The sequence below is a fragment of the Ochotona princeps genome, chromosome X, assembly GCF_030435755.1.
Source record: "Ochotona princeps isolate mOchPri1 chromosome X, mOchPri1.hap1, whole genome shotgun sequence".
In the NCBI taxonomy this organism is placed as follows: Eukaryota; Metazoa; Chordata; class Mammalia; order Lagomorpha; family Ochotonidae; genus Ochotona; species Ochotona princeps.
In genome coordinates, this window is record NC_080865.1 from 59,772,831 (window position 1) to 59,917,009 (window position 144,179).

A 144,179-nucleotide genomic window follows, 5' to 3' on the forward strand; every position below is an offset into this window, starting at 1 on the left:
TGCAGTGTCCCAATGCTTTGGGCCACATCCTCGACTGTATTCACAGACCACAGGCATGGAACTGAATGGAGAGTGGAGCAGCCAGTACATGAATTGGCTGCATGTGGAATCCCTGCACATGCAAGGCGGGAATTTTGCTACTAAGCTATTACACTGGGTCGGAGATTACTCTTTATTAAGTTTATATGTAGTCTATTCTTAGATCACTGCCGAGGTTTTGTCTTACGCCGTACTTCTCTTTAGATACTCTTTTCATAATATTTATTTAAACTGTGTGTATCACTGGGATAGATATTGCCTTGAAAAAATACCTTAAATGAAACTACCTACTTACATTCAAACAATTATTAGATATAGTTCAAAAACTTTAGAATAATTCCAGAGATCTTTACATTTAAATAAAGAATTATTGTCCTAATAAACTCTAACCTAGGTCTTTCAGAAGTTTCTGCCATTTTCCCTAAAAGTAAAATATTCAAAACAACAAATAATTATCTGAGGAACAGGGCATGCCTCTTATGTTTCTTGCATGAGTCCATATATTAATCTGATTTGTCATTCCACTTACTTTTCAGATAGTTTGTAAACAACTGTTATTTTTGAAAAAGCAAAACAAAACAAAACTTTAACTAGAAAGATATTACATGTATTCAATCAGGTTTATTCCTGTATACCATGTGGAATGGCATTTCAATGAACTGCATTTTTAAGATTTTACTTGAGATTAGTTTTGGTAATTGTAAAATGTATTGATTCTATTTATCTTTTTTATAATGCATTTCCTTTTTTTATTAATTATTTTGCATTATGTGACAGTTTCATAGGCTCTGGGTTTCTCAGGTATTCTTATAAATGTCTTGTCTGGCTGAATGTAAACCCACTTTATGATGACTTGTATATACTATGAGTGATTACTTCCATGATGTATGTGCAGTTTCACAGACCAAGTTGGAATCAAATTATAATGTTTCTATAAATCTACATGGCAGGAGATGAGTAAAATTAACTCTTCCGAGCAAAATCAAGAATGACTGCTACTAATGGTGGAGAGGGACTTATGGGGAGGAATGAAACCAGGAGGCGAGGTTGTTAAAGATTCAGATGAACAAATGCCTGGGAATCCATTTCTCTACAAAGTAAAAATCATTTTCAAATTAAAAATGTAACTAGGAAAATAAATATCCGAAAGTAATAAGATTTTACATTTAGCCACAATAATAGTGACACTTTACTATGGTGAAAGTGCAGTTGCTCAGAGAACAGAGAGGCAGAAATTTCAGAATGTAATGCTATGAAAAAACTAAAGGGGTACAAAAACTTTTTATAGACATCAACAGTTGTACACCTGATGCTCCTTAGCAATACTTCTCTGAGTACATGCAAAAATACCAAAAGTCAAGAAATCACAAGAAATTCAGTATCTCATCCAGACCAGACAATGTGGAGCTAAATTATATAATACATGACTCACGGGGACAGACAGAATTATCTAGAATCAAATCCCTTGGTTACCAGGGATAAAGGTAAATTGTTCCTCAGTAGGGTGAATAATTATGAGAGTATATAGAATATATTTTAGTTGGGGCCCGGCGGCGTGGCCTAGCGGCTAAAGTCCTCGCCTTGAAAGCCCCGGGATCCCATATGGGCGCCGGTTCTAATCCCGGCAGCTCCACTTCCCATCCAGCTCCCTGCTTGTGGCCTGGGAAAGCAGTTGAGGACGGCCCAATGCATTGGGACCCTGCACCCACGTGGGAGACCCGGAACAGGTTCCTGGTTCCCGGCTTTGGATTGGCGCAGCACCGGCCACTGCGGCTCACTTGGGGAGTGAATCATCGGACGGAGGACCTTCCAGTCTGTCTCTCCTCCTCTGTGTATATCTGGCTGTAATAAAATGAATAAAATCTTTAAAAAAAAAAAAAGAATATATTTTAGTTGATACATATGTGTGCTTGACTAACCCATGTATTACATTTTATTTGTTTGAAAGGCAGAGCAATACCAAAACAAGGAGAGATGGAGATAGAGATAGTGATAGCCATAGAGATAGAAATAAGAGACAGAGAGAGAGAGAGAGACTCTTAGTTTACTCCCAAATGGCTACAACAGCCAGGGCTGGGCCAGGCTGAAACCAAGACTCAAGAATTTCATCTAGCTGTCCTACAAGGGTTGCAAAGGCACTAAGCCCTTTTGCCATCTTCCTCTGCTTTCCCAGACACACTAGCAGGGAGCTGGATTGGAAGTAGACAGCTGAGACTGAAGCCAGTACTCTGACTTGGATTGTCCATTTTGCAGGCAGTGGCTTAAGCCACTTGTGCAACAGGGCTGGCCCTAACACACCCAATTCTTACTTTAGAAAAGACATTCTCTAGTATTCTTAAAGTCTCAGTCAAATAATGAATTTAGGTACTCATATAAATAATTGGATACACTAGTATATTAAACTGGTCAAGTATATGTATAGTAGTCCTTATAAACATGTTTTCCTTAATAAAGTATATTTCTCTGAGGCTGAAATTGTAGCATAATGAGTTAAGTCACTTCTTACAATGCCAGCATCCAATATGAATGTGGTTTTAGGGACTAGCTGCTCAACTTCCAATTCAGTTTTCAGATAAAATTTCTAAGAAAGCAGTACAATATTTGGTCATTTATCATCCTTGTAGTAGAGTCCTAGTGAATAACAGGCTTACAGCTTCAGTCTGATATAGTCACGGCTGTTGTAGCCAAATGAGGAGTAAACCAGTGGATCTGTGAATTAAAGAGACATCTCTTTGTCTCCCAACTTCTCTTTGTGACTCCACCCTTAAAATAAATAAATAAATCGTTTACTTCTTAAGTATATTTCTAAGTATTCCACATTTCTACTTATCATTAACAACTCACATAAAAGGTAATTTTATGAAATATAAATGCTACTTTCCTTATAAAAGTCAGCCTAATATATGAATATGTATATACATTAAATACATACATTTGCATCTTTTAAGTCCTTAAGTTTCAGCCTTGGAAATTAAAGAGTCTAACCCATGTGATTAATATCCAGCATCCAATTCCTTCTTGACTCATCCACAAAAATAGAAGCACATTGGAAGGCTGAAAGGTGCAGGTAAGGCAAAGAGAATATAAAGAGTAGGCATGGGGTTCAGGCATGAAATAAGAGAGAAATGGGCCTGCCAGCAGCAATGAGTGCTATTTTCTAATTTTCTCATAGTTTCTAGCTCCCCATGATCCAGCCCCAAGTAAATTTCATTAACTGAATTATAGAAAATTTTCTTAGGCAGAGAGAGAGAACTAATATGCATAAACAAGAGCCAAAGTGAACACTGCTCTCTCTAATTGCCAAAGCAGTGCAAAGAAGGGAGCCATCAAGCCAGTTATTATGCTAATTTAGCTCTTTGTTACCCCTGGCTGTAGTGATTGTTGCTTTATACTAATTTGATATGAAAAGTTGGCTGGTTGGGGTGATGGGAATTGTAGGAGAAAATGTATCTCCTCATTTTTCCTAAAATGTGTGAGGATTATTGAGTATAAATAGAAGAAAAAATACATCAGAAACCCAGTAATAAAAAGCTTATGGATCACTGATGTCAACATAAAGCAAAATATGCTTCTTGCCTCATGCATAAATATTCTCCAAGATGCAGACAAATTCCCTTTGGGAGAAATTAAAAAAAAAAAAGAAAAGAAAGAAAGAAACAACCGAAAAACAAAAACTTAGCTTAGACTCCCCTGCATGCAGGGTAAGTGTGAAACCTGCTACATCAAAAGTTATAGAAAGAATTAATTACTGCTTCCTTAACTCCAAAATTGCACCAAAAATTGGACAAAATGCATCTAACAGAACCACACAGAGCACTTCACTCAAATTCAGCAGTACACACGTTCATAAGTACTCACAGAATGTTTTCTGAAATAGATCTCATGTTAGGTCACAAATCAAATTTTAGCAAATTTTTGAAGATGTGTAAACTATACTAGGTATCTCGTCTTATGACAGTGACACAGAGCTAGAAATCAGCAGCAAAAAGAAAACTGAAAAATTCAACACAGGTGGAAATTGACTGACATATTCTTATGTAATCCGTGAGCTAAAGAAGAAATGAAAATGAAAATTAGGAAAACATCTCACAACATGAAAATAAAAGCAAACATAAGAAAATATATGGTGGGACTCGCAAGATGGCCGACATAGGAAGATGGATGTGAGGGAGCTCACAGACAGAGAGGGATAGAACGCGACAAAAGCGTAAGTGGAGCAGCATAGACCTGCAGGGAGAGGAGCGTGAAGTTACCAGGACAGTGTGGAGCCAAAAAAATCCACAAAATTCGGAAGAGCAACCAGGAAAACAAACGAGACAAGGCAGGGAAGACGGTGTTCCGCTCCAGACCTGCTGAGTCACAGCCGCTGGGAGCCGCGCCGGGAGCCGCGCCGGGAGCCGCGCCGGGAGCTGCGCTGGGGGCCGCGCCGGGAGCCGCGCTGGGAGCCGCCCCTGCAGCCGCACGAGACACAGCAGCCACAGAAACCTCCGGCAGCCGCCATACCCGCCACAGACCCTGACCCGCCGCAGCCGCCAGGAGCAGCACCCACGGCGAAAGTCCTCACCAGAGGCAGAGGCAGACTGCAAGAACTTGAGGTTTGAGGGAGCTGGGTAGGGGCAGCAGTGGGTCGGAGGCTCCGGGAGTTAACTCTCCAGCGGCAGGCACAGACCCTGAACATCCTTGGTACTCATCTCCCCACCCCTCCACCCGCCCCCCCCCCCCGGGCGACTCCAGCCTCTGGGGACACAAGGCAAGTGCCTTAAAACTGCCAAAACTGTCTTGGAGTTGACGCACAGCGGTCCTGTGCGCTGAGGAGAAAGGCAGAAGGCACACTGAATACTCCCCCGTGCCTTGCAGACTGGCACACAGCTAGGCGGTACTGATCCACAGGAACCCACACCTCTGGACTGTGCGGACCCGGGTGTGCCTCTGGGCTGGGCGGTCCTGTGCAAGCGCTGGGGCGGTCCCCTGCACTCGGGTGGGCGGTCCCGTGCTGCTGGGGTGGGCGGACCTGCGCAGGAGGCGCTTCTAGAGAGCATCTGGAACAACCCACGCCCTACAGTCCTGTGCTTGGAAAACACACCAGGAGGGCACTGCGGACCCGCGTGCAGGAGGCGTTCCCAAAGAGCGCCTGGAACCTCCACGCCCTGCAGTCCCTGACACTGGGGACACACTGAGAAAGCACCTAGAATCCTCTGTGCCCTGTGTTCCTGCGCAAAGGGGGCGCACACAGAGTGCCTTCATTCCCCCACGTCCTGTGGTCTCATACGTGTAGGGGACAAGCTGAGAGTGTGCTTTGAGTCTGCTGGGCCTTGGAAGTGGCGCCCTGTGGTCCAGTGTACTGGAGACGCACCAAAAGTGCCTTGAAAATTCCCGCACCCTGCTACTCCACGCCTGCACGCTCGGATCTCTACAGGATAGCGCTTGGAGACCCCTCAGCAAGCTGGTGCCTGGGTCTCTCAAAAACAAACACTAGACTAGGGTGAGAATCCAACAACACCTTGGGCCACAAATATGGGAAGAAATAAGAGAGTTAGTGACGTAGACACAGCTTGCTCCGCCCCAAAAAGCCACCATAAAGCTTGGTCAATCGCAGAGATTACAGATGAAGAAATTGAAGACGTCTCTGATAAGGAGTTCAGAAAAATAATTATAAAACTCTTCAGAGACAATGAAAAGCGATGGGACGAGCTCAAAGATTTTAAAAACCACATAGTCACAGAAACAAAATCGCTCAAAAACGAGATCCTAGACTTGAAGAACAAAGTTGAGAGCTTAGGCAACAGAATTACAGCAGCAGAAGACAGGATATCCGACTTGGAAGATTCCCAGAATGAAAACAGGCAGATTATTAACCAACTAGAGTCACAACTACACAAGGCAACCAAGACGATCCAAGAGATGAACGACAACATCAAGAAGTCAAATATCAGAATAATGGGGCTCCCAGAAGGAGTGGAAAGAGAGACAGGCATACAACCAGTACTTGAGGAAATTATGCAGGAGAACTTCCAAAATACCTGGAACATGAACCCAATCCAAATTCAGGAAGGCCAGAGGACTCCCCACAGGGTGGACCCAAAACGATCCTCCCCAAGACATGTGGTAATCAAGCTACCCTCCAATGAATACAAAGAAAGAATCCTAAGGTTAGCACGAACCAAAGAGAAGCTTACATTTAGGGGCAGGACCATCAGAATCACTGCCGACTTCTCAGAACAGACGCTCCAGGCAAGAAGGGAGTGGAACAAAATCTTTCAAGTACTGAAAGAGAACAACTGTCAACCAAGAATACTCTACCCAGCAAAGATTTCATTTGTATACGAGAACGAAACTAGATACTTCCACAGCAAAGAGAAATTAGAAGAATATGCCAACACAAAACCAACTCTACAAAATCTCCTTAGAAATGCGCTACTCCCAGAGAAAAAGGAAGCAAGCCATAAGCAAGGATGGCAATCAGGGAGATCTCAATAAAGTCCATCCACAGAAACGACAATCAATTACCAACAACCTCAAAAACACAGGCATATGTCACGGCAAAATTATAATTTCTCAATATTAACCCTCAATACAAATGGCTTAAATTCATCACTCAAAAGGCACCGATTAGCAGACTGGGTTAAAAATCAGGACCCAACTATATGCTGCTTGCAAGAAACACATCTAACCAGAAGGAACTTCAGGAAACTTAAAGTGAAAGGGTGGAAACAAATATTCCATGCCAATGGACGAGAAAAAAAGGCTGGTGTGGCAGTCCTATTCTCAGATGATACGGACTTCAAAGTAACAAATGTCAAAAAGGATAGGGAAGGGCGCTACATCTTCTTGAAAGGGAGGATCCAACAAGAACCAATCGCCATTCTTAACATTTATGCTCCTAGCCCGGATGCACCCAGCTACGTGAAACAACTACTTTTGGACTTAAAGGGAGACATAGATGAACATACGATAATTCTGGGAGACCTGAACACCCCACTAACACCAATAGATAGATCAACGCAGCAAAAGCTCAACAGAGAAACCACAGATCTCACACACACAATAGAACAACTGGACCTAGTAGACGTCTATAGAATATTTCATCCTAAGGCCACAGACTACACCTTCTTCTCAGCAGTACATGGCACCTTCTCCAGGATAGACCACATAATAGGACACAAAGCAAGTTTAACTAATTACAAAAATATCAGAATCGTACCATGTACCTTCTCAGACCATCACGGAGTGAAACTGGAAATCAACAACTCAAAATGTCCCAGGAAACATGTAAACTCCTGGAGGCTGAACAATATGCTATTAAACGAACAATGGGTTAGAGAAGAAATTAAAGACGAGATCAAAAAATTTATGGAAATCAACGAAAACCCAGATACAAAAGTCCAAAACTTATGGGACACCGCCAAAGCAGTGTTGCGTGGTAAGTTTATTGCAATAAGCGCGCACGTCAAAGCCCAAGAAAGGCAACAAATGCAAGAATTAAGGACACACCTCCAGGAACTGGAAAAGCAACAGCAGAAAGACCCCACAAACAAGAGGAAACAAGAAATTATCAAAACAAGACAAGAACTAAACCAGAAAGAAATTAAAAAAACCATTCAGAAAATAAATGAATCAAAAAGCTGGTTCCTTGAGAGGATAAACAAAATAGATACCCCATTGGCCCGATTGACAAAGAAAAAACAAGACAAAGCAAGAATTAGCAGTATCAAAGATGAAAAAGGCAACATAACAACAGACGCTACTACCATTAAGGAAATAATTAGAAATTATTACAAAGAACTATATGCCAACAAATTCGATAATCACTTGGAAATGGAAAGATTCCTAGACTCCCACCACTTACCAAAACTCACCCCAGAAGCAACAGAAGACCTGAATAAACCCATTACTGAATCAGAGATAGAATCAGTGATTAAAGAGCTCCCAACAAAGAAAAGCCCAGGCCCAGATGGTTTTACCACAGAATTCTACAAAACATTCCAACCAGAGCTAACCCCAATCCTTTACAAGCTCTTCAAAACAATAGAAAAGGAAGCAACTCTTCCAAACTCATTCTATGAAGCCAATATCACCTTAATCCCCAAACCGAATAGAGAATTAACAGAGAAGGAAAACTACAGACCGATCTCCCTGATGAACGTTGACGCTAAGATTCTCAACAAAATCCTAGCCAATAGAATACAAAAAAACATCAGACAGATCATCCACCCAGACCAAGTAGGTTTCATCCAGGGAATGCAGGGATGGTTCAACATAAGAAAATCCATAAATGTGATACATCACATCCAAAAACTGAAAAACAAAAACCATATAATAGTATCAATAGATGCAGAAAAAGCCTTCGACAAAATTCAACACCCCTTCATGTTAAAAACCCTAACCAGGGTGGGGATAGAAGGAACAATCCACAACATAATCAAAGCAATATATGAAAAACCCAATGCCAGCATCATACTAAATGGAGAAAAACTGGATCCCTTCCCACTGAGATCTGGAACAAGACAAGGCTGCCCACTATCACCACTGCTATTCAATATAGTCCTAGAGGTACTTGCAGAAGCCATAAGACAAGACAAAGAAATCAAAGGAATCCAAATTGGAAATGAAGAAGTCAAGCTTTCACTATTCGCAGACGACATGATTCTCTACATAGAAGAACCAAAAAACTCAATACAAAGACTCCTAGAACTCATACGAGAATTTGGCAGAGTGGCAGGATACAAGATAAATGAACAAAAATCAACAGCCATGGTGTATGCAAATGGCCGCAAGATGGAAGAAGATCTAACCAACAAGCTACCATTCAAAATAACAGAGAAAAGCATGAAATATCTGGGAATAAATTTAACCAAAAGCGTAGATGACCTTTATGAAGAAAATTACAAAACACTCAAAAATCAAATAGAACAAGACCTCGAAAGATGGAACAACATCCCATGCTCCTGGATAGGCAAAATTAATATCATCAAAATGTCTATACTACCAAAAGCAATATATACATTCAATGCAATCCCAATCAAATTACCCACAGCATTCTTCATCGAACTGGAAAAAATGATACACAGATTCATCTGGAAACACAAAAAACCACGAATAGCCAGAACCACTCTGAAGAACAGGCACTTAACAGGGGGAATCACAGTACCGGATCTATGGACATACTATAGGGCAGTGGTCATCAAAACAGCCTGGTACTGGCACAAAGATAGAGAGGAAGATCAGTGGAGCAGAATAGAAACAACAGATGGAAACCCACACAGATACAGTCAATTAATCTTCGACAAAAAGACAGACAACAACCCAAGCAAATGGAAAGGTCTGTTCAATAAATGCTGTTGGGACAACTGGTTAATAGCCTGCAGAAACAAAAAGATAGACCCACATCTCTCACCATACACCAAGATCGAATCTAAATGGATAAAAGACCTAAACCTACATCCAGAAACCTTCAAACTTTTGGAAGAAAATGTTGGAAACACACTGCAACACTTAGGGGTAGGCCCTCACTTCCTAAAAAAGACTCCAAATGCAGTAGAAATCAAGACCAAAATAAACAATTGGGACCTCATCAAACTAAAAAGCTTCTGTACAGCTAGAGAAACAATCAATAAAGTAAAAAGGCAACCCACAGAATGGGAGAAGATCTTCGCACACGACATAGGTGATAGAGGGCTAATCTCCAGAATATACAAAGATCTCCAGAGAAACCAAAACACCAGAACAAACAAACTGCTCAAGAAATGGGCACGGGAAATGGGCAAACACTTCACAAAAGAACAAACCCAAATGGCAAACAAGCATATGAAAAAATGCTCAAGTTCCCTGGCAATAAGGGAAATCCAAATGAAGACAACAATGAGGTACCACCTAACTCCAGTAAGGATGGCACACATACATAATACCACCAACACTTGCTGGCGAGGATGTGGGGAAAAGGGAACCCTTCTCCACTGCTGGTGGGAGTGTAGACTTGTACAGCCTCTATGGGAATCAGTTTGGCGAATACTCAAACAACTGAAAATCAACATACCATATGATCCAGCAATAGCACTCCTTGGGATATATCCAAAACATCTTCTACTCAAGAAACCAACATGCACACCTATGTTCATAGCAGCACAATCTACGATCGCAAAAACCTGGAAGCAGCCAAAATGCCCATCAGTGGAAGACTGGCTAAGAAAGTTATGGTTCATCTACTCCATGGAATACTACTCAGCTATTAAGAAAAACGAAATGCAATTCTTTGTGGACAAATGGGCCCGACTGGAATCCATCATGCTAAGAGAAATGAACCAATCCCAAAAGGTTAAATACCACATGTTTGCCTTAATCTGAGATGAAAAGAGAACAACTTGGAAAATAGTACCTGTATATTGTAATATTAGTGCAATCTCTTATAACCTGTATCCAATGCAATAAGATAAGGCGATATAATCTATAAACCAACAATTAATGTCAGAATACTTAAGATCTACATCGAAAATCTGTAAAACCTACTATACCCTCAATACGCTATGTTAACCTGTAATGGGGGGGAGTGCAGGGAAATCTTTCAGGACCATAAAAAGAGAGAGAAAAAAGTACAATATAGCCTATCAAGATCAAATCTGGTAATTCATAGATAACAGACTCAAAGTGGCACTAAACAACAATAAAACTACTATACCAATGCATGAGGGGGGAATCGGGTGCGATCCTGACAACCTCTTAACAGGAGGTCATGTGCGTGGAGCAGGGGAGCACTCCAGGGTGGAGCAGGTGGTAAGGAGAAAGCCTGGATCCCAACCATGAAGACTCCCAGACCTTCACCACAAACTATTAATACGAGCAACAAGGACTATATCCCAACTGCCAAGGAGGCCACAGGGAATTGGATGCCCTCGGAGGCCGAGTACTCTGAGGTCACCCACCCCCAACCGGAGCTTCCACAGGGGATGGAAGAAGTCCAAACACTACAGTGCAGAAACCAACGTCATCGGAAAGACAACCAGAAGCCCTGAGTGGTCTGCAGAAACAGAAGAACAATAAACGTCCTTCCGGACCAGGGAGGAGAGCTTTCTCTGGTCCGAGACTGGCTCCACCTCTGGACCCCCCCTCCCTCGCAATGACCATCGGGATCGCTTCGAAAACCCCTCACAGCAAACAAACAATCATACAAACTAAAAAAAAAAAAAAAAAACCTAAAATAAATAAACAACAGAAAGTAGAACTTGAAATCTGACAGGAAAGAGCTGGCATGGATTGGCTCATGCCTCGCTGGGTGGGTCACAAAGATTAGTTTTACTCCTCACCATGGTGCTGAGGATTTTCCTGCACACTCCCCCCCCCAAAAAAAAAAAAAATGTTCTGCACCTAAAATGTTGACATATATCTTGTTAGAGTTACAAGCCAGTCTGGATTATCCTAAAATCTGCCAAGATCAGCAAAATTTTACTTCAACACAACAACTGGCTAAATACTAAGATGAAATGGACACGAAACAGCTGAATGGTGCCTTATGGCCATTTTAAGGTATAGAGCAGCCGGTCCTGTATATGAACTAAATTGAAATGTCAATGAGCTAATCATAGGTTGTGGCTAGGACTTGTTTTCCTTATTTTTTTTTTTTTTTTCTTTTTAATACACTGGTTACTCAAAACCATGTCAATTCCATAACATTGCAAATTGCTGTTGATGTTATATTGGGACTCTTAATTGACTGTGATGATATTCTGCCAGCTCAAACTTCAGACCAGAAAAGGTCTCCCCAAGAAACTGTTCAACCAATCTGGACAATAAGTAGCTGGACTCTATGCTTGGTATATGTTTGCAATGAAAGAATCTTGATTGAATTTGAACTGTAATACTGCATCAAGGTGGAGGAATCCACCGGGGGGAGGGGAGGGGGAGGGAGGGGGGGATTCCCAGAGCCTATGAAACTGTCACATAATGCAAAATAATTAACAATAAAAAAAAAAAAAAAAAAAAAAAAAAAAAGAAAATATATGGTGTGCAGCACAAGCAGTAGTTATTAGAAATTTTGTGATGATGAAATAAGAAAAGCCTAAAAACAGCCTCCAACAAACAACCTAATGTTATACCTTAAAGAACCAAAAAGAGAATGTGCTTAGCCTACAGTTGTCAAAAGGAAAGAATTTTTTAAAAACATAGCATAAATGAAGTAGACAATACAAAAACAACTTAAAAATTAATATATGCATGAAAGTATTGAAAAAAGTAAAATTGGCACATTTTAGCTTCCCTACTAAAAAAGGAGAAGACCCAAATAAAATGAAAATTAAAGCACTCTACAACTGATACAATGGAAATAAAGATAATCATAAAATACTGTTGTAAGCATTCACCAACAAAATTGAATAACCTTTCATAGGTAGATAAACTCTTGGAAATACACAATCTACCAGAAAAGAATCATGAAGACAGAAAATCTGAACAGATTTATAGCAACTAAGACATTTGAGTTAAGTGTCTGAAATCCTGCTAGTGAAGTCCAGCATCATATCGCATTTTCTAGGTAATTCTACTTAACATTCAAGTCCTTTTTTAAAAAGATTCATTTACTTTTATTGCAGTCAGATATACATAGAGGAGGAGAGAGTGAGAGAAAGATTGTCTGTCTCCTGATTTACTCCTAACGCAGCCTCAACGGCCAGAGCTGAGCTGAGCTGAGGGCAGGAGCCAGGAACCTCTTCTGGGTCTGCCATGCTAGTGCAGGATCCCAAGGCTTTGGGCCATCCTCGACTGCTTTCCCAGGCCACAAGCAGGGAGCTGGATGGGAAGTGGAGCTGCCGGGATTAGAACCGGTGCCCATATGGAATCCAGTAGCTTGTGAGGGGAGGACTTTACCCATTAGGCTATTACACCAGGCCCGTAAATGGAATTTCCTGATGAATGCATTTCTACTAACTGATTTTATATCAGGCTTTCTGATATGAAACAGTCTTTCCTTTCATTATTTTTAATGAAGGAACAAGAAAAAAGAAATAGTTTTGACTTAGAAAATTGTACTTAAGTGCCCTGACTACATATTGAGACAAAAGCTTGTTTCTGTGATACTAGACTTTTTTTTTTTTTTAAGATGGGAAGGAAAATTATAGTCAATCTCCAAAAGAGGCTTCTTCTCCATCATCACACTCCAATATTTCTGTTAATTGCATTCATCATAAATAAAGCAAAATAATTTGCTTCTAGAGCCATCAATTCAAGCTGATAGATATAAGGACCAAATCTAATATTAGAAATTGCAGGCCATATTTCCTCCATTAACATTAATCAACTAAACACTACTGTTACTATCCCAATTTTTTTTTCCAAACTGTTATTTTACACCTATGTAACAAGCAGCTCAAATGTGTAATAAAAAACACATATTAATTGTGCAATCTGAAGCAAAAGATGCTTTTGGGTTTGCTGAATAGGTTAAATAAACTCAAAGCATTGAGAGTTAGCACAGTATTGTTTCTTAAACCACACAAAAGTGATACTTTTTTAAAGCTTTACTGATTTTGAAGACAGAGTTACAGAGAGAGAGAGAGAGAGAAAGAGAAAGCTCACTTTCCAAATGGTAGCAAAGATCTGAAATGGGCTGGCCCAAAGGCCTGAGCTGGAAGTTGCTGTCAGCTCTCCACTTGGAGAGCTATTCCCACCTCTGCTACTTTTCCAGGTGATTAGCAGAAGATGTATCTATAAAGCAGCCAGGACACAAATCAGCAACCATTTGGGGTGTCAGCATGACAGGTGGCAGCTTAATGTGCTACACCACGACATTGGCCACACACATGATAACTTGTACATAACATTGGCAATTTTTGCATCTTCAGTGATTATTTACCTGTGACTAAAAATTTAATAGGAGACCAGCAGAAGCTTGTTAAACCAATATCTATAAAACAAAAATATTCAACAACAGGCAGGATCGTTAAGGAGGTTTGTCACAGGCCGCTGTCACAGGTACTATTTTATCAACTTGCACTTTAAAACAGATAATATCTTTTTGGTCCTTTGTTCAGTTGGACTTTGGCAATGCCTAATTCCAACTTGCAGCTATGTAAGTCATGCAAGAGCAATATTGCACCATCACATCAGAGGCGACTTGTCCATATACTAACAAATATTGTGTCTGCAAGATGAAAATGGTAGAGGATAGCAGATTTATTTTGTTTTCTGTCATCAGAAAACAGTTTTTTCTTATTGTTCACGGTAGAATGGTGTGTCATTGTATGAAACATGAAACAATTTCTAGATTGGAGAGGGAATCAAGTAAAAATATAATAACATAGTTATATATATATAAATTAACTGCTTCATTTGTGACTGGCACAACTATTTTTTTCAGACTATTGTCTTGAAAAGTTTGTGATTACAACTCAATTGAATTGATCACAACAAATGAGAGAACATATCTATGAACTATACATGTTGGTGAGATGAGATTTGAAGAAGTAAAATAAATGTTTTAAATAAATAAATTGCAATCAACATCTAACTACAGAAGCCTCTACGTGCAGAACCCATGAAAGTAAGTAAATTAGTAAGGTCTGGTACCACATAAGCTTTTTTTATATATATAAAATTGTTAATAAGGTTTGATTTTGTTCCTTTTCCCTTGTCCTAAATACCCATAAAGCATAACTCTTCTTTTCTATTGTTTTTAGTATTGTTGACTCCTATTTTCTGGTTTTCCTCTCTGTGAACATTATGGTGCACATTTTCGTACGTCTCTTAGCAGCTTACTTTCACACCCTAAATGTTTTATATATAAAATTCCCTTGCAACATTACACCGATGGGATAGCAATATGTATATTGGTTTTGCAGTTTATGACTTGGTAGCAGGAAAAGATGCAGCCGATAGAATACTGGGTGGTGGAAGGACGCAAGATGAAAGTATAAATGATAAGTAGTTTTTGAAAACTCCCATAACTACAATAATCATCATGCAATACCATGGACAAAATCTCATACACTCAATATTGATGAAAATTGAAAAGCACAATTATTTATTTTAAAGGGTGATTATCAGAAAGAAATAAAATTACACTCTCTGATTTCCCATATTATCCAGTATTACTACAATTAAATGATTGCAAAAATGAGTATCTGTTCTCCACCAACAAACTATTCATAAATGCAACAAAGTAAAATGTCAAAAGCAAACTAGTGACACACACTTTTGCTAGTGTTCAATGTGATGTAAGGGTTACTGGATTAGAAAAATGACTATAATTTGGGATGATGGACAGGTTTGTACCATTGTCCCATCTGTACTTCACTTGAATTTTTGGGTAACTGTAATTATGAAACACTCAGAAGGTATTTTGAATGAAATAATAAAACAGCTCCCTACCACGAACCTGACCCGAACAAGTTAATGAAGTTGAAAGTATTTTAACCTTCTTTCCTGACATACACCAAGGAGAAATCACAGATTATGGTTGAAAAAAAAAAAAGCTAGCCTCAGAAATAAAGAATTGAAACTAATTAGTAAATGGAACAGAGTTCCTCACATTTTGAAAAAAAAGTTTGAGAGTATAAAAACGTGCAATAATAAGAGAAATTAGAAGGCAAAAATCAGTTGAATATCTTACCAGAATAGCGTTAAGAAAAGCACAAAAAAGATGAAAATACATAACAAGAACAATAAAACATGATAATTGGTAACGAATGATAGTAAAAAATGTGTCACTGAAAAGTGTGGCATAGTTTATTTTTAATTAAGTACTTACAAAGGGTTTGGTACACAGGAAAACGGACTTCAACTGTAACAAAGATGGACAGAGTATGCTTTGATGAAGTGGAGTATTAGTTTTAGACGCAGTGTTTATTATGGAGTTGTAGATAATTGTTAGAGCCTGTAAACGAAAAGAAAAAAGTGAAGAGAATAGATATATCCGTGAATTTGTGAGAAATTAAAATCTGTGTTATTACTTCATCAGTCAAACATCTCTTATTGACATAGTTTTCGAAGTCTTACTTATAATCTCTGTTTTCACAATGATTAATAAAGCACAGGACAGAGCCTTCCTATTTAGTAAGATAAGATGAACATTTAAAATTTTCTTCCCCCCCCCAAAAAAAAAACACTATCAACTTATTTTCATGGAGATAACAGAGAATACCACTCAGCTTATGAGAAGACAATATACATATCATCTTATGAGGAGCCTTCTTAGGTGAGCTGTTTTACTATCTCCTCCAGCATGATCACCATCAGATGGATATATCAGATAATGTTAAAGATATTATCAAATTAAAAGAACCATCCGAGAAACAGTTTTTATTTTTTAATGAATATGCCCTAAATTAGAAATCACTAAATAATCATGCATGTATGTATGTTTTATATTAGAGCATAAGTTTATAAGCCTGTCACCTTGAAAGGATGATAATACAGCATTTATCATGTATTTTACATGTAGCAACTATTATAATTCCTCATACAGCTCTACATTATGAGTACAATTATCCTTATACAAATGCAAAAAAAGGAACAGAGAATTTGAGTAATTTGGTCTCAAAACGTTTGAGCTAAAATTGACCAGAAATTCTGAATCCCTGGTATTTACTACCATATAGTTCCTCATTTCAGAAAATACCAATTGAGCAAGTACAATAAGGCACAGAGTACAAAGCAATAGAACAACAATGGTGTATGGAAATACATGTTGTCCCTGCCTGTATAGAGTTTATAATATAAAGAAGTAGACAAACACTTAGCAAAAAATAAAACGCAAATTTTACTTTCAACAAATGCTATGAAAGAGCGGTACTGTGTGTTCTGGGAATAGAAGCATTGGTCCAAGAGATAACCAAAGAATTTCCTGAGAATCCTCCAGCAGAACCCTGAATAAAATTTTTTTTCTTTTTTTTTTTTAATTAATTATGTTGCATTATGTGACACAGTTTCATAGGCTCTGGGATTTCTCCAACCCCTCCCCGTGCCCTCCCCCGATGGTGGATTCCTCCACCTTGTTGCAGTATTACAGTTCAAATTAAGTCAAGATTCTTTCATTGCAAACATATCTGTGAATAAAGATTTCTATGTAATTAGGTGAAGAGGAGTGGAAAAACATTTAAGAAAAACAAAATAACATGTGCAAAAAAGCTCTGTCATAGGTGGGAGTAAGGAATTTGAAGATTAATTTAAGCTAGTGCATTGATGGATGGAGAGATTATGCAAGACAAAATTACAGAGATCATTAAGGGCCACTTCAAGCCAGGCCTTGTAGCCTGTAGTGCAGATTTTGTCCTTGTTTTTTAGAATTATGCAGAGTCACTGAAAAACTAAAGCTGATTTGAATTGATAGATTTATTTTGAAGCTTCTTTTGTGAACAATGGAATATTTTGATCCTGCTAAGATGGCAATTTAGTAGTCTTCCATTTCTTAAATATTTATTTCTTTTTAATTTATTTCAAAGGGAGGGAAAGATAGCATAAGGATGAGATTCTGAGTGCACAAGAGGCACCAGGTGTGATGTCTCGGTGGCTAAATCCTCTCCTTGCAAGGACCTGGGATCCCATATGCGTACCAGTTTGTGTACTGGCTGTTCCACTTCCCATTGAGCTCCCTACTGTGGCCTGTTAAGCATTGGATAACAGCCCTAAGTCTTGGGATTCCTATGTGGGAGACCCGTGTGGGAAACCCAGAAAAGCTCCTGGCTCCTGGCTTCAGATTAGCTTAGCTCCAACCATTATGGCCACTTGGGGAGTGAAGCAGCAGATGGAAGATATTTCTCTCTCCCTCTCCTCTCTGTCTGATCTGCATTTCCATTAAGAATAAATCTTTTTTTTTAAGCACACATAAAATAACTCCAAATTTTTTATTTTACCCTCAGATTCCCATGACTGTTGGGCCTTGAATAGATGCAAAACCAGGAGCCAGAAACACAATCCAAGGCTCCCAGGTGGGTGACAGGAACCTAATTACTTTCGTCGTCACTACTATTTTCAATTGTCTTTAATGGAGAGATCCTGGAATCGGAGGCTGTATTTAGGAAACAAGCCTAAGTTATCTAACGTGAAACACAGAAATCTTGTCATGCAAGATACCAACTCCTAAGCACAAATTCATGGAATCTATCACTCAACCACAACTTGTCCACTAAGTTCAATCATGTAGACATTGTATAAATTAATATTCTAGAATTTAGTAAAAGGAGCATGCTGAGAAAGAATTGGTGATACAAAATGATATCTTATTAAAATAGGTATTTATCTGTATTTGTTTGAAGGAAACAGAGACTTTATAGTTGTTTGATTGACTCCCCAAATGCCCGCAATAGCTGCGGCTGAGCCAAGCTGAAGTCAGGAACATGAAACTCTGTTTGGGTCTCCCATGTGAGTAGGAAGGACCCACGTATTTGAACCTTTACTTGCTGCCTCTGAGGGCACACATTATCAGGAACCTAGAATGAGAAGATAAACTGAGACCTGAATACAAGCATTCCAATGGTGTCTGAAGCCATTTCAAGAGGACAGCTTGTCCTCTCCCCATGAGGGTGTTTTGAACAGGAGAAAATATGATGGTTGTGAAAGATAATGCATTTGATCTCGTTAATATGAAGAAAGTTTTCTAATCAATGTTTAAGAAAACAAAGCAACTACAGAGTATTTCTAATGTAAAACATGTGCTCAATCATAAAATGCATTAATTTTCTATATATGCTTCGCAAGAAATCAGGATATTGCCTGTGCTTCATTTTCATTTGGTGACTCAACTAGGGAGGGAATATTTTCATACTCTTCTGAAAATTGCAAGAATTATGGTCATTCCGGTTGTACACGTCAGAGTATCTTGATATGGGTGCTTAGTCCAGGGTTAATGTGACAGTTGGAACAATCATGCCCCATCTGAGAGTGTCCATGTTCCAGCATTGGTTCCGGGTCCAATTTTGGGTTCCAACTGAGTCACAGCATAGGAGGACACAAGATTGGTTCAAGTACTTATGTCCCAGATATTCATATGGGAGGCCTTAGTTGAATTCAAGGTCCTGGCTTCAGTTTTACCTTGCCCTGGCAATTGCAGGTACATGGAGAGTGAATGAGTAACTGACTTTTTTTTTTTTTTTTTGGTTTGTTTGTTTGTTTTTGCCTCTTCTCTCTCTTCGCTTTCTTTCAGTAAAGTAACAACAAATACACATTTTAAAGTGAAATAAATCATAACAGCTTTGCTTTTTCAAAGCCAACAGGAATGTGTTGCTTCAGCTCTCTGACCTCTAGATTTTCTTTTAAAGGACTTAATTTATTAGGCCAGGCTTACCCAGGATAATCTCTCTTTTGATTAACTTAAAGTCAAGTGTGATTACAGACTTTAATTATACCTTCAAAATCTCTTCCTCTTTGCTCTGTAGGGTAAATTAATCAAGGAAGTGACAGCCTATCACCTTTGTCATATTTTGTTGGTTTTAAGCAGGTCATTATTCACACGCCAGAAAAGTCAATCACACAAAGCATGACTTACGGGTGATGTATGCCTGTCAAGCAATTTTCAGCAAACTTGAATGAAAAGATAGCACACAGACATCATTGTGACCCCTAACAGAAATAAGGTGAAATTTAATAGGAAAAATATAAATATAAATATAAATATGTGATATAATTAGATAATTGTCACAACATATAGTTGAAAGAAGACTTCACAAAAGTTAAAAATATTAGAAACTAATGCTACTAAAGCATTCTCTATGAAAATACATAGTAAACTGTCAAACATAATACAAGGACTCCTGTTTTGAGCAATCTTATTCTTTTTTTTTTTTTAAGATTTATTATTATTGGAAAGCCAGATATACAGAGAGGTGGAGAGACAGAGAGCAAGATCTTCCATCTGATGTTTCACTCCCCAAGTGATCCGCAACGGGCCGGTGTGCACCAATCTGATGCCGGGAACCAGGAACCTCTTCCAGGTCTCCCACACGGGTGCAGGGTCCCAAAGCTTTGGGCCATCCTCAACTGCTTTCCCAGGCCACAAGCAGGGAGCTGGATGGGAAGTGGAGCTGCCGGGATTAGAACCGGCGCCCATATGGGATCCCAGGGCATTCAAGGCGAGGACTTTAGCTGCTAGGCCACGCCGCCGGGCCCCCTTGGGCAATATTATTCTATATAAAACAGAGGAGGAGTCAGTACAATGAGGAACAGAAAATAAATAAAAGGCATGATGGTAAAGCAAGCCTTTAAAGTTTTAATAACTGACGTCATTTGCAGATAAAATGACGATGCAGAAATTCCAAAGGAATCCATGGGGGAAAAAAGATTAAGGTAGAAGTGGTTTATTAGATAGCTCCTCCTCCTCTAAATATCCAAGAGTAGAAGATATTTTAATAATTATGACAGCATCAAAATTTGGTAAAGTCTTAAGTATAAATCTAATCTAAGATTTCAGGATCTCTATAAGAAAAATAATAATTTTTTTTTACATTGAAGAATATCTAAATAAAGTAGTAATACCCTAGTCCAAAACAGAATGCAATATGAGAGAGGCTATTTTCTGCTAATCTATAAATGTACTGCAATTCAGTAAAAACTTCAGCATATTTTTATTTAAGTTATAGGCTGGTTATAAAATTTTATGAAAAATTAAACTCAAACATTATAAAAGACACCTGGGAAAATGATAGCAGATTTTGCTCAAGGGGTTATCAGGATCTATTTTGAATCCTTAATTATTAAGACAAAACATTTATTGATACATGGAATTTAGTATAAAAATGACACACTGTCTCCTTAAAAACTGTGGAGCATCTAATATTATTACACTTTCACAATTTTTGCACATATATCCACGTACAAACACACTGGAGAAACATGAGGTACTTTGTATATAAAAAATAAATCATGTGTGTATTCTATGAGACAATTGTCTTTTCACACGTATTGAAGATTGAAAAATAAAAACAATATATATTCCAGATGTACAATGTGATGTTTTGATATATATTTGAAAATGATTACCACTATTCCCAGCAATGTATTTATCACTTCACATGAAGGGCTTTTATCTTTGTGTGTTTATGCGTCTGTGTGAATACTTTAGATCTACTTGGGAAGCAAATTTCAAGTATATAATACATTAATTACTATCATCACCATGTTATACACTGGGTCTCAAGAACTTATTCAGCTTAGAATAATAAGTTAGTATTCTTGACCAGCATCTTACCATTTCTCTGGGAAGATGTGATCCAATCAATTTAATAGCCAAAGTAGCGGTGCAGCATCAGCATTCATAGGCAAAAACTGAAATTGAATCTTCTCATTATGCTACTCAAATATTAACTTTAAGTAAAGGATCAAAGAAAAGCTTAACAGATGGGAGAAAATGTTTGCAAGTTATCCATCTGACACAGGTTCAATATACAGACTATTAAACGAACTTAAACAACTCAATAGCAAAATTAAATAATTAAATAAAAATATTCAGTAGATCAAGCAGACATTACTCAGAGGAATAATTATCAATGGGTGACAGTAAACATTATCTAAAATAACTAATCACCAGAAAAATGTGTGTCAAAACTAAAATGAGCTATTACATATCTCCAGTTAGATTGGCTATTATGAAGTAAACTAACAATAGCATGTGTTTTTGAGGATGTGGAAGAAAAGAAAGCCTTACACCTTGAGGATGGGGACATAAAGTAATATAGGTATAATGAAAAAAAGCACAGGCGTTTCTCAAAACACTATGTGCTTCAAGTACATTGTGAGATTAAAAGGGAAAAAAAGAACTGTTTTCACACTGTGGCAGCTTTGATAGTATGGCAACAGAGAGAAATATTTGCCTCTTGTACATATTTTCTTTTTAAGAGGATTAGTTAGTCATGAAGATGATGGTCACACAGCTTCAATTACAAAATGCAAGTATACATGGTTCCTTTAGAAATATCCACAGTCCAGATGTTTTCAGTAATAAAAGCAAAAATTTTGAGCCTCTGAGTACAAAGCCGACTTATTGACATAATCTGCAATTTGAAAAATATAATGTTATCTTGCAGCACTACCAGCACTATGCTGCAAATTTCAGGTATGCTATATCTGACTTCCAAAAATCAAACACTTCATTTCACACTTTGGTTGTTTTATATTAACTTAGTATTTTTTGTTTGAAAAAGTCTATAAGTAGAGCTGCCGTACAATAAAGTAATTCCACTCTTAGATGTAAAGCCAACAGAAATAAAATCTGTGTGTTGGAAAGACATCTGCAGTGCATGTATATAGCAGCAATATTCAAAACAGTCAAAAAGTGGCAACAACCAAAAAGTGACTGTCCACTGAGGGAGGGATCATGAAAATGTGGAACAATCACAAAAAGGACGGTTTTCTCATTCACAAGAAACAGATGGAACTAGAAGTTATTATGTGAAGTGAAATAAGAGAAGCTTAGAGAGACATATAAGTATTAATAGTAAGTGTATTAATATTTGTAATCTGAAAAATGGGGATTTTGCAGAAGTTAAAAATATAATGGTGGTGCATAAAAATGGATGCAACTGGAGGCAATCATGTTGAATAAAATAAGCTATACTCAAAGGTACAAATACTGCATGTTGTTCTTATATTTAGAAACTAACTTTGAAAAATAAAAGGAAGAAATGCCATTGTGTAACAGAATTGCTGCAAGTATAGTTTTGTCAAAATTTGTTTTGTGTCTTCATCAAAGCATGTTTGAGAATATTATTCTTGGTACTGCCACAGTGGCATATCAGGCTAATCTTTTCCTGTGGCACCAGAATGCCATGTGGCCTCCGGTTTATGTCCCACCTGTCCCAGTTTTATCCAGCTCCCTGCTAATGTGCCTGGCAAAGCAGCAGAGGATATCCTCTGGTTGCTGTACCCATGTGGGAGATCAAGAAAAAGATACCAGCCCCCATCTCTTGTCGTAGTGAAGATCTGGGGAGTGAGCCAGCTGATGAAGTATTTCCTCTCTTCTCTGTCTTGCTCTCTCTCCTTCTCTCTAAATCTGCCCTTCAAATGAAAACAAGTAACTTTCTTTAAAGAATGCTATACTAATGTAATTTTAATTATTGGCAATAAATTTTAAATATTCTGTATATGAGTGAAGTGGTGATCTGTATATTTCAAAATATGTATACAAAGGTGGCTATCAGAGACTAGAGAGAGAATGAAGGAGAAATGATGGAGAAAGATTAATTAATGGATACAAAGTTTCAGTTAAGTGGGAGGAAAAGTATTGTGTTTTTCTCCACAAAACAAGAGAACTTAGAACTTTTCGGGATTTCATCTTAAGGAAATGTCAAGTATTTTAAGAGTCAGATTTACCTGATTGGTAAATATTACACAGTGTATATGTGTATCAAAACATTATGTGGTACGCCAATAAACACATGTACATGTTTGGTATAAATTTGAAAAAATAAACAACAAAATAAAAATTATCAAAGAATCATGAAACACATTTAATGGAAAATAGAGATGAAAATCTGTGACCTTTGATGGAGCTAGATCTGTCAAGCAGTTACAGAAGCACCAAGTTTCATTTTCTCTGTGAGTGTGTGTGTGTGTGTGTGTGTGTGTGTGTGTGTGTGTGCGGGGGTGCTTTTAAGATGATAAAGTTGGCTACACAAAAATATTTAGGTCTTTAATCCATCAAGTAACACCCTTAGGAATGTGCAATTATAAAATATAGAGTTGTAAAAACCATATATGTATTTGTAACATATATAAACAACATAGAATAGATACAGAACATATATAAGGAAACTCTATTAATTAATGTAAAGAGAACTAACATCCTCATAGAAAAATCAGCCAAACCCAGGATATTTCAAGGAAAGGAAATAATCATAAGCAATATGAATAGTTTTTCCTTATTTTTTTAGACTTAAAGGTGGCAACATCCTTTTTGTTTTGTTTTCTTTTGTTGGTTTTCTTTCACCTGTTCTCTATTTTAAAAATCAAAAATAAACTTCTTTGTTTATGCATTTCCCAGACATGCAATCATTTTGTCTTTTTTTCTTTTTGTGGTATTTGTCTGGTAACCCCACATCACTGATGCATAAGTTAAATGGTTATTTCTTTTTTTAGGGGATTATGTTTTTAATTTTTATTTTAAAACATATATAAGAATGATTTTAATAATATGTCTACACTTAAAATGATTAATTAAAAGCTATCTTATTTGATTTTAAATAAATTTATTTATTTTATTATTTCATTATAGAGTTCAACAGGTTCATGGATTTCCCTTTTCTCCTTCCCATATCCCCACCCTCTACTAATTTCCCCTATGTCATTTCAATAGTATAAATCCTTCACAATCAGCCATAAATCCATCATTCTGCTATTTAAATGTATCCTGACATTGTGGTTATGAACAATGGCAGAGTCCAGCATCCTATTGTCAAGATATATTTGACGGTTTCGTTGCGAGTATATATTTGATTTGGAAGTAGAGATGCACACTGTAACTCTATCTTCACATCTGTATGTGATTAAAGGATGCCTTCCCATGTGGACTGCTGATCTTTGTCATAAGGTTGTGGAGGAGGGAGAGATGTGTAAGACCACTGTTTCCAAATTGTCTTCTTCCTGTATCTGGGGGAAGAGGAGGGAGAGGAGGAGCATCCAAGATCATAACCACCTCAGTACCAAGGATGGGGAATGGCCAACTGATGTCTCTGCAGTGTCCCTGATATGGAGCGTGCTCCAAGGATTCTGCTTAGGTGGCTTCAAAAGTTCTGAATTGTTGTAGATCTCATTGATCCAAGGATGAGGAAATCCTTTCAATCTTTATTGGCTGACGTTGTCCACCTTAGAGTCTCCATTTACCCGGATATTTGCTGTCAACACTTAGCTGGGGTAGTTTTCCAATGTGTTTTGCCATCCATCCTCTGCCATGGTGCCAGATGTACTCTGCAGGCCTCAGTGGGCTACCATATCGTCCATATACATTTGGGAATGCCATCCACTACTCCATCTTAACTGTTGAGGAGGCCCAATTCTGACCTTTGAACTCCATGGTCAGACCACGGATCCTGTGATTCTCTCTGTGGTTGGAGTTTGGAGTGCAGTGGCTCAGTTGATGGGATCTCCACATAAACCATGCCTGACGTAATCCCAGATCTGAATCTCGTGTGTGCTTACCAGTATTGACTATTAAGGAGAACAGAAAAGAAAACAGCAATGATCGAACATTGTACATTGATTAAACTGACATACATACATGCATAAATAATGAAAAGACTAATAGCAAATTGTAGAAAGAATTGGAATAAAGTAGGTCTTTTATACATTTCAGCTGTGAGAATATTTTTGATACAATTGCTTTGAAAAGTAACTTGCATTAACTTAAAAATGCATCCACAGAAAATATTTATCTGTGAATATTTTGTGTATCTTTTAAGCCTATTAGAGAAAACAGTATCAATAACAGCACGGTAAAAAAGTTGGAGCAACTCAAATATCCCCATGCAGGTTTGAAAAAAAAAAAACCCGGTGAACCAAAATTATTCACAAAATGCAATATTTTTCAGGATTGAAAGAAAATCAGTTATACTTAATGAAGAGTGACAGTGAACAGCATGTGTGACGTGCCCCTAAAGCAATACATTAAATAAACACTTCCGTATGAAGATTCAATTTCTGTTGTGCAGTAACTTTAATTCATCTTAAAAATAAAAGATAAGCACCTTAGTGCAAAGCATTAAAGAATGCATTATAGGCCTGACACAATAGCCTAGTGGCTAAATCACTAGCCTTGTATGTGCCAGATCCCATGTGGATGCTAGTTAGTGTTCCTGCAGCCCCACTTCCCATCCAACTCCCTGCTTGTGGCCTGGGAAAGCAGATGAGGACGGCCCAAAGCCTTGGGATCCTGCACCTGCGTGGGATACCCTGAGGAAGCTTCTGTCTCCTGGCTTCAGATCAGATGAGCTCTGGCTATTGTGACCAACTGGGGACTGAATCAGCAGATGGAAGATCTTCCGCTCTGTCTCTCCTCTTTGTGTATCTGATTTTCTGACAAAAATAAACAAATAAATAAATAAATCTTTAAAAGTAAATAAAACTTTTTAAAATTTTTAAATATTTATTTTTATTAGGAAATCAGATATACAGAGAGGAGGAGAGACAGAAAGAGCTTCCGTCCGATGATTCACTCTCTAAGCAGCTACAATGGGCTGGAGTTATGCCAATCTGAAGCCAAGAGCTTGGAGCCTTTTCTGGGTCTCTCCCGATGGTGCAGGTTCCAAAGGCTTCAGGCCGTCCTCGACTGCTTTCCCATACCACAAGCAGGGAGCTGGATGGGAAGTAAGGCTACCGGGATTAGAACCTGTGGCCATATGGTATCCAGGCACAGGAGAGGACTTCAGCGGCTGAGCTACCGCACCACGCCCATAAAAAAGAATGCGTTATGATTTTGTCAACTGACCCTACATTGAAACTAAAGGAAATGGAATATCAAAGAGACCCAAAGAATGTGAAAGGAAATGGTAAATAAGGATAAAAGGATAAATAAGAAAAAGCGAATGTGAGAGCCTTGCCTTGCCATCACCAGGATACCATATGGGTGTCAGTTCATTTTCAGGCTGCTCCATTTCCCATCTAGCCTCCTACCTGTGGCCTGGGAGTGCAACAGAGGGTGACCCAAGGCCTTGGGACCCTGCTCTCATGTTGGAATAGTGGAGCAATCTCCTGGCTCCTGGCTCTAACTTGGCTCAGCTGTGGCCATTGCAGCCATATGGAGTATGAGAGAGCAGGTGAAAGATTTTTCCCTGTCACTCCTTTTCTCTGTGGATTTGACTTTCCAATAAACAAATAACAAAGGAAATGTGAAGTTATTTTTCATGCAAAATGGAGAAAACTTGTATAGGTGAATGATATAAAAATATATACTAAATATGATCATTAGACTTTAAGTGAAAACAATAAATTACAAAAGTAAAAGCAGAGCCCAGCACGATAGCATAGTGGCTAAAGTCCTCCCCTTGAGCGCGCCGGGATTCAATATGGGTGAAAGTTCTAATCCCAATGGCCCGACTTCCCATCCAGCTCCTTGCGTGTGGCCTGGGAAAGCAGTTGAGGACAGTACAAAGCCTTGGAACCTTGAACCCGCGTGGGAAAACCAGAAGAATCTCCTGGCTCCTGGCTTTAGATTGGCTCAGCTCCAGCCATTGTGGCCGCTTGGGGAGTGAAGCGATCGGATGGAAGAACTTTCTCTCTGTCTCTCCTCCTCTTTGTATATTTGCCTTTCCAATAAAAATAAATAAATCTTTAAAAAAAAAGTAGAAACTGAGTATGATGTGTCATCACACATACTGTTAAGACAGTATGTGAGTAAATGGAATGTGAATAAAACAGTATGTGAGTAAATGGAATTAAATGTCAAATTTATTTTGATTCAAATCAAGTTTTAAGTCTTTGATTTTTATTTCCAATAATTATTAACCAGTAAGAATCTGAAGACAGTAACATTAACAAGTGTTAATAAAATAACTCAAAAGATCACAGAATAAGTGGAGAAAGTGAAAGTTTTAATAACTATAGAAAAAAGAACGATCACCACCTTAATTGTTTCCAGATTGAAAGGAGATAATGACTACGGAGTATTGCATCTCTAGTGAAAATATTTCTCCATTTAAAATTCCATGAAGCATATACAACAATGTAGAATTTAGTAGCAAAATCCTGAGAGTAAAAGCTGATAAATATGATCTAAAAATAATAAAGATAAGTCTTCAATTGTCTTACAGATAATTCTAGAAATCTAAGTAAAACGACTAACACGCTCTATTTGGCTTTAAATGAAAGTATAACCATAATGACAAAGACTGAAATATAAAGGCACTAACTAAAATCAGCTGCATGGAGTATCTACAACCAGTTACTCCTGCTCGACACTCCAAGACCTTTATATTTAGCCTTGGTTGGCAGTCCAGCTTCCCTTCTCTATATTAATTTGTCTTTCGTGGGCACTCACAACATTCTGTGTCATCTGGACTCTTTCTAAAATACAACCAAGGGACCTTCAAAACACGAATGGAAAATGTGCTTCATGAAAAACTACATATATTGTAACATCTTTTACATCAAGGGGCAAGTTCATACACATAATGAAATCATAATGTCCTCTTTAAGCTCAAAAATAGATAACCATTTATTACTTTTAAAAAACAGAAAGATAAACCATCACATCACAAACTGTCATAACATTTGACTTTTCAATGGTGGAAAAAATAAGTTTGTTTCCTTGTGAATGTATAAAATGTATTTTCTAAGCTTCAACTTCTGTTTGATTCATAAGAATATAATCTCCTGAAAGAGAAAATGAACAAGTTTTATGTTTTTTTTCCATGACTGAAGTTTCAGAAATTGTTAGGATATTCCCCTTCCAAATTTCATCACATTGCTCTTCATTTATTGTTATGCTTTGTTGTTTGCTATGAAAATTATAATCAGCATCCTTAATGGCTTAACTGTTCAAATTTCAGAGAGAACAACTTTTGTAAAAGCCTTGGATTTCAAAACTATTTCAAAAATAAGTCTGTTCTTGGAACTCAAGGCCTAGAATCTGTGTTCCTTCTGAGGGCTTCTATAGTTTAGGTATTATTCTCCAACAGAAGAGGCACTAGTAAAATGTGTCTCCTGGGCATAGGAAGGATTATATTGCAATTACACTACTGATGGAATATATTTCCCCTTTTTCGTTTATGTTCCTAGGGCACAGACTTAAGAGCATAGTCACAGGCTAATTCCTTGGGGGAAATGTTCTCTTTCCTCATTTCATTGTTCTACCTACCACCTTTCTCCAAGATAACTTAGTCAATCATTGCTATGGTGAATGATTGATAAAATCAGTATAGTTTAGTTTGCAAAATGTATCAGTCCCTGCAAATATTATCTTTATTTTTTGAAAAATGCTAATGTGTAGAGAATGTGATCCTCTGATTGTACATATTTGGCACTTTTCGACAATTTAGTTTTGTGCTCAGCATTGATCTCTATCTGCACGTTCAGTAACTCATGTTATCCACTCCCATTGCTTTAAATGCCATCTATAATCCCCAGCTGTGTAACTGTAGCCCTGACCTTCTAGTTGCCTCCACTTGGAGTTCTAACAGACATCTCAGAGCTAACACAACTTCAAAAGTCCAGGTACTAGAGATAAAAAAGCCCAAGGTAAAAAATTAAAATGCTACATTATATGAGAGGGAAAAGAGAGGGCAGGAAGTGTGAGAGTAAGGAAATGCAAGTCAGATAGCTCAATAGTTTCATTCAATTCACAGACATTCCAAAGAGGTTTTAAAGAAAAAAGTATAACTGAGAGTAGTCCACAGAGTATATACATAGGGGAACTATGGGGTGGACATGGTAGCATAGTAGGTTAAGCTACTTCTTGAGACACCTGCATCCTACATTAAATTCAAGTCCTTTCTGGTCTGCTTCCATTCCAGTTTTCTGCTACTGTGCTTGGGAAACAGCAGATGATGGCTTACTTACTTTATCCCTTGCCACCCATGTGGAAGAATAAGATAGAAAGATGGAGTTCCTTTTTCTTGGATTTGTCCTGGTCGAGCCCTGACCATTTAGGGAGTCAACCAGCGGAAAGGGGGATTCTCTGTCTCTCTCTTTCTCTATTTCTCTCCATATCACTCTCCCTCTCAAATCACTCTTTAAAAAGAATGGGAGAATTTACATATGTGACTACTTCCACAAGACACATGCCTATTCAGAACCTCCCTCCAAAAAGGGTTCATTGTACCAGTGTCTGATTGCTATCAGGAACCAAATTGAGCTGAGCGGCCAGCACTTTCAGATAACAATGTCACCCAAGAGTGCATCCTGCCCAAGTGCACTCATGGTAAAAAACAAAAACAAAAAACACAGATTTCTTCAGCGTAACACCCCTTGACTCTGAGAAAGAGAAAGAGGGAGGGAGGGAGAGAGAGAGAGAGAAATTCTCACTCATTGGTTCATTCCCCAAACACTGCAGCAGGCTGAAGCTATGAGCCAGCTAAATCTAGGTCTCCTGTATGTTTGGCATTGCCCCAAGAACTCAAGACACCACCTGCTACCTCCCAGAGTGCACACTGTCAGGAAGCCGACATCAGAAGCAGACTTGCGCTGCAATTCAGGCACTCTGGAGGTGTCAGAATTTCCAGTGTCTTAATTATATTTTATTGTTACTACTTTCCATGATATCGTTTTGTAGGTGTAGGGATTCCTCCCTCTTTCCCTTCCATTTCTGCCTCGCCAATTTCTTGTCCTGTCATTTCCCCCATATTATTACACTGGCACAGTCCTTTAGTAATAGTTATAAGCTAAACATTTCTGCTATTTAAGTATATCATGGAATTATAAGGAAAGGCAAAAATACTAGTATCATATTATTAAGGTATATTTAACAGTTTCGTTGGAAGTCTTCCATTTATTCAGATATAGAAGTGTTTAATTAGTGTTTAAACTAATGATGGACCTGGCTTTATATGTTGACTCTAACACTATGATTGAAAATAATACAATTCTGAGGTAGATGGAGTAAGATGACAGAAAATTTCATTAATTGTCAATTCCAGACACATAAATTTGAACAATTGTTCATGTAGAAGTATCAAAAGAATTAATGATACTCTGCTGGCTCTGTCTTCAGACCAGAGAGGGTATACCTAAGAAGCCGTTGAACTTGACGGGACAATAAGATACTGGACTCTATGTTTGGTATACGCTTGCAATGGGGAAATCTCAACTGAACTTGAGCTGTGGTTATGCAACAAGGTGGAGGAATCCACCATGGTGGGAGGGTTTGGGGAGGGGTGGGGAGAATCCAAGTACCTATGAAACTGTGTTACATAATACAATGTAATTAATGAATTAAAAATAATAAATTAATTTTTAAAAAAAAGAAAAGCTATTCAGAGATGTAACACCTGTTTATATACAGAAAGAAAACAGGGAGGACATTTTTATATTATTATATCACCGGTCTCCCAATATCAGGGAACATGGCTTGGAGAAAAATATTGTCTGCATGCTGCAATGAGAGGGAAAGTTATTAAATATGATTTTGCCTTGGGGTCTGCATTGTGGAATAGAGGATTAAGCTACCATCTGCAGCTCTGGGGTCCCATATGTGTGCCAGTTTCAGTCTCAGCTGCTCCACCTCTGATCCAGTTCTCTGCTAATGATATGGGAACTTGTGAGCAGAAAACACAAGAGTTTGGGATAATGCAGCCTTGTAGGAGCCTTGGATGAAGCCCTTAGCTTCTTCCTGGCTCAAGCAGTCATTTGAGGAGTGAAGCATTGGATTGGAAAATCTGTTTTTCTTTTTTTCTCGATCTCTCCTTATGTTTCCTGCTGTCTCTGTAATTCTGCCTTTCAAACAAAATATTTCTTTTTAAATATTACATCATGGATCTCAATATCTGGACCTCAACAGCTAAACCCAGAACTGAGAAATCACCATCCTCTGACTGCAGACTAGATGCCAGCAGCCTGAGCCCAAGCAACTGCAATGCCCACAGCCCTTTAAGGAGCCATCTAATTTCAGGCAACATAAACATTATCTGAATGCAGTGAGCAAGTAACCCAGTGTGACAGGCAGCCTTCAGAAGCATGAATATCCAGTTTTCCTAACCACTCTGCCAACCTTGGTCGCCAAAGATTCCAGTACAATCCTGCACCAGCTTAGTGACACTTGCACAGCACACATGGGTTTTGTTAGGACAACAAACGAGTTGTCCAGAATCTTTGGACACACTTGCTGTTGAAGCACCCTCCAGGAGAAAGGCAGACACTAAATAATTGAATAGGTGCCCATTTATCTGATGTGCAGATACAGATTAAAGAAAACTGTGGGAATTATAACATCACCAAAAGGAAAAACTAAAGTGACAACAATTCACCTTAAAGAACTGGAGAACAGATATCCTAGAGATAGGTATGCAAGTTTACCACTATCTAATTTTCAAAACAAGTGACAAAAGTGCACAATGGAGAAAGGACAGACTCCTTGATAAATGGTATTGGAAAAAATATTAAAACACAGAAGAATACACCTCTCTTCATATACATAATTGAACTTAAAATGGATTCAAGAATATAATGTACAGGCCAAAATCCTGAAACCAGGTCTACTGCAGTGGCTCAGTTGATTAACCCTTCCCTTACAAACACTAGGATCCCATATGGATGTTGCAACAACTCCACTTTTTTTTAAGGTTTATTTATTTTTATTGCAAAGTCAGATACACAGAGAGGAGGAGAGACAGAGATCTTCTGTCCAATGACTCACTCCACAAGTTGCCACAACAGCCGATGCTGAGCCTATCCGAGCCAGGAGCCAGAAGCTTCCTCCAGGTCTCCCATGTAGGTACACAGTCTCAAGGCTTTGGGCCATCCTCTACTGCTTTCCCAGGCCACAAGCAGGGAGCTGGATGGGAAGTGGAGCTGCTGGGATTAGAACCGGCGCCCATATGGGATCCTGGAACGTTCAAGGTGAGGACTTTAGCTACTAGGCCACCATGCCGAGTCCTGGAGTTACTCCACTTTTAATTCAGCTCCTTGTTTGTTGTCTGGAAAAGCAGTGGAGAATGACTCAAAGCCTTGGGACTCTGTACCCAGATAGGAGACCCAGAACTGGCTCCTGGTTCCTGGTTCCTGGTTCCTGGTTCCTGGTTCCTGGTTCCTGGCTTCAGATTGGCTTATCTGGCCTTATATCCATTTGAGGAATGAGCCAGCAGATGGAAGACCTTTCTCTCTGCATCTCCTTCTCTTGTTAATTTGTCTTTCTAATAAAAATATTAAAACAGTATAACACTGCAAAAAATGTTATTTGTCTAAGCAGTTTTTGGATATGATTTTCTCAAAAAAAGAAACTATTACTTTTAGTATAAAGGTGTTACAGAGAGATACATTAGTAAACAAAAAATGAGAGATATTTCCATCCATTGGTTCAGTTCCCGAGTGGCTGAAGTGGCTAGAGAAGAGCCAGTCTGAAATCTGGCCAGCAGTTTCTTTCAGGTCTCCCATGAGGGTACAGGGACCCAGGAACTTGTATCACCCTCCACTACTTCCCCAGGCCATAAACGAAGAGTTGGGTATGACGTGGAGCATCTGGGACTGGAACTGGAACCCAATGTACTGCTAGAACTGTAGGCAGAGGATTAATCTGCTATGATACTATGTCCCACTGCCCCCATATGACTTTCTGTGAACAGGTAACAAAAGCATATATTGACAAACTGTACTGCACTGAATGAGAAAGCTTCTGTATAGCAAAAGGAACAACAACAAATTGAGGAAACACCCTATCAAATGGGAGAAATATTTGCAAACTATCTTCTAAGGAATTAATAAACCATATATACACATACATATATGCACATATGTTTATATATGAAACTCAGAAGTAAAAACAAATAAATGAATAACATCACATTAAAAAGACATTGCTCAAAATAAGACATAACATTTATCAACAGGAATGTGAAAAAAAAAAAACCTTCAACTGTTGGTGTTTCACCCCTAGACCCTCCCCCAGTCAATGTTACTGGCTCTGCTGGCCAGAGCAAATGGCGCCTAATGTGTGGCACAGCACCAGCAGTAATCTGAGGGACTGCTGGAACTATGAAGGTGAGTATAGAATTAAAAATTTTGCAGTGGCATAAGTGATTTCATCCCCAGACCCTCTCCCTGTCCTACGGCGTGAGGGATAATCTGAGGGACCCCTGGAGCTCTGGAGGGGCATTAATGATTTCACCCCCTCAGACCTCCCCATCCTGGGGCATGAGGGACAATCTGAAGGACCCTGTAGAACTCCAGAGGAGCACTGATGATTTCATTCCCAGGGCTTCTCCCCATCCTGGGGCACAAGGTATAATCTGAGGCACCCCAGAAATCCAGAGGTAAGTTTAGAATTAAATATTTTGCAGGGGCATAAGTAAAATCTATCATGGGACAAGAACTCGCTAAAATGCAGATGATTAAGGGAATGAGAGATCTGCTCCTGTCACAAGGCAGTGACACTGAGCTTAAGACCTTGCAGAAGTTCATTGAAACTGTCTGCGATGTATCCCCATGGTTTTCTCTCCTTGTAGCCACCTTTTTCCTCTGATTCTTGGTAAAAAATGCTTTGTCATCCCCTCCTTGAAAAATTATCCATAAGAAGGGGCAGGGAGCTGCAAACCAGAGTAAGTAGACAGAGGGGGCCCCAAACCAAGGTAAAAAAGGAAAAGGAACCCCAGACCAGACAAAGTCTGGAGAAACTGCACAAAGATTTGAAGTCCTCTTCTGAGGAGGAGGATGAGGAAGAGGATGGAAGTGAGTCTTTAAGGATCCTAGAGCATGTGCCGAACAAAAATCTCTTTTGACCAGGCATGGGGCCCTCTGTGCCACCTGTGCTGTTGGCACCATTAACTCTGGGCACAGCTGTGAAAGATTTACAGGAGCAACTTCAGCGTTTCTCCCTTCAGTTGAGGCAGGAACAGGGCGGACACACTGCCAGGGCTTGCATTGGACACCTGTTTTCATCCTCCCTTTCAGCTGTGGAGTGTGCAGTACAGCAAACACAGGAGCAGGGAGACCCTGAGGCAGCTGCCTTCACCAGGTGCTTTGCCTTCCCGGTTGTTGAGGTAGAAGACCATGACAGTACGTGGATTCTGCAGCCACTTCCAAAGCTTTCTGATAGGACTGTAATAGTAAAAACTGATTTACTTTGTCCAGCAATAAGATTACTAATTTAACACAGATTTCTTTTATTTATGTAACTTAAAATTACAGATAGCCTGTTTTTAAAATGTTAAGTCATTAATATATTTATATTTAAGTTCATTTTTTTAAATTTTATTATTTTTTCCCATTAATTACAATGTATTATTTAAGTTCATTGTTAACCTGTACTCCTGTCTCATTTATAACAGGCAACAGGCCTTTGAGATAAATGTTTTATAAACTACTATTTGACAATTTTTGCTTTATACTGTCACTAATAAGAGTAAGCAACCTGATAGCTCAGATCCTAGGCCCTGCTTTAATATCCTCAAGGTAAGGGCATAGTTGAAACAAGACACCAAGATCTTAAGAACATGCTTAGATGGCCTGGTGCGGTGGCATAGCGGCTAAAGTCCTCACCTTGAATGCACCAGGATCCCATATGGGTGCCGGTTCTAATCCTGGCAGCCCTGCTTCCCATCCAGCTCCCTGCCTGTGGCCTGAGAATGCAGTCAAGGATGGCCCAAAGCTTTGGGACTTGCACCCATGTGGGAGACCTGGAGGAAGTTCCCGGCTCCTGGCTTTGGGTTGGCTCAGCTCCAGTCATTGTGGCCACTTCAGGAGTGAAGCATCCGATGGAAGAACTTCCTCTCTCTCTCCTACTGTCTGTTAATACGTTTTTTCCAGTAAAAATAAATAAATCTTAAGAGAAGGCTTAGAAAGCAGAGGGGGGAATATACTACCCCTTGTGAATGCCTTAACTTGACCTTATTCACCCTAAATTTGAGGCATGATTAGCTATAGCCCCAGACAAAATACAATTTGTTTCTTTGTTTAATTATTTCAGATTTCAACTTTTTCAGAATTGTATTAAACCCCCATTTTTTTCATTGTCAACTATTAAGGATTACCTTATTAAAACAAAAAAGGGGGAGTATAAAATTCCCCAAGATCATTTGAACCTTGTATTGTTTATCTTAAATTTTCTAACATTGGATGCTGAAGAACGGTCCGCTTCGGATCATCACTGGAATCTGTCTCAGAAGCAGAAGGGTTACATGATATGGAAGGATCCCTTGACTCATATCGGGGCAAGGATCAGTTTGTGTTTTTCCAGAAAATGAAAATGGGACATGGTGAATTCCTGAGAGGCTTGTCCGGCAAGTTTCTGCTACTGAAACTTGTGAAAGCTCGAGTACTGGCCATGGTGATGGCATTTGAGTCAGAAGTTCGACAGGACAAACAAGTATATTAGGCCTTTATATAATATATAAGTAAATTAGTATGCTGTTAAGCACCCCTCCCTTTTTTTTCTTTCTCCGAAGAGCGCCAAGGTCCTGATATTTTCTGCGTTTTCTATGTGGCAGTTTCGTGGGGAATGGGCATGCACTGCATGTCCACCTTTTCCTTATTAAGGGAGGCAATTAATCCTATGGAAATTATCAGCTCAATTACTCCTCTACATTTGAGGACTCGCTCATGTGAGTGAACCTCAGCTCCTTAAACTTTAAGCCCATGTCTGCCTGCGCTATCCCCATTTTTCTCTTACATACAGAAAACATCTCTGAAATGAATGTGCACAAGGTCAGCTGCAACCTAACAGCATGTTGGAATGGCAATGGCGACACTTGTGTTGTCATGTGGCTGCCCGGAATCCTGCCTGTGCCTGTCAGGGCTAACAGAGAGGCCTCTGTTGGACTGATAAGGCACAAAAGAGATTTTGGCATAACATCAACCATCGTAGCCAGTGTTGCCCTGGCATCAGCAGCCACCACCAGCTACAGCCGTGACAGTGAACAAGCTCATGGAACAGACTGCCAGGGTTATGGAACAACAGGACTTTATTGATGAACACATGCAGGTGGGCATGCTTATGCTGTAACAGCGGGTTGATTGTTGGCAGAGGAGCAGCAGATGCTGTGGGATATCGTCAAGGCCTCTTGTTTCCCATCATATGCCTTTATGTGTGTGACACTTGCCCAAATGCTAAATTTTCACCAGCCTGGGAACAGCTGTCTGCTTATTGTTAAAATGCTAAAGATATTCCTAGACATGGAACAGGGATACCAGCCTTCCCAAGTATGATTTGTGTAGCTGCAGCAGGCAATGCATTGAATGGCAGCCAGTGACGGGTAAGATGGACCGGACACCGACCAACCTAAGACAGGGGCTCCATCATGCTATGGAGATTCCCAATGATGGGTAAGGCTGATAACCTGAGAGTCCAGAACCTAAGACAGGTGCATTCAAGTCTACTTTAAAATAAAAAAGGGGACCTGTTGTGTGCTAAGGAATTGATTAGTGCTAATTGGAATGGGCAGGAACAGGAACTGGGCTTGTGGCTAAAAACACCTACACTAATTGGACTCATCCGTAGCCAATATCATGGCTAAATTAGGACTTTGGGTGTGTGGAGGGGAGAGTATATAGGGAAAGGTGAAGGAGTAATAGAGACTTCACAGAAACTTCCACCATTACTGGTCTCTTGTTGGTGTTTCACCCCCAGACCCTCTCCCAGTCCACGTTACTGGCTCTGCTGGCCAGAGCATTCAACATCTCCAATCACTAGGAAAATGAAAATCAAAAGCACAAAGTTATTATCTTTTACTATCATTAGAAAGGGTTTTAATCACAACAAAACAAAACTATTGCAACTATACATATTTGCATGTGTGTGCATATATTTAATATATATAGTTGGAAAGGTCTTAAACAAAAGGTTGTCCTTGTCCACAGCAGGTGCTGGCCACTGTGCCGACCTCCATTGCACTGGCCACAGGTGTGAAGCCTCACAGGAGCCTAGGGATATGAGCTTGTAGGGTTCCTGGGGGATAGTGCCAACGGGGGTGTGTAGAGACCTAGGAGCTCTCATCAAGGCAGGTGGCATCCCATGTGTGTTTCATCCTGGGAGGGGTAGAGGGAGGTGAGGGGAGAGAACTAATGTTGACTGATGCCATGGTTGTGCTGGTGGATTGGGCTTGAGGAACTTTAACTGGGCTTGGATCTTGGGCAGTCATTGAAGTAAGGTCCCCAGACCAGCACTCCTGTCAAGATCTTGGGAAACTAGTGGGTGGGAAGAGCTCCAGGCCAACACATCTCCCCAGTGGAAGACTGGGCTTCAGAAGACTGGGTTAGGGAACCCAAGCACCCCCAGGCACAAGGATTGTGGATTGCTCAGGGAAGTGGCTAAGGGGATGTGTAGGAGGGAGAACTGCTGAGGGATTTTGTTGCGGCTGAGGAAAGACTTCTGAGATTTCCATCAACAAGACCACTGTACTTACAGATAAGCAAGGGGGCTGAAACCAGGTGTTTTGGAGGCATGATGGGGAAGCTGAAATACCTTTAAGGGTTAGACCAATGCACCAACCCATGTGGGAGACCTGAGCAGGACTTGTTAGTGTGGATCACAGCCAAATACCACTCACTTGTGCACACTAAAGCTAAGACTGGAAGCCTATCTGGCAGGGATAGGTTACAGTATCTGCTAGTGAAAATCAGAACAGTGGATGAGTAATTTTAGGCCTGGGCCATGACACTAACCAGCACTCAAGAGAACCAACTCTGAGGGTAGATTCTCTGTGGAGGGATATGTGGGCCCACCCCTGTGTAATTGCAATTTCCACTGAATAGCTTAAGAGCCGGGAGTAGTGACAGGCTGAGCTAGGCATGACCATAAAACCCTGCTACATTCTTGAGTACTGAGATTGGGAGCAGGCTGGGATGGTCCAGGTTTCAACACCCACAGGCACACCTAAGAATAGAGTATGGGGTGGGCAGACATGGCTACAGCACCTACCAGCTCACAGAAATGCAAGGATAGAAGGAATAGACTGCTGGGTAAGGGGCTAGCACCTGGTGGCACATGAGATCTGGGTCTTGGAGTGGGACTGGTGGGGGACTTGGGAAACTCCCCAGGCGCACTGTGACTACTACTGGTAAGCATGTGATTCAGGCCTGGGTGTTGTTCAGACCAGACAAGGTAGCTCCACCTGTCAGCAAGTGTGTGGGTTTGATCTGGAGGGAGCAGACTGGCATGACTAGGCCAACCATAGCTCAGTTGTATGCATGGGAGCCAGGGTTGCGTGCCAACCATGCTGGGCTATGCTATTACAGGTACTAGTTTGCATGAGCCAAAGATGGGAGCAGACAGGGCAAGGATAGGCTGCAAGACCCACCAGCAAGGTTTGGGACTGGGGTGGGCCAGGATAGACAAGGCTGCAGCATCTAATGGCAAAGGCCAAGACTAGGGATGGACTATTTTCAGCTGGGACAGAGGAAACAATTTCATGCACAAGATCTGAGGCTGGGAACAGACCTGGTTGAGGATCTAATGGGACTACTCAGCTGGGTTGTGGTATCCACCTGTGAGTGTGAGAGCCAGAATTGGGGATGTGATCTGGGCTGGACATAAATGCATTGTCCCTTGGTATGGGTGTGGACTGGATCTTGGGTATGCCAGACAGACATGGGTTCCAATAACCACTGGTGCTTGTGAGAGTCAGGATGGTTGTAGAATGGGTTGGGCTAGGTCTTAACACCTGCTGAACAATGTGAGAGCTGTATCTGGGAGTGTACCAAGTGTGGATGTACTGTAGCACCCAATTGTAGGAACCAGAATGGGTTTGGGTTTGAGCCGGTTGGGTAAGGTCACCATTCCTACCAGGGCAGGAGGTGGACTAAGTCAGTTGGGCCAAGGACCCACTGGTGTGTGTGAGATATGCCACTGGGGGAGAGACCTGATAGGGGATCTTGGGGAACTCTTTTGTCAGGACACAGTCCTTGCACAAGCACCAAGCCTGGGAGCAGCATAGAGAACGCTGGGTTACAGCACACACTGGTGTATGTGTGGGTTAGGTCTGGGAACAGGACAGGCTGAGTTAGTTCATAACACCCACTGGCAGATCTAAGAACCATGATGGTTTTGCAGGACAGACCAGGTACAGTCACAGCACCAGACAATTCCATTAGCATCGCAACTGGTGGCTGACTGGACTGGGATGGGATGGGCTAGGCTTCAGCACCTACCAACATGAGCTGGAACCAGGGGCAGACTGGCCTGGCCAGGTTGCATCACCTGCTTACTGATGCCCCAAGGTGAGGCGAGCCATGCCTAACTGCCATAGCACCAACCAGTGTATGGGAAACCCAAGGATGCGAGCCATGAAAGGGGGCAGTGTGGGATTCCCAGGTGAGCCATTGCTCCCACTGATGAGCCTGAGAACTTGAATTGGGGCAGATCAAGCCGGGCAAGGCTACCACACCTGTTGACCTGCATGTGACCTGGATTAAGGGAAGAGCCAACCTGGCTAACTAACTGTACCAACTATTACATGCATGAGTCAGAGTAAGTGCAGACTGGTTAAGTTTTGCTGCAGTATTAACTGGTAAGTACTTGGACTAGGGGCAAGTCCTGTTAAGCTAGACCTTACAACCACCTGGAGAGTGCAAGATCCAGTACTGGGAGTTGGCCCAATAGAGAAAACTTTGGGATTTCTTCGATGGGCGACATTGTGCCCTGACAGACTGACCTATGTGAACCGTATGAAATAATTCTCTTGCTGATTTCTTAATATTGCTCTCCAAAGAACAATGTACATATATTTGAGAATATCATGTGCTACATAGTAAATGCAGAAAATGTTATTTATCATTGTAACATACAATGTTACTGCATAAAATTGTCCCTGCCATTGGGATTTAATTAATATCATTTCTTATATTCCATTAACTTCTGTCTATTTGTATTACACTTAGTCTTTAATGTAATGGAAATGCTGAATTCCATAAAATATAGCTGCTAATATGATCATATCTGTTCCTTTAATTTGTTGAATTAAACTATTGTCTTTGATCTCATAATACTGAAGAATCCTTATTCTTTTCTATCTGGCCATAATTTAGTCATTTCCAATATCAAAATATTGAATATTCTGATATTTAGAATTTTTGAAACTGTATTTTAAATAAGAATAGTGTATAGTATTCTTTTGGTATTATATAAGATTTAAATAATAGAGGTCTATTGGCTTTATGATTTGGGTTTTTATCCATTGCCTTGAATGGCTTAGATATTATTTTTTTATTTTAATTTTGTTTTAAAATGTTTTTATTTTTATCTGTCTTTCAAAATTTACGTGAGACCCAACTATGAAGTAGTCAGTATTCCTAAATTTCAGGGCTGCATTTTCGTATTACATTTCCAGTGAATTTGTGGAGAAATGATAAGCATGAATAATTCATAACCTGTAAATTTTACAATGTTGAGTACATTAATTTTATTATTTGTATTGCTCAGATTCTATTTTATTTTTCACAAATACAACAATTTTGAGTGTTTCAAAGTCTTTCAGTATAATAGTTTTCTCAAGCCTCCCAGATTTTATATTTTCATTTGATAAAGCTATTACATTCATGGCACATAGGGTTTTGACTGTTACATCAACTTTATATGAAATAGATATTTTATAGTTAGCAGTTTAAATCATATTTAGCTACAATGTGTTAAATATTCTATCTTTTTTCTATGTATTTTAAAATTTTATTTATTCATCCCATCCCTTATTTTCTTTTCATCATGCTTTTCTTTAACCTCAGAAGCGTAGAATATTATTTGTAAATTTTTGTTCATTTATCATTGCTAGATTTCTTCTACACATGATTCGTTAGTATTTACTTTCTCACGCATTGCTGATATAATGAACACCCACAAATCTACCATCAACATTAGAAGTAGAATATTAAAGTTTGTGTCCATACATGTGCCTCTATAACTCCTAATAAAGACAACCATCAATTCTTGGTTTGTGATTTCATTGTATTTTAAAGGACAGAAACACACATCTATACAATACATGTCTGTTTATGAATTTTATAATAATTGGATCATTACTGATTTTGTCATCATTTTAGTAATAAGATTAAGCAACATTTGTTTATTGTTTTTGTAGCTTATTCAGTTCTATTTTGTATAATATTCCATTATATTGAGATCTTAAAACATACCCATTCCTTTGCTGATAAACTTGTTCAGTTTTCCTTCAGTGTAATGGAGTGAAATCAGTGAATGCAGGCTTATATGTATATCACCTTTAGACATGGATGTAAATTTCTTTTTGATGTAAAATTTTTGCCCCAAACTTGCAATAATTTACCTCTTCACACAGTTACCTTATTCAGTTTTTAAAAAATTTATTTTGTTGCAATGGCATATTTGCAGAAAGAGAAAGATCTTCCATGTGTTAACCAACTCCCCGAATGGCTACAAGGCTTGAACTTAGCCAGTAGAAATCCAGGAGATTCTGCCCGATCCCCCATGCAGGTGCAGGATGATTTCCCAGGCCATAAGCAGGAAGCTGACCAGGAAGTGGGACAACCAGGAGAGAAGCTGGTATCCACATGGGATCCAAGAACTTGCAAGAAGAGGATTAGCTGATTGAGCCATTGTGCCAGGTCCCTTACTGACATTTTTTATGCACCGATATTGTCATATTTTTTTAATCTCATGAATTCAGTGAATATAAAATATCTCATTGTGAATATAATTCACATCTTCAAATTACCAATGAGCTTTGGCTTGTATTCAAATATTTACAATTAAATTATTTTAAAGAAAATTTCTACATATTCCTTCTTCCATTTTTCTACTAATATATTCCTTATTTATTGGAAAAATATTCCTGTCATGTATATGTATTGCTATACTATATTTACATCAATTTAGCTTGTCTTTTCACTTTTTTTATTGCCTTTAGATAAAATGTTTTCTTAAATTTGATACATTTATTTGGAAGTCAAATAGACTAGATATACTTACATAGCAACTATTAAAATGACAAGCCAAAGTGGCCACTTTTCTGCATAAGTATAGACACAGTAGATACCACTTAAGTTTTTTTTACCTCTTTCCCTAAGCTAATTAAAGAACAGAGTAAGAGCTCTGATTCATGAAAACTCAACATTCGATAAGAGAACAGTGAATGTCTGCACCCTGGAGCTCTAGGTATATTATCCATCTTTTGCATTACTCTGTGCTCTGACAGACTGACCTGTGTGAACTGTATGAAAGAATTCTCTTGCTGATTTCCTAATATTGCTCTCCAAGGAACAATGTCTCACAAGATTCACATAAGACATGCTTGTCCTATATCAGAGTGCCTGGGTACCCTGTTCTGGCTGCTTATCCAGTTTTCTTTCAGACACTGGCAGGCTACAATGATGGCTCGAGGAATTTGATACATTTGGCTTTTGATAATGATATGAAAGTAATGAAAGTTAAGATTCTAAAGACTGAACCATAACCTAGTAAAAACACCTGGGAAAAGTATTGTAGAGTTGAAAATGTGCATACTGTATCACTTGATATGTCTACTACCAGATTAAGCCATAAAGGAAAAAAGAAATTTCTCACTTCATGTTACATATAAAAATAGTCTCTAGATCTAAATGTGATTAACAAGAGTAAGATACTATAGTAAAATATTCAAATATCATTAGAAAATTGGGATGACAAATACATCATCATAGTAAATATCACGCTTAATAGTTCTACATGTCATACAAAATTTTAAAATTATGTACAATTACACAGTAAAGTAATATTAAAAAAAGAATAACTGTAAGTCCATTTAATGCATAAAGCAATACAAGAACTCCTTCAATTTATAAAGAAAAAGATTTCAAAGATTTATTTTTATTGGAAAGTCAGATAGACAGAAAGGAGAGACAGAGAGGAAGGTCCTCCGTCTGGATGTTCACTCCCCAAGCGGCCGCAACAGCTGGAGCTGCGCCAATCCGAAGCCAGGAGCCTTTTCCGGGTCTCCCACGTGGGTGCAGGGTCCCAAGGTTTTGGGCCATCCTCGACTTGCTCTCCCAGGCCACAGGCCACAATCAGGGAGCTGGATGGGAAGTGGGCCACTGGGATTAGAACCAGCACCCATATGGGATCCTGGCACACCCAAGGCGAGGACCTTAACCACTACGCCATCGTGCTGGGCCCTAAAGAAAAAAATGTAAACAAATCACCCTCAGAAAATTGACAAATAATAAAGAAAAATAAAAAGGAAGAATAAAATATTTTCACTTTTAGCAACATGTATGGAACTGGAGGCTCATTTAGATGAAACAAGTCAGTCTCAAAAAGATAGAAGTTTACTTACCAAAGGGAGCTAAAGGTTGATATAAAAGAAAAGGAACACACATAGTTCTAGAGGCTGAGAAGTTCCAAAGCATGGTGCTTAAATGTTTGTCATCTAGTCAGGGCCATCTTGCAGCACAACAACATGAATAATCATTGAACTTTATTAAATTATTTCCAGTTTCCACCTCAATGAAGATTTAAAATATTCTTTTAAATAAGATAATGTCTATAATCTTTGCAACAATGTTAATCACTTGGTCTTACAGTGTTTCTACATGCATTTCTAGATTCAGTTTACAAATATTTTAGGATTTTCACATTTATATTCACATGTGAAGTTACTCTATATTATTATTTTTCTTCTTTTCCTGTGTTTTCTCTCCTTGGATTGCAATTCAAGTTTATGGTAGCTGATGATCTATTCAACTCCTGGACATTGTCAGAATGGTCAGAAACAATTTTCTTTGTCCTCTCTATATAAGCTTAGAACAGCAACAGGACAGATAAGGTGACTCAACTTGTCATGTATCATTTTTACTTATCCCTGAATAACATCGTTACGGGGTGTGAGTGAGATCTCACCAGATATGTCTAAGGTGTATTAAAGAGTCTTTATTAACCATGCTTGGTCATAATAGAGCATACTAGAAATAGCAAATCACAAATCTATATGGCAATCCAACCAATCATAATCCAACCAAACATAACCCCAAGAGGAACAAATGGTTGTTTCTCTCACGTCCATCCATTAAGCTGAAGACCTGTGTCATTTCCCTCAGGTTCATCTGTTATGTTGAAGACCTATGTCCCAGCTTCCCCAACAATATAAGTTATCCTAAGAGACATGCAATAAATAATCTGAACACACTTACCAAGCTGAAAACATTCACCTTTCCCTGGCTTCTCTGCCCACATTCCATCACTGCTAGGCCTCACCTCTACTGGAACTCCTGATAGTACACAAACCATAAATAGCATTGCTATGTCCATTGTCCCATTTAAGCAATATGCAGGGACCATGCTTGGAGTTGAGGTGCCAGAGCAACAGAAGCATTTGACCAGAAAGAGACCAAGCCCCTGCTTTCATGAACCTTTAAAGGGGCTTGTGAGGGGAGTAGTTACACAACAATGCAATACTGTCCCCTCTCAAATGATAGATGAGAGTCACAGGTGGGCAGGAGCGAACACCTAGGTGGTGGGGGGAGTGGCGTAGGGCTTCTTAAGGATGGAATTAACATTCCATTGCTATTAGGACCCACCTTAAGGACAGAGGGTAGGGGATACAGCCACACTTCTTTTGCCCACTGCCAATCACTGGTTGCACCTCATAACATTCCTCACTTCTCTTGTAACACCTGAGTCAAATCATTGACTCAGTCACGTGTAACAGCATAAGAACATAAACTTATGCTGCATTAGCCCTTTTGCTGTCTAAAGATGTCATAAGGATTAGGTAGATTGGCAATTATTTGTTTGCTGCCCTCACCACACGTAAGTATCTGTTCTTTCCCAGTTCTGTGTCCTTGGAGGCTTGTTAATGTATATTGAATTATCTAGAAGAAAACGCTAGTTGACTGGTGGTTACCTTTGTCCAGCAAGAAGAACTTATGAGAAACAAGGGGACAAGAACTAAGTGGGGGATGTTTTCCTCCATTTTCCCCTCTACTATGGACTGATATGAGTCACCTCGAAAGTCATGTATTGAATTCCTAACCTCCAGTGTGACTCTATTTGAGTGGAGGGCTTTCAAGAATTAAGGTTGAACGAGTTCATAAGGGTACAGGCCTAATCTGAGAGAATTTCTATGTGCAATGGAGAATGCCAGTCTTCATGGGAACTGAATTAGCCAGCACCTTGATTTTTGTATGTATTATACTCCGGGACTGCAATAAATATATTTATTATATAAGGCATTCAATTTGTTATTTTCTTAGAAATGTTGAAACTCAAATCTACATCCCTTATTTTGATACCATGTTGGTAACAGTAGTTGCATCCCTTCTCTAGACTGGAGTTCTCAATAGGGAGAACCTCCTATATCACAGTAATTTTCATTGGAATTTGATAACAGTATTTCCTATGTTTGGCCCTATAGTTATTATTGACTTTTTATTGTGATTTACTTTTAATTATCCCAATATTATTTGTTTATCCTCTTAGTCTTGCTCATTTCTCACAAATGAATACTATAGAATGAATTGTTTGCAATGAGAATCCTTTTAGGCATCCAAGAAAGAATTGTCCTGGGATCTTTTTAAACACTAAGAAAATATAAACACTAGTATTAAAAACATTTTGTTCACCATGTCAGTTATCACTTCATAGTAACTAAGAAAAAGGAAAATACTTAGGATTTTCCTTCCCAAATTTAAAACCTGCAGTAAAGTATTCTGATATATTCTCTAACTAAATAAGACTATATTTCTAATCATATATTAATCATAGTGGGTTTCCCCTTCTCTTCAAATGGCTAAAATGTAGAGATCGTTTTGCCCTCTAAACAAAATCCAGTTTGGATATCACAGATGAAAGAAAATTGATGTATTTGGTACATGTAAATGGACCAAGAAATCCCAGGTATGTAGTGCCCTGCAGTAACAGAAAGGAATGTACATTTAAGATATTTGAAAAGCTTCAACAAGCTTGATAAGCTTGCATAAGGATATGAGAGGAAAATACAGTAAATAACTTCTGAAAAAAAGAGTATATAATGAATAAATTCAGTTTTAAATGAAGCACTGATTTAGATAATAACACCAGAGAACACATTTACCTGGCAGCCAATGAATTCAGTTGGACAATGAAGAAAATACCTATAGTAAAGCAGATACACTAACAATTATACTTCTAGCAACGAGCTACCATGATATTTTCATTGAGAGTATGCAATGATTTCTTCAATGCATTCTAAAGTGGGATGATGACAGACAGCAAAAGGCAGAGCAAGAAATACTTTCATGCTTCATATCCCTAGATTTTACGTATGCATTTATGTACAGTAATCTATGAGACAAATATTGTGTTTTCAAAGATGAATATGAAGATGAGATACAGTAGGGAATGTGGAATGTGTAAATGTATTATAGTTGCTGTATTTGGTTGCTGGACAATGGCCAACCTTCAAAATATGTTGTCTTCTGTCACTTTTTACCTGTCATCTCCCACTGAAATATGCTCTATTTCAGGTCTAGAGTCTGGTTTTCTTGACATAAGTTATTGATTTCTGTCCCATTCAATTTAGTTCATGTGAAAATGTTCATGATGTCTTGACATAAATCTGTGGCTAATAATTGCATTGATCTATTATGTCCTGGGTTAACTACAGGACAGTATCCAGATGATGGAAGAACCTGAAACTTATTAAAATTTATAAGAGGAGCAATTTGACAGGGACAAATTAGATAAAGAATGCAAAAAGTTCACAATGGTGATTAGCTATTGCAAGTACTCTAATTTTCATGAAATATTATATAAAACACACTCAAATTAGGCAATCATATAACATGCTCATTTCAGGATTGTAATTAATTTTATTTTAACATTACCATATATCAAATTTTATCTTTTTGTTATACTGTTAGTAGAATGTCCAGCCAACAGGTGTATGTTGTATTTTTTACTCTTGCCTCCACTCAGATAGGCACTGCAACACAAAGTACAGTTTAATTGCCTCTTGCTACAAAGCTACCTTTGTCTTTTCAATTTGTCATCCCAGCATACTCAGTCCTTAGTCCTCAAGCACTTAAATGATAAATATAGTGTCTATTTAAAGAAAAAAGAAACTTCCATGCCTTTTATATTAACCTTAATTTTTTCTTGTTGTAAAATCTATTGCTAGCATTTATACTAACTTAATGCTTATTTCATAAAAAGAATATCCTAAAACATAAAAGAAAAAAAGTAAAATATCATATGTGGTTTACCACTAAATACTACTACTGTCATTAAACTACATTAAATATCATACACATTAAGTATATGAGCAAAAATGCACGTATTATGCCCGTGGTCAAACATGTACCTAGATATTTTCCACAGGTGGTGTGGGTTGGACTCATAAATTTTGAAGCATATTCACATAACCCTAAGAAAAATATTCAGATTCAACCAGATATCCTAGTGATATATTGAGGAACTACAATAATATATGAGATTAAGACTATAAAACTAGTGTATATCCATGGTTAATAAGAAGATATCTAAATATTTTAAGAGTCAGAAACTGAAAAATACCCTAAAAATGTTTGGAGGCTGTAGATTTCTGTGACTGAGAAGTTAGATAACAAATTGAAGGGAGTTAGCCTCTATGTCCAAATCCTCTTTCAAAAACTTAGTTTTTGCATAGGTTATCAGTAAGGTAGGTACAGTGCTTTCCATAAGCACTGTCAATAGGATTAGAGTCACCTTTCCAACATGTCATTAATAATATTGCTTTAAAGAATGAAATTATACTATTTACAACTAGGTGCTCCCAATTAGAGACCATTATGCTTAGTGAAATGAGTCAATCACAAAAGAACAAATACCATATGTTCTCTCTTATGTAAGGAAACCAACATGGAAAGAGTAACTTCAATAATCCAATTCACACTGTTTTTTGTTTGTTTGTTTGGCTGTATCCCATGTGTTTTGATGTTTTTATTTCAGTTTTATTTATTCCAAATAATTTCTTTTCTCTTGTCAAATTCATCACTGGCTCATGGATTACATGGTGGCATCATTTTTCACAAGACATTTCTGTGTTTTCTTTTTGTCACTCATGTGTTGGTTACTCAGTGGTGTGTTTTTTCATGGTGCTGTAATTTGTTGTTGTTGTTGTGGCTGTTCTAACTCATACCGGTTGTTGACCTTGTTTCATGGCTTCTCAATTATGGAAATGTATAGTGATGGAGTACTGGGGTCTACCATATCAAGATGTGAGGGCATATTGGAACATGCATCCCTGCTTCCAGATGAAAGATGGATTCCCAAGGAAACTGTTGGACATGTGTAGACAATGGGATGCTAGACTGACATTGTACCAACAATGTCGGGGTACACTCAAATAAGAGACTGATGGAAGTATGGTTCCTTATGAAGGAGTACACCATTGTGATAAAACGGGGAAAATCCGTCGGAGGGTGGGAGTTTGTCGGGGGGAATCCCAGTATATACAAAATTGTACCACATAGTTCAAAATTCAAACTAAAATATATTAAAAAAAGAAAACCTCTTTAAATAGATGGGGCAGTGGCAATCTATTTCACTACATTTCTATTAACTTGTTTAAACTATTGTTTAAATAACATCTAAATTTATCTTCACAGCAAAATACAGACTAGCATTTGATGATAGTATTATACTTTTGTTTCAGAGAATTTGGTCTATTAAAGAAAGATACCAACTTGTAAATATAAGATATATAGTTGAGTAATTGTACTTATATTTGCAACATCAAATTGAAATCATTTTTAAGTTTATATGCAGATTAAGATCATGTAGAATGAATACTCTGTAAATACAAGAATATCCTTTCCTTGACTTACTGTTTATTCTAATTAGCAATGTGATCCATAATAAGTTCTCAATAAACATGTGAAGGGTAAATCTAAGACAATAAAACTCAGCAGACATTTCAGAAATTTAAGCTTTCAAGGAAAATCATATTAGAATATTTAAAGCCAAACAAATATAAATGTAATTTAAAGTATTTATTTTGCTTAAATTGTCATAAAACCTTCTTTGAAGTAATTTTTATAATTAGCTAAAATGTGAATACAATGATACTTGAAAATTAAGACAAAAATAATAACTAGATTTTAGTAAAGCAAAAATTACTTTCATAGCTAGTAGAAATGTTGCCTAATATTTTCAAGATTGCCAAGATTGGTTTCAAGGGAAAAAAATCATCAGATTTGAGAGACGATCAATATTTGCTAACAGTTCATGCACCATTTGTGCTCTCTCTCTCTGTATATATATATATATGTAATATATATACATACATACACATATATGTGTGTGCGCATGTGTGTGTTTGTGTGTATCTTAATTGAGTTCTTGCAGGAACAGAGCAAAAATTATTAAACTATGGCAATTTCTGTAAATATTTAATAATTATTAGCGCTGTTAGATGCTCAAGCAAAAACTTCAAGTTTTCAAATATTACAAACGAATCATTTATATAGTAGTAATTGTTTTATTCATATCTATTAGGGGATCACAAAGTGAGTAAGTGAGAGAGAGAGAGATCCCATTCATTAATCAAATGTCTATAATTGCTAACTGGAAGGGGGGATGGGAGCCAAATCTGAGAGTCAGAAAAATAGCCCAGTTATTTCAGGTGTGTTGCAGAAACCCAATCGATTGAACCATCACTTCATATCTCCAGTTCTGCACTATTAGAAAGTAGAGCCAAGAGCTGGAGATTGGAATAAAAATTAAGTACTTTGCTATGGAACATGCAAATATAACTCTTTGCTAAGTATCTATTCCCTTATATATACATCGTTATCATACTTAGTTAACACTTTTACCAACTTAGGTAGCGTAGCAAAAATGATTATGAGCTTGAGCTTTATAATCCAAATTTCTGGGAACCAAGATATATTGTTTACTTAAGTGACAAGTTACTAAACATTGATGAGGCTCAGTTTTTTACCTTAGAAATAAAGACAATGGAAATACATATATGTAATAACCAATATCATTCTTCCCAAGTGCTTTGGATACTTTCTTGTACAGAGACTTTATATTGGTTCTTATATCTATTAACTTTTGCTAAGACTTACAAGAAGAGCCTGGTGCCGGGGTACAGCATGCTGAGTCTCAGCCTGTGATGCCTGGAACCCACACAGGTGCCAGTTCATGTCCTTGCTGCTTCATTCTGACCTAGTCCCCTGCTGATGTCCTGGGAAAGCTGTGAAGGATGGCCAAAGTGCATGAGACCCAGATACTGTGTGGAAGACCCAGAATAAGAGCCTGGTTTCAGAAGAGGTGATTGTGTTCATTTGGGGAGTGAACCAGTTGGAAGATCTCTGTCTCTCCTTCTTTCTGTGTAACTCTACCTTTAAAGTAAAAAAGCAAATAAATAATAAAAAATGGAACATGAGAAATCTAGCCTACATTTACTCCCAATAAGCCTAGTTCTAACTCCTAAATTTATTTCATACTAAACTGATGATTTAGGAATTAATTCTAGGGGTTGGCATTATGCTGTGGTAGAAAAAGCCACTGCCTGCAGCACTGGTATCACATTTGGGCGCTGATTCAAGTCCTGCTTGTTCCACTTTCTATTCACTTCCCTGCTAATACGCCTGGGAAAGCGGTGAAGGACGGCTCAAACACTTGGGCCTCTACACTCGTGTAGGAAATCCCAAAAGCTCCTGGCTCCCAGCTTCAGCCTGGCCCAGCCTTGGCTGTTACAACCACCTGGGAGAGTACAACAGCAGATGGCAGATCTCTTTGTCACTCCCTCTATCTCTGTAACACTTTCAAATAAAATAAATAAATATTTAAAGATAGAAAAAATGAGTGTATAATTTTTATAATGATGTTTTTTTCTCTCTCTTAAAAAATTAAAATAATTTAGTGTATACCTCCAATCTTGTTTTGGTTTTCCTATTTCTGTATTCTTAACTTGAATTTATTCCATGATGGACTAGAGAACATGTTTCTGGTTGCTGGTTTGGTTTTCTTAGAGCTCACAGATGTTAAATTTTATGAGTCTATTTGACAATGTTTTATGTCCTTTAATATAGTAGTCGTTAACCACAGTGACTATTGAACACTTGAAATGTGGTTAGTTGCACTGAGTTGTGCTGAAATGTATGAAATTAAAAAATAATTGCAAAAACAACTTCTGTGTAAAATATTTTGTTTATAGTTTACATGAATTTCATATTGAAATGATATTTTGTATATATTCTTATAAATAAATTATCCAAAGTGTGTTAGTTGTTACCTTTTTCAATATTTTATTTGGGACATCTCAGATTACCCTAAGGATTGCATTATGTATTACTAGAAAGTATTAGAGTTTCATGTTGACTCACAAACAGAATTTTTCAAGTGGCTTGATAATTATGTTTGGATGCACGTAGAATCAGTTCTTTTTTATCTTGGAAAATCCACAGATTTGATCAGAAATGTCTTCATGTTGAAATGAAGAACTCCCACTTTGGGAGTTAGCCAGCACAAGAAAGTCTCTGTGTCTCCTCCTCTCTCTGCTACTACTTCATATAAAGATAAATAAATCTTCCATAATAATGATAATAATAATAAATACCAATATTCAATATTAGAGAACCATGTTTATGGCCTAAGTTTGAACCAGTGCATTTTAGTTTCTTGCTTTTCTTTCTTGTGCTCATATTCTATATCACTTCAGTAAGGATTTATTTTTTACAACAAAAATCTACAGTAACTTATTGTTCATTTTTTGTTTAATTGATAATTTAGAGGATCTGGAACTTATTGATATGCATTTGACTGAATAATGAGTTTTTTTGATATTTTCAATAGCATTCAGAGAATGAGTTAAAATCATTTTTTATTATTCAATCTTTTGAAACTCAATTTGTTTGAAAGGCAGACAGTGAGTTACAAAGGTAGGAGGAGAGAGAAAGAGAAAGAGAGGGAGGGAGGGAGAGAGAGAATCTTCCATAACCCAATTCATTTCCCAAATGTCTGAAACAGTTGAGATGAACCAGGCCAAAACCAAGAGGTTAACAACTCCATTGTGGTGTACTTTGTGGGGTGGTGGAGGCTCAGCGACTGTAGTCATTATTACTGCTTTCTCAGCTGCACTAGAAGGAAGTTGTGAAGGAGGCAGAACAGACAGGAGTCAAACAAGTACTCTGAGAAGAGATAGGAGCATTCCAGGTGGTGGTTTATTCTGTATTGCTGTAAAATCCTACTGTTAAGTATGATCTATTTAGCAGAAACATTATAAAATACACTGGTAAAATGTATAAGAATTCTATCAGGTTGTATACTTTTTTGAAAAGATTTATTTTTATTGTGAAGGAGGAGAGACAGAAAGGAAGATCTTCCATCCGATGATTCAGCCCCCAAGTGACCACAACTATCGGCGCTGTGCTGATCGGAAGCCAGGAGCCAGGAACCTCCTCCAGGTCTCCCACGTGGATGCAGGGTCCCAAAGTTTTGGGCTGTCCTTGACTGCTCCCCCAGGCAATGAACAGAGAGCTGGATGGGAATTGGGGCTGCTTGGATTAGAACCGGTCCCCATGTGGGATTCAGGCTCGTTCAAGGTGAGGGCTTTAACCACTAGGCCACCACGCCAGGCCCAGGTTGTATACTTATTTATTAACTGTCTCAAATGAAAAATTTAAAAATCCTCCCCAAAACTTGTCTTAATCTTTCTGTCACTGGCAAGAGGAAGAGAATTTATTAAAAAAAAAAAAAAACCTCCTGATTTTTTGTTTTTTGTTTGTTTGTTTTTGCTGAGACTTGAAAGACCAAATTATTTTTAGCAACATTAATAAGAAAAATACTTCAGATACTTTACATTAAAATCAAAAGTAAAATGCCAGGTTCAGCAAAATTATGCTTCAACTCTATAAACTGCTAAATACTAAAATGAAAACAGACACGAGACAGCTGAATAGTAATCTATAGCCATTTCAAGGTTTATAGAACCCGGTTGTATATAAACTAAAATTAAAATGTCAATTAAGAAGTCACAGGATGCAGTTCAGAACTTGCATTTTTTTAGCATATTGGTTACTCAATACCATGTCAATTCCATGACGTTATAAATTGTTGCTAATGTTATGTAGGGCTTTTAATTGATCGGGATGATACTCTGCCAACTCTACCTTCAGACCAGAGAAGGTCTCCCCAAGAAGCCGTTGAATTTATCTGGACAATAAGATGCTGGACTCTATGCTTGGTATATGCTTGCAATGAAAGAATACAACTGAATTTGAACTATAATACTGCAACAAGGTGGAGAAATCCACCATGGTGGGGAGGGTTTCGGGAGTGGTTGTGGGAATCCCAGAACCTATGAAGCAGTGCCACAAAAAGCAATGTAATTAATAAAAAAAAAAGTAAAATGAAAACATTCCAAAATCAATTATAGTCCCTCTGGTGAGATTTTTTTATTATATGAGGAAAAAAATGATGTTTTCAAAGGAAAGAACAAAACAAGTGCAATTATAAACACTTAAGCTTTCCTTTCAGAGTAAAACTTGTATCATTTAACTTTAAAAGATTCCCTCTTTCAGGGTTGGTGCTGCAATGTAGTTACCTGCACATGGGTGCCTGTTCAAGTCCTGGCTGCTCCAGTTCCAGCCCTACTCCCTGCTAACACACTTGAGAAAGCAGCAAAAGATGGCCCAAGTCCTAAGCCCTTATCATCTATGTGGGAGACCAGGAAAACAAACTTCTAACTCCTGGCTTCCGCCTGCCCCATCCCTGGTCCCTGCAGCCATTTGGGAAGTGAGCCAGCAGATAGAAGATCTCTGTCTATCCTCCTCTCTGTCACCATGTCTTGCAACTCAATTCATTAATATATATTTTAGAAAAAAGATCCCTCTTTTTTCCGGCATACTGAGGTTATAATTCTACCTACATTAGAATATCAGTATATGTTCAATATCAAGACAGAATACTGAGAGGAGTGATTGCTGTCACAGCTGAAACAATATTTAAAGAGCCACTAACCTTAGTATAATATTAAATATTATACTTCAACACAACAAATGACTAAATACTAAAATGAAATAGATACGAGACAGCTGAATGGTACCTTATAGCCATTTTAAGGTATATAGCAGCCGGTCCTGACTATAAACTAAAAGTGAAAGGTCAATGAGCTAATCACAGGTTGTGGTTAGGACTTGCTTTTTTTTTTTTTTTTTTAACATACTGGTTACTCAAAACCATGTCAATTCCATAATATTGCAAATTGCTGTTCATGTTATATTAGGACTCTTAATTGACTGTGATGATATTTTTTTTAAAGATTTATTCATTTTATTACAGCCAGATATACACAGAGGAGGAGAGACAGAGAGGAAGGCCTTCCGTCCGATGATCCACCCCCCCAGTGAGCTGCAACGGGCCGGTGCGCGCCGATCCGAAGCCCGGAACCTGGAACCTCTTCCTGGTCTCCCACGGGGGTGCAGTGTCCCAATGGGCCGTCCTCAATTGCCTTCCCAGGCCACAAGCAGGGAGCTGGATGGGAAGTGGAGCTGCCGGGATTAGAACCGGCGCCCATATGGGATCCTGGGGCTTTCAAGGCGAGGACCCTAGCCGCCAGGCCACGCCGCCGGGCCCGACTGTGATGATATTCTACCAGCTCTAACTTCGGACCAGAAATGGTCTCCCCAAGAGACTGTTCAACCCACCTGGACAATAAGTAGCTGGACTCTATGCTTGGTATATGTTTGCAAGGAAAGAATCTTGATTGAATTTGAACTGTAATACTCCATCAAGGTGGAGGAATCCACCAGGGGGGAGGGGAGGGGGAGGGGAGGGGGAGGGGTGGGGGATTCCCAGAGCCTATGAAACTGTCACATAATGCAAAATAATTAATAAAAAAAATTAAATAACAGTACTTAACTTTGAGAAACCTTGTTTTTCTAATGTCATTTTTGAGAATATGAAGTAACTGTGTAAGTCATGGTCAGGCTTGCTTTACACATGAAGATACAGTTAGAAAGTATTTATACACAATCTTTTTCTTCAGGTTCATTGTTCTGAAAACTGGAGAAGTCTCTGATTTTTTAGGGGCAACACACACTTGAGCATGCATTGCATTACTTATCCTTTAGTTATCGGATCATTGTTAACGCAGATAAATTTTTTAAAAATCACATACAGCTAAATCTGAGCCATGATTCTTAGTGTCCAAATGTAAATCAGCCTCCAGAACTTTTGTGCCTACTCTAAAATAAATGGGATCCATCTAGCTATATAAGTATACCATACAAATTCCATAGGAAATTATATCAACAGTTTCTTTTGTACAAAAATATTAATTCTATGCATTAAGGTGGTCTCCAGAAACTCCAGAAGAGTAATTAAAAAAACTGGATGACAGACATCATACTTATTTTCTCACTCAACAATCATGCATCACAAAAGAAATTCCAATTCCCTTGAAGTACACTTGCTGAGTCAAAGGTATAACCACTCAAAATTATTAGTAGGTATTGCCAGCTTCCTATCCACAATGGTTGCATACATTTATAGAAGCGATAGTTTATCAGAATGCTTGATTCTCAGTGAAACTTAGCGAATACATAGAATTAGCACTTATACATTTCTTGAGAAATATGAATTCACAAAAAAGAACAATAGGGAATTCTAAGCTCTCGTCCTTTCAAAAAATATTAAACACCAAAAATAATAAAAAGTATTATCTGAATAACCTTGTGGAGGCCCTAGAAAACAGCCAAATGTTTATAATAACCAAGCAAATATTCAATCAAGTGTAAAGTGTAACAAAGATTTGTCTTATGTACACTCACCCTGAGCCATTCCCTGCTTGAGATGGTTGAGGTGGCCTTGGTTTGGGCAGGAGTGACCTTGTTCCCATCTCCTCTTTTTGAATTGGCAAGAGTAGGGTGTATCGGTTTTGGAAATTGTGATATACTTTATGCTAATCTGGCAGGGGATATATGAAATAATGATTTATCCTATTCTTTTTAACAAAATTTTATTTGATTTGGTTTGATTTGAAAGGCAGTTTACATAGATATAAGGAGATGGAGAGATCTTCCATCTGCTGGTTCACCCCTTAAATCGCTGCAACTGCTGAAGGTAAGTGAATCCGAAGGGAGAAGGCAGGGGATTCCTCCAGGTTTCGTAAAGTCCTCACCTTGCATCTGCTATTATCCCATATGGGTGCTTGTTCTAATCCCAGCAGCCCCGCTTCCCATTCAGCTCCCTGTTTGTGGTCTAGGCAAGCAATAGAAGATAGTCCAAAGCCTATACCCACTTGGGAGACCCGGAAGAAGTTCCTGGCTCCTGGCTTGGGAACAGCCCATTGTGACCATGTGGGGAATGAGCCAGTGGAAAGAAGATCTTTCTCTTTGTCTCTCTTTGTGTAATTCTGACTTTCCAATTATAAATACATAAATAAAAATTTTAAAAGAAAAATCAGGGCTGTATGAAAATCAATGAGAATGGAAGGAGGGAGGAGTGTGGGAAGCTACCAGGGGAGTGAGGGAAGTGTCATGCTCTTATAACTATATTTATGAATTGCACAAAACCTGTTATCTTCATATTAAAGTATTTTGACTATACTCTTATTTATTTTTAGATCCATTTTAGGGTGATAAATTGGGAGAAAAATCTATCATTTTGATTATAGCAGCTTATTTTCTGCAAATTATTTTGGAAAAAAAATATTTTTTTATTTTTGCTCTTACCACAAATTTTGTGGCTCAAAACAGTACAAACTTATTATCTTACGATTTCATACATCAGAAATCTCAAGTGAATCTCAGGGAACCAAAATCAAGTTTCCAGTAAAGTTTCATATTTTTCTCATTTATATTATTGGAAGAATTCGTTTCTTCATGATTATGGATTAAGGTCCACAATTTTTTGCCTGCTGTGTCCTGCGGCCATTCTCACCTTCTAACAACTGCTGTATTTCTTGGTTTGTGGCATCCTTCATCAAGGCATCAACTGCTCATTTTCACTACATCAGAAGGCAATATCAGGTAGTGTTATGTGATCCAATTATTGCCTTTTTCTTTTCATTTTTTAAAAGAGATTTATTTTTATTTATTTTTTTTTACTGGAAATGCAGATCTACAAAAAGAAGGTGAGACAGAGAGAAAGATCTTCCATCCGATGCCTTGTTGTCCAAGTGTTTTTTTTTTTTAAGATTTATTTATTTTTATTAGAAAGACAGATATACAGAGAGGAGGAGAGACAGAGAGGAAGATCTTCTGTCCTATGGTTCACACCCCAAGCAGCCGCAATGGCCAGAGCTGAGCCAATACGAAGCCAGGAACCAGGAGCTCTTCTGGTTCTCCCACACAGGTGCAGGGTCCCAAGGCTTTGGACCGTCCTTGACTGTTTTCCCAGGCCACAAGCAGGGAGCTGGATGGGAAGCGGGGCCGTTGGGATTAGAACCGGCGCCCAAATGGGATCCCAGCTGTGCAAGGCGAGGACTTTAATCGCTATGCTATTGCGCCGGGCCCCAAGTTTTGTTTTTAAAATATGGAGTTTGTGTCTTAATTTTCTTTTCATTTCTGGTAGTGATTGTCAGAGTATACAAAAGTAGAAATAGCTACATTCCATAATACCAAATCTGAAGATATTCTCATGATATTTTGTATTTTTTTCTACATAATGGTGCTTTAATGTTCATTATTGTTTTGCACTTTTGTTTGAGTTACTTTCAGTAGACTGTAAACTCTGGCAGACCAGGTTTTCTCATTGCTTGCTGGGTTTGCTTCAAGCCCTGAAGAATCTAATGTGGTTCCATAGTAATATGAAGCATTGTTAAACACTTGTTAAATTATATTATCCTGAAAATATGTTAGAGAAAACAGTACTAGTGTTTCAAAATGTTTGTGGGAAACTGAATTAGAGGATATGCTTATAATGGGCCGCAAAATGTGTGAAATGCATGCATGTTTCTCCTCACCCAAGGCTTTGCGCCATCATATTGTAAATCAGAACGCAAAGTCTTCAACTTTTCAAGGCAAATGAATTTGTTATGGAGCAGGGCTGCAACTGTCTCACAGGATAGAGCACCAAGGGGAATGAAAACAGGGTTTTCACAGTTACAGTGAATATACAAAAAATCATGCTAGGTGTACAAAGAGCAGGGTGAAAATCATGCTACATGCACAACAGCAGGATTGTCACTGGTAGAAATCTCTTCATTCTAAAAGCAGTATCATCTCAGCAGACAAAGCAAAAATTACCAAGGTCAGCATGCCCTAAGATAGACAATAACATTAAACAGGCCAGAAGCTCTCAGTTTTCCAAGAACTTCATCTGAACTGGTGCTTTTGCAGAGTTCATGGTTGGTCCCGTGACTGTTGCCTGTCTTAACTAATGTATATCACATCCTCTACTGCTTTCCCAGGCCACAAGCAGGGAACTGGATGGGATGGGAAGAAGTTGGGATAAGAACCGGTGCTCATATGGGATCCAGGTGGATGCATGACTAGGACTTTGGGCACTAGACTATCGCACTGGATCCCCTTTCCTTCCAATTTTACAAACTCATATGGTTATATAGTCTAATATAATCTCCCTCTTTTAAGGTCAGCTATTTGCTAACTTTTATTTCATTTGTAGTTGCTATTCTCTTTTGACATGTGAAGTTACATATTTAAGCTTTTCAGAGATTAATATAAGAACAAAATCTGAAGGCACTAGTTTTTCTACCACACATTTTCAAGATGACTACTTCTATAAGAGATAACAAAACACTTAATCATATTCTGAATCTATATTTTTTCAGTAAGCATTGTGTGTATGTATGTATGTGTGTGTGGTGTGTCAGTGGTTTTCCTGTTATGGGGATCGATATGTATCTTCTTTTTAAGTATTTATTTTATTTATTGAAAGAGTTATACAGAAAAAAAGGCAAACATACACTCACATGTGTGGGTACACACACTCACACACAGAAGCTTGCATTTTCTGATTTATTTACCAAATGACCACAATAGCTAGCTCTGGGATAGGCAAAAGCCAGGAGGTTCCTCCCAGTATTCCAGGTGAGTGCAGGGCTCCACGAATTGGGTCATCTTTTACTGCTTTCCCAGGCAAATTAGCAGGCAGCTGGATTGGCAATGGAATAGCTGAAAATTGAATTGTCACCCGTATGCTAGGCCAACATCACAGGTGGCAATGTTACAATGTTAGTCACCGGGTCTTTATATTTCTTATTCAGTTAACTGAAGTATAAATAGTTCTTGTCAATGAAATCTAATAACCCATTTCCTCTCATTATTTACCTATACTTGATCTTAGCCAAAAGGCCAGAAGCAATACAGCTCTTACTTACCTTACTTATATAGAATCCGGCTTTGGGTGTTAAGAAGGTAGCACCAATGTTTGGTCAAAACAAAGACTGTTACACTTTCTTTAAGGATAACTAATGCAATTTTCTACCTAGTGACAATCCTTTATCTCTGATTCAAGGAACAGCGTACATGAAGATTAAAAAGATAATCCTCTTCACTTATTGAACGTATAGCTCTATATCATTTCAACCAACAGAAAAAAATTGCCTGCTGACGGTTACACTTACTCCAGTTACTTTATACTAGAAGATTCTCCCAAAATATGGTGTTCTGAGGACTGTTAGAATTAATTGTGTTGCTGTTGTAACATTTGCCTTTATCTGAATATACATATGCACATACGTATACATATACATATACATACATATATAACTTAACAGGAGATCTGAAGAGGTGATGTTAAGTCTGGTTAATAATTGGCTATTTTGGGAGACCTTCATTGTGGCTCACCAGATTAAGTCACTCCTTGGAAATCTGGCATTCCACTTGGATTCCATTGTGCAACTCAGCTGCTCTTCCTCTGATCCATAATAACGTGCCCAAGAAAGCACTGAATGATGGCCCAATTATGTGGGTGCCTGTCACATTTGTTGGAGAGCCAGATGCAGTTTTAAGCTCCTGGTTTTGGCTTGGCTCAGCCCTAGCTGTTGCATCCAAATGGGGAGTGAGCCATTAGATGGAAGATCTCTCTCTGCTTTTCAAGTAAAGTACTTTCAAAATTGCTCTATTTAAAAAAAGAGAGAAACTAAGATTCAAACTGGTTACAGAACTTGAGCATATTGGTATATGTGCCCCTATTTCAATCTAGGAAAAGTAGAAGGCATTCTCTAACTCCTCAATTACAAAAAGACTGATCTTCATCACTGCATAACTTGTTAATTTAATAGTGGCTTGGGCAATTCAGCAGCTTTCATCTTCTAGGTTAATGGCACGGCTGTAACACTGAGTTAAAATTTTTATTGAGTGTGATGAGGAAAGTTGGACAGTATTTTGTTAAATAATAATATCTTTTGAGATTAATGGATGTCTGAGGTTTCAAAAATTCATCAGTCAATTAATGCAGTATTGTTAAATCTGAAAGTCATAAACATCAAATACCACATCAATATCTATATTTTAAGACATTTTCATTTTTATGATGTGATTAGTCCTATAATGAAGATATGTATAAAAGAGATATCAAGAGGTAAAGTAGCTAACTTTTTAAAAATATATATTTTATATGAAAGGTCGAGTTACAGAGAAAGAGAGGAGAGACAGAGAAAGGTCTTCCATCTGCTTCACTCCTCAAACAGGTGCAACAGCCTCTGGTCTTACAACTTGAAACCAGCATCCAAGAGTTTATTCCTGGTCTCCTATATAGGTGGAAGAGCTCAAGGACTTCTGATACCCCGCACTACTTTCCCAGGCCCGTTAGCAGCCAGTTGGGTCAGAATTGGAGTGGCCGTAGATGGACTCCCAGTGAAAGAATTGAATACATACCAGCAGTAAGATGATGAACTCTGACAATGCCCATGTCTACATTGTTGGGAAACGCTTCAATAACAGCATGACGGACTTGTGACTAGTCGTTCATGAAGGACCTCCACTATAAAACTAGAGAGGAAGTCAATGGGGTGGGGGAGGGACCTTGGCAAAGGGCTGGGCAACACCAGAGCCTATGTAACTATATCATAAAGCAAAATAAAATATTTTTAAGTGTGAAAAAAAGAAGTAGAGGGACCAGGACTTGAACCCTGGCGATACAGGCCGTGGCTTAGCTCACTATGTCACAGCATAGGCCCTACAGTATTTTTACTGTATGTGTTTTATTATAGTATTTATGACTAATGAAGCATACATAATAATATTTGTATATTTCCTTTTACACAATGCTATGTTCACAGAGATTCTCACTTAAATCTATGTGTGAATTTTTGGAACATTTTCCCCCAGAGAAAATGATCGTTTCCATATAAAGTCAGCTCTTTTATTTTCTGCTCAGAATGAGAGAACAATTATGGTTTAGCAGTTCAGATAGGTATATTATGGCTGTACATTTGAAAAATTATTGTCTTTCAATGCTGTATTGTTGGCAACGCCCTTGTCGCCACGTACCCCGAGCCGAGCGGAGGGACTAGGGTTACACAAAAGACAATACGCAGAGAGCCAACACAAGACAACACACAGTACACCGAATGCCAATCGATGACAGATTGATCTTTATTGAAACTCCAGGCTTTCTTTTATACTCTGTCTAGCTCCTCCCAGTGTTAATCCAGTCCTCAAGTGGCCACCCTAAATCCTCTAGTTCCTCCCAGTAGTGGCCACCCTAAATCCGTTGAGTTCCTGTCACTAGTGGCCGCCCTAAATCCCTTGAGTTCCTCCCAGTGTTTATCCAATCCTCTAGTGGCCACCCTAAATCCCTTGAGTTCCTCCCAGTGTTTATCCAATCCTCTAGTGGCCACCCTAAATCCCTTGAGTTCCTCCCAGTGTTTATCCAATTCCTTGGCAGATAACTTGACAAATAGGAAGCAGGAACTTGTGGTTAAGCCAGTGGCTAGATGTATCAGGCCAAAATTGCTCATCCTGTTACCCTCTGAGAAACAAGCTAAGCTGTGGAGTTAATCCTTGGGAGACCGGGGCCTGCACTGTATATCTGTTTCATTCATCTTGTCTATTGTTGAGTTATGTAATTAAGTAGTATCCATGGGGTCATTACAATATGTCAAGACTTTATCAGAGACACTGATGAATCTGTTAATTATTAAGACAAAGTCATCCTCCTCATTAGACATTTCTTCTAGTATTAAAGACATACAGGAATATAATTTACAACTAAATATGTATGGAAGACACTTTTCGGGAAAGTAAGCAATACAAGGCAGAGATGACTAGAAATAGTGGCATTACTTTTACAAGAATGCTTGGGGAAAGCTCTGAGAAGGCAACAGTTGATCTTTGAGCAGAACAAGGAAAAAGAAGATGACATGTCAACATGAGAAAAACTGTAAACAAAACTGTTACGGCTCTGATACAAGAATGAGCTTAATATGTTTAAGGGACAGTAGTTGGTCCAATACTAACCCCCTCGCAATGTCTTAATGCATTAGAAATCTGGAAGGAAACTTGATGTAAAAAGTACATCAGATGATCAAAGATACCCTTCACTTTGCTAAATGCAAGTGTTTGTTTTTGTTTTTGGTGTTTTTTTTTTCTCTAATTGATCTCATGTAGGAACCTAATCTGTTCAGACTCCTTTCAAACTCTTTCTCTGTACATTTTTTAACCTTGCACTATCTTATTGAATGCTGTTCCCTCATTTTTAAAGTTATGGCATCTTATTAAAAATATGTTGGGCCAGTGCTATGGCTCGATAGGCTAATCCTCTGACCGGTAGTGACAATATCTCATATGTGCAGTGGTTCTTGTCCCAGATGTTCCACTTCTGACCTAGCGCCCTGCTAATGGCGTAAGAGAGCAGTGAAAGATGTCTCAAGACCTTGGGCCCCTGTGCCCATGTGGAAGACCTGGTTCCTGGCTCCTGGTTTCAGATTGACTCAGCTCTGGCACTTGCTGCCCTTTAGGGAGTGAACTACCAGATGGAAGATCTTTCTCTGTCTCTCCTTCTCTCTGTAAATCTGTCTTTCCAATAAGAATAAACAACTCTTTAAAATAATAATAATAATATGTTAATACTTTCCGAGAATTTCAAAAAGATAGGCCCAATCAAGAGTGGTAAATATAATAGATAAGTATATCTATTTTTAAAATAATAAAAATTTGAACTGGGAGTTATAATCTGAAAGCCATTGAAAACTAAAACTTGAGGTCATCATTGCAGTGCATAATATTTAGCCATAATCAGTGATAATTGCAACACATAAGGACTCTGTTTTCAGTCTCAGTTGTTCTACTTCCAAACCAGATAGCCACTAATGTGCCAGGGAAAGCAGAAAAAGATGACTCGAGTGCTTGATTTCCTACCACCCAATGTAGAAGACCTGTATTGACATTCTTGGCTCCTAACTTTGGTCTTGATCAGTCTCAGCCATTACAGCCACTTCGTGAGGCAGTAGATAGAAGATCTTAATCTCTGTCTTACTCTGTTTCTCTCTGTAACTCTTAATTTCTAAATAAATAAATACCCTTTTGATTGAATAATAATAATCACGATAAAAAGAATGGGCTGACCCTGTGGCTTAGTCGGTTAAGCTGTTATCTCCAGTGATGACATTCCATCTGTATACAGTTTCGAGCTTTGAATGCTCCACCTTCTATCCAGCTGCCTAACAATTTTCTAGAGAAAGCAACAGAGGATGGCACAAGTGTCTGGACTCCTAAATCCTGGAAGAAAATCCTGGCTCCTGATTTCAGCTTTACCCAATCCCAGGTGTTGTGATAATTTGGGGAGTGAATCAACAAATGGAAACATGCTCTCTGTTCTTCTATCTACACAATTCTGTCTTTCAAACAAATGAAATTAATCCTTAAACAAAAAAGAAGAAAACTTAAACTCATTATTATTTTTTCAAATATTTCCTTCTTTTAATTTTTCTTGGTTGAAGATATGGTCAATGTATCTATCTAATCTAGAAAATAGGTAATTTCCCATTCCTGATCAATACTGATGCAATTTCCCATTCCTGATTAACACTGATGTATTTTCACAAGCATTTTTCAAATCACTCCTGCTATTGTCTTCGCATTATTATCAATTTTCTTAATTCAAATGTGTATTATATTTTGCCTGAATTATTACTACCTCTGTCACTTCAGAACCAATGTAATAATTTGCATTAGCTTCATTGTAATAACATTAAAATAATCAGAAGCAAGTCACCCAGTCACTGAAGATACTTGCATACTTATTTAGAATATACAATATATATTACGTTAATTATATAAATAATATATAATTATATATAATATAACAGATAAATAAATATATACCCTGCATTGAGAATAAACAGAGAAGTCTTATATAACACTGAAACAGATATCTCCCTACACATGGGCAAAAGCTTAAAATAGATACTTCACATTAAACAAGTGCCTGAATAGGAAAAAGCATCCAAATAGTCACTCAGAATCATTGATCATCAGAGAGATGCAAAGTTGTTATAATGAAATACAACCCCTGCACCGCCCCCCCTACATGCGTAGACATTTTCTGTAGATTCAAAAGACTTGCAACATAAATACTAGCAAACATGGGGAACAACCTGCAATAAATTGTTACATCACTTCAGAAAACTGCTTAGCAGTATGTCTGAAACATGGAACGTGGCTTACTCCATGAACCAACAGATCCAATGTGGTTATGTAACTGATATGATGTTGCTATGTCCACCAAAAGAAACGTGTAAGAAGGCTCGGGCATCTGCGTGCACAGGAGGGCAAAATCTGATGCATTCAAACTTCTGAATAGTTGTAGAATGAAGTAATGAAGAGCAACAACAATGAACGAGCCCTGTCAGACACAACAACATAGTTGAACCTCACAGACACACTGCTTAAGCTGGAGAATACAGATACAAAAGGACACAGAACATAGGGGATGCCCTAGAAATCGAATATGCTGATCTAAGTGGCTGGTACTAGGCTGCATACATATGTAAAAAGTCGTCCTTCTGCACACTTGCACCTTAATGTTATACCCCCACCAACCAAGGTGAAAAAAATGCCACACCATACATACATCGTCATTTTGTGACAATGAAAAGGCTAACGTGGTTTTTCTACAAGCGTTTCACCTGATGGCCTATCTAGCTACTGTTCCTGAAGAAGCTGCTCCTGATGGTGGAAGGCATTTCTTGGAGAACTCAGCTGTTGGACACTAAGAACTGCACACATTTCAGGCAGGGAAGGACGTGGGGGCTGGTGAGGGGAAAGAAAATACCTTTAAGGGAAGACATCTTTTCTTCATCAGCTTCCAGAGGTTCAAAACCAGCTCATGCCCTATTTACTGATGGGTAAGTGCTAAAATTAAAAACAGCATTCGTTGGGCCCGGCGCCATAGCCTAGCAGATAAAGTCCTTGCTTTGCACTCACCAGGATCCCATATGGGCACCAGTTCCTGGTGGCCCCACATCCCATCCTGTTCCCTGCTTGTGGCCAATCTTCTGCTTGGTCTCTCCTCTTTGTGTATCTGACTTTCCAATAAAAATAAATAAATATTAAAAAAAACAGCATTAATCACACAACTGCTTGACACAAGACGCTGTACTAGACACACTCTCCAAATATAGTACTTACATACTCAGTGCTTCTTGGTCCCCCTCTGAGCCATGCCAGGCTTAGGCCCAGCCTACAGAGGGAAAGTGGAGGTTTCTATAGAGTTGCTTAACTTAGTTACCTATGGCCACACAGCTGGTGAGGTGCCAAATGGAAATGCCAACTCCACTCGATCTGAAGGCAGAACCAGGGCTAGAATAGGCTACTGCGGATGGATGGGTGGAGTTCAGGCCACACCCTCACATTATGACGTCGTGTAACACTTGCAGCCGAGCCTGCCATGCTTCCAGGCCGGGCTGATCCAACCTTCAGGCCCTCAGCAACAGTACAAAGGTGAGTCCGCAGCCAAATCACCAGCCAGGTACCTGTGAGCATGTCACTATCCCCCACTCCCAGCCAATTGCCTTGGGGAATCTGAAGTGTTCCAAGGATCCTATAAATGTTAGTTTTTCCAATATCAGGAACACACGCTGGAGGTACTTACCTGAAATAGGTGTGGACATTTCCAACTCCATTTCTGGGAGAAGGAGGACCTGTGCAAACCACCCTCCACACCTCCTGCAACTTTCTTCCCCATAGGCAGGAGAACTTCTTAATCGAGTACAAAAGTCCCTGTCTGAACCGGTAGTCTTATTTGACAATATTCTTTCCTCACATTTGTATTTTTCTGTAGTATCATATTTCTTAAAACACATAACATATTTTAAGACCTCAGACAAAATTGTACTAGTATTTCTACCGCTTGTTTCATGCGTTTGATTTGTTTACTCAACCAGCTTGTGAAGGCAGGATCCATTCCTGGATCGTTGGGATAATTGAGAGACTCCCCCGAAGAAGAACACACACATTCTTGGCTCAGGTGCTGAAAACATTGAGAACTTAAATAAAATAATAAAAGTGACGCACAAACTATTGGTTTGGTGCTGAGATGGGTTAAATTGGAATACTAGTGTTCTGCTAGTAGAGACAGAAATATATTCAATGACTCTCCCAATTCACCAGACTTATCTATGCAGTTAGTCACTGCAAGCCCATTCCACAAAGAAACATGGCTCAGATCAGGATTTAGGCAGGGAAGAGCAGAACTGGCAATTCTGGGAGTGTGAGCAGAAGGGCAGGAGGCAAAACAATGTAAAAGAAGCAAAAAAGGTGATATTGTTTACTCATTCCTGATCACTACTTCCAAATATAGCATTCAAATGTGCCAGTCTTGGTTCTTAGTCATCCAGATTTAACAAGTGGAGAGAGGTGCAAGATGTGCATATGCAAAAATCCTTCTTCAGGCTAACTTGAGAGTAGGAGGTTGTATTTATTTCACTTATAAAATTATTAATCTTTGTTTTTCAAGGTCTGTTTGATGGCAATGAGAAAGTAATGAACTTAATGTTAAATTTATAACCAACTAGAGGAAGCCTAGCCTAGAAAATAAAAACACTTTCAGTGAAGTCAATAAAAGAAATAATTGTTAACCAAGGAGAGTTTTTGAGAACATGCTTTCAACAAGTTTGTACTTTTCCTTAAGGTATCTAGTATTAAGCCTAGGTTCCTAATGAATTGCTGGTTTCTTGTAGTGTCTCATAACAAGAAAGAGTAGCTTACAAGTACACCTTGTTTTGACAAGATGGAATGAAAAATGTGTGCATCATTTTATGCTAGGTGTATATACATCTTAAAAAGCTATTAAACGATTAAATATGTAACAAACTTCTTGTGATTGTTATCACATATATTCAAATGCAATATTTCTCTGATATTGGTATTTATTTCAAGAGTGGGAAAATTGGCTGTTGGAGTTTTGATCATCCAACAAATGGACTTTTGCCTTGGCTACATTATCATAAAATATATTTTTATAATTACTTAGAGGCATATTGAAATTGTTTTTGATTTTGCTATTTTAAATGTCATGTTTCAACAGAATATTATCAGTGCCCTCTGAAGCAAGCAATTTTGCTTGTTATTTTAGCACTTTGATTTATTGGGCATTAACCCCTTAAATGCCAACCTGAAGAAACATTTAAGGGTGAAATCTGGACTGCCTGACATTTGTTTTCCTGACATGCCTTAAGGCTCGGGTCAGAGCTTCAATTTTACTTTGGCCATTCTGGAAAAAATACTTCAAGTTACAACTGAATTTCTCTGTGAGGATTTAAGTCTTTCCCTTTCTCTGCAGTACAGCTAGGGAAGGTGGTTATTGTCATTAACCATAAATTTAGCTAGAGTGTATAATCAATGATGAACATTATTGGGTTGAACATGTAGAGGCTATAATATTTTATTTTTATGTATTTGTGGAAACTGTACAATCTGTGGTAAAGTACATTGAGAATTAAAGGTAAGACATTTATTTCAATAGTTATTAATTGAATTTTCCTTTATGTAAGGAATATAAATCTGGGTTCTTGAACAAATAGATTGCTTTTCATTAAATAACTGTAATTTCTATTGAAATGCTTATGACAAATTTACAAATGCAATATAATATGGACATGGTAAATTCCATGAATTACTACACAGTGCTCATATCTTCAGAACTATTAGATAGTTCCTCAGAACCAGGGAGATCACATCTGATTACTAGGATACTATAGTTAAGAAGTGTTTTGTAATAACACATTCAGAATAATTAAGTGGGAGTACATATATAGAAATCACCTCTCAATGAGAAGAGGTCACCATTATTATAGGGATAGCTATCATATAAAGGGGATCAGAAAGCTCTAATAGAAAAGAAACAGCACCAGAAATCATTTTTAGAGTATATTAGAATTTTTACAACTAAAAAATGTAATAGGTACTTAAGGTGGCAAGATACAAATGAGAACAAATGAAGATTGAAAAGAAACTGTGGAATATATCTAGAAACAGAAAAAAATAGCTTAAAATGCCTACAGAATGATATACAAATGGTTGAAGACTGCAAAAACACTAAACATAATTGGTCAAAGGCTTTACCTAGCACATCGTTTCATATCTTCCTTTAGCCAAGTGTAATTTTTTTCTTTTTTTATGAGATGAGAAGTTTTCTAGATGTCTGATTCCTATAGGATATTAGTGAATCATGAGTTATAGCTTCAATTAAAATAACAATTTTTTACTAGGTAGAGAGTAATAAGGCTAGAATGAAATACTGCTTATGTATTTCTTTGGTATTATAAACTGATTATTTCAATGACAATGATTTTTATTCATATACTTTCTACGTATATTAGCATGATATATAAATTACTGAGCACAATCAATGCCATTAAACTTGCCATTAAATGAATACTGAGCTATATAGTCACCATCTAAAGAATTACCAATAAAATATCTATCACATATCCCTTGCTTTTCTTGAGATTTCTAACATTTGTTTTCATCAGTTGTATCATCTCTCTGATCTTAGAAATATAAGAGGAATCATATTTTTGCGATTACTGAATATAGCAAGAACCATTTTTTTTTTTTAATAAAGTAAGCCCAGAGACTAAACTAAAGTGACAGGTCAAACTGTAAAAACTGAGGACACTCCAAGCATCAAATATATAGTAAGCAAGTAACTAAAATGATGGAAAGGGATACAGGAAGTTATACAACATTAGAAGTGATTATACATAGTGTGAGTGGAAATCACCAAATAAAGAGCCAAAACACAGCAGGTTAACTATCAGGTGAAAAAGTCGTTTGGTTAGTAGATACTGCTTAAGATAGAGATAGCTTAAATTTACTTAGAAATTAGCAGTTTCTCAGTTCATTGGGGAGATTTAGACTGATAGTAGATAGAAATAGGGCAGTGGGGGGAAAGAAAGAGAGAATGAAAGAGAGAGAGAGAGAGAGACTTCCTATTGTCCACTGTCTATAATGGACTAAGACCTTTAATGGTTTTTTAAAGCAAAAGGTCATGGATGGTTACATCATTTTATTTTAATGGAGCTAGCTGCAGTTCTCAACAACTTTGCATTTTATATAAATGCAAGAAATGTGATAAATAATCCATAAATCCCACATCCCTCTGATTTTCCTTGTCCTCAGTTTTATCACCCTGTGAGTTACCTTATAAAATATGTCCTGTCCAAGTATTCTGTTATACTTTCTCGCATAGAAATTCCTGAAGTGATATGCAAGCAGATACAGTTCATGACTTACAAGAAACATTGATAGACTGAACTTATGCCCCTTCTATAGGAAATAAACCATTCCTATCATCCTTAATATCTTCAAATACAGTGTGATTAATGTTTTCATATAAAGCCTTAACAATTGGTTTACCATAATAAAACCTGGACTTAATGTCACGATTTAATATTCCTTTGAGTGAAATGATTTAGGCTGCATGGAATTATTCAACCCACCTTGTTAACAAGAATTTTCCTCTTTGGGGGAAAATTAAGCACAATAGGTAAAAGAACTTTACTTTGGTAGCAAGAGACTACAATTAGTAATATAATTTTAGGTACAATCAGATCCTGTTGTATTTGAACTTCTCTGGTATTTGTTTAGCTTTCAAATTATACTGACCTTCTCTGGGCATTCTCAAATACTTAAAATTTTAGTATTAATATTCCCTAATTTCTTAATTCCTAGCTCTTAAAAAATTTAACTATTTCCATAACATTTTCAAATGATACATTATAGGGCATGCATGCAGTCAAGATTTTTACTTTCATAATGTGTAAGAAAAAGGAGTAAAGATAACTGCTGGAACCATTTATGCCTCTCAAATGCTCTTGTTTACAAAAAACAAACAAACGAGTGGTTTGTAATTCCCAAGATAGCAGCTTATAATTGTGTTTATGTCTCACTCTTGTGGTGACGATATTGCTAGTTATCCGGACTGTTCTGTGGTATCAATAAATCTATTCTTGGATATGTATGAAATCCTTCAGCAGGGTAAAAAATACATCTCTTTAATCCACTAGATGGAGCAAATTAGCGCTTCTAAGGTAAACTGTCAGTTATCTCTGATTTTGCATATGCAGACCATACCTGGTCTTTACTCATGTAGATTTAAAACATTAAACTACCCACCAACCTGTACTTTAGAATAGAAAAATTTGAGTAACAAAAGCTTTTACATAAATATTTATGATATATATATAAACATATATGCTGAAAAATATCAAATATTACACATTCCCATAAATTTTTATAAACAAAAAAAAATGAAAGCTTGAAACAGCAACATCTTTGCTATTTGGATAAATGTGGTTCTTAGGATCATCTTGATGTTTTAGATATAGAGAGAGTGATGATAACGGTGAAATTTAAATGATTGTCTGCAGCTGAAAAATTCTGCTTTTCTGTAGGGAGATAAAGTCCACTGATATGATGCGAAAACATAATGTCGAATAAGTAGTTAAAGCACCATGAATTTGATAGGCAGAGTAGATGTTTATATTAGCAACAGTAATCTAATAAACTAAGATTCAATTCAATAGTTTTGCTCTAACATATCTGTTGAGAATTCAACTTTATAGTTTGCTAGAAAAATGGAGGAAACAATTTTTCTTTCACAGTACTCACTAGATACTGTACCAGGAAGATTGAATTTCATAGCTCATGGTGTCTTAGTAACCTAAGGGTGAACAGAGATGAACTGGATTTCTAGACATTATTTATGTAGTCCTCAGCGCCTTTGCAAATAATTTCCTTAGCAAATTAAATCAATATCTGGCACTTTATGTGCTTTTAGGGAAGTCAGAGATTCTGATCTTAATAGCTGTGTCTCTGCTCCCCGATTGTTCTCATCTCCACTCCAGGTAGACAAAACAGTTTCATCAAGTCAGGGTGAGAAGAATTGGGAAGAGAGTGGAACTGAAGGAGGCCGTTGGGGAATGAAGAAACTTCACCTTACTCTTCATATGTAAAAGGAGAAAATTAAGATATTTGATGTTTCCTCTATTCAACAGCACTTATAAAAAAGAACAGATTAAGTATACAAGCCTTCCTCTGTGTGTCAATCTTTTAATCTCATAAATATATTCCTTCCAAAACAGATTATTCTAAAGCTTTCTAATTAGTTTTCTAACACTATCTTTTCCTGTTTCTTTTATGATTTACTGAACCAGTTCAATCTATTTGCCAGTGGCTATTCTTTTTCTTTCAAAAAGGAATTTTTTAACACCTACAAGGATGGTACTGTACTTGAAATGAGACAGGTTAAAGCCATGATCACTTAAATTGCTATGACCTCAAATAAATAACATGGTTTTCAAATGTACTTACCAGATATTTAAAAAGTAAACCAGGCAACTGTGGGTTCACATTCCATTCTGGAAGATGGGGATCTCTTGATAGGTGTAGTGTTAAACTAAACTGTCTGTATCCAACAGAATTTAATTTTCTCTAATAGTACATTTGCCAGGGTTATTTGGCAATAATTTTCCTCTCAAAATTGATTTTCCAGCAATTTGATGCAGAGTTCATGGAATGTCATGGTACTACCTATCACATATGATCATTACAAAGACTCTTATGAAACAACTGGAAGAAATAAGTTATGAAATAGTATCAACCAGGGAATTTTCCTTCATAACTGAAGATGTGATTACTGATAGCTAACAGGAGAAGACTGCTTCAGTCCAGAGGCAGTAAAAAGATACAAATGGACTGCGGCACACAAAGGCTATGGAAATATCATGTATACAAAACTAATCCATACAGGGGAAAAGTAAGTTTAAACAAGAGCTCTAGACTAATTTGAAAGGTGAAAATTCAGGATGGTTTATTTATAGAGCAATAATTCACCTGTTTGCTTTTGAACATAATTATTTTTGTTGCCTGTGTACACAACCTGAATTAGTTTACTGCATCACAAAAGCCTAATATAGAATTATGTCTGACATCTCATATTCAAATATAAGTCTTATCCAAATTATATATTTAAAAATTAGAAACGAATAACAAAAAATTGACCCAATTTAAACTAAATCATACACTTAAAAGAAAAAACCACAAATAATAAATAAATATTTTAAAAATTAACACCATTATTCACTAGGGAAATGGAATGTATAATCAAAGTATAATCAAACAAGCATCAGAATGACTAAAATTGAAAGTAATAAAAGCAATAACTGAATCAGTGAGGATATAGAAGAATAGGAATTGTGCTGAAATACTAAATGATACAAAAATTTACCAAAGCTTTTTTGTAAGTTTTTATTCATTTTACTTTTTTTATATTTTAGCATAGGGCAATAAAAAGTTTGGTTCTCTATAGGTTACATATACTTTTTTTCCCCTTTAGTTTATTTAATACTTATTTTTTTGCTCTTTATTTGGTGTGGCTTGAATACGATACATTTAAATGTAGATTACTGATATATACCCTGACTGCTGTTTATTAAGTTTCCAGGACCAATGGTTGATTTATATTGCTAATTGTGGGGAATTTTCAGACATAATTTTTCAGATAATTAATTTCTTTTCCCTGAATTCCGATTCCATTTGTATTTCCATATTTGTCTTACAGGGGGGTTTTTTTTTTGCAATACTCTCAGTCTTTCTGATTAATTGTCAGCTATTATTTCAGATTTGGAATCTTCTATTGACATTTAATTTTTAATGTTTTTTTTAACACTAACACTTTTTGAAATTTATTTATTTATTTAATTATTCCATGATCCAATACCATAGGCTCCTGGATTCCCCTTCCCCTTCCCCACATCCTCACTCCCCAACAAATCTCCCCCATGTCATTACAATAGTATAGTCTTTCACAATCAGTCATAAGTCCATCATTCTTCTATATAAGTGTATCCTGAAATTGTAGGCATGGACAGTGGCAGATTCCAGCATCCTATTGTCAAGCTACATTCAACATTTATTTTTTTAAAAGATTTACTTAAAAAAAAAGAAAGATGAATGTTACAGAGAGACAAGACAGAGTGAGAGAGGGAGAAAAGGAGACAGAATGATCTTACATCTGTTGGGTCACTCCTCAAGTGGCCACATTGGACTTGATCTGAAGCCAAGTGCCAAGAGCTTCTTCCAGGTCTCCATATCATTTCCATATGAACCATATTCTGCTGCCTTCCCAGATCACAAACGGGAAGCTGGATTGGAAGTGGAATAGCCAGGACACAAGCTGAAACCCATAAAGGATGATGGTGCTGGCAGTTGGAAGATTAGTGTGTAGAGCCACTGCGCTGTCCCCCCAACCATCTGTTTTTTAACTTTATTTTATTTTTTAAGATTTATTTATTATCTTCATGGCAAATTTAGGGATAGAAACATGTTATTTCTTTTTTACTTCCCCTAACTCTTTGCTGATAAAAGTGAGCTGAGTCAAAGCTGTTTCTCATTAGAATAGGTTGAAGTAGGGAAATACTTTTTGAAAAACAAAGGCCAGCAAGAAAAACCTGGAACCTAATCACTGGAACATAGAATTGTCCTCCACACCTCACCACTACATCAGTCAGGCTGTTAAGACGGAATTACAATTGCAGGAACTGTCTTATTTCAAATTATGTTTAAGTAGTGTTTAAGGAAAACCCGGGATATCAAAAAAGACAAAAACAAGGATGCCAGAGGAAATTTTAGCTTGGGACACCATAGCTACATCAAATAACAGGCATAGCTTGACACAGCAAGTTAAATATTAAATTTGACACTTAAAGCCTATTTATATCCATTCCTTTTATACAGTATAGGATATTTGACATGTAGCAACAATATACACTTACAGACCAAAAACAGGGTTTGAAGAGACAGAGCGAGAATCAGAAACTGACTCAGAAATTTCAGAGATGTTGGAATTATCAGACTTACAACTCAAGACCTATGATTGCTCAGGACTATAAGGCAAAAATTGGACAATATGTATCCAGTTAGGAATTTTAAGAAAGTTTCAAAAGAAAATGCTAGAATTCTAAATTGCTTTAACTGAAGCAATGAATACTTTTAACAGACTCATCAATATATTGGACATAGTTGAAAAATAATCACAGAGGTTGAAGAAATTTCAGAATACACAAAGGAGTATTACTCATCCAGAAAAATGAAATCAAATCCTGGTACATACAGCATAAAGAATGAAATTGAGGATCAATACACTAAATTTAATTACCCAGACCGATAAAGGTGAATGTCACATTTACTTTTATTCATTGAAGTTAATATGTAAAATATAAAAATTGGACGAATGTTTTATCACTTGGTGTACAGTTATAAATATAGTTTCAATGACTCATGTACACAACAATATGCTCTTCTCATTATTATGAATCCCTGACTTTATATTAATACCTGTAGCAAAAAGCAGTTTGAACATATATGTTTATATTATCTACAGAGGAGGTAAAAATGGTATTTTTCCCTTCTATTTTATTTTTAATTGTATGATACAATTTATCTGGGATTTCCCTTATCCCTCCCCAAATTTCCTCTTCCCAACTGATTTCTCCTCTATTATTACAATAGTATAGTCCTTCATAAACAGTCATAAATCCATGATTCTATTATTTAAGTGTATCCTAATGTTGTAGGTATGGAAAATGGCAGAGTCCAGCATCTTATTGTCAGGATGCATCCAATGGTTTCATTGGGAGTCCATCTTTTATCTGGAAGTAGAGATGCATATTGCATTGTATTTTCACATCTGGATATGATAGTCTCTATTACACAGTTTCTATACATCCCTTTAAATGAAAAGTCATAAAACAAAATCAACAACAGGAATAAAGTTAAAAAGAATTTACAGCATCATGGAGTTAAACAACATGCTACTGCATAACCAATGTGTTCATGAAGAAATGAAGAAGAAAACAAAAACTTGATTGAAGAAAATGATGCTTCTGTGTGATTTATGAGCCAGTGAAGAATTTCATAAAATAAAAGAAACTATTTTGAAAAAATGAAAACAAAAGAAAAAATCAAAACCCATGGGTTGCAACAAAAACAGTATTGAAGGGGCTATTGATCTTATAATTTGCATTAAGGTGGCCTTACGTCTGAGAGAACGTATGCCATTTTTTCTTTTGGGATTGACTTAATTTTTTTTAAATGTTACATTTCCAAGCTAAAACACTTGCATAAAAAATGAAACATCGGAGCAAGGGTGGTTGCACAATAGGCTAGTCCTCCACCTTGTTGCACCTACATCCTGTATGAGCAGTTTCATGTCACAGCTGCTCCACTTCCCATCTGTCTCCCTGCTTGTGGACTGGAAACGCAACAGAGGATGGTTCAAGTACTTGAGCCCCTAAACCTCAGAAGAGGATCCTGGCTGCTCGCTTCAAATGGGTTTAGTTCAGGCTATTGCCACTATTTGAAGAATGAACCAGTAGATGGAAGATCTCTTTATGTCTCTCCTTCAATCTGTAAATCTGCCTTTAAAATAAAAATAATCATCAAAAACGAGAGAGATCATGCACAAATGCCTGCTTTGAGAAGCATTGGGAGGAAAAATCAGAAGACAGAAGATAGATCACTCAAAACATATTTTTCTGTAAATCTGAATAAACACAGTATGTGAACACTGGCTATGTGCTTTTGTGAAATTGTACTTCCTAAGAAGTTTTTGACAATAATGTGTGAACCTTCTCAGGAAGGCTTGGACTATGTAGGGTCCAATTAAATAATTCAAAAATAATGAATTAAATTCCCAACAGAAACATGGAAACCTAGGGAGACATTCCAAGTACAACTCTAGAGACCCCTTGAATTCACACACACACAAAATTAGACTGTGATTTGCATTTTTCTGTGAGTCTGACCATCTTGGGTTTTTGTAAGTATAGGAACAGCAATCTGCATTCTATGCCTTCAAACAATGGGGAAAGTCTCTGGGCAGCTGCATGTCTGAGAAAACTGAGGAATAAAAAGTGAAAATGAACGTGTGTGTGTGTGTGTTTCAGTGCTTTTCAGGTTTGATGTGTGTTTCTCCTTAGAAGCGTCAATAAGGCTAGAGGGCATGATAGCCTGGTATTTGTTTTCTCCCAACGCACTAGATTTTGGAAAAATTCAACTAGGTAATGTTCTAGTATGCATTTCTCCTGACACCAGGGGGGTTTTTAAGAAATATCCTGTTCATATTTTTTCAATGATTACACTGCATCTAACTACTGAAAGCATGAACAAACTTCTCTGATTTTCACTGCGAGAAACTCAAATAGCTGCAAGGTGTAAAATTCATGAAAGTTCGATTGGTTCCTTAAAACTGAACTCCAGTAGTGTTTTTAACTTGTAAACTTGTCTACATTGAGCCTTGAGCAATTCATCAGTTACAAATTAAGCTTCAGTCCTCCAGTACTCATTCATGTAAAGTTTTCTACTTTGGGGCTTCTGCTCTGGCAAGTCATGATTCTATCTCAAAATCTCAGTTTTAGAAACTCTGTTTGCCTTGTGACCTGAGTTCTCGCATACATCTAATATATCTAAGAATAGCTGTTGTTTTCAGTTTGTTCAGTACTTGTTGCTATTGTTGTTTTGTTGTTGTTCTATGAGTGATATAAATTATATCCAAGCTCCTTGCATAAAGACCAGAGAAAGTATCAATGGTATTTTAAAAGCATAAATCCTGATATATATTTAAAACCTGTTGTCTATTTCTTATTGTTTTTGGTATATGATCTTAAATTTTTATGTTTTCCCTGATGCCCTTGTTTTTCTTACTATTGGGCTTAGAGACAAGACAGGTCAGTAACTATTATCTTGTTTGAAGGAAAAATTAATGCAAAAATCTGTTTCAATGGAATTTCATACACCTCTACACATAATGAAGTGTGAATGAACATTCAAGGAAGCAATGTCCTATAAAGCATCTCAAAAAGGTTGTTTTCTGCTGTACAACTTAAATACAAAACAGTTAAATTTCACCAAACTAGGTTCACATTTTAAAAAAAGAAACAAATGGGCATATGGTGAAAACTTACATGTTGAGATTGAGTTGTTATTCAGCAAATTTATAATGCTAAAACAGTTTATTTCAACATTAGCAAAGCAGCCATAAAAAGCATGGGAGTTAATTGTCTTAAAATTGAATTAATTACAACATTTGTAAATTTGTTCTTAAGTTAAGGGCATAAGACAAAAGGCTGAAGAAACTGAAATAACCACTACAAGAATTTAAGTGATATTACTGACAACCCACACAATAAAAAATGAAACCAGAAAGGCCAGATCTGTTGAAACATCTCCAGGACATGTATATAACCTTGGGGTCTCAGAAAGACCTTGGGTTCTTGGAAAGTACCAGGAATGTGAGTGAGACTACTTATTGCAAGAAACTATCTCACTCCAGGCTGGGATCTTGCCTTTTCTTTTACACCTGAAGCAATAAGGGTGTTGTCTCAGATTAATTTCTGTAAATATAATTGGAAGGACCTGTTTGCCTGGTTCAGTTGTTCACTACTAGAATGTAGCGCTTACTGATTGTACAGTTTAGAATATATGATGCTGAAACTTATTGGGATTCTGTTTCACACCACTACAATTGACTGGATAATTTGTATTGTGCCATTATGTAAGCTTGGTTGATTCATGTTTGCTCTCTTAGTTGACTGAATGATCATAGCTTAAAAAAATCCCTGAACATGGCTGATCAGGACTCCCCATTTCTTCCACATGTGGTTAAAAGGAACAGTCCACCAGATGGTGAATAAAGGCTATTGAGCTGCTAAAAGTCTGCTCTTTCCAACTCATTTCTGAGTTAGATTGATCAACTTGCAGCAATAGGAGTTGTGTGCTTTCTTTATCCAATAATTTAGTTGAGTAAAGGATTGCTGGGTGAAAGAATAAATGTAGAAACTAGAAAGCAATGTAATTTTAAATGAGTCATCTAATTTTAAACAAATGAGATATGCATAAAATGTCAAAAGAAAAACATAGGCCTAGTGCTATGGACTAGTGGCTAAATCCTTGCCTTGCAAGTGCTGGGATCCAGTATGGGCACCTGTGGTGTCCCAGTTGTCCCCACTTTCATTCCAGATCCCTGCTTGTAGCCTAGGAAAGCAGTAGAGGATGTCCCAAAGCCTTAAGAGCCTGCAGCCTCGTCGGAGACCTGGAAGAAACTCCTGGCTTCATCTTTAGATCAGTTCAGCATTGGGCGTTATAGTCACTTGGGGAGTGAACCAGCAGGTGGAAGATCTTTCTCCCTGCCTCTCCTTCTCTTTGTAAATCTGCCTTTCCACTAAAGATAAATATATATTTAAAAAACGTGTAAATGTATAAAAGTCACATTAAATATTTAACATTGAAATCTCCAATACATAATGTTAACTCTTGTCTACACTTTGCCTTTATCATCAGTCCATAAATTATTAAACCTAACATTTTTGTTTTAAAAGTAGCCTAAATAAATACAGAGAAATCAGTTGGTAATCTGAATTTTTTCTAGGTTTTTGTTCTATATTTTCTTATATTCAAACTTTTTGGAATAGCCTAGTCATTGCAACCCCTATAACTCTCACCAGGCCCAGCCCCAGTCATGGTTCCTGCTTTGCCATTATATTCAGCAGACTACTCCAGCTTGTCCCACATCCCATTCAGCTCTCCTACATGTCAATAGGCACTGAAGCATAGCTCAACCAAACCCAAACCACTATCAAGCCCATATTCATGCCGGCAGTTACCACCACCTGTCTAGCCAGGCCCACTCCCAGGACTGGATCTCCTCACCAGTGGGAGTCGCAGGCCATCAGAGAGTTGCTCACCATTTCCCTACCAGGCCCACTCACAGTTTCAAATCTTACACTGTCAACATACTTCTGCAGTCTAGCTTGGCATGACTTACTCCTAGTCCCAGAAATTGTGAGATGATGCTACAGCAAAGCCCAACCAGCTTACACTTGTTTTGGCTTATACATGCACCTGTGGGTACAGTCAAATAGCCCAGCCTGATTCTCCCCCTAACTCAGGTCACATGCAGGTCAACAGGTCTTGCTGCCCTGACTGGATTTGTCTATCAACGATCCTAGTTCTCACATTTACCAGTGTCCCAGGAGAGGACGCCCCTATAGCTCCCCTTCAGGGCTTGCACACATACACACACACACACCCCACCTTGGGTCTCACATGTGCTGTGGCCCAGTCTGGAATGTCCTAGCTCACCTCAGCACTTGTCAGTGGGTCCTGTAGCCTGGCCTGGCCAGGACTGCTTCCAGTTCTAGCTCACACTAATAGGAGCTACAGACTAGCCCAGACCACCAGCCCCCAGTCACTGCTATAAATTGAACTGGCTGGTGTTGCAGTCTGACATGACCTGTCCAGGCTCTCGGTTCTGGGATCTTCCAGTGAGTGTTATGAACTGGTCCTGCCTAGTCCACCCCAAGACCTGAACCACATATGTTGGTGGGTACTGTAAACCAGCATGGCTCCTTTATCAGTTCCTCTCCCAGTGCAGATCTCGCTCACACAAGTGAGTCCTTGGAGCATCCATGCTTAGTCCATCTCCTGTCCTGACAGGAACATTGGCCTTGCCCAACTGGTCCACACCCATTCCAGTTATTACTGCTGGGTGCTACAGCCCAGCCATGCCTGGTCTGTGCCCAGACATAGCTCACACATGGTTCAATGTTGGGCAAAGACCTAGCCCAACCCATCTTAAATCCACCCTGGCTCTCATGAGCACCAGAGGGTACTGGAATGTACCCTGCTCTGGCACACCACAGGCCCTGTCCACAGCCATGTTGAGAAACACTGCAGTCATGTCCAACCCAGATCACCACCCCCATTCTGGCTCTCACACTCAAAGGTGGGAACCACAACACAGCAGCAGTCCCCTTAGTTCTCCATCCAAGCATGTTCCCAGCCCCAGATCTTGTGTGTGCCAGTGGTTGCTCTGAACCAGCTCAGTGTAGCCCATCTACTGCCTTTGCCTTTGCCATTGAGTGCTGCAGCCTGACCTATCCCAGCCTACCCTCAATCCCACATCTCGTTGGTGTGTGTGTAGCAACCTAGCCCTACCCTGTCTGCTCTGATCATTGTCTCATGAAAGCTGTTAGGTGTGATAGCTTAGCCCGGCATGACCTGCTTTCAGCCTGGCTCTTGCACATAAGAGTGGCTTAGCCCTCCCCAGTCCACCTCCCTCCATAAGCTACAAATACACTGGCCTGGCCTGACCAACACCCAGTCATTAACCACATGCTCATCAATGGAAGCTACAGCCCCCTGGGTAGTTTCCCAAGGTCCCCTACCAGGCCTACTCCAAGACCCAGATCTCACATGTGCCACTGGGTGCTAGACCTTTGCCTGACGTAGTCTGGCCCCTTTATCTTTGCATAATCTGGCTGATGTTGTTTCCTGTTCTACTCCACACTCCATTCTTAGGTGTGCCTGCAGGTGCTGCACCTTCAACCTGCCTGGCCTCTTCCCAATCCCAGTACTCATGACTGTAGGAGGGTCCCATGGTCATGCCAAACTCAGCCCATAACTATCCCCAGCTCTTGAACTAACCAGCAGAAATTGCAGTTCCACAGGTGTTACCCATATGTTTTGCTGTCCGTACTCTGATGCTTGACCTCACATGTAACCACTTGTTTTGCTTCTTCCTGCAGACAGACATTGAGGACAGAGGTAGCCTCTGAACATGGCCCATGTATGTTTGTATTCCTCACCTTCTGTTTACTACTTGGGTAAGTTGGCAAAAACATAAATGCTAAGAAGTTCTATATTTCCAATCAGTGTACTTTCCAGAGTTCAAGGATAGGTGAGGCCTAGCATTAATAGAATGTGGGTAGAGAAGCCAGGAAAAGGTCCGTTTTTTCTATGTCCAGGTTGTTTGCCGAATATATCTCAGGATAATTGATATTGCTGGGAAAGCTATCATATAGGTTTTCAGTTTAATGGATGGATTTCATGCTAATGACTACTTCTTCCTCTCAGGGTTTCTATTCAAAATGGATTGTCACTGTGACTTCTCATTTTAAATCTTTGTTATCATATAGATGGATGGTTGCTTAGCAACTGTAGCTAGTAATTAGGAAGGTGTGACTGCAAACATTCTAGAGGTTTCTAGAGTAGTGGGTGCTGCCCTCACCAATCTTGGCTAATAGAAACTGCTTCATAAATCCTACATGCTTGTCCAGCATGATCTCTCTTGCTCTCCTTACTTAGTGTTAGAAACAATGAACAAGAACAAAGTACAAATCAGGCCAAGTACAAGTGTGTGACGGCAGCAAGTTTCCATTTTCAGAGTAATCACAACTAAAGTTAAAAGATTGAGATAATTAGAATGTGCAAAAAATGCCAACTTGTATTGAAAAGGAATTGCAAAGAAATGACAACCATAAAAAAAATAATGGAAGCAGAAAAGATACACTAGTCAAATGTTAACTGAAAAAATAAAGCCTACTTAACTACATTAGTGTTAAATAACCAGGGTCAAATGAACATATTAGTAGGTATAGTCATGGTCACTACAAGAAATAAAAAGATCAAAAATACAAAAAGGTATAATTACTATCTGTGTATACTTAATAACATAGCCTTAAAGTATGTGAATCAAGAATTATTACAAATGCAAAGAGATATTGTCAATTTCTCTAACTATTGAGAGAATCAATAGCCTTCTCTAAAAAGAATTAGGAAAATATATACTGGACTTAAAAAAGTAAAATATGCCTGATATATCGCACCTACATAAAATGTTGCCACAATTATAATATATTCAATATTCATAAAAACTAATCACCATAAAAGAATGGAGACTTTATGATGGACCATATCAATCAGTGGACGACCTCATCGAGCGAAACTGGCAGTGATTCATAACTGGAGAACTATCAAAACCATTTGAGCAAGACCCTCAGAGCATGCCCCACATCCGGGACTTGGGGTGGGTGGGAGACTGGGTGGGGCTTCTCCCTCAATATCCCCCTTTACCTCAGATACATGATGGAAACAATATGGACATAATAGTATTACCCACTTCCCTATACCCCCTGAACCTTTTTTTTTTTAACCGCAATTAACTATGTAAAGATTGTCAACAACAATACAATAAAAAAATGAGATGCAAAAAAAGAAGTCTTATTTTAAAGATGTTTCTTTATAATAATTTATTAAAATCCTAAAAATCTCATAGACACAAAAGGAAGAAAAAATGCTAGAAAACTAAGCATTTAAGAAAATGACTTAGTATAGTAAGTCATTCTTCGCGAAGGAAATAGACTATAAAAAGGTAAAAAGTGGAACAGATAATTGGTGCAATAGTTAAGCTGTCACATGGGACCCCTGCACACCATAGTGGAGCACGTGATTTTGAGTCTCAGCTTTGTTTCTGATCTTGCATCCTGCTGATCACACCTTGGAAGGCAAGCAGATGATGACTCGAGCACTCTCTTGTGAGAAACTAAAACAGAGATGGACTAGTGGGGAACACAGACAAGAGGGAGATTATGACAGGAAGTTTTTATTGTGAAATACATGAAACTTGTCCTGATTACATGAATAGATGTAAAAACATAAGAATGTAAAGAAAAACAAATGTTTTTTCAGAAAATATCATTAAACCACATTAACAAAAAAGACAATCTGTAAGTAATTTTAATTCTAGAACAAGTTCAAGTTTTCATAAATGATCAGAGTATAAGAAAATATATTATTAAATCATTTGCATTCAATAAAATTTCTGTTTGATTTAGTTGAAATTCAAAATTTTTTTAGATTCATTTTACAATTAAAATAAATAAATATGACTTCCAATAAACTTTTCAGAGTGCAAACAAATTTAGAAGCAATCCCTGCCCACAGGAGTTTTTAGTACACATGCATAGCTTGCCTCAGTGTTGTACAAGCAGCTTGCTGAGTCCAGGGGGGTAAGATTTGTAGGTTTTTTTTAAGATGTATTCATTTTTATTGCAAAGTCAGATATGCAGAGAGGAGGAGAGACAGAGAGGAAGATCTTCCGTCCAATGATTCACTCCCCCAGCAGCCGTAACGAACAGAACTGAACCAATCCAAAGCCAGGAGCCAGGCACCAGGATCCTCTTCCAGGTTTCCCATGCAGATGCAGGGTCCCAAGGCTTTGGGCCATCTTCGACTGCTTTCCTAGGCCACAAGCAGAGAGCTGGATGGGAAGTGGAGAAGCTGGAACATGAATTGCCATCAACATGGGATCCTGGTACATACAAGGTGAGAATTTAAATTCTAGCCTATCATGCTAGTCCTAGCATACTGGTACTTTGATGGGCACATTTAACTAGGGCTGAGCAGTCTCTAGAGTACTCTTTTTTTTTTTTTTTTGCTTGTTTCTTTAATGTTTTAATTTGTTTGAGAGGCAGAGAGAGGAGTAAGAATGGCAGAGAGTGAGAGGGAACTAGTTCCCATCTACTTCTTCAAATGACTACAATAGCTGAGGCTGGGCCAGAGTACAACTATAGAACTATAGCCTGGGACACAACCCAGGACAACCATGCAAGTGAAAGGACCCAGTGTTTGAATTAGTAGGAAGCTAGATTTAATACAGAGATCCAGGATTTGAGCCCAGGGACTCCAGTGTGGGATGCAGTTTAAATAGTGCTTAACTGTCCATTCCCAGCTTACTCTTTTTTTTATCATCTATATAAATTACTATATCTTTCATACTTTCTGTAGAAAGAAATACCCTTTTACTGAACTTTGTGGGATTACTTTTCAATAAGTGCCATCCTCAAGTGGAATGAAGTTCATAATTTAAGTTTTTTTTCACATTACTCAAATAGTAACATTATTCTGAAAACTCAAGAAACAAAATACAGAATAAAGTAACAATGGCAAATAATCAACCACCTATTTTTTTTTGAGCTGTTACATGAATATATGGTGAGAGAGAGACTGTTGGTATCTGTAAAACATTCAAGACTTAAAGAAATTATAACATATAGCAAAAGTCATCTAATGTTCATACGTGCACAAAAACCTTATTCCCGCAGGTTTGGTTCATTGGTAGTAATGCTATCAACCAGTTCCATTAGGCTGCCTAGGCCAATTTTTCTTATCACTTTGAGACTTTCTGAAGATGATAAAAATCCTAGTCCAAGAAGGTTTATCTTCCTGCAAATCGTGAAAAAAATATTTTTCTGAGCATTTTTCTTGTTGTGAATTCTTTTGTACATATTGCTAGGTGCTGGTATCATTGCACAGTGAAACACAACACAGTTTAGGAAATGAGTTGTGTTGAGTTGAGTCAGTGTATCCATTTAACTTTGGTTTCCTCAAATAATAGTGCTTAGCTCACTGGAAACTTGCAAGATGAAATGAAACAGCATTTGAAAAGTGCTTAGCATACTACCTGTCACTGGTAACTGCTCAATAATTAATCAATCTCAGATCAAACAACTCAGATTTTTCTCCCTAACAATTGACATCTGTGGAATATTTGATTTGATGAATAGGATCTAAAGCTGTAAAAGGGCTTTAATATCTTTGGCTTCATTGATCTCTAAAAAACCTTTCCAGGTTCAGGCTTGCTTGATTTCTATACCATAGTTCCCTTGTCATGGAATATTTAATTACTGTTTTTCATTATGTAGCACTTTATTGATGAACTAAACCTCAATGGATGAAGTGATTGACTTCTTGCAGCCTCTCTATTTAAAGATCTAAGACATAGACAAGTGAGAATATTTTAAGAATTGCACAGTGAGACCTTTGGGTAGTTTCATGGCTACAGAGGCAGATTATTTCATTCTTACTGGATTACATAAAATTTTCCTCAATGACAAATTTTATATATATATATATATATATATATATATATATATATGAAAGATTTTATACTGAGAGAAGACAGAGAGAGAGAGTGAGGTCTTCCATTTACTGGCCCATTTCCAAATTGCCAAAATAGCCAGACCTGAGCCAATCAGAAGCCAGCAGCCAGAAACCAGGAGCTTCTTCTCCATTTCCCATGTAGGTGCAGGAGTCCAAGCACTTGAGTCAACCTCCACTGCTTTCTCAGGTCATACATAAACAAGGAGTTGGATTGAAAGTGAGGTGGCTGGAAGAGAAACCAGCAGCCATATGGGATGTCAGTGTACAAGCAGAGGATTAGCTCGATACACTACTGCAACAAGCTCCATTTCTGTCAATTTTTTCATATTGTATGTTCCAACCTTCCTTGATAGTAGGATATGAAATCCTTCAAAAACACAGATTACAATAATACTGCTTGGTAACTTTTATAAACTCTATGTAAAATTTTCTCATCACTAAAAACTCATTAAATAAGCAAAACATGACTACAGCTGCAAACGCAAACTTCAAAATAATGAATTTTCTGACTCTGAATCCAAAATATAAAAACTGAAGAATAAAACACTTTGGTTGGTGCTGGTACAGAAAATTTCATACTCTGGGAGATTTTAAACAGTAAAAATCATCTCACATTTCTGGAAGCTAGAGCAGCCCAAGACTAAGGTGGAAGCACATCTTGTTACTAATGTGATAAGTACTAGCTGTGACTTCACAGAGTGGAGAACACACAGAGTGAATGCAATTTCTTCTGTGGTTCCTCTGACAAGGGCACAAATTCCACTGTGAGGGTTTACCACAGTCTTAAGCCTTGATGAATTGCATTAGAGTTCTCATACAATCCATTTTAGAGAGCTGCCTTGCTGTCTGCTATTCAAGTACACATAGAAAAAGACTGATGTTTATGAAGAAGTGGGCCCCAATCAGACATTGATTTTTTTTTAAATGCTATGAATTTGATTTTCTGAAATTCAAGTGGGTTAAGTAATTTTTTTTTTGTCTAAAAGCTACACATCTGTATTTCCTTATAAGGTCTCAAACGACTATGGCTGAGCTCTACTCTTGTGACCTAATTAGCTTCCAAAGTCCCTACCTCCTATTAATATCTTATTAGAGATAAATATTTGAACATACAAATTTGGGAGAAGCACAAGCATATAGTCAATACTGATAGCCAAATAAGAAAATAAAAACATTTATATTATAACAGCATAAATACCACAATCCATTTTGTGTTTTCTGGTACCAAGAACTACATGAATAATTGCAATTATTCTACAGAAGATTTTTGACCATGTTTTTTTTTGACATTTAAAATGTATTAAACAGGTTTGATAATATAATTGACATATAAAAATTGATCACTAGTAATTATAATGTAAATGCTAATCTCAAGACTCCTTAATATTTATTTGAAATCTGAAAGGGATTATTGATCAAGGAGATGGAGAAGCACATTTTAAAGGCTGTTCACATGATCTTTGAAGTTGTATGCTTAATTCCTTTATTGTCATAAATTGTATATTTACATTTAAAACTAAGTGAGCTCTGTGCCCCTGTATTTAGCTTGGTTGAGCCTGGGCTGTAGCAGCTATTTGGGAAGTGAACCGTTGAATGTTAGATCTCTTTGAAAGTGCCTTTGCCTCTATGTTACACTCTCCCATCTTTCAAATAAGCGAGTTAGGTAAATATTTTAGTAATTTAAATTTAAGCCTGAGAAACTGTAATTTAAAAAAATTAAGGTGGCAGTGACTCTATGAAGAAAACCTAGAATTTCGTTAGAATAAAATGAGTTACATTTGCTGCCTTCTATTGAAAAATAATTAACAAGATCAAATTAAATGTAGATAGTGGAAAATTTCATAAACAGTATGTTGAATTAAATTGACATTGATGAATAGTGATAAACTATTATCAAACGCCTCTCTTCAAAATACTTGGTTATAAGAAGGGCTCTGGCATTAGACCCACCCACTCCAAATTATCCTAAGTCCTTGCAGACGACAATGTATTTGAGATACAAGTATAAGAAAATCACAATACAGTCATTTTGATAGAGAAAATAATGCACCTCTTCAAAGATGCACAGACTTTAGCTTTTAGAAACTGTCATTTACATGGGAAAGTGAACCTTGCAGTTTATAATTGAACACAAGGACCTTGAGGTAAGATTGTCAAGGCTTAGCTTGGAAAAAATTGAGTCATAGGGATACTAAATATTTCATGACCATGAGCAAAATAATATGTAATGACAGAAGATTCAAAAAAGGATACCATATTGCTGGCAATGAAGATGAAGGAAGGGGGCCATGAACTAAGGAATCTGGAAACCTTTCAATTTTGGAAAATTAAAATAAAAAGATTGACTCTGGGTTATCTAGAAAGGAATATGGCTGTGCAAGAACATCAGTTTTATCCTGGAAAGACTAAGTTATACTTATAATCTGTCTATAGGACTTTAAAATAACAGGTGTTGCTTAAATTGAAGAACATGGGGAAATTGGCTTCAGTAGTAACAGAAAACTAATACAGATTTTATCAGCTTTTTTTTTTAAAGATTTATTTTATCTTTATTACAAAGTCAAATATACTGAGAGGAGGAGAGATAGAGAGGAAGTGGAGCTGCCGGTATTAGAACCAGTGGCCAAATGGGATCAAGGCGAGGACCTTAGCCACTAGGCCACGCTGCCAAGCCCTTATCAGCTTTTATACTTATATTTTCATGTGTTTGTATGTTGTGTCAATTTATGACACTTAAGACAAATATATGACATACTATCTTAATTGGCCAAATATTAGATAAGCACAAGTCCAGACTATGACACACCCAAATCACTGTAATATAATGTTGTACAATAAAAAATCATGTGCATTACAATAAAGACCAGTTTTTATTTCAACCTTAACAAAGAAAGGGGAGCAGAAATTGTGGTACAGCTGCCTATGCATGAAAGAAACTCATATCATTGGGCCAGTTTGCATACTAAGGTAAAAATTCTTTTTTCTTTGTTTCTACATTTGCATTTATTGCTTGTTTTTGCCACCACATATTTTTGGAGCTCTCTGAGAGGTCATTTTCTTATTAGTGAGCTAATTAGATACAAACTGTAGTAATGGTGCAAAACAAAAAAATACAGTTAATTTTTTAAAGCATATATTAAACATTTCATTTAAAAAGTGATGACTACAATTCAAAACAGGCAATAACCACAAATTTCAAGGTGAAGGCCAAATTTGTTTTACAGAATTAACACATTTTAATAATTTAAAGCATTAAGCTTTAAAAAAATAAAGCAACCAAAGAAAAAAGATCACATGGCAAAATTATAGGAAAAAAAGCAAATTGACAGAAACCATTAGAAATGAAGCTGACATTAACCTTACTACTTTGAAAACAAAAATTAACTCTCTTATATGTGTTCCAGAGTTCATGGAACCCATGAAAATAGAAATAAAGAAAAAATATGAATGTAACTAACAATAAATTAGGAAAAAATTATCTCAACAAATTGAGAATATCAATAAAGAGTTATACATAAGATAAACCTATTTTAGGTGGTAAAATACGGGCACAATGAAAATCATAAAATACTATCAAAAAACTTTACATGATACAAATTAGTGAAAATATGTCCTGTGGGAGTAGATTAGAATTAATATGCCTAAAGTGTCAATACTTCCTAAAGTGATCTACATTTTTAATTCAGTGTCTATCAAAATTTAAATGACTTTAATCACTGAAATGAAAAATACTATCCTCAGATTTGTATGAAAATTTTAAGAACTTGAATAGTAAATGGACTGTTAACTAAAAACCTACTGGACATATTACACAATCTAACTTTAAAATATATTGCAAAACTAATTATCAAAATAACATGGCACTGCAATACAGACACAAAGAACGGAAAAACAGAATAGAGAAATCCAGAAATAAATCCACACATTTATGCTTTATTGAATTTCAACAAAATATACCAAGAATAAACAACAGAGAGAAGACCATATCTTAAGTAAATGTAGTTGGAAAAACTGGATATCCACATGAAAACTGAATTTTAGTTTACATTATATCAAAATATAAAATCAGATTGTTTCAAGAGAGCTTATCAATAGAATGAAGAGTAAGAATCACATGGTAATCTCAATAGATGCATACAAATCAGTTTAAAATAACATTTGTATGTTGTTAAAATATTGAGCAAACTTGGTATTATGGGAGTAAAATAGCTTGTTTTTTTATTAAAGGATTTAAAAGAAAAATCTCATTCAAAACAACTGTCCACTCCTGAAAATAAAAACACTGCAGAAGACTTAACAAATGACATGAAACTACTCTACACTAAATGCTAAAGAGTGCTACTGAAAGAAAGAAAGAAAACAACAGAGAAAATCAGAAAGTTTTCAATTCCATAAATCAGAAAAGCTAATATTTAAGGAAGGTGATACTCGCCAAAGTGACTTAAACATTCAACAAATTATTCAGTAAGATAGTAATGATATTCTTCCCAGATCTTAAAATTGCATGTTGGTTACTCATTACTATGTCAATTAATTCCATAATGATGTAAATTTTTGCTGATGGTATGATGGAGCTTTCAATTGACTGGGATAATACTCTGCTAGCTCTGTCTTCAGACCAGAGAGGGTATACCTAAGAAGACGTTGAACTTGACTGGACAATAAGATGCTGGACTCTATGTTTGGTGTATGCTTGCAATGGGGGAATCTCAACTGAACTTGAGCTGTGGTTATGCAACAAGGTGGAGGAATCCACCATGGTGGGAGGGTTTGGGGAGGGGTGGGAGAACCCAAGTATCTATGTAACTGTGTCACATAATACAATGTAATTAATGAAGTTAAATAATAATAATAAAAAAAAATAAGTAAACTTTAAAAAAAAAAAAAGAAAGAAAGAGACCAGAAAAAAAAAAATTGCAATTCTATACTTTGTATTACAACAAAAGTTTTACTTAGCCATAGAAACCATAATAATAAAAAAAAAACAGCAAAAGTCATCACAGTATAAGATTTTGAAAGGGTTAATTGTGAAGGTGACTGTATTCCTGAAAATCTGGAATCTCCAAAGAGACACCTTCATCCTGTTACATGCAAAGCTCCTGTTTCCTGAAAGACCAGGAAGCAGGCAGGAGATAGGGAGAATCTTGGAGTTTTTGGATTTGCGGGAAAGACAGCTACCTTTGAGGCATGTTGTTTTATTACTGTCTGCATTGAAGTGATATGATCAGGACCAGCAAGCCAATACGTTGTCAATTCCTATTGCATGCTTTCTGTTTTGTGTCACTGTTAGCCCCTAATCATGTACTTGCTCACTGTCATGTAGCTTTTGATTTTCTTACTATGAAAACCCCACGATTATTTCATTCAGGGCACTTCTTGCTTATGGCAAGAGGTTGCCCGTTGGATTAGAAATTAAAATCAACTCACCTTGGACTCTCGTCAGAATTCATTGAACCCCAACATCTGGTGCCCAACGTGTGTGGCATCGCAAAAGAAGTGAAACTGAAAGGAAATCGGAACACTCAAGGTAAACTTTCGGGATTCTATTTAAGAAGAGAAATTTTAGGTAAAGGCAATGGAACTGACAAAAAAAAAGAAAGAAAAAGAAAAAGAATGCTCAAAAGCAAACTTTTGTAAGGTCATTGAAAACAGGAAAGTCTAGTCCAAGGCAATTAAACAGAAAGGGAAAAAATACGTTAATAGCAAGCGAACTTTCAGGAGCTTATTAAAAAAAAAAAAAAAAAAAAAAAAAGGAAATTTCAGAAAAAGAAAGTCAAGCCAAAACGGAATTACGCACATAGCAAGCGAACTTTCGGGAGCTCATTTAAGATGGGAAATTCTAGCTCAATCCGAAAACAGTATGTAGAACTTCTCCAGGAAACTGGAGTCAAGGTAAAAAAGAGTCAATATGTTGCTTTATTTTCTTTGATTACTAAACACTGTTATTGGTTTGAAGCTAACAACAGAAGTATGTTAAGTTATAAGATATGGAAGAAGATGCTAAGAGCTCTCAGAAGGGCACAGCAGCAAGGAGAAACAATCCCTGTAAAAATATGGACTTTATACTCACTCATTTCATCAGCCCTACAGACACTACAGTCAGATTCACATGCTTCTCGAGAAATACTTTCAGAAATGGAACATTCTTTTTTAAAAGTAGAAGGAAAGTTAAGGCCATATCAGTTGTAAATGAATTGGTTTGTCGACCTTCCACACCTTCAACAATCAATGGAAATTTGGCTCAAGGGAAGGATGGAAGAGGACATCTCGCAGCCCTGCGTTCCTCACAGTCTAGGGCTACAGCCCCTTCCCATTCATCATACACATCCTCCAACAGAGCAAAACACTCTGAAAGTTTTGCATGCTTTCAAAAAGTACTAGGGTTGGGCCCGGCGGCGTGGCCTGGTGGCTGAGGTCCTCACCTTGAAAGCTCCGGGATCCCATATGGGTGCCGGTTCTAATCCCGGCAGCTCCACTTCCCATCCAGCTCCCTGCTTGTGGCCTGGGAAAGCAGTCGAGGACGGCCCAAAGCTTTGAGACACTGCACCCGCGTGGGAGACCTGGAAGAAGTTCCAGATTCCTGGCTTTGGATAGGCTCAGCACCAGCCCGTTGCGGCTCACTTGGGGAGTGAAACATTGGATGGAAGATTTCCTCTCTGTCTCTCCTCCTCTCTGTATATCCAGCTTTCCAATAATAATAAAAATCTTAAAAAAAATTTTTTTAAAAAAGTACTGGGGTAAAGTAAAGCCTAACAATAATGGAGTAAGACAAAGAAGCAGTAAAAGGTGAATGTTCGCAATTTTGTTAATATGTCCAGGTTGTTCAATGTATGTCTCTTAGGAATATTTTGTAATGCTGAGGAAGCTGGAATACAGGTGTTCAGTTTAATGGATGGATTTCACAGAAATGGTCTTTTTTTCCTTTCAAGGTTTTGGTCAAACTGGGTTATCATGGTGACTTTTCATTTGCTAATTTATAGTTCACCATGTCATCACCAAGACTGGTTATTAAAAACTCCTTAAGAAATTCTAGGTTTGTCTTGTGTGAATTTACTTGCACCCTGAAACATTTTGGAAGCCCCAGTCAGAGGGCAGTGATCATCCTGAGCTCCAGAACCTGGCTTGGTAATCTGGGGAGGCTGCCATGATGATTGACACGGCCCTAGTAACCAAGTCAGGAAGCCTGGCTCACAGGATTTGCACTGACCTTTACTCAAAGATACGATCTAATTAGTTTCTATTCTGAGTACTCATAAAGGACTCAAGAAGACTGGATGCTCTTGAGTCAGGGTCCAGGATGACCCATCAGGTTTCTGGATTGTGTGTAGTAGCCACTTGTCTGGATTGTGTATAGTTGTCATTTGTCTATCTTGATGTCTGTCTTTTTGTTAAAACTAATTCTACACATGTAGCATGCAGATAAAACTGCAATCAGAGCTCTATATTGACAATTCCCCGGGATGAATATGTATTTTGCATAAAAAGAGATGTCATTTCCAGTAACATTGTTTGGCTTCAGTGCCTCATGAGACTGAGCAAGGAATGATCTCACAATAAATTTTAGGTTTATACCATTGTTCCAGCTAGAGTTACTTAAGGAAAATCTCAAAATTGTTACCATGAATTGCTGTCTGTGTTTGCTGTCTGTGTTTTGTTTTATTGTGAAATAGCTTTTTTTTAATGTAGATACTTTCAAAGAACTCAAAGAGGCTGCAGCTTCATATGCAATACATTCTGACTTTACCAGAGGATTGTAAGAACAATTGGCTACTCAATGTCTCATGATTCCATACGACTGGGAAATTTTAGCCTAAATAGTATTAAAAGAAAATTTGCTTTTACAATTTACAAATTTTGGCAGAATAAGGCTCAGCAACAAGAAAGGAGAAATCAAAATGCTGATCCGCATATTGATATCTCCACTGCACAGCTTGTAGGCCAAAGAGAATTATTGGGAATCCAGGCCCAACTTCAATATAATGATGAGCAATCACTCAGGTTCGCAGGTGTGCCTTAAGGGTCTGGGACAGGGTAGAGGATTCAGGGAAACCTCAACAATCCTTTTTGAAAATTTGTCAAGGCAATCATGAGGCCTACACTGATTTCATGGCTCGATTGACTGAAGCTATCTCCCATGCCATTTCACAAACAGATGTGCGAGAAATGCTTTTGCAAACTTTTGCTTATGAAAATGCTAATACAGAATGTGAAAAGGCCTTAGACCCTATCCGAGCGGTGGGAGACAGCCTTAATGACTATATTAAAACTTGTGATGATATTGGATCAAAAACTTATGAAGCCAATTTATTAGCTGCTGCTCTAACTTCTGGAATGAAGCAAAACTGTCTTAAACATTATGGTTGTAAAAAATTTGGACATATGTGCCATGACTGTTGTAAGGGCAAAACATCTAACTCTTCCAGGCTGGTCTCTAACAAAGCAAGCTCTAACCCTCCTCTGAGGCCTTGTTCAGTGTGTAAGAAGGGATTTCACTGGGCTATTGTTGAACATTTCCATGCTACATTAAATACACTTCCTTTAAAACAAAAAAGGGGAGAGGATGGGAACACCTATCACCAAAATACAAACTAATGAAAGCATTATTCACTTTAATTTTTTAAAAATTGATATGAGGATGGAAGCACAAAAATAGACAAACATTGGCACACTCCATCTTCACAGATAGAAGAATGGAAAAGGGGACTGTAAAGTTTTGGGGGAGAGGTTTTGCTCTTACCCCTACAGACAATGGAAAATGATTGCTCCCCACTAGATGTCCCCTCTGGAGATGGGAAAAGAGAATGAACCAGATTTAACTATCAAGATAACTGAGCCACCTGTTGCTGGAATGCGACCTTTGTCATTATCTGTTTCTGTGACTTCCAGAGCTAATCTGCCTAAGCCTACCTGGGGTCAACTAACACAAGAAGTACCAAACTAATAACAGAAAACAGGACAATCCTTTAATGCTGAAATACATTTCTTGGCTACGCCAGCTATTACCATGATAACATCCTCTCAGGCAAGTAATTTTACTTATTAGACTTATATTTCTAACCACCTCTTAACAGGCCAGTAACATGGGTAGATGCCACAATTCCAGTATACAATAATGAAACTATTTGGTTGCCAGGTCCTTATGATCTTACGGGACCTCTTAAGCCTGAAGAAGAGGGGATGATATTAAATGATACTTATCAGACAGGTTCTGATGCCATACCCATCTACATAGGATATGAGGAACACTGTTTACATGCATATCCACAACCATGGCTGATGGCTCTTAAAGATCAGAGAAATACATCAATTGTCTTTATCAATGGTACTGGATTTTATGGTTATGTACTTAACCAGACTCATTCAAGACCAATATCTCAGCCTCCAGTAAAGCCTAAGTCATCTCATTGGATACATTGGGAATCTTGTGCAGAGCCTGAACTCTGTTCTCTCATTAATATTTCCTATGGAAATATTGACTGTAGCCCTATGGGAAGTGCAAGGAGTTGCAATACTCAATGACAGCTGTATTGGGAGACCCATAATGATTCTCTTCAAATGAGAATAAATATCCCAGATTTTATCACCTGGCATGCAGGAGGCTGGTCCCCTCCAGCTCCTGAATTACCTCAGCATCCAAAACAAATTCATCTGTGGAAATTAGTAATGACACTCAAACCATTTGAGGTTTGGCAGGGACAGGTTGCTAACCAAAGTGGTTTCTTTTCATTTACCATCAAGAAAAATCAAATAGTCCCTATACAGGCTTGTGTGCATTTACTTTCTGTTCTTTTAGTTGGCACCACCACGTGGAATCGATCATCAGGTTTAGTTTCCTGTATAAGGTGTTCCTTCTACATTTGCTTAAATTCTAGCATTAATATTAATTTTTCCACCCAGTCTATATACGTTTGAAGAGCCCATGTAGGTATTTGGCTGCCAATCCAGTTGTCCAGACCCTGGGCAGAAGATTCAAATATTGTCCTCCTTTGCATGATTCTTCATGAAGTAAATAAGAGATTTAAAAGATTCATAGGACTGCTAATCACTGCTATCCTTGGCATTATTACTATTACAATGGCTGCTGCAGTTGCAGGGACTACATTACATCAGATGGTACAAATAGCTCACTTCGTCCAGCAATGGCATCAACATTCAGAAGCATTGTGGAAATCACAATGACAAATTGATGGGCAGTTACATGCAGAACTCACAGATTTGGAATCAACCGTGCTGCTCTTGGGAGATCAACTACAATCTGTCAATCAAAGAATTCCATTAAAATGTGATTGGAATTATACCTCTTTGTTGTTACCCCCTACTCCTTGGAATCAATCTCTGTTCACTTGGTGTAGTGTAAAACATCATTTCTTGTGTCATGGAAATCTCTCTGGTCAACTGTTTGATCTAAAATGAGAGATTAGCTCTACATTTTCAGAGAAGTTGCACAAGGTTTCAGGGTTAAGTCTTTTACCTGATTTTACTGAACGTATCTCCTCTATTAGTTTTTACCAATGGCTTTTTTTTATGGAAAAATAGGAATTGTTATTTTGATTGTACTAACATTATGTCTTTTTGCATTATGTCTCTGTTTAGTGCAAAAGCGGATCAAACAATACCAAGCAATAATGCAACGCTGACACAGCATCAATATATTCATGCCTCATAATTCTCTAAGAAGGGGGACATGAAAGGGTTAATTGTAAAGGTGACTGTACTCCTGAAAATCTGGAATCTACAAAGAGATATCTTCATCCTGTTACATGCAAAGATCCTGTTTCCTGAAAGACCAGGAAGCAGGCAGGAGATAGGGAGAATCTTGGAGTTTTGGATTTGCGGGAAAGACAGCTACCTTTGAGGCATGTTATTTTATTACTGTCTGCATTGAAGTGATATGATCAGGACCCGCAAGCCAATACGTTGTCAATTCCTATTGCGTGCTTTCTGTTTTGTGTCACTGTTAGCCCCTAATCATGTACTTGCTCACTGTCATGTAGCTTTTGATTTTCTTACTATGAAAACCCCACGATTATTTCATTCAGGGCACTTCTTGCTTATGGCAAGAGGTTGCCCGTTGGACTAGAAATTAAAATCATCTCACCTTGGACTCTCGTCCGAATTCATTGAACCCCAACAGCTTTAATACATATTGTAGAGCACACTTACCAAAAAAGCTTAGTATTAGTATCAAAACACATAGAACAATGGAACACAACAGAAACTAATAAATATGTATATTTTCAGTCAACATATCTTTAACAAGGATGTTAACAACATGCCTGAGAGAATGGACAATCTCTAAAACTGGTGCCTGAAAAGCTGGATTTCCTACTTAGAAGATGGAAACAAGATTTCAACTTACTTCCTATACAAAATTATCCTGAATTGGACTAAATATGATATCTGAAACTATGATATTATCAGAGGAAAACAGGGAAATATTTCAAGATTTTGGCATAGGTAGCAATTGTTTGGGTGGGACCACAAAACAATAATCAAACAAACAAAAAATAGGCAAAAAGTGTTACATTAAGCTATGAAATTTCTGCAACATCAATGAAATAGTTGACTGCATAAATTAACAACCTACAAACTAGAAGAATATATATGCAAAATAGCATCTGATTCATGGTTAATATTAAAATGTGGAAATAGTTCAGTTCAAAACGAAAAAAAGTTAATACTTAGCATTTTAAGATGGTATAATTCCATTATTTTTAACAGCAAAGTAGTATTCCATGGAGTAGATATACCACAGTTTCTTTCAACACTCCTCTTTGGACGGACATCTGAATTGTTTCCATGTCTTTGCTTCTGTAGATTGTGCTGCTCTAAATATAGGATTAGAGACCCCCTTCTCATGAAGTTTTCCTTTCCTTTGGGTATATTCCTAAGAGCAGGATAGTTGGGTCATATGGCAGGCTTATTTACAATTCTCCAAGCACTCTGCATACTGATTTTCACAGTGGTTTGTACTAGCCTAAACTTCCACCAGCAGTGAGGGATGGTATTTTTCTCCCCAAATCCATACCAGCAGGTGTTATTAGTAGAGTTCTTAATGTAGGTCAATCTCACTGGAGTTAGGTGGTACCTCAATGTGGTTTTCATTTGTATCTCCCTGAAGGCTAGGGAGCCTGAGTATCTTTTCATGTTTGTTAGCCATTTGCATCTGTTCTTTTGAAGGAGTCTGTTCATTTCCTTTGCCCATTTTTCACAAGGTTTTGTTGTTGTTGATGTTGCTGTTCCTGGGTTTCTGAAGCTGGTTGTAAATCCTGGATATTAGTCCCCTATCACCTGTGTAGAGTGTAAAAGAAAGAATTCTCCCATTCTGTTGGTTGCTGATTCACTTTTTAAATTATTTCCTTTGCTTAACAGAGCTTTTTAGTTTGATCTAGATGGTCCCAAATAGAAAGCATCATGCTCAGTGAAATAAGTCAAACACGAAATGACAAATACCATATATTCTCTTTAGTATAAGGAAACCATCATGCAAATTAGGCTTTTGTGTTTTCTTTTTGTCACCCAGGCGTTGGTTTTTCAGTGTAATGTTTTTTCCACTCTATGGTGCTGTAATTTTTTTTTTCTTTTCTTGTGTTGTCTTTGTTTTAACTTGATATCTGTTGTTGACCTTATTTTGTGTCTTCTCAGTTAAGGGAATACATAGTGAAGGAATAATAGAGACTACCATCTCCAGATATGAAGCTACAATGCAATATTCATCCTTCCTTCCAAATCAAACATGGACTGCCAATCAAAGTGTTGGACTTATCAAGACAATGGGATCCTGGAGTGTCAAGGCACGCTTACATAGCAAATTCAGGGAATTACAACTTGTTATCAGGGACTATACTATTGTAACAATATGGGGAAAATCAATCGGGGGTGGGAATTAGGAAGGGGTAGGATCCCAGACCCTTCATAACTGTTCCATACAATTTTAAAAAGTAACAATAACAAAAAAAGTTCTTCACTGGGCTAGGGACTAAAAGAGACACATTTTAAGAGATATGTATGCTCGACATCAGTAATTATCAGGGCAATACAAATTGAAAGTAGGATGGAATATCATCTAAATGTTGGTAGAGTGGCAATTAACAAAAAGAAAAAAAAGATAACCAGTGATGGCAGAGATGTTGAGCTCCTGAGCAAACCAGCCTGTGATCCCCCACAAAATCCGCTCCCAGATCCTGTTCTTTGGAAGTTGGTTAGTGCCATAGCCAGCCTAACATGGGCCACACTCTGCCCTGACACCCACTGGTAGTTACTGTAGTCGAACCCTGCCCAGCAAGTCCCACACCATGGTTTTTGTGTGCACCTTTAGGTGGTGGTTGATATAAAAATCCTAGCTCATGTCCCCCACATTGGCAAGTGTATTGTATTTGCCCCAAAAGATTCTCCAACTTCCCTCCTCCACACCTCCTGCCTTCAGCTCCATTGTTTACCTGCAAGTACAGTAGCCTGGTTGGTGGCTATCCCTCAGAAGTCACTGCTCACCTGCTATGTTCTCCCTCAGCATCCCTGCCTCCTACACACGTCTCCAGACTCCCTTCCTTGTGCCATCCACAGCGCCCCCACACACACTCAAGTGCACAGATCCCCAAACCTGGTCCTCCAGCAGTGTTTCTTGCCAGCCTGAAGCCCTGCCTATCTACCCAGGGCCCATGCACACTCATGCGAGTGTCCCCAGACCCTGTCATCATGTCAGTGTCTGTCCTCCACATATATTTAAAAAAATAGGTACACAAATCAATCAACCAATGAATCAATAAGTAAAAATAGAATAGACAATTATGCTGGCACACGGGTGTAGTTAACACAAATTTGGCATTAACCAGGCCCAAGATGCCAACCAGCTATCACCTGCTTTTCTCCCAGCAATTTCCTATAGTTGGGGCAGATTCATTCATTATCAAGGACTCATTTCTTGTGGAATTAGAAATTCTTATTGTTACAGGAATTTGATATTGAATGTCCTTACTATGAAGATAAAGAAATACATACAATATTTTAAAATTTGTATTAGCCTTTTTACAGTTTGACAAATAGCTGAGAGGTGCTACTGTGAAAGAAGAAGGTTTAGTTTAGCTTACAGTTTTGTGGGTTCATTATCCAAGATTGGACTTCCCATTAGTTCAGACATATGATAAACCTGGAGGATAGTGAAAGAACAGTTACATGGCACACCAGAAAAGAGAGTGACAGGAATCCTGCTTATTAATTCATATGTGGTATCTTTTTATAATACCATCATGATTCAATCATGTGAGCAACAAATTAACAATAAAAAATTCCAGACACTTTTCAAAGGTCACATCTCAGACATCATAACTGCATTAAGTTTCCACCCTTAAGTCATTAAGCATTAACTTTAATTAAATATCAACAGACAACTTTGGGTACCTTTGGATATACACAAATATTCAAATCATATAATTATGTTCATGGCCCTTAGATTCATGTGTGTCTAATACCACATATCAAGCTCATCCCATCCCTAAAAGTTTCAAATTCTTAACTCATACCAATAATAATTCAAAGGTCTAAAATTTAGTCTACTCAGTGCAAACTCCTCTAGTTGTGAGCTCTATATAACCAAAGGTAAGCAACACACCTCCAAGATACAGTGGTATATGTTTTCCTTCCAAAAGGGAAGAGAAAACAAGTAAAAAGTATCAGCCAAATCAGAGAAAGATGAAAAAAATCAACAGAGCAAGCAATACATTCTGAAGTTTCATGTCTAGCATGTTTGGTACAACGTTGTTTGGAATGAGTGCCAAAGGTCTTGGGCTATGCCTCTTTGATTTGCTGGTCACACCGTATGCTTTAGTTCTCACAATTTGAAGTCCCATAACTTCAGTCCTACTAGGCATTTGTGTGGCAGCTATTCTTTGGTAGGCATGGCTCTATTGGTGAATCTCTGTCTAGGTCCTTATGTTTTATAAAATATTCTCTGCAATCTAGGTTCCCAAGCCTTCATGGTTCTCTTGATTTCTGCCACATGGCTGCTCCCAAGCCTGTACACCAAAGTTAAAAACTATCTGCACCTGAAATACTGCTTACAGCTTCCTGTGGGAAGTATCTCACACCACTCCTACCTCTACCTTTGTATTGCTTCACTCCCATAGTTTCAACAGTTATCACCCCTTCATGGATTCATATATGAACTTTATCTCTTTAGCACAATCCTGTTGGACCTCACAGCAGTCCTTTGGAATTTCAGTGAAAGCAATCACAACCTGATAATTCTTGCAGTCTGCATGTTCGAAAAAATAGCTTCATATGGATGAAACCAAAGTTTGCTAGGAGTATGACCCGCATTTGGGCTTACTTGAACCATGGCTGCAGGACTAGCAACCAAGCTAGGAAACAAATACTGCAAGCACAGGAAACAAATACTGCAGTTGCATTAGGTGGGTTGTCTAAATGTGCCCTATAATTTTGTGAAAAACTTCTGCCATTCCTGGCCTCTTAATCTGTAATGGAAGGGAACGTCTTGAAAAATCTCAGAAGTGCCTTTAGGATGTTCAGTTATTTGACTATTAGCACATGGCAGCCTTTTTACCTATGCCAATTTGCTAGCAAGCATATTTCCTACAACATTTTGTCCTGAATATGCTTCACTTCTCAAGCCTAGTGTGGATTTTTCAAATGTTTCTGCTCTATGCCATTTTGTGACAGATTCTAACTATAACATTTACTAGAAGCCAACATTATCTGCGTGTTTGCCTGAATGCCTTGCTGCCTTAAAATCTCTGCTGCACAAACTGATCCACCAGCTTTAGTCTTTCAGAAAATATCAGAACAGATGTTCTTTGTCATGATGTAATAAAGATGATCTTTAATCTCATTCCCAGCACAACCTTCATTTCCACCTGAAACCTCATCATTATGGTTTTTAATGCTAGCACTTTATCAGTGTTTTAATATTCTGACTGTTCATCAGCATCACCCATCACACTATTAACAATATTTTGAACCTTCTCCATCTTCCTCAAAAGTCTTCAAGCCTTCTCTGGTAAACCAAACCCAAAGTCTCCTCTGTGTCTTATGTTACAGGTGACAGAAATGACCCTAATCTATTACTTTTCTGTATTAGTCAGATTTTTGTCACTTTAAGTGTCTAAGAGGAACTGCTTATGAAGAATGGTTGTTTGGGCTTTAGTTTTGGAGGATTGCAGGCTAAGATCAGGAAGCTCAATTGCTATTAGCATCCAATGAAGCACAAAATTAGTAGAGAAGTAATCACATGGTAAGGCAGGTAGCAGAGACAGGAAACATGTCCATCTATTCCTATGTTTTCTCCATATATAAAATCACCAGAATTCAATCACAGAGCTCATTTATAATGACCCAATGCAATAACTTCCTAAACCTCACTTTTGGACACAAAAATTGTATTATATTCCTGCCTTTAATCCATTTATCAAAGGTTTCAGGGGCCTTTAACATAAGGACCTTTGGGGAATAACCAAATCAATATGCAAACCATAGCATGATTATTGCTACATTATTCTTTATAATGAAATTATACTTCTATAAATTCTTTCCTAATGCATTGGTATGGAAACATTCCATTAAGTAAAAAAAAAAAATAAAGTCCTAATGCTCTTCAAGATGAAATGGATTTTAGATTTTACTTAATAACAACAATATGTAATTGTTTAACATAAGCGTATCCATGCCAAATAGGACAGCTAACTAGTAAAAGGGGGAAACCAGCATATCTTGTTTCACCTCAATGTTTTTCAAAAACATATACTTTAACCTTTCCTCATAATGTGAAGAAGTCTAATACCTCATATTGTTGAAATCATTTTTGTTATGAACAGAAACAAAGCAAAATAGTTTCCATAGCAACAAATCTTTATATTTGAAAACAGAACATTACTTTCATCACTATTCAAGTTTTGTCTTGTTTTGTCTGTTAGCCTATTGATTTACTTAGAGAATAGGGCAGATGCTGAATGTCATTTTGAGGAGAGTGGCGGCAAATCGACAGCATAAAATGTATTTTAAATTTGCACGAAGTAAGGCATTTGTGACATACAGTTAAATTGTGAAGCATTACCTGGGCAAAAAAATTAGGCTACATGTTAAGAAAGCACTTTGTAGATTTTAGAATTGGCATATGAAAATGAATTAGTATTAAGTGGCTGTGCTATAAATGTACATGCATGAAATGAATTATAACACAATAATACAGGCAAGGCTCAAAGGCTAGATAATAGAACAAGTTTGGCAACAAAGATATTGAAGAATGAGATTTTTTAATAACTTAAAATTCATATATCTCAGATGGACTCAATACAATAAAGCTGATCTCTGGCCTAGCTGAATGAATTACCTGAGTAATTTTAGACAGTGCAACCTTAAATATGTCATGTGATTGTATGTGCATGTATGTGTGTCTGTGTGAAAGAGAATGAGAGAAGCACAGAGGGAGAGAAAGAGAGAAGGAGAGACAGGGAGACAGGGAGAAAGGGAGGGAGAGAAAAAAAGGGAGAAGGAGAGAAGAGACATTGGATTAATTCATCATGTAAGAAACAGTTTTCTAAAGTCTAAAGTACTCAAGTAAATATGTAGGGTACTGTAAACATACAAATGAAAATAATCCATTCTACCTAATGAAAGCAAAAAAAAAAAATATTTGAAGAGGCACTAATGTAATCAAACATTGAAAGATGAGTAGATCTTATTTTCTTATTTAAAAGTTCACTTATTTATTTGAAAGTCAGAAAAACAGAGGGAAACCAGAATGAGAGATATTTCCATTCGCTTATTCATGCCAAGAATGGCTACAGCACCAGGTTTGGGCCAATCCAAATTTAGAAGCCAGAAACTCCATTGTAGTCTCCCGCATGTTTGGAAGGGATCCAAGTACTAAGGCAATTTTCTCTTGCCTTCCCAGGCACATTAGCAGGAAGCTAGATCAGAAATGGAACAGCCAGGAATCAAACTGGTGCTCTGATATTGAATAATGCCATTATACGTAGAAGCATAGCTGATGGTGTGATGATGCCAGCTAAGAAGAAATTCTTTAGAAATTCAAGGAGGAAGGCCTGGTGCGATAGCCTATTGGCTGGAGTCCTCACCTTGCACATGCCAGGACCCATATGGGTGCCAGTTCTAATTCCAGCTGCTCCACTTTCCATCCAGCTTTCTTCTAGTGGCCTAGGGAAGCAGTAGAAGACAGACCAAAGCCTTTGGACCCTGAACTCACACTGGAGACCGAGAAGAGGTTCTTGGTTCCTGGCTGTGGATCAGCCTCAGCTCAGGCCTTTGTGGCCACTGGGGAATGAATCAACAGATGCAAGATCTTCCTCTCTGTCTCTACTTCTCTCTGTATATCTCATTTTCCAATAAAAATAAAGCAAACCTTAAAAAAAAAGAAAGTCAAGGAGGAGAAGGTGTTTCATAACAGAAATACTAGAACTAACATTAAAAGGTAGGAAAGAAAAGGCATAAGTTAGGGTAGAAAATGTAACCTGATAGGTTTGAAATCAATGTTCTATTTTTTTATATTAAGACAGAACCATTTTAATATTTGGGATATCCTGATAATATTTGGGTTTGATGCTAGTAAATTGCGATTGATAGTTTTCATAGCAGCAAAGATGGCAGCAGAGACTAGAATTATGTGAGGATAACTGGGAGACAGGTTGGATGATGGCTATAAAAAAGTTCAATCGGGGCCCAGCGTGGTGGCCTAGCGGCTAAAGTCCTCGCCCTGAACGCACCTGGATCACATATGGGCCCCAGTTCTAATCCCTGAAGGTCCACTTTCCATCCAGCTCCCTACTTGTGGCCTGGGAAAGCAGTTGAGGATGGCTCAAAGCCTTGGGACCCTGCATCCACTTCGGAGACTTGGAGGAAGTTCCTGGCTCCTGGCTTCGGATCAGCGCAGTATGGCCACTGCAGTCACTTGGAGAGTGAATCATTGGATGGAAGATCTTCCTCTTTGTCTCTCCTCATCTCTGTATATCTGACTTTGCAATTTAAAAAAAATTTGATCACCAGGGCCAGAGCAGTGATCTGGCAACTAAAGTCCTCGCCTTGAATGTGTGAGGATACCATATGGGCGCTGGTTCTAATTCTGGCATCCCCATCCAACTCCCTGCTTGTGACCTGGGAAAGCCTTCCAGGACAGCCCAAAGCCGAGGGACCCTGCACCCTTATAAAAGACCTGGAAGAGGCTCCTGGCTCCTGTCTTTGGATCAGCTCAGATCCAGCTGCTGCAGTCACTTGGGGAGTAAATCATCTGATGGAAGATCTTCCTCTCTGCCTCTCCTCCTCTGTGTATATCTCAATTTGCAAATGAATGAATAAATAAATAAATGAGTAAATAAGAAGTTCAATCATTGGGCCTAGTGTAGCAGTCTAGTGGCTAAAGTCCTTCTTGTCTTGCATACTCAGAGATCCCAAGTGGTTCCGGTCCGTGTCCCGGCTTCTCCACTTCCCATCTAGTTCCCAGCTTGTGTCCTGGGAAAGCAGTCCAGAATCATCCACACCTTGGGACCCTGCACCCACGTGAGAGACCCGGAAGAAGCTTCAGACTCCTGGCTTCAGATGAGCTCGGCTCCAGCCATTGTGGCCATTTGGGGGAAGATTTTTTTTTTCCTGTATCACCTTCTCTTTGTAAATCTGCCTTTCCAAAAATAAACATAAACAAATTTTTTTTAAAAGTTCAGTCATTAAGCTGTCTGCATGACACTGACAGAGGATTTGCAGGAATGGTAGACAAGGAAAGATAGTAAATGTAAAAGGAATAGATAACAGCTGACAGGTGCAAGAAATTGAGAGGAACATCCTGTTTTATCAAGAATGGTGTCACCTCTGTATAGTAAAGCCTGTCTTCTGCGGAACAAGTTTCTCTATACAAGATCTAACAATAGAGCTGATCCTGTGAATAATGATTGCAACAGCTCTCTGCTTCCTTTTGAGTATTTTATCCCTGCTTTGTGTCCTCAGCACCAGGCACTGCTTGTGTTTTTGTGTGCAAGATGTCCTCATGATATTCTTTGGTTGCTTCCAAATTTCTTCAGTGGTGTTCTACTCAGGCACCTTGTGCTTAGGAAGGAACACATTATCTACCTTCAACCCTGTTCTGTGCTCTAGTTCTTTATAATTTCTACTTCCTAATACATAGCAAATTTGTCCGCTCCTCTATTTTTGCAAAGCACCACCATGTCAGTTTGGTCTAACTTTGAAAAGTTCTCTATTACTTACAGTATAAAATTCAAAGTGTAAAGACCAAGGTCTGAAAATGAGCTAATGGCATTTCAGAAATTACTATAGCTGCACTTTATGGGTTTGTTGACACTTTAAAGGGATCTTCCATGTTAGATCAGCAAGTTATGCACTAAATGAATAAAAATTATATTGGTCATATTAAAATGCCTATATATTGAAGCAGATTTGATGTGATGACCTGTAAATTTAAAAACTGTGTGTAACAGTCATAAGAACTTGTCCCAGTAATGCAATCTTTTGCTAAAAATAAGTTTAAAAGCAACACTATTATAATGCTGGGTCTCACATGTACTAGGGCTATTCCTTAACTGTTAGAAGTGAAACTCTTGCCCTCAGAGTTGGTATGCAGTTCTAATGATAATTATGTAATGGATCTGAATGGCCTGGAGTAGATTGTTTTTGCATTTAATTTTCCAAATTTTATGCAGAAAACTGAATCTTGAAACACATAGTTGGCAAGATTGTATAATCTAAAAGCAATGTACATAATACTCCACAATTCTTGACAATTTTTCTGCTTCTTTTAGAAACTTAAAACCTGATTCTTAATTATAAATATTTGAAATATTTTTATGCTGAAATTGTGAAAGTAGTATGTGCCTCAATATTTTTCACTTATAAAGTGTTAATATTAATAATGTTCCTATAAGATTGTTATGAGGATCAATTTGAGACAATCTTCACAAATGTTCACATAAATTGGATATTATCAAAAATGTATAAATTCAAAAATATTCCTATGAAAATAAACATATTTTAATTCCATTTTCCATGATTTTAAGTGTCCCCTATAACATAATTCATGTGAAGAATTTAGCAAAACCGTTGTTAAATGGTGATTTTACTTGCAAACTAATTTCCATTATTATAAGTATTATAATTACCATATGCCTTCTAAAGAGTGGGCCCTATAATCTTTACTCATTAATACTCCTCTGTTTTTATCCTTTCAATCATCAATGGTAATGAATATTAAGAAAACTATTTTGCATCCTCATTTTAACTGATTTTATTAGTTCTTACAGAGAATAGGAACAGGGCTGTAAAAGAATGTATCTGTTAGTCAGAATAGGCTGTGTTATAGTTAAAACAATAAATATTTACTTCTCGTTCATTTTCCATATCCACAAAAGGCCGTACAGGGTTTCTATTTCCTGTAGTCACAAAGGATCCCAGCTAACAATGTAGTCACCATGTAGTCACCACAACATTTTCAATTACCATACGAATATCTGGAAGATATCGTACCAGGTGCTGCATGCTTTGGTTTTAGTGACACATGTCTCTTTTGTTCAAATTTTTTGGCCAAAACTGATCACATAGCTTCACTCAAACAAAAAGTCAGAAAATAGAATACTAGCACCTGTGAAAAAGATGGAGAGAATGCCATATAAATATTGGTATATATTTATAATGACTTAACAAAACCCAAATATACTCAAAACTTGGATAGATTATATTTCATAAACAGAGGTTATGTCTCTGTTACAGCCCAGAAATTTGATGTTCTTATGTTTACTGTTTTTTATTGCTATCCAGGCTCACTTTCCTCCTTGCAGTTGAAAATGACACAGCCCAGTCCAATCGTTTTCCTGGACTTATGATGGTTTCATGAGGGCTATTCATTATAATGAATGTCTTTGTCACGCAAATATGACTTAAAATTGGAGCTTTTGAATTTCATATATATATTTGATATTGAAAATATATATTAATAAACAATTCCTTTATCAATCATCATGAGAGATTTATAACTCTTTATTTATATATGAAAATTATTTATTTATGATCTGAGTAGCTAGGATGATGAAGACACTTTTCCCTGATAGAATTCCCAGGATTAAATATGGGCAACTGTAAGCGTAGAAGATGAATGCAATTTTGGAAATGAATTGAAGTACCTAGTGATGTCTCTAGCTACACTTATCAGTTTGGATTGGTCATGCATTGTATGTAATCAACATCATTAGAAATAAAATAATTAAAACCAAAAGCATAATATACTAACCAAGGGGGAATATATAAACTTCAAAGAATATAGTAGCTGGGATAAGAAAAAAGGCTAAAACTGTTGAATTTTAGTTGCTATTTTTTTCTTTTACACTTTGGCATCTAGGTTTACTAAAAATAATTGATCTTTAATTTTCTTTCTCTTTTTTTGGCAACTTAACTTTGGTTTAAGGGTATGCTTGGTTTCATGTGAGTTTTGACATCTTTTCTTCAATGTTTGAGAAATTTTGAAAAGATTTGACTGAAATTTGTACATGTTTTACAGACTTTTCTAGCGATGTTATTGGTCATGCTTTTTAGTGAGGAGTTTGTTTTGATTTGTTTTGTTTTTTAACTGTTGACTCAATCTCCTAATTAGTGACAGGTCTTTACTTATATTTCTTCATTCTCCAATCTTGGTAGGTTCTGCATTTCTAGAAATGTATCCATTTCATTAATAATACAACTCTTTATGGTAGTCCTTATAATCCATTTTGTATCTATGGTACCGCTTCTAATGTACACTGTTTCATTTCTCAGTTTGCATAGTAAAAAGTTCTTTCTTCTCTCTTTGTTCATCTAGCTATATGTTTTTCAGTATTTATAACTTGAGAAATTCCATTGATATCTTTTGTTCTCTTTATATTTTCATGTAGCTTCATTATGTTTCTACTTTTATTATTTTCTCCCTTCAGCTAATTCTAAGTTTAGCCCTCTTGGTCCTCTATTACTACTATTTAAAAATTACAATATTGATTTGAGATTTTTCCTCTATTTTAATGTAGGCCTTTATTGCTACAGATATTGCTCTTAAAACTGCTATTGCTTCATCCAAAATATTTCAGAATATTGAATTTTAACTTTATTTTGCATGAACATAGTCTCTAATTTCTCTCTAATTTCTTCTTTGCATCATTTTTTGTTGAGGAATGTGTTGTATAATTCTGAATACTTGTGACTTACCTAATTTTCCTTTTGCTATTGGTCTGTATTTTAATTCTATCATGCTCATAAGAGATATCCAATATGACAATAACATTTGCAAATTTATTAATACTTGCTTTATGACCAAACATATACCTCAGAGAATGCTATATTTGTACTTTATAATATAACATACATATATATGTATATATATATATATATATATCTTGATAAGAATTATATATCTATAAATTCTGCTAGGCCTCTGCTCTGGGCTCTGGGGACAGGATTTTAATGTAGCATGTATGTCATTACTTGTGAATTTTACATTCTGTATTATAGCACCTGGTTCCTGTTCCAGCTCCTGTTTCCCATACAACTTCTTACTAATGCCCAACCTACAAGGCAGCAGATGACGGTTCTTGCCACTCTTTTGGGAGACTTGAATTGAGTTCCTAGATCTGGGTTTCAGTCTGACCCACCTCTAGCTGCTTTGGGCACTGAAAGTACTGACAGATTGGAGTTCTCAAGCTCTCTCTTTGAGAGACACAACACAAATAAAATAGATTTAAAATCTGTAGCAGCCTTGTCTATAAATATGTTACTTTTATATGAATGTTGTTGGAATTGATGTGCAGACACTGCAAAATTTGGATGGTGGATGGATTACCCACATATAGTTTGAAATTATCAATGATGGGGCCCAGCATGTTAGCCTAGCAGCTTAAGTCCTCACCTTGCACCCACTGGGATCCCATATGGCCCCCGGATTCCATATGAGCTCCAGTTCATGTCCCAGTGGCCCCAATTCCCATCCAGCTCCCTGCCTATGGACTGGGAAAGCAGTCGAAGATGATCCAAAGCCTTGGGACCCTGCACCCATGTGGGAGACCTAGAAGAAGCTTCTAGCTGCTGGTTTCGGATCAGCACAGCTCTGGCAGTTGCTGCCACTTAGGGAGTGAATCAGTGGACAGAAGATCTTCCTCTCTGTCTATCCTCCTCTCTATATCTGCCTTTTTGTATATCTGCTTTTCCAATAAAAATAAAATAAATCTTTTAAAAGAAGACATTATCAATAATCGTTTGTGATAAAAACAGTCTGATCTAAATGTGAAAATTCAGAAATGGCTAGAAGATCAATGGATATAGATGGCAAAAGGCAGAATATGACAATAAGTGATGTAGCTTGATGGTATAGAACTCAAAGGAGAAAAAAATTTCAACTATAAGTGGAGGATTAATTCTATTATCTATTGCATTTTATTATATGAGAAAGGCTGTTATGCCTCATATATAGAGACACCAGTGTTAAAAATAAATTTACTTCCAATAAATAAATTGTAATAGCTAGCAAAGTTAACGGAATGAAAAGAAATACTAGATTTAAATATGTGTGTGGTACTCTCAGCTAACACCTAGTTTCAATGTAACCCTGAGCAAAATGTGACTCCAATGTACTTATTATGAATTAATTTCAACTACCAATGTCTGATTAATGATACTGAAGCAAAATTTTAATTTCATGATATGTAATTATTTTATAACACAAATGTATGCTTCACAATGGAAATAATATTTTAATATTAATCTCTAAAATCTTTCCAAATTGATATGTTCATAATACCGATCACTGCGCCTTAGATTTATGTCCTATTATGTGGTCTATCCTGGAGAAGGTGCCATGCACTGCTGAGAAGAAGGTGTAGTCTGTGGCCTTAGGATGAAATATTCTATAGACGTCTACTAGGTCCAGTTGTTCTATTGTGTGTGTGAGATCTGTGGTTTCTCTGTTGAGCTTTTGCTGCGTTGATCTATCTATTGGTGTTAGTGGGGTGTTCAGGTCTCCCAGAATTATCGTATGTTCATCTATGTCTCCCTTTAAGTCCAAAAGTAGTTGTTTCACGTAGCTGGGTGCATCCGGGCTAGGAGCATAAATGTTAAGAATGGCGATTGGTTCTTGTTGGATCCTCCCTTTCAAGAAGATGTAGCGCCCTTCCCTATCCTTTTTGACATTTGTTACTTTGAAGTCCGTATCATCTGAGAATAGGACTGCCACCCCAGCCTTTTTTTCTCGTCCATTGGCATGGAATATTTGTTTCCACCCTTTCACTTTAAGTTTCCTGAAGTTCCTTCTGGTTAGATGTGTTTCTTGCAAGCAGCATATAGTTGGGTCCTGATTTTTAACCCAGTCTGCTAATCGGTGCCTTTTGAGTGATGAATTTAAGCCATTTGTATTGAGGGTTAATATTGAGAAATTATAATTTTGCCGTGACATATGCCTGTGTTTTTGAGGTTGTTGGTAATTGATTGTCGTTTCTGTGGATGGACTTTATTGAGATCTCCCTGATTGCCATCCTTGCTTATGGCTTGCTTCCTTTTTCTCTGGGAGTAGCGCATTTCTAAGGAGATTTTGTAGAGTTGGTTTTGTGTTGGCATATTCTTCTAATTTCTCTTTGCTGTGGAAGTATCTAGTTTCGTTCTCGTATACAAATGAAATCTTTGCTGGGTAGAGTATTCTTGGTTGACAGTTGTTCTCTTTCAGTACTTGAAAGATTTTGTTCCACTCCCTTCTTGCCTGGAGCGTCTGTTCTGAGAAGTCGGCAGTGATTCTGATGGTCCTGCCCCTAAATGTAAGCTTCTCTTTGGTTCGTGCTAACCTTAGGATTCTTTCTTTGTATTCATTGGAGGGTAGCTTGATTACCACGTGTCTTGGGGAGGATCGTTTTGGGTCCACCCTGTGGGGAGTCCTCTGGCCTTCCTGAATTTGGATTGGGTTCATGTTCCAGGTATTTTGGAAGTTCTCCTGCATAATTTCCTCAAGTACTGGTTGTATGCCTGTCTCTCTTTCCACTCCTTCTGGGAGCCCCATTATTCTGATATTTGACTTCTTGATGTTGTCGTTCATCTCTTGGATCGTCTTGGTTGCCTTGTGTAGTTGTGACTCTAGTTGGTTAATAATCTGCCTGTTTTCATTCTGGGAATCTTCCAAGTCGGATATCCTGTCTTCTGCTGCTGTAATTCTGTTGCCTAAGCTCTCAACTTTGTTCTTCAAGTCTAGGATCTCGTTTTTGAGCGATTTTGTTTCTGTGACTATGTGGTTTTTAAAATCTTTGAGCTCGTCCCATCGCTTTTCATTGTCTCTGAAGAGTTTTATAATTATTTTTCTGAACTCCTTATCAGAGACGTCTTCAATTTCTTCATCTGTAATCTCTGCGATTGACCAAGCTTTATGGTGGCTTTTTGGGGCGGAGCAAGCTGTGTCTACGTCACTAACTCTCTTATTTCTTCCCATATTTGTGGCCCAAGGTGTTGTTGGATTCTCACCCTAGTCTAGTGTTTGTTTTTGAGAGACCCAGGCACCAGCTTGCTGAGGGGTCTCCAAGCGCTATCCTGTAGAGATCCGAGCGTGCAGGCGTGGAGTAGCAGGGTGCGGGAATTTTCAAGGCACTTTTGGTGCGTCTCCAGTACACTGGACCACAGGGCGCCACTTCCAAGGCCCAGCAGACTCAAAGCGCACTCTCAGCTTGTCCCCTACACGTATGAGACCACAGAACGTGGGGGAATGAAGGCACTCTGTGTGCGCCCCCTTTGCGCAGGAACACAGGGCACAGAGGATTCTAGGTGCTTTCTCAGTGTGTCCCCAGTGTCAGGGACTGCAGGGCGTGGAGGTTCCAGGCGCTCTTTGGGAACGCCTCCTGCACGCGGGTCCGCAGTGTCCTCCTGGTGTGTTTTCCAAGCACAGGACTGTAGGGCGTGGGTTGTTCCAGATGCTCTCTAGAAGCGCCCACCCCAGCAGCACGGGACCGCCCACCCGAGTGCAGGGGACCGCCCCAGCGCTTGCACAGGACCGCCCAGCCCAGAGGCACACCCGGGTCCGCACAGTCCAGAGGTGTGGGTTCCTGTGGATCAGTACCGCCTAGCTGTGTGCCAGTCTGCAAGGCACGGGGGAGTATTCAGTGTGCCTTCTGCCTTTCTCCTCAGCGCACAGGACCGCTGTGCGTCAACTCCAAGACAGTTTTGGCAGTTTTAAGGCACTTGCCTTGTGTCCCCAGAGGCTGGAGTCGCCCGGGGGGGGGGGCGGGTGGAGGGGTGGGGAGATGAGTACCAAGGATGTTCAGGGTCTGTGCCTGCCTCTGGAGAGTTAACTCCCGGAGCCTCCGACCCACTGCTGCCCCTACCCAGCTCCCTCAAACCTCAAGTTCTTGCAGTCTGCCTCTGCCTCTGGTGAGGACTTTCGCCGTGGGTGCTGCTCCTGGCGGCTGCGGCGGGTCAGGGTCTGTGGCGGGTATGGCGGCTGCCGGAGGTTTCTGTGGCTGCTGTGTCTCGTGCGGCTGCAGGGGCGGCTCCCAGCGCGGCTCCCGGCGCGGCTCCCAGCGCGGCTCCCGGCGCGGCTCCCGGCGCGGCTCCCGGCGCGGCTCCCAGCGGCTGTGACTCAGCAGGTCTGGAGCGGAACACCGTCTTCCCTGCCTTGTCTCGTTTGTTTTCCTGGTTGCTCTTCCGAATTTTGTGGATTTTTTTGGCTCCACACTGTCCTGGTAACTTCACGCTCCTCTCCCTGCAGGTCTATGCTGCTCCACTTACGCTTTTGTCGCGTTCTATCCCTCTCTGTCTGTGAGCTCCCTCACATCCATCTTCCTATGTCGGCCATCTTGCGAGTCCCTCACTGCGCCTTAGATTTAAATACATGCAATGGTTTCACCATGACTTAAATATGTAAAATGCAGACTAATATTGAACAAGATTAAGTTTTGTGAATTTGAATGAGGCCTAGAATAGAACCATGATCAGAGAACAGAGTATAATAATTATCATTATATTAAACTGTTTCACCCTAATCTAAACACAGGATCCAGAATCCTTTACAGCAAAGATCCATGGAGGCCTACTGTTCTCCAAGCGTATCCTAGGTCCTAATTGTTTCCATATTTCCTTTGCCCAGAAAACACTAGCATTAGAATAGCATTGTCCTGCACAGACAGCTGAAAATTTACCCACAGTATTACCTAGCAATCCAAATCCTGGAAATATATCCAGATGAAGTGTAATCTACACACGATAGTGCAGCTTTCAATCTTATGTTTATAACAGCATAATCAACAATAGCAAAGACATGAAAACAACACAGAAGCCTGTCAAAAGAGCAATGGATAAAGAAACTATAATATCTTTAACCTGTGGAATACTAGTCAGCCATTAAAATGAATGAAATTCTAGCACTTGCAACAGAGTAGTCCCAATTGGAGACCACTATGCTTGGTGAAATAAGCCAATCTCAAAAGGACAAATATCATATGTTCTCTCTGATTTAAGGCAACCTTCATGAAAAATACAAAATAAATAAATACACTTGTTTACTTATTTATTATATATATAATATGTAAAATATATGTATACATGATTATATATACACTTGTTTATCTAAGTGTATATATATGTATATTATCTATAAGTGTACTGTATAATGGAGACTAGATCACCAGGACATGAAGAAGTGATAAAGTATGCATCTCTAAACCAAAATAAAGGAAGGTTTCCCAATGAAGCTGCTAAATATGTCTTATCGATTTGATGATAGATTTTCTCTTATTGCCTATAGCTACAAAATCATGACACATGTAAATAGCAGAATGTTGAAATTATGGCCACAGCTGCAGGAATATCCATTTGTAATAATACAGCAGAAATGAGGAGGGGTGTTGGGAGGGAGGAAAAAGAGAACAACTGGTAAGCTCTCTACCTACAAAATTGTATAATGGAAAATAAGAATAGCAACAAAAAAGAACAGCACTATCCAACAAAACTTTTGTTTTCAATTATGGAAACATTATAATCCACATTACACTATATGACAGTCTCTGGCATTAGTGCCAAATAGCACTTGTGCAAGTGTGATTAACAGATAGTAGCACTGTACTGGAGAACACAACTCTATAACTTGTTAGATAATCTTAAAAGCATAATTCATATTAGCAGGTTAACGAACAATCTATGATGTGCCTGCAAGATGACTTTTACCAGATTAGTACCATTAGCACTGTATTTTAACACAATGGAATGATTCTATAGTAATTAAATAATAGAGAATTCAATAAAGTGGATTTAGGGGCATGAGGCTTTTACACAATACATAGTAAATTCTATTACATGGACAATGGTCTCCTGCTTGTATGTAAAACTGACCTTTAAAGTATAGATTGCTTCTTTGAGTTTTGGTTCACTGAGAAGTGGTAGCTCTTACTTCCCTAGAGTATAAAATCAATACATTCACATTATCATTGAATTTGCAAGCCAGAACTCTCCTATTGCCCATTATTCACATAATTTCTTTAAAGTACATATGCTCTGAGGTCTGCAGTTTGTAAATATCCATGAGCAATAATCTCCAGAGGTAGGTGAATTCAAATAGAAACTCAATTATCCAATTACACATGTGAAAGTATTATCTTATTTGACATCTCAACCTTTTTCCCTTTCTTTATTCCCACTGCCATCACTCCAGTAGTATTGTTTAGCTTCCAAAATCAAATATGGCTGAGAGTAGTTGTGCAATATTTTTGCATTTATTGGGCTCAGACACATGAAAGTATTGAAGTATTTGACATTGAAGCTAATTACTTCCAATGCTTTTGGAATGACATTTTCAAAATTCAACTCTGCCTACTATGCATTATAATTTTGTATCATGCTATTCTCTAATACTAACTCCCTACAGTCACAATATTTAATTAAGTGGTAACAATGCACATTTTTTATTTTCCCTCTTCCAGTCTCCCCTAAACCTCAGTATCAATTTCCTTACTTTAAATTAGGCAAAAATGCTTACATCATTGAAGTTTTAGATGGATTTGAATTTTTATGGAAACAAAATGTCTAGCACATGATAAATGTACAATAAATTTTTTAAATGCTAGGTATATGTTTTCTGTTTTCTTCCTTCCTATAAAATTCTGCCATGATTTGTGTCATTTATATAACATTGTATTCCAAGGGATATTTGTGTATATATAATTTATATATGCATTCTCCATATTGTAATTTCTTTGAAGATGGGAGATTGTAAAGCAAGCTTTTATTTCCTTACAGATGAAAACAGTATCTATTGTATAGTGGGGTATTTAACAAATAAATCTATATGCAGTTTTACAGGGATGTGTAAGAAAAACAATGTTCAAATATGCTTAAATGCAACATGATTGTGGTTGTATTTCTTTTTTTATTAATGTCTCATTTATTACTGAGCCAACCCATTACTAAGGGGCCCCAATCAAACATGTCCAGCTGTCCATATGATGGTGGTATCCTTAGCTTGATACAGTAAAGAAGATAGTGATGTTGATACAGCACAAAATATGTGTTCCATCTGTTTTAGTGCAGCTCCTCATAGACCCAGCTTGGTTCTTCTCCAGTGTCTCCTCTTGGAGTTATACCTGATCTTATTGCTGGTTTTCATTCGAATCCATTGGGAAATGGGAAAATTTTGTTTTTGTTTTTTGGCCAGGAATCTCTTGATTCTGAAGGTCTTGTGAGAAGACATGGCGAAGAAGACTCCAAGCCACGCACTGCGATGGCGGAGTGAAGGAGAAAGGTGGGAGAAGGTGGAAGAACCGTGGTTGTATTTCTTATCATGTGTGGACCTCCATCTTCTCACATATAAAATGGAAAAGATAAAACGTCTACTTGCGGGAGCTTTAGACACAGTTATTAAGATGGTGCATAAGACGCTCACATTCCATTGTCAGAATGCCTGGCTTTAAGTAGAGGCCCCAATTTCAATTCCAGCTTCCTGCCAAAGTACCCTGGAAGGCAGAAGGTTTCAGCTCAAGCAGCTGAGACACTGCAACCTATGTAGAAGTGGACTGCGTGCCTGACTCCTGATTGCTGTTTGACCCGGCCCTGCCTGTTGTGTGTGCTTGAATCAGTGGATGGAAATTGCTCCTCTCTCTCTTTTTCTCCCTTCTTTCCCTCCATCTCCCCCCACCACACTTATATTAATAACTTGTAAAAAGATATCTAACTATGAAGTTGGTTGTAATATGAAGAATAAAACTTAGCAGGGACCAGGATTAAGAAGTTTCAAGTTCACAACACATCTATGTCCATGTGAATTTTGCATTCAGAGAGATGTCAACTGGAGACTACCTATGAAACAGTGACCACAAAGATAAAAATTTCAAAAAGAAAACATAGGAAAAAATTCACATTCAATGTTTTTTTTCTTGTATGAGTAATAGCTTGTAGAAGGAAAAACATTTAATTCTTACTCAAAAGAGTAAAAATAAAGTAGTATTGGATATTAACCATGTGGAGTTTATAAAAACTAGACATTTGAAATCACTTCAGATGAAGAAAAAGAAATTCAGCACACAAATTCAAATTAGTTTTGCAACTGCAGTTGTGAGATCTTGAACAAGTCATTTTATTTCTGTGAGTCTGCCTTTCAAATATCTAGAATTTAAGTTAATGTACTTAACTTAAATTTCTTAAAGGTTTAAACCAAAACAGTCTACGGTCTTAATATTTCTGTAGAGAGATAAAATGTACTTTTGTATATAAGTAAAATTTGAGACTCAAATGTTTTCTAAGAGATACTGTGTGTAAATGAGATTTCCAGGAATCAGTAGGACTATGAACTAAACTGAGTTAGTACTAAATTTGTACTTGGAGATATGGCATTTACTGATTTATTTTCTCTCAATAAATAATTTATTCATAATTGTATGGTTCATGGAAAGCACCCTATCCTGTAACTTCATTTCTAATAATATATTAAATGATCGCTAAGCTAAAAGCCTAGAAAGTCTTGAAAGTAAAATATTAGCTGTACCTTGTAAAAGTTGTATTATTTAATAGAGATTTTTGTGCAACTCTAAGAATAAATTGATAGTGTTTCTCTCTGAAAAGAAACAATGATATTAGAGATATAAAACAATTTCTTAAAGTTTAGTTGCTTGGAAAAAACATTATTAAAGTGAATGTGGTTTAATATAAGTCTGATATACCCGATTTAAATTGTTATATGTTGTGTAAAGTAAAAAAGACTTTTCAAATTTCATCATGTTCTTAATGGACATTAAGTAGAGTTCTTTCAATGCTAATAGTCCAAAGCTACTAAACTATTGAATGAGGTATTAAAATTTCATGACACAGTTTCTTTAGCAGTGGTTTTACTGTGGCAACCTATGATTCCAAAATTATGAAACTAAGGTTTTAAAAAGTATACACATGACCTCAAATTGTTAAGTTTACTTTTGGATTTATCACAAGTTAAAGTAATTCATGGTACTTTCATTATGCGTGAAAATTCCCTGTGAGACAAAATATAAACCAAAGGATATCATTAAAACAAGAATGATAATATTTAATTTTATACTTCCAAATATTACCTCATGGTAATTTTACACAGAAATGTATATAGTTATTCTACCATAAGAAAGCTCTATGCGACACCATATGGAGAAAGTTATCTCTAGGATAACTGCCAAAGAAACTGTGTGAATTATATGCCAGCGTAAATTATTTAACTTAATTCTCCCCAAATCTATGGAGATAACTTAAATCCATCATTCCTAATATATAATACATATAATCTAAATTTCTGAGAAGTAAATAAACTTGCTAGAGGTCAGGCAGCTGCTGAGTGATAGAGTTAGGAACTCAAGACCGTTTAACTAAAGGCCTCACATTTTTGGTTTTGTTTCTAATTTTGTTATTTGAAATGTAGAGTTACTGAGAAAAATAGTAGATGGTGTGTGTCAGAGAGAGAGAAAAAAAGAGAGATCAATCCTCCATGTACTGATTCAGTCTCCAAATGGCCACAACAGCTGGTTCAGCATAAAGAGGTGCAGGGACCCAAGTAGTTGGATCATTTTCTGCTGTTTTCTCTGGTGCATTAGTAGAATACTGAATATAAAAATGCAGGTATTACACAAACTAGATTTCATATAAGATTCCAGCATCACAGAGAGTGACTTGAATGCTGCAGCATGTTGGTACCCAGTGCTCACTATTTTAACTACTGTCCAATCGATTAATTTCAATAATATGAAGATGAAATAGGAAAGCAGTATGTTTCTAAATTCCATGTCATGATGTTTCATGAATCTCATTTTAGTATTATTCTGAAATATATCTTAGTTGTTCATTGGCATTAGTTTTAAATTATAGTTTCTCAAATAAACTTTTGGAAAAATAACTACATTGCAAGAGAATATAACAGTAACTTACTACTTTTTGCAATTTTTGTGTTACTGTATTATCAATACACTAAAATTCTTCTTAGGCATACAAAGTTCATATACATGAAGCTGCAAAATGGAGTTTAATTATGTTTGATAAGTGAACATTTATTTCCCAGGGACAAAATACCAAAAATTCATTTGTAAATCTGATTTTTATCAATCCAAAAGGTATAAAAATCCAAATGAAAATTATATGGAGAATTATTGGAAAAAGTAAAATAATGTTGAGGAGATAGACTTAACACAGCCATTGATATTCATTCTAAAATATATTAAATAAATACAATAATTTCTGATTTAAAATACTTCATATATATATATATATATATATATATATATATATATATATATATCTTAAAGTATCTTGGGGACTTTTCATGAATACCTTACCCACACATCCTGAACATAATTTTATAAGATATTTTTAATGAGGAGTGTCAGATAACAATAACTTAGAACTTTTTAAAGCTCTTGTATTACACGTATTTTCATTTTAAGTAGCACAAAACATCACATAACTACTAACTCTCCACTTCATTAAATGTGTGTACATGATAGAAAGCAATTGATTTGTGAATAAATAAAATGATTTTCAATGGTGTGACTCAACTATCTTTCTAGTTAAATGATTATTAACTATTTTATGTACTATACCAATGTAATTAATTCAGCTTATTTTAAAGTGCTGCATTACATATATACTGTTTGAGAAACAGGTAGACACGGACAGCTCCCATTCATGCGTTAACTTACTAAATGCCTGCATCAGCCACAGGTGGGTGAATTCTAAGCCAAGAGTCCAAAATTCAATGAGGTCTCATATGTCAGTGGTAGGTACCAGAATTGAACTCAGGCACTCCAGTATGGATGTAGGTATCCCATTTGCTGGGCCACATGATCTATCTGTATAGTATATTTTATAATTAAATAAGTTTTTAATTTATAATACAATTTCAGGTTTTCATAATCATTGTACTTCATTATAATATGTCCAATTCTTTTTCAAATCGTTTAATTGTCTATAAAGCATGTTACTTAAGTCTGAATTCCTCTTAGATCAGATTATGAGCAACTGATACTTCTCAAGTTTTATTCTCAGATACATAGTTCAGGATCATATTTCCTAGTCTACATTAAAGTGTGTTTTGGTTTTGTTTTGTTTGTCTCTACAGCATCCATTCCATCCTTCTGTCACGATTTGGCAGTCTTGTAATTCTAATACGATTGATTTTAATTTCAGGAGGAAGCAATGATAAGGATAGTACAATTAACACAACGTCACTTCTTATACAACATGGTAAAAACAAAAAAATGCTCACCAAAAATGACAAATATGTAGCATTCCTCTAGACATCATGATTGGTTTAGATTGATTCCAAATGAAGCATAGGACTTCATATAATGGGGTTGTGTGTTAATGTAAACCCCGCAACTGCTGTTGCCATGTTGCTATAGGGAGGAAGAGTTTAAAAACAATTTTAACATGTGGAATAACATAGAACTGAAAGATTCTGAAAAATCAAGCTATGGGGCCTAATAAAACCGCCTGAAGGCTTGCCCCTAGGTGTTCCCAACTGAGTTTTGTCAATACATTTTTTTCATTGTTTGAAAGAATGTGAAATCAATTTTCTGTCACTAGTCATCAAAAACATTTCAACAGAAATACCTGGAATTTTAAATTTCTTTTTAAAAGCTTTCATAAATGATTACTGGCTTCTTCAATAATTTTTTCCCTCAATATTGCTTTTCCAGGCTCAGAGTTTCCTGCAATAGTTTTCCTCCTCCCTGTCTGCTCAGCTTTTATTTCTCTGTCCCTTGCAATTTCGTATGGCTATTCACAGGTTGCACATTTTGTTTCCCATTCACTTAAAAGACCTTCAGCCAATTACAACTTTGGCCTGACAAGTATTATTCCATAGATTACTCTTGTTTCCCAAATTTTAGTCAGGTTGGTTTACTTGTAAGTAGGCAATATTCCATTTTGGTGAATACTCCTAACTATGGACTAATATTACAATAAATCATAAAAATTATTTTTAGATACCAAAGTAAATGGCTTAATGTTGCTGGTTGCTTTCTGAAGTATATTTATTTTATAGGAATCATTGCATTTGTGATGAAACTTATCTATCTCGTTATCTAAGTATCTGTTTTCCCATGCTTTTTTTCTTTAAATATAATGATTGCAAATAAAAAGGTCCATACTAATATTGATACATCTCTCTCTATGCTCATTTGTTTCCACAGAATATTTTTTCTTTGAATCCAATGATTTTAGTAGGTATGTAACCCATTCTATTAAAGACATGCCCATATCACCTTTTCTTTATATTTTATGCATATTTTTACTACAAATTCACACTTTCTTGGGCTACAATTATTTAAAATTTGCTTATTTTTATTGGAAAGGCAGATTTATAGAGAAAAAGAGAGACAGAAATATCTTCTATCTACTAGTTCATTAAACAAATAGCCACAATGGCTGAAGCTGAGCTGATCTGAAGTCAGAAGTGACTTCTGGGTCTCCCATGTGGGTGTAGAAGCTCAAGATTTTGGTCCATCTTATGCTGCTTTCCGGGGCCACAAGCAGGGAGGTGGATGAGAAGCAGAGCAGCTGGGACACAAACCTATACCTGTATGGGATCTTGACAGTTGTGGACAGAGGATCAGCTGGTAGAGCTATCACCAATCTCGAAAGCATTTAAGATGAACAAGAATGTCCTAATTTGAACTTTCATTTGTTGTTTTATTTTTTAAATGTTTAATTAGTATTTACCATATACAATATGATTTAGATACAATTGTTTTTTTTAACTTTGTACATTTCTTTCATTGATATAAATAATATTGAGTGTATGCCTGTTACCTACTAACTGATTCTTCTATAAGGCTGCCCTATTTTTTAAAGTATCATACATCTATGCACACATACCAATTAACAAAACTATTCTTTCTGCATCAGGTCTAGTTGAATATTTTTGGACTTCTGGAGACAAAATATTATTAATATAAGGAATGACGATTATTTTTTCTCCCTACATATTAGAGTCTCTATAATAGAGTTATACTAATTAGGATTTGAGATTAATATGCCTTGTAGATACAATTCTAAGAAAATAATGATATTCCCTTTTTCCTTCTCTCCCATTCTCCTTACTTCTCCCTAACTTTGTTTTTTAAACCTTTGAGACACCATATTTCAGTCTTAAATTATAACTAAATACTTAGCCTTTCATCAAATGTGTTTAACATGTAAAAAGCAAAAAGTAAATGGTTTAGTGCAAATGCACATAATGGCTACAAACAGTAAATGAATAAAAAATGACCATTACAACCAAAACCAGTGAATTAGATAGCAATCACAGATAATTTAAATATAGTAGCATAATATTCTTAAACATTTTTTGGCAAGATATGCATAATGTAGACAAGAGTAAATAAATATGAAATACAAGAACTACTCATTCTTTGGAGAAGTCTTTGTGACACTGCACCGGATATTATCATCTAATCCTTTTCATGCTTTTCATGCCCCATGAAGCATCTTTTCTCAATTTAAACATTGTTAAAATGTTACTTTGTTACAACTTTTCAAGAATGATGTACATTTAAAAAATGTAGATAAATGACTGCATAATTAAATTATATTTAGTAAAATAATTGATCTTTGTTTCATTTATTTGTCCACATATGCAAATTATAAAACTGATTAGTAAGTACTCCAAAGAAAGAAAACATCCTATTCATGTGAAATGAGAGCCATGTGAAGCCTGCAAATCTTTTAACAAGGTTGATTCAAAGACAGGGTCAGTTTTGAGAACCACTGCTTTATAGGCATTCCCAAGAAACCCTTTCATGGTCTTCATAAAATTTTAAACTGAAGTATATCTTTGAGTGCCTGTTTGGAAAGATATTTGCACCCCAGCGGCTTCTCCCTGGCGAAAATTGGGAGAAAAACTAATTGAGCACCGCTGCTTCATAAATGTGGTTGAACTAAGCACTGTGTAACTGACTGAGTTACGAGCAGAGGTGTTTGAGAGGAATATCCTATTGTGAAGTATACAAACCTATACAACTAACCCCACTCACATGAGATATCTAAAATAGTCAAACTCAGAAGCAGTGACTAACATGGTGGTTAGAGAGAGTGGGATGAGGAAATAGAGCATAGACACTTTCAGTTAAAATAGAAATAAGCTTTGAAGACTCAATATCAAGCATGTGGCTATAGTATAATTTTAATGTATTATGTATTTGGAATCTGTTAAATGAATAGATTTATCATATACTCATCACAAAATAATGGTAACTATGTGGAATGAATGTTAACTAGCTTTGTCGATAATCACATTATAATGTATACATCTATCAAAACATCATACTGTACATATTATATTCATACAGATTTTTATTTTTATCATTCCTTAATGAAGTTTAAAAAAGTATAGACCTTTATCTTTTAGAAGAAAATATTTAAATCAGAGAGACTGAAGCTACACTTGGATCACCTAAGGCTAGAGATGATTTTAGTTACATGAATCAACAAGAGGTAGGAAATATAAATACTTATTAGGAGTAGGGAGGTTTTTCTGACTAGATCAGATAAATCCTTATGGTTAGGAAAATTACTAACACGTGTAAAGTCAGCACAGCTCCTTGCTCATTACTGGTTACCTGTTCTTGCAACACTGAGGAAGCAACCAGACATCCCTGGAGTGCTGGAAAGGCGTAGGTGCTCCTAAACCCTATTCTTGCATGTCCACCTGAGATATCATCAGAATTTGAAGTATCCTTTCTTCTTCAGTATGTTCATGAATATACATAACAAATTTAATGTATTTCATAGATACAATTTTAATACTTATTTCATTTCTTTTTATTTGAAAGGCAGACTTTTAAGGACATATGCAGAGAGAAAGTCTTCTATCCATTGGTTCACTCCCCAGGTGACCACAACTTCCAGACTTAAGCTGATCTGAACCTGGGAACCGGGAGCTTCTTCCATGTCATCCATATGGGTGCAGGGTCCAAAGGACTTGAGCCATTCTCCACTGCCTTTCCAAGTCATAAGCAGAGAGCTGGATAAGAAATAGAGCAGCCAAGACTTGAACCAGTGGCCATATTGGATGCCTGCATGACAGAGTGAAGGATTAGTTTGCTGCACCACCATCCCAACACCCCCCCATAGCTACAATTCTAAAAACATACCAATATTTCCCTCCCTTTGTCCTACTTCATTCCTGGTTTTCTCTTTTAATCTTTGTGAAAGCACACTTCAATTTTTCCTTATAATTACAGGCTTAATGCTTAATTAAATTAGAATTCAATTTAAAAAATAGAAACACCACTGTTTCACAGGAATATAGAAAAGAACTATAAACAGCATTTAGATCATAAAATGTCAATTTCAAATTCTGGTACCTTCAGGTGTTCTGTTTTCTTTTCCCTTTTTAATGAGGGAGAGATCCTCCACATATCAACTCCCCTAACTCAAAGAAAAAAATGTAACAATTGTTTTTTCACTTGGTAGAATCCTTTCTTTAAATGAGTCAAACCCCAACAGGTATATGGTACATACTAATATGTGAATTTTCACTTGATTTTCTGCCCTTCCTTCCTTCCCCTCCTCCTCCTCTGTCATTCTTGCTCTTCCTTCCCTCCTTCCTTCCTGCTTTCCTTCCTTGCTTATGCTTCAAAATTTCATTTTCTTTCCCTTTTTATCCCTACTTCTTCTCTTTAGTTTTATCTTCTTCTCTTTAGTTTTAAAATTTCTCATTTTATTTCAGTTGTTTCTGTTTCTTTTTTCTCCACTTCTTTCACCATAATCCTTTCTTCATTGCCCTTTCTCTTCCCTAAGGCATTTGAAAATTATTCTTATCTGCATTACTCTTCCTTTTCATTGTACCCTTATCTTTTCACTCATTTTTCTGTTTAATATTATTCTTTCTACTATGTTTCTCCTTCCTTTTTGCTTTTCTCCTTTTTTTTCTACTTCCTTAAATGTGAAAGTAAACCCTGTTTATTGCAAATAGCAAGATTATTAAATAATTTGGAATTGGGTGAAACTAAAATTCTTAAAAAAAACATTTATTTTATTTTTATTTGAAAGATTTATAGAGAAGACAGAGAAAAGAGTGTTTCATCCACTGATTTACGTCACAAATGAGTATAATGGCCAGAGCTGAGCCTATTTCAAGCCAGGAGCTAACTTATGTGTACCCCATGTGGGTACAAGGACTTAAGCCATCCTCCACTACTTTCCCAGGCCACAAGCAGAGAGCTGGATCAGAAATCACACAGCCAGGGATTGAACCATCACCTATATGGTATGCTGGTGCACAGGTAGAGGCTTAGCCTACTATACCAAAAATGTCAATTCCTCTGTTCACCTAATACCCTCAAAATAACCATTGTTTGCCTTTTTTCCCCTTTTCAATTTTCCTTTGGATTTACGCAGAGAATCAGAGAGACAAAGTGACTGTCTTTTGCAACATTTTTGTCTAAGTGCTGCCATTGTGTTTTGATTAAAATATTAACCAACAGTTCTCTATTTTTTTAAAAAAAAATCTCTTAGGCATTTTTGTGTGTTAGTATATAAAGATCTACTGCTTCATCTTTTAAAAGTTCCATAGAAACCATTTCCTGAATGAAAATGTAGTATCACAAAATGTTTAAACTTGCAGTTACATGAATAAAGAATGGGATTTGAAGTGATTTCTACACTTATCAGCAGTGTAATTTTGATCAAGATCCTTGCTTTATCGAACCCTCAATGTCTTTTTCTGCAAAATGGAGATTATAATTGCATATATGGGCCCAGTTTTCATTTGCCATAGTTCAGTAATCTTTAGCAAGACTATGACCCAACTCTGGGCCCTTGACTTCCATCAAGATGTTTTACTTTAAAGATTTGGAATGGTAAAGATAGTTCCTCTACCATTTTCAGATATAAATCTTTCTAAAAGCTTCTTGCCAGTTTTACAATCCAGGAATGTCTTTCTCAAAGACTCAGGAGCCTTTTCTTTGAAAACTACGCATTAAAAATTATAGCGTTTCTTCCTCCAAAGCTCTATGCAGCGTGGAAGCCTCGCTTTGCTAGGTGCTTTACTCCAAGTTTCAAAACTAGATCCTGTCATGAAAATTTGTGAAACTTATTTTCCTTCTGGAGAAACACAGATGCCCTATGATTCCTGTTAGGAAAGAGGCACTGAACAGAGAGGAGACAGGGTACAAACTCAGAAAGAATTGTTTTAAAGAAAAATTAAATTCACAGAGGTGGCCAAATGCTGATGTACATAAGGGGCAAGCTCAGGGCAAAGGCAAGAATATATTTGTGAGCTGAGCTTATGTAGCAGGAGCCAGGTAAGGGTCCTGTGCGGCTGGGGGTAGAAATGAGCTAGCATTTCCAGGTCTTTTCAGACTCAGTGGGCTTTCCTCTCTGTGGGCCACATACTTGAAAAGAATGCAGAGTATGGGGTGGAGAAGAATTCAGGGCTTGGGTTTGAGCTTTATTTGTAATGTAGAGGCAAGAGACCCTGGGAGGATTGGATCTGTTTCAGGACTTACAATGGTTGATGATCTAAAATGACATTGCTCTAATGCAAAAGTCTCTAAAATTTTGATACACATTAAAATCTCCTGGGGAGGTTTTAAAAATTTAGGTTCCTAGGTTACACCTAGTAATTAAACCAGACTCTATGGGGGTGCAGTCCATGTTTTAGGATTTTTTTCAATATCCATTATATTTGGAGGCCTGATGCAGATTATTTCACAAATGTTTTACCCAGATTCCAGCTCTTTCATTAGTTTTCCCAAATGAAAGAACTACTGGAGAATCTCACTACAAACGTGTATCTACATTTCCAGCCAACTTCCCCAAACTGAATCATGATTCCCCTAAAACACCCCTTTCCAAGCCCTGAAAACTTTCCACACCTCATGCATTGCATCAGGATCACTGATTTATATGGAAGAAGTAACTGAAAAAGCATCAATGGGAACACTGAATTTATACAAGTTTTGAAGGAGGGAAAGGATTTTCACATATGCAAAATGGAGAAAAGGGATGATTTTTATAAGTAGCAATAGCTTCAAGAATGGTTTGAATATTGAGGTGAAGAGCATAATTCTGGCTGATCTAATATTTTATCTTGCAGTGAATTTGAAGCACTACTGCATCAAAAGCTCCTGCGAATGAGGACTAGATATCTCACAATTTCTACAAAGCTCTCAGAGTGATTCTTGAGTTTGACCTATGGGACATTGACTGTCATCTCAATGGGAAAATATGGTTGGAGCCATGCTTTCACTCCTCTTTCCTCTCTGCAGAAAACCTACCGGCTACACACCTCCACTGTTGGTGTTATGCTGCTCCCTTGTGGAGACAGGTGGGAATTATTTTTTTTTGCTTTACATTCTGTTGCTGTGAATAACCCTGGAAAGCAAATTAGCCCAAGGTCTAATACCCAGCAAGAAAGCTTGAAAGGATTTAAGAGATTCTTCACACAACTTTCTTTCTGCTTTCTGTGCTCAGTTAAAAATGAATTTCTCCTTAGACTTATGCAACAAATCCAATTCCACAGCCTCTCTGGATCACTTAGTAGAAACTAGAGGGTTTGGAATGGTAGGTCAAGGATGACACTTTTTAGAATTAGAGATTCTGTACTAGAAAGTAACTTGCTAGAAGTAGTGTTCTGGGGAAGATTGACAAGACAAAGGCCTACATGGTGTGTTGAATGAGAAAAAAAACTTGAGGTAGAGGCTAATTAGGCTATTGCCTTCATTACAAAATACGGAGTAGTAAAGGAAAGGACACATGCGACACTGATATTGAGCAAAGATATCATAGAATTAAATGCCTTTCTAACATTAGGAATGTGGCAGAAAAGAAATACTAACCCTGTGACTGAGGAATTCTTATTAGGTACAGGTTGACTTCCTCTGAAAACTCATTTCTTTTGAGATGAAAAAACATCTTCAGTGCTCATTTGCAAATCACATTGTATAAAGAAAAGCAGTACTGCCTTGAGCTTTGTGAATAGGGCTGCGCCCATACGGGATGGTTACTGACTTTTATGCTGACTCTTCACTTACCAGAAGTCATTGTCTCTAAGAAGACAATTCTAAACAAATATTCTTAAAGAAAAATAGCATGAACTTATCTGTAACAGTTATGTCTAATTACAATGCTGAATAGCTGATAAAGAAAAACAGTTGTTAGCATTTAGTAGGAAGACCTACAAATATCCTTAGGACACTGAACCAGAGGTTCAGTGGCAGCTGGCAGCTTTGGGTTGTTATGTAAGATGCTACTTTGGACGATCCATAGAGACCTTTCAGCATCGTAAAACCCTTGAACTCCTCAGTCAGCAGTAATAACAATGATTCATATTTATCGAGTGACTACTTATTATGTATCAGGCAGTAATCAAAACTTCCTACCTGTATTAATTCATTTAATCTTTCCTTAAGTCTGATAAGGTAATAGATATCATTTTTGATGGCATTACATAGCTAAAGAATGTGATGTATGTATATTCATCTAGAGAAACTGCATAATGGAGACTAGCATAGTGGGAAGCCATAAAAAGAAGCAGTATCTGACCCTACTCCTGAATAAAACGAAGACTCCCAATGAAACTGCTAAATATATTTTAACAATGGGATGCTGGGCTTTCCAACATTGTCTATACCTACAATGTCATGCAGCAGAATGATGGACATGTGACTGTTGAGGAAGGACTATACTATTATAGTAATACGGGGCAAAACACTGGAGGGGGAAAGGTAGAGTTTGAAGGGGAAATCTTTGTGCCTATGAAACCATTATCATGAAAAATTTTTAAAAAGTGGTGTATGTAGATATTCAGTAATTAGCCAACAACATGCAAAATAAGGGAGTCAAAATTTGAAACTCTTCCCCCTCCCCAAAGTGCTTAATCTTTAGCCATTTGCTTCTCCCCACTCCCTCCATTATCCTGTCTATCTCAGAAACTGTTGTCAGACATTTTGGATATTGAGTTTCAGATATTTTGGATAATTTTGGAGTGTCATTATATCTCTTAACATCTTGGATATCTTAAACAATTTTATGTCCCCATGTTTATGCTAGATAAATAAATCTTTATTTGTTCAATATTTCCAAGTGGGCCAGGGCAAGGTTGGCAGAGAGATCCTAAAAGATAAAAGATAATCAAGGGAGACCGAATAGTTTGACATGCATAGAATAAATATGTTACAGCATTCACTGATTCCATATTTATACATTAACAGGAGACAAGTAAGATTGATTTCTAGGAATGGACAATTTCTCTATATATTTCCCAGGTATTACCTGATTGAAAAGTAACAGAAGTCAGCTCTACCATGTAGCCTCTGCCTGGGATGCAGGAGCATTATATGGCTGCCGGTTAGTTCTGTATTGCTCTATTCCCATCCTCTTCACTGAATGTGCCTGCAAAAGCAGCAGAAAATGGCCCAAATGCTTGGGACCTTGCCCCCAGGAGGAAACCCAGATCAAGCTCCTGGCTGTTGCCTTTGGCCTGGCCCAGTTCTGGCTTTTGTGGCTATTTAGAGAGCAAGCCAGCAGATGGAATAGCTCTCTGTCTCTCTCTGCTTGTACCGCAACTCTAGGATTCAAAATAAATAAATAAATCTTGAAACAAAGGAAAGAACACAAGAAATGCTCCTCCATTGTTAATAAATCTTTGTGTCATACACGGATGTCCTGAAAACCGTGTTAGAGAAAACCGCTGTGGTAAATAATAAATAAGAATTTCAAAAGAAAAATATGAAGAACATCCTATATCTTTAAAGCCACTAACATGTTATAGGTTCTTATCTGAATTGCTAAAGAAGGTATCTTAAGGATGATTGGTATCCTAGGGTGAGGGAGAAATAAAAATGAGTGCTTTACATATATATGTATGTTAGAAGCAATCCTTTAAAAAATATGTTTGTATTTGAACAGCGGAGTTACAGAAAGCAAATTGGCATCCATATGGAATGGCAGCCTACTACCTCAAGGTGCCAGCCCAAGTAGCAATCCTTTTTTGTGTCTGTGACAGCAAAACATAAGTGATTTTAGTGGATGTTTTAAAATGGCTTAATTGATCCGCCTCCCCCAATTTAATGATGGTTTGGATTTGGATTTTGTTCCAAACTATTTTTTAAAAAGGCGTGGTATATGACCATTTAAAATGCATTCTTTTTTTCATGTTTCCACAATAAATATTTAGAGTTCATTTTTATTTGTTTGAAAGGTATAGAGAAAGGAATAGAGTTAGAAAAGGTGTGAGAGTGATGTTTCATCTGCGAGCTCAATTCCCAAGTGGTTGAAACAACTTGGGTAGGACCACACTAAAGCAAGGTACCAGGAACTCTGTATGGTTCTCCGACATGGGTGCTAAGGGTTCACATAACTGAACCGTCTGCTGGCTTTCAAGATGTGCATTAATAGAAAGCTTGATCAGAACCAGAGGCAGATTAAAAACCCAGGAATCACAACATGGAATGTAAGGCGTTACATGAAATGGCTTAACTAACTATACCACAATACCCATCCCTCCCCTATAAACTCTGACTCAAAAATAAAATGGCAATATATATACTGTATTAGGTGCATTTCTCAGGGGTTAAATGTGACATGTTATCACTTTTGCATTTTCCACACAGGTATCATAGATTAATTGTTTCTTTCATTTGATTTTCATTGGAAATTCCGGGGATAATCTAATGATTACATTTTTGATAGCCAATTTTCATCTAAATGAGAAAACATAAATTTCATTGCTATGTTAACTGGACTTTGTTAAATATGGATTCCATGTTACATAAGCTTCAAGATCATAGTAGTTGCTATGAAAAATCAATCTTAATGATACCTAACACAGTATTCACTATGTGAAAGACTTTGCTCCAAGGGCTTCATTCATTTTTAGTTATTTAATTTTTGTAATACCAATAAGAGACTAGTATGCATAGTATCCCATTTTCACAGATGAGAATATTGAGGCAAAGAGAATTTACTGTCCAATGGCAGATATGTGTGAAATGTAGAAACGGGATTTATACCAAGACAATCAAGCCCTGGAATCCGTGATGTTATCTATACCATATCAAATCTTCTGTAAACGAAGCCAGAAAGAAAAGACCTTGAAACACTAACAGGATGCTAGTCATGATTTTTTTTCCTTTCATAAAGTACAGTGCCTTTTCTTTTTCCTTTCAGAGAATTTTTTTTCACGCTGCACTATAACCACATTTCCTGGTGGAGCTGACCTCTGATACTATCTATACATAATTATGAGACTTCTGAACATTATGATATGACCTGGTGCTAAGAATCTATGAGGAAGACATTTAAATCCTAGGTTCCTTAATGAACCTATGTTTTTTTCTTTCCCTTTCCAAGCTGTTGGAAATCATGCAACTCCATAGGACTCCAAGAAAATTCTATTTTACATACTTATTAGAATACAGTAAATTGATTAAGTGCTAAAATTTCAGTACCAGGGAGACAAGGTCAACTTTTTAGACATTTTTCAATTATGTTGCTACATTAAATGTGACAGACATGAATGCCCATATATTGTTATATCTAATTTTTTATAAAGCTAAGTAGCTATAATATAATCGTTTTGTTGTTAGTTAAATCAAACAGAAAAATAAGTAACCTAGTAAGGTTGGTTCAAAATGGACAATATGTAATTTTTTCTTCTGTTGACCATCCTTAAAGTTCATTATTGCAGACTGATCTGAGCACAGATCTTCCTTGGTAACTTAACAAATATTCCAAATAAACTGGAATTAAAAAGACATTTCTTCTAAAGTGTAATTTTGGAAGAAAACACAAAAGCAAATCACAGGATAACAAAATGAAGGAATCGTTTTTTTTTTTTTTAAATTGTTTCCATGTATGTTTTGGACCCAGTTCAGCTGTTGCTCAATTTTCTACTTTCATTGTGTTATTGTGAAAGTCTTGAGCAAAGCTGCAAAGTAGTCCCTTTTTCTTCTTTTTTTTTTTAAGATTTACTTATTTTTACTGGAAAGGCAGATATACAGAGAGGAGGAAAGACAGTGAGGAAGATCTTCCTTATGATGATTCACTCCCCAATTGACCTTTACGTTTGGTGCTTTGTAAATCTGAAGCCAAGAGCCAGGAAACTCCTCCAGGTCTCCCACGCAGGTGCAGGGTCCCAAGGCTTTGGGCCGTCCTCGACTGCTTTCCCAGACCACAAGCAGGGTGATGGATGGGAAGTGGAGCTGCCGGGATTAGAACTGGTGCCCATATGGGATTCAGGCTAGTTCAAGGCGAGGACTTTAGCTGCTAGGCCACTGTGCTGGGCCATAGTCATTTTTTCTTTGGGTTCACAAATGCTTTGTGGCTTTGCTTGACAACATACTCAGCCTTCTTCATCCCTTCCATCTTTCTTACAATATGTTCTTTATTCTTCTCAACACATCAACATTTTATGTTTACCTGATGTCAGCTTGACTGCTTGGAGGGAAAAATCTGATCAAAAGCAAGTTCATTAATTTATTGTCAATGATTGTAAAATGTTTAATATGTTAGCTTTCTATATATACATACATTTTAACAGAGTGACGTTTTAACATAAAAGAATACTGAATACAAGAATAGCTACACAAATGTATTTGGCAAGAAAAAACTAACAGATGTACTATGAATCAATGCCTTGGGAAATTACCTAAGGGTATTTCTATTGTAAAGTTGGACTTGATATTAATAGAACACATTTTCAAGAAAGTTAAGTCAACGCTAAAACTCTTGAGTCACTGCATACTGAAACATACAAATAAACAAACTAGATGCATGCAGAATAATTGGGCAACAGTCTTGTGTCTTGATTTGTTCCATTGTTTTGTTGATTCTACTATTAATGGGAACCTTAAGAATAAAAGGCAATCTTCATGCAAAAAAAGGCATATAGGTAAACATGTACACACATATACTTACAGGTAAACTGCAGGATGTAGACTAGTATTCTGGATATAGAAGATACATTGCAGTATGAATCTCTACTTCTGAATAAGATGAGGATTCCCATTGAAGATGCTAAATATGTCTTAACAACAGGATACTAGATTTTCCACCACTGTCTCTACCTGCAATGCCATGACACACTTGAATAGCAGAATGATGGACTTGTGACTGTTGTTGAAGGACTATACTACTATATAGGGGAAATAATGGCGGTGAGGAGAAATGGGGGGAGTGGGGATCCCTGTGCTTATGTAATGGTAGATGACAAGCTTTAAAAATAATAATAAAATAAAATTTTGCTTTGTTTTTTTTTTTTGAGCCGTTTACTTCTTAGACCAGAATAAAAGGATACTTTAAATCTCACAAAAAATTTCATAGCATGAAAAAAACTAAGCATGGATTTTGAGCAGATTTTTTTTCATTAGAAGAATATTTAAATTTTAATCTAATTATCTAGCAATTTTTTCAAGTGATCTTGTAAATGTCTTCGTCAGTTATATTCAACAACTTTGTAAAGATATACCTTGGTCTTAAATATTATTTATCAATATTCCATATAAACACTTTGTTTTCACAACCTAAATTTTTTTCAAAATAGTTTTGCTATGTCTTAAAATTTGAAATTAATCTTTGAACTATTTTTTATAACTTACCAATTTTTATACATTATATCTCTGCCATTTATCTTTTATATCAATCACATTCTTTAGAGTCTAGATTCAAGTTTCAGTTCTGCCACTGTCTACCTGTGCAAATTTATATAGATAGTTTCTTTTTTCTTTCTTTTTTTTTTTTTTTAAGATTTTATTGTTATTGGAAAGCCAAATATACAGAGAGGAGGAGAGACAGAGAGGAAGATCTTCCATCCGATGTTTCACTCCCCAAGTGAGCCGCAACGGGCCGGTTCGCGCGGATCCGAAGCCGGGACCAGGAACCTCTTCCAGGTCTCCCATGCGGGTGCAGGGTCCCAAATCTTTGGGCCGTCTTCGACTGCTTTCCCAGGCCACAAACAGGGAGCTGGATGGGAAGTGGAGCTGCCGGGATTAGAACTGGCACCCATATGGGATCCCGGGGCTTTCAAGGTGAGGACTTTAGCCGCTAGGCCACGCCACCGGGCGCTATATAGATAGTTTCACAATCATCCATTCCCTTATAAAACACAGTGATAATATCTGCCTTATTTTGTTTTGAAGCATAAATTACAAGTAAAACAATTAACAGTATTTTGTAGCACCAAATTGAAAGAAATTATTATTTATCACATTTGCATTTAGAGATCTCCTACAGTGGAAAATATCTTGACATAAAATATTTCTATTTCTTTATTTATTTATTTATTTGAAAGAGTTACAAGGAGAGATAAAGAGAGGGAGAGAGGTTGATTTCCCATCCACTTTTCACTCCCAAAATGTCCATAATAGCTGAGCTGTGCTAAGCCGAAACCGGAAACTTCTGATCTCTTACCTGGGTGCAGGTTCTAATCTTCCCAGGCCATTAGCAGGGAGGTGGAACAGAAATGGAGCAGTAGGGATCTGAACTGACAGGCATACAGGATACTTGCTCTGTAGGTAGTGGCTTAACCTGGTTAAGCTGAAACTTGTGATGCCAGAATTTCATATACGAACACTAGATTGATTTATGCTTGCTCTGTTACCATTCCAGCTCCCTAGTAATATGCCTGGGATGGCAAAAGGTGGCCCAGGTACTTAGGCTATTATCATACATGTGGGATACCCAGATGGAGTTTCTGGCTCCAGGCCATTTTGGCCATTTGATGAGTGAACCAAAATAAAGATCTCTGTCTCTTGCTCTTTCCCTTCCTCCTTGCTCAGTCTGTTTGCCTTCCAAAGAAGTTAATGAAGAGAAAGAAGAACCAACCACAAAGTTCTGCTTTCTAAGCAAGCCTTAGGTCATTTATTATTATTTTTGTTATATTTTGATATATTAACTTTTACATAATTTTCCCATTTCCTTTTGCCTGATCTTACTTTTTGAACTCTTGAAGGGCCCTGAGATGAAGCACTGAAAAGAAGATCTAAATTCCTTAACCGATTCAGAAACTGGGCATTGTTAGTTACGTGAGGTTGAGACGAGATGGCAGTGTTTGAAGTGTGAGAAATGTTAGCCAATCCCAGGGCACGGATGCATAATTTAAATGATTATTTCTTTTTTTAGAGTATGTTTTTTGTATTTTTATTTTTAAACTTATGTAAGAATTATGTTAACAGTTATTGTTTTAACATTTAAAATTAATTACATACAAATTTATTTTAAAACTTTATTTCATTATTCCATGATATTCCACAGGCTATAGAATTTCCCTTCTTCCTTCCCCAAATTCCCACCGCCACACTAATTTCCCCCATGTCATTACAATAGTATTCCTTCACAATCAGTCGCAAGTCCATCATTCGGTGATTTAAATGTGTTGCAACATTGTAGATATGGACAATAACAGAGAGTCCAGCATCCTATTGTCAGGATAAATTCAACAGTTTCTATACATTCCCTTAAATGAAAAGCCATGGAACAAAAGCAAAAACTGAGGGAAATATAGAAAATTTACAACATGAAGATAAATAACGTGTTAATGAATCACGAATGTGTCACTGAAGAAATGAAAATCAAAGATCTTCCTGAAGCAAGCAATGGTTATTTCAAACCCAACGGTTATTTCAAATCCAGACACAAATTAATCTGGATAGCGAGAGCATTTCGTGAATGCATCAGATTCTTGCTTCTTCAAGAAGTCACTTGAGTAATTGTGTCTTTGGTTGTATAACTGCAAATCTCATGTAGGTGATGAACACCTCATTGAGGTAAAACTCTCTGAGTCAAGGCTGGTAATCACCTGATGAGAACAGCATTGACAAGAAATGTTTTATGTTGTTTTAGCAAAATGTCCACAAGCAGAAGTATTTACAGATGAATTTTCCAGGGAAGACTTAAATTTGTGATACATCACAACCAAATCTGGAATGGCTTCAATTACTTTGTTGATAGTCTTCTTTATTGCTGGCATGAGTTTTGGCTTTATTAATTACTGTAATCTCCCCTCTCTGTCTCTACTTTTACCTATGTTTTGCAGTGAGGATAGAGGATGTTCCAAGTAAAGAATTACATTTTTGTTCTGATAAAAATTTCTTAATTTTGTCTCTAGTCACCATAAGACCTAAAATTTGTAAGCTTCATGAATACAGGGATTATATCTGTTATATTTACCTCTATAGTCCAAACACCCAGCATGGTGCCTGCTACTTAATGCATACCGAACTACTCTATGAATGAATATATAAATAAACATCTATTTGATATGTGTATCTTGGGGCCAGTGCAGTAGCATGGCAGACTAATTCTTTGCCTGTTGGTATCCACACCCTCGATGTGCTCCAGTTTGTATCCCAGCTGCTCCACTTCTGATCCAGCCTACTGCTTATGACTTAGAAAAAGTGGCAACGTGTGGTTCAAGGCCTTGGATCCCTGCACCTGGATGAGAGACCCGGAAGAAGTCTGACCCTGACTCCTGACTTTGGATTGGCCCAACTCTGGCCATTGAAGTCATTTGCAGAGTGAAACAGCATATGTAAGATCTCTCTATCCTCCTCTCTCACTGTCTTTCTCCCTGTAAATCTTCCTTCCAAATAAAAATATTAAAAAAGATGTACGTGTTAGCATATGTGTTTGTATCCCTGTTGTCATTTATCTTGAGTAAATTCTATGTTACTATTCTTGTTTTCAAAAAGGTTGCTAAGTCACAGATTTCTTTCATGAATCCTGATTGGATATTTTCGCATGCAATTAGAAAGTTGTAAAAAAGATTTAGAATTTGCCTAGGTTTAATTAATGAATATATTTGGCCTCTTGGCCTCAGCTTACCTAAAACTGGAACCAGAAATATGGTTTATTTGGGAATATGATCCAGGGAGAAGGCATGGCAGTATTTGTGACAGTGAGTGTGACAAATCCAGTTCAGGAACAACTTACCAAAGTAGCTACTCCCAGAGAGAACTGATTGACTGCTGCTGTAGGACCTTGGGGTGCAGACAGGAAATGCTTCTCAGTAAGAGTAACAAAATGTTGATCATTCTTCATTCATCAAAGCTTACCCTGTAAATCACTAACATTGTTGCATTTTTAGTTGACAATTATGTGAGAATTTAGCAAGTTCCCCACATGGATTGTGTTGCAGTGTCAAAGAAGCAAGAGTCATATTGTATAGGCTTTAAGCCAGGTGCTTTCATGGTGCATCTTCAATGAGCTGATCAAAGTTAATGAGACACTGCTTAACCTGGACATGGATGGAGTGAGAGATAGGGTTGAGAGCTTTGAAATGGAGCACCAGAGATATTCTATGCACACAGTGAAGTGATTAATCACTTAAAAATATGCCTTGAATACTATGCTTCAGATAGCATTGTTGAGCCTCCAAAGAATACTTTGGCTTTATTTCAACCTCTCGATTCAGTTGCTACTTCTAAATCACACACTTCAGCCTGGTGTTTTGACATTAGCAGAACTTCAGAATTGAATCACAAGATGAGTCAATTAAAATGTATTTTACAGAAAAAATATGAAAATAAAGGACATGTATGCCAAATTAGAATTTAAAGGAGACAATGGCACACTAGTCTCTTAATAACAATGTACCTACCCTTTTGGAGAAATGGGCCTCTTTGTAGGAATTTAATTGAAATTGGATTTTATCTAGAAATATTTCAGTTGCATATTTAAAATGTTTCTCAAAGCTTGATGCTTAGAAACCCATTGTATTTGCAAAATAAAGTTAGACCTGCTAATATTTAAAGTTAAATCCACAGGGAAGATGACTTGATTTTTCTGCACCCTGAATAGAGTTGCCCATAGAAACCTCATATATTTCATGTCAAACATCACTGGAAAGAATGAGTACACTCACATTATGATGGCTAATAGAGCAACATAGACTGACTGTTTCTACCAGAAGTTGTCATTGGAATGGTAATGTTCCATAATAAATTTATTCATTATAGTCAGATCTAGATGAGCCATAACCAAGTAGTTTGCCACATTTAAGATTAATCCATTGTCATAAACAAGATTTTTAAATGTTGATTCTAAATTTGTTACAGGAATGTGGAGGTGCTTTAACTTTTATTTTACTACACTAGATGACTTTTTATGGTACATTCATGCAAAGAAAGAGAAGCACATGTTTTGGCTGAGTCCCAAAATGCCATTTATACTTCAAAAAAAAAAAAAAAGAATGTTCAGGTGGACTGTGATTACTGGTTGTACCAGAACTTACACGTCAATCTGTCAATTAGTTGAGGATATCTATCATTGTAAATTAAACACTGACTCATTCAAGCCCTAGGGATTTGACAAAATACATGTATCAATGAATGCTATTGAGCCTGCAGGCTGCTTTGTCTAGGAGATTAGATCCACAGACTAATAGGTATTTCCTTCTCCTGGCATCTCTCAAATCAAATATATGATGTAAAATGATTTTGTGTTCATGTGTCTGCAGCATAGTGCGTACATGGAAGGTGATTTCCTTTGTCATGATGTGATTTTCTTCATCTTCTTTGAGGAAACCCAAACCAAAAACTCCTTTGACTCTCACTACCATATTGAAGAAGTAAAAATAATCAGTAACCAATTATTCATGGTAAAAATGTAATAGTTTTGTGTGCTTTTAGGTTGTCTAACAGCTAATTCAAAAAAAGTGGAAGAACAGGGCATAATTCAAATATGTGCATGTTCGTCAATCAAGGTAGACTATGTTTGAAGAGGTGGGGGTTGGGCTAGTTGTCAAAATACTGATTGGGATGTCTGCATACCATATCAGGATACCCGGGTTTGAGTCCTGACTGCATTCCAGTTCCAGTTTCCTGTTAATGCACACTCTGGGAGGCAAGAGATGGTGGCTCAAATACTTGGATCCCTGTCACCTACACGGGAGACTGAATTCCTGGCTCCTCTCTTCAGCTCAACCCAGAAGGGTCATTGCAGGCATATGGGAAGTGAAAGGGAGCTTTCTATCTGCCTCTCAGATAAATTTGAAAGATTATATGCTAGGTTATTCAGTGCAATCAAAAAACTCTACATCTCAGTTGTATAAGTCAAATTAGTAAAAGTGTTCCTGTTCTTGTTACTTGTCTAAATTATGCTGATACTAGAGTGAGGAACAGATAGTTGTGGAGTGCTTTGTGTTCCGCAAAATCATTACTAGGATCCACTAAGAATGTTGTCATCTCAATACACATCTCCATGCTCCACTGAAACCAGGGAATACAGAGCTGGAGACTTGAGAACCAACATTTCCATGCATCATCCATAAGTTATGTGTCATTTTTCATCTTGCTGCACTAAAAAAGCACTTGCATAGCCTCTTGTAACTTCAAGGAAGTGAAGAAATGAATTTTTGTGTGTATCTGGAAGAAAAAATGACTCCAATATATTGGTGGGTGCTATTAATGCCTACTAAAATTTTCACTAGAACTAACAGTTTTGGTTGTATATTCTTGGGAAAATGACTTAAACTTTTTAAGTCTCAATTTCCTTCATGAAAAACGGGGATAATACATCTCAGAATAATTAGAATTGTATGAGACACTCCTTAAATTATTAAACAAATTATTCCACACATAGTGAATTTTCAGTCAATTGTAGTCATTTAGTTCAGAAGGACACTTGTTATCTCATTCCATTTAATCTTTTATTAGCTGGTTTATTATCTACACAGACAGGATTCAGCATATTAAAGCCAGGTCTTCTCATCAGTGCAGCTTCAGCTTGAAAATGGTGTTGCACATATTCAACTCTTTGGAACTAAAAAATGGGAAATTATGATTGATCAAGCTTCTGCCTGCATTGATACAATTATTTTATTTGTTGCATCAAGTAAAAATTTTCTTTTTTAATATTTAGTTATTTTTATTGGAAAGTCAGATATACAGAAAGGAGATACAGAGAGAAAGATCTTCTGGGTCTCCCACACGAGAGGGGAGCAGGGTCCCAAGGTTTTGCGCAATTCTCTACTGTTTTCTCAGACCACATACAGGGAGCTGAATGGGAGTTGGTTCAGCTGGGACACAAACCAGCTCCCATATGGGATCCTAGCACATGCAAGGAGAGAATTTAGTCACTAGGCTATCGTCTAGGGCCAATAAAGCAAATATTTCTAGTGGTGAAACTTTACTCAGAATAATAAATACATATTTTTGAGCACTGTGAGGTGCCCTAGTGGCTGAAGTTCTCGCCTTAAAATTGCAGGAATACCATATGGGGTCCAGTTCTAAACCTGGCACCTCCACTTCCCATCAAGATCCTTGCTTGTGGCTTGGAAAAGCAATCAAGGAAGGCCCAAAGCCTTGGGACCCTGCTCCCCTCTCGTGTGGGAGACCCAGAGGAAGCTCCAGGCTCCTGGCATCTAAATTGGCTCAGTTCCGGCCATTGCGGTTACTTGGGGAGTGAATCATCAGATGGAAGATCTTCCTCTCTGTGTCTCCTCTTTGTATATCTGACTTTGCAAGAAAAATATGTAAATCTTTAAAAAATAGTAATAACAAGTACCTATTTTTATGAACCTTTTCTGATAAACTTATGGTAATTATACAAACGTTTCTGTTGCTTTTAGATGTTCAGGTTTGATTAACTGTTTAATAGCCTAGCTGATGTTGTTAATATTTTGTGGTTTACATTTGGCTTATATTTATGAGCAACTCAGTGATACCTTGCTTATCATTTTCTTTATTATTGCCTCACAGCACTCAGGATGGTGATCTGTATTTGATTATTACTCTATATGTGAAAATACTTTGAAAAGTTCATAAAAAAATTACATATTATCGTGCACAGCACAATGGCTCAATGGCTAAGTCCTCACTTTGCAGGTGCCAGGATCCCATATGTTTGCCAGTTCTTGTCCTGGCTGCTACACTTCCTTTCTAGCTTCCTGTTTGTGACCTGGGAAAACAATAGAGAATGGCCCAAAGTGTTGGGACCCTGTGCCTATGTCAGAGACCTGGAAGAAGCTCATGGCTTTGGATCAGCTCAACTCCAGCCATTGTGGCCACTTGGGGAATGAACCAGCAGATGAAAGATCTTTCTCTCTGTCTCTCCTTCTCTCTGCAAATCTGAGCTGTCTGTCCAATAAAAATAAATATTTTAAATGTATCTATTATGAAGAAATAATGCAAGAGTTTTAACTTTTATATCAAAATAAACATTTTAAACTCATTTTCCACCTTTTAAAAGTACTCTCCTAGCTGAATTATTGGGAGTGTGGTTTTCATTGCTCATGAATAAAAGTAAAATATTCATTAAGTATTAAGCCTCAGAACATTTTGATGGAACACACTTCTAAAATGTAGAGCATATTCCACTGTCCTTTAAATGGAATATAACAAAAGCAACCTTTGGTAATTTCTTCCTCTCAAACGAGTCAGTCACTTACTATGTATATCCTTACTACTCAATATGTCTCTCCTGCTTAGATCTCACTTTTGAACTCCAGGCATGCATTTCTAACTATTAACATAACATTTCTATCAGAACAACTCTATTATGTTACCTCCAAAAGAAAATGAACAAAACTAAATTCATTTTTCCTTCCAAACCATGTTCAGCTGTTCTTCATCCAGTTTTTTTTCTATCTACACTCCAATTTAGAGGACATATAATCATTCTTAACATCTTTTCCCTTTCCAGTCAGAAACCTTGTTCAGTTGATGTTTTCAAGAATATGGCTAATATCTCTATTTCTGCTACTTTAGTTAATGTGCTTTCATTGAAACAATAAACTTGAATCTAGAAATACCAATATGGGTTGTTGGCATCCCAAGTGGTGTTTCAGCCATTGCGTCAAATGCTAGTCCCTCAATAATCTTATTTTTTTAAGGCTGCATTAAAAAGTGACTTGATCATAAATTTCTGCATCTTCTTAAATGGTGTTAAGAGCCCATTTTTCAAATGTATTTGTTTTCCTTCATGGCTGAAGCCACAGAATCACTCAGTATGTAAGTCAAAGCCCCTACATCAAAGCCTAAAAATTGTAAGTCGTTATTCTGTGAGTGAATGTGAACAAAATGCTATACCATGTCGCATGATCTGGCTGCATGAATGGCCTGGGTACCTGAATGAATCAACTTGGTGATATGGAAATTTAGTTCCAAGAAGTAGCTTCTCTTCACAAGCCTTCCAGAAAAGTCCACCAACAGCAGTGCCAAAGAAAACACACCAACTGAGAGCAACCTGCCAGGTCTCCTCACAGCAAGTAATGGAGCAAAAGTCTGCTTAGGATTTCATTGCCTCACTCTACTTTACACCTTTACTTGAATCTCATCCCCTTTTACGATTTATCCTCAAATCCCTGCTTGTGACCCCCCGCCAGATGAAATATCAGCACATTAATCAGAACGTTAATCTAATCTTCAGTGGAAAGATAGTAAAAAGTCTCCCCATCAACAAACTATATGTATCATTTTTCCTCTGCAGATTCACTCATTATTATAAATTTTTGTGTGTCCCTCCAAAGGATAAATGCTAAAAATACATATTATATTTTAAAATGCTATCCATGAAGACATTCCAAAAATTTTATGGAAAATCAAGTTGAAAAGACATGTTAAATTTAGCACAAGAAATTTTTTAAAATCCATGTATAGAATAATATTATATGTTTCATATGAACTTTTTGGAGACTTCTCATTTGCATGAACTTTTTTTGGTACCAGCATAAATTGATCTGCTAATTCCGTTTTCCACAAACCTTTTGATTATTCTTCTGTATACATATATACAAACTTCATCCCCTTTCTAAAATATGTTTCCATTACACCTAATATAAGACTGATCATATCACTCTCATATTTCTAAGATTTTGATTTATTGGTCCCAACTAAAATTTAACTCCAAGATTTGAAGACCATACTCAAGGTTCCAACTATGATTACTCCCTTTACTATTTAGTCTCCTGGACTAATGAGTGCTATTTAGTCATATTCCAGGTCTTTATGTTGCTTTTGAAAGCACTGCTCTCCTATATTCCTTACATTTGTGCCTTGTTTTCAAATTGTATAAAATATTCCTTCAATGAATTTATATTGAATGATTGAATGATTGAACATGTTCGCCCAATGACTATAGTTTGCTTTTCTTTTTAAATGGTGGGTTCCGTCCTCTATTTGTATATTTAACTGTAATTTTTCACAACTATGTATGTGTGTGTGTTGAACAACAGCTGCTGGTACCACAGAAATGGCTGAGCAATTTAAGCTAGGTAGACCTAATGTTTTCAAGGAAAACCAAGTAGTCAAGCTACAAAAAGTGATAACTTTAATTTTCTATACAGTACTATTCTACCAAGAGTACAAAAATTAGGCTATAAAACAGCTGGGTGCTTCAGTACTTGATGCTTCAGGTGATTCGTTTAATTCTGATTTTCAGTTGTGCTTCAGATGATTGTTTTTTGAAAAATCAGACTGGTTCATCAGTGAAATGTCACCATCCCTTACATTTTTCAAAATTCTAATATAGGACATACATGCACACCAAACAGTAAAGAAAGGGAAAGTCAATCATTTTTTTTCCTCTGGTCTGCATGCAGAAACAGTATTATGTATTCAAAAACCAGAACCCTTGTTAACATCCTAGGCATTCTTTGCTTAAATCTGGAGTCACATAAACAGAGCTGCCTACTAGGACTTTGAAGAATATCTGATATTTATACATACTTATTAAAGGAAAATGAAGTTCTCAGAGTTGAGTCATTTTAACTTTGTACAGGTGAAAAAACAAGGCTTTGAGCTTCTTGAAAGGAAGGAGTTATACATGCATGAGGTATCAATTTATCCTTCTTGATCCAGATCTCCCAGAATACCAACATTATATAATGCATCTCCATTTGTTCATAATGCATTAAAGGGCATATATATATAGTTTTATATATATAATATATAGTTATATATATATAGTTATAACTATATATATATAGTTATAGCTATAGTTATACTTGAAGTAGTTGAAAAGGTGGTTTCTCCAAATAATAC

The 144,179-nt window shown here is 37.4% G+C and overlaps 1 protein-coding gene across 1 annotated transcript; it reads right to left on the reverse strand.

The window, feature by feature from the left end:
• Positions 1 to 116,135: 116,135 nt before the first annotated feature.
• Positions 116,136 to 116,474, reverse strand: LOC101516864 (large ribosomal subunit protein eL39-like). Its single transcript, XM_036497882.2, has one exon. It carries the CDS (start codon positions 116,435 to 116,437, stop codon positions 116,282 to 116,284), a length of 156 nt encoding a protein of 51 aa, XP_036353775.1. The 5' UTR covers positions 116,438 to 116,474; the 3' UTR covers positions 116,136 to 116,281.
• Between the last annotated feature and the right edge of the window lie 27,705 nt (positions 116,475 to 144,179).

Bases quoted from the DNA above. Each gene is read 5' to 3' on its own strand.
- LOC101516864 (XM_036497882.2), bottom strand. From the start codon at position 116,437: ATGTCTTCTCACAAGACCTTCAGAATCAAGAGATTCCTGGCCAAAAAA.